The sequence below is a fragment of the Rana temporaria genome, chromosome 9, assembly GCF_905171775.1.
Source record: "Rana temporaria chromosome 9, aRanTem1.1, whole genome shotgun sequence".
Lineage (NCBI taxonomy): Eukaryota > Metazoa > Chordata > Amphibia > Anura > Ranidae > Rana > Rana temporaria.
In genome coordinates, this window is record NC_053497.1 from 105,155,506 (window position 1) to 105,283,327 (window position 127,822).

The following is a 127,822-nucleotide window of genomic DNA, read 5'->3' on the forward strand; positions in this document are numbered from 1 at the left end:
TCTGATACACTACGCCGCCGTAACTTACAGCGTATTTTCCTTATCCTGAAAGAATCTGCGCCGTAAGTTACGGCAGCGTAGTGTAACTTTGGCGGCGTAAGGGCATGCGCCGTCCGTGGGGGGAACCCAGTGCGCATGCTCGAAATTAACCCGCAACAAGCCAATGCTTACGACGTGAACGTCATTATACGCAAAGCCCTATTCGCGAACGACTTGCGCAAACGACGTAAAAAATTCAAAGTTCGACGCGGGAACGACAGCCATACTTAACATAGGATACGCCTCATTTAGCAGGGGTAATTATACGCCAAAAAAAGCCTTACGGAAACGACGTAAAAAAATGCGCCGGACGTACGTTCGTGGATCGCCGTATCGAGCTTATTTGCATACTCCACGCGGAAATCGACGGAAGCGCCACCTAGCGGCCAGCATAAATATGCACCTTAGATCCGACAGCGTACTAAGACGTACGCCAGTCGGATCTAGCACAGCTTCAGGCGTATCTTGTTTTGTGGATACAAAACAAAGATACGCCGGAGCAAACTAGAAGTTGCGCGGCGTATCAATAGATACGCCAACGTAACTTCTTTGTGGATCTGCCCCAAAGTATCTTGCTAGGATACAGATGGCTTCTTTTGCCTAGTGTCCTTTTATTGCTAGGATGCAGGTGGCGCCAAAAAAGGCATTTGTGTTGTGTGCATGTCCACCTTATCACAAACGTTTACATGCATGTGGTGTAAAATATGGTCTGTACACAGGACCTCAGATGGCCATTCTTATTTATTTTTTCACTCGTATACAGCCCTGGCCAAAAGTTTTGAGAATGACATAAATATACATTTTTCACAAAGTCTGCTGCTTTAGTGTTTTTAGATTTTTGTTTTTATCAGAGGTTACTATGGTATACTGAGGTATAATTACAAGCGATTCATAAGCGTTAAAGGCTTTTATTGTCAATTACATTAAGTTTATGCAGGAGTCAATATTTTCAGTGTTGACCCTATTTTCAAGACCTTTGCAATTCCCCTGGCATGCTGTCAATCAACTTCTGAGCCACATCCTGACTGATGGCAGCCCATTCTTGCATTATCAATGCTTGGACTTTGTCAGAATTTGTGGGGGGGCTTTTTTGTTCTCCCGTCACCTGAGAATTGACCACAAGGTCTCAATGGGATTAAGGTCTGGGGAATTTCCTGGCCACGGACCCAACATTTCAATGTTTTATTCCCCAAGCCACTTAGTTATCACTTTTGTCTTATGACAATGTGCTCTATAAAGCTGGAAAGGGCATTGTTCATCACCAAGCTGTTCTGGAGTATATGCAAATTGGCATCCTAAAAACAGACTTTGTAAAAATGATTAGTGTCATTGTCAAACTTTTTGTAACGGCTGTACATCGGACAGCAACATTTTACAGATTTAAAATCTTTGGGCATAGGCCCAATGAAAACCATAAAGCTGCATACAGATCCCTACAAAAAAGAATTGCTGTATTTGCATTTTTTTATTTTATTACTATTCAAGCTCCCTTTTTTTTTTTTTTCTTTAATTTTAAAACCTGTCAAACTCCTAGTATATGAATGAATGGCACCATCTTGTGGTGATCCATTATCTGGCACATGATTATGTAGTGAGAAAAGCTAATTGAAAGAAGGCTGAGCCTTTACCCCACAAAAGATGTGTGCCTATGTGTTAATGCATGTAGTCCAGAGAATCTAGTTTGGACAAAGAAAATGTATGGGGGTGAATTGTGGTTACAAGCAGGTACTATTTTTTTTTTTTTTTTTAAGTTGAGGATTCTTTTTTGACAAGAGCACAACTTGTCTGTGGTCTGAGATTTTTATTTTTTATATAGCTGACCCTGCAGTACAGAAAATTCACTGACCTGTAGATGAAAGAAAAGGGCCACATGAAGCCCGTCTGTGTAGCAGTAAGTTGTGCAGTTGGATCCATGATGTAATGTGCCATTTAGTAGTAGAATCTAATGCTGCACAATGTTTTGTACCTATAGTGCATTTTTTATGTAAAGTATATGAAAACCCAGTCGATAAAATACTTTTTTTTAATACAGGCTGCAAGTTTTTTTTTTTAAACTGTCAGTCCTACTGTATAGCTCGTTTTTCGGGCACTTCCTGTTTTAGAGAGACAACACTCTGTCCCCATTCCCCAGTTGTGCTCCTGCTTTGTCAGCCTGTCACACGACTTCTAAAGGACACTACATGTGTCTGTTCCAACAACCTTGTGCAGGCATGGTCCACTGTTGTCACCATCAGGAATCCTGCCCAAAGAAATACCATATAGACACTGCTTTGGTACATGCATGTAGATTGGTAGCACAGAGACCCAACTAAGGAACAGTTCACACTGAGAGCGTATTGCAGGCGCTATAGCGTTAAAAAAGCACCTGCAATCCACCCTCATACAGCTGCACCATTGTCTCCAGTGTGAAATCCCGAGGGCTTTCACACTGCAGTGTTGCGCTAGCAGGACGGTAAAAAAAAGTCCTGCTAGCCGCATCTTTGGAGCGGTGAAGGAGCGGTGTGTTTACCGCTCCTTCACCGCTGCTGTCCATTGAAATCAATGGGACAGCGCGGCTATACCGCTCGCAATGCGCTGCTGCAGCATTTAACCCTTTCTCGGCTGCTAGCGGGGGGTAAAACCACTGCGATATCGGCCGAAATGCGCCACAAATCCGCCCATAGCGTCAACGGTAAAAATAGCAGAGTTTTACCGATGACGCCTTTCAGTGTGAAAGGGGTCCAAGTATAACAATTATGGCAATTGTTTACAGTACACTGTGCTTTAGTTTACGGCTACTTTAATGCATCCTATGAAACTTCTGACAGAGACCGAGTTTTACTTGCCTGAGCCCTTCGATCCCTCGGCGGAGATGCGCTCTAGCTCTCTGCCAGGAGTTCTCCAATCTTGATTGGATAGATTGATGGCAGTGTAGCCATTGACGCGGCCTTCTGTGTCTATAGACGCAAATGCTGGACTTTTAAGCGCGCCCGCAAGGTAATTTCCAGGGAGAGTGCTTCTCCCAGGGGGTTAACCGATGCAAAGAGGAGCCGGCAGGGGACCCCAGAACAGGAGGATTGGGGCCACACTGTGCCAAACAAACTTCACAGTGGAGGTAAGTATGATATGTATGTTATATTAAAAAAGAAAAAGAGGGTTTACAAACCCTTTAACAGCCTTTTCCAGTAGATTGTGTGCATTCATTTTTCTCTTCTGGTTTCATCCAATCTTTTTGCTGGCAGGATTCAATCTTCCACTCTATTCAGCTGTGCATCCAGCAATTGATGGCACATCTCTGCTATCGTTTGCAAATAAGTGAGGCACAGATGTTGTGATTTTGGTAGAGCTGGCTATATAAGGCTGCTGCTCTTTGCATATTAACCACTTGCTTACTGGGCACATATACTCCCCTCCTGCCCAGGTGAAATTTCAGCTTCCGGCACTGCGTCGCTTTAACTGACAATTGCACGGTCGTGCGACATGGCTCCCAAACAAAATTGACGTCCTTTTTCCCCCACAAATGGAGCTTTTTTTTGCTGGTATTTGATCACCTCTGCGGTTTTTATTTTTTGCGCTATAAACAAAAATAGAGCGACAATTTTGTAAAAAAAAGTATATTTTAATTGTTGCTATAATAAATTGCCCAATTTAAATTTTTTTTTTTTTACTTGTAATGGCGGCGATCTGCGATTTTTTTTATTTATTTTTTTTTATTGGGACTGCGACATTATGGCGGACACATCGGACACTTTTGACACATTTTTTGGCACCATTCACATTTATACTGCGATCAGTGCTATAAATATGCATTAATTACTGTATAAATGTGACTGGCAGGGAAGGGGTTAACAACTGGGGGCCGAGGAAGGGGTTAAATGTGTACCCTGCATAGTGTTTCTAACTGTGGGGGAAGGGGACTGACTGGGGGAGGTGACCGATCTGCGTCCCTATGTACAAGGGACACAGCATCGGTCTCCTCTCTCCCTGACAGGACGTGAATCTGTGTGTTTACACACACAGATCCACGTCCTTGTCTGTGTAACCGCCGATCGCGGGTGCCCGGCGGACATTGCGGCCGCCCTCCAGTGGTCGTATATAGATGGCCTCCCGGCAATTGGGATCCACACTGCGGTCGTACGCCCGGCAGCAAGTGGTTAGAGGTATATAATAGTGGTCACACGATCGCCAATCCTGCCCGCCCTCTGAACGGTTTAAAAGATAAGTTCACCTTTGTACAAAAAATAATAAATGCACATCTTTTTGCAGGTAAATAATGTGCATTTATTATTTTATGGAATAGGAGCCTGTAAAGCATTGCACCAGCCACCAGGAGATTGCTGATGCTATGCAGGACTCCTGCAGACTGTCGGTGTATCTGCTTACCTGTACATCCCATACGAGTACACACCTAGCATTTTCAGGATTGGTTATCAATGGCGGCCTTTGTATTTTGTTCAGTACAGGTTTCCTTTCAAAAGCATTGACTTACCTCAAAGTATAGGAATATCTAAAGGCCACTTTTTTTGTTTTGGATAGAGTAACAAATGGTTAAAACCCCTATAAGTTTTTTCTTTTCATGTTGTAATTTTTGAAGCAGGAGATGATCACCAAAAAAAATAAAAAAATTCAGAGGTCACCAGAACAAGCATCCCCATGGGAAGATTTTTTTTCTTGCCATAAATGTGGGCCTATTTCTAATCCGGGATACACAGCTACAACCATCCAAAGTAATGAATGGCTGTAGGCGGCTACGCAGGGTTACAGAAGTAGCGTCATATAGACTCTCATACAGCCATTCAGTACGATGAGTGGTTGTATGTATCCCAGGCATGGAAATACTCCTGCAATTTACATGATATGACCTTCAGCCCAGGTTCACACTGCGGGAATGAAGCCGTGCGAGTTCAGCTAAATTTGCACGATTTCAATCCCGCATGTCAGACCCGATTTTGCCCACGATATCAGAGATGTCTGTGCAGGTTTCTGCACAGATGTCCATGTAAATCTCATCCCGAAATTGCAAAAAGCAGTACAGAAACTACCTTTTGAAATCTGTGCAGCGCTGCACTGATTTAGGATGGTGCCATTGCCAAATGCTGCCGATCTGACATGTCCAAACGCACCAGTGTGATCCAGGGCTCGTACCTGTTCTGGTGCTTCAGCTAAAGATACACTTTAAAGAACGTTCAACTATTTGTAGGCAAGTTCAATTCTAAATCCTTCTAACATGGTCATTGAATGATCAAACTATAGAATGTAATATAATATATATATTTTTTATATAATATTTACAAAAAGTTTTATCCAGAGGCATGTGTAGGTTATAAGTATAGCTCTGTAAAATGCACGTGCGTCACAAAATAATCAGCAGCTGTTCTGGCTGCGTTTTTGAATGTAGAATTGCCCCGTAATATGCGACGGTGGCAGCGATGATGGTAATTGGCTGCTTTGGAATATATTCCCTTAGCAGCGTAACAGTATATCACATTATTATTTTTTTCATAATTGCTATACTGATTGGGGGTCCTCTATATACTGGTGCAAAGTTTTACTTTTGCAAAGTAGTAGAAATGAAATGTATGCCTTTTGAATGTTTTCACAAATTGCATAAATGTTATGAATGTCACCAAAAGTTTATTGTAAGTTTTTTTGATTTGTGTATAGACACAGGCCGTTCAAAACTGATATTTCAGTAAAGGCTGGACACTGCCTGCTCTGCACTATTGTATTCTGACATGAGGGACTAACCCCTCTTTCCTTCAGGACACGCTGATCAGCGCTGGTTTTCCATCAGGGCTGTTTGACAGAAGCCAGTCTAACTATCTGCTGAACAGAGAGGCTTACACACAGATGGAAATTCATCCGGTTCCTGTTCAATCGGCCAAAATTGAAATCTGTGTGTAGCCAGCTTATGGGCTCATGCACACTGCAGCCAAAAAAAAGCTGTTTTTTACAGGTGTTTGACTTTTTTTTGCTCTTTCTCGTGTTTTTATTGAGCTTTTTTTTTTTTAGCATAAGCGTTTTTAGTTTTGACTTTTTAGTTTTTTTTTTTAAAACCTCTTAGATAGTATTTTCTTAACCACTGCATAAACAAACAAGAAAAGCTGGAACAAATGTTTTCGCACGTTTTTGTGCTCCTTTTTTTTTTTTTTTAGCTTTTGTTTGTTTTTTCTGCCCATAGGAGCATATTCCTGAAACCGCCTAAAAAGCCATAGTGTGCATGGACACATTGGCTAGAATGGAGGGGACTTTCTAGGCAGAAAAAAATAAGAGCTGAAATCGGCTCAAAAGCCTGTAGGGGCCCCTTCTTTGAGCTGCAGTGTGCATGAGCCCTAAGACTTCTTTTCTAAGGGCCATGGTGGATGGGTGGAGTTGGGAACAAGGACAGCTAAACAGCGCTTGCATCCAATTAAATGGAGGGACTGTTTGTGTATTCTGACAGCTGTAGGTGCTGGATGACCGGCACTGCAGATTCGTCCATCCATGCTATTTAGGCTGGATGGGGGAATTGCATGATTTCTCTTGTTTAGTATGCAAGGCTGAATGAGAGAAATGTGCAGGGGTGCCCAACTAGTGGCCCGCAGAGCCCTCTGATGTGGCCTGTGACCTCTTGCTCTGGGATGGAATAGAATAGAATACTGTTATTAAAGCGGATCTCCACTCTAAAGTGGAGTCCAGCTGATCGGCACCCTCCCCCCTCCGGTGTCACATTTGACACCTTTCAGGGGGGAGGGGGGTGCAGATACCTGTCTACAGACAGGTATCTGCACCCACTTCCGGCCCTACGATACGGGCAAAGGACGGGTTTTTCCTCCGCTTCCCGTCCGTCCCCCGGCTCCCAGCACACAGCGGGAGCCAATCGGCGGGCGCAGCGACTCGCGCATGCGCCGTAGGGAACCGGGCAGTGAAGCCGGAGCGCTTCACTTCCTGGTTCCCTCACCGTGGATGGAGGGGGGAGCAGCAGGGTGACGAGCGATCGGCTCGTCATCTGCTGCGATCACCGCTGGACTCCAGGACAGGTAAGTGTCCTTATATTAAAAGTCAGCAGCTGCAGTATTTGTAGCTGCTGGCTTTTAATATATTTGTTTAGTGGCGCATCCGCTTTAAAGGTAATTTTATTACTAAAATCGGTGTATATATGGGCATATCTCTTCTGCAGTGGTAACTGGGCTGCTTTCAAACTGATCCGTAGGTGCAGAGCAGTGCAATTGTGGGTTACCTGCTTTGAGTATAGTGGGCTGTGTCCGTTCTGCACATCCTGTCCACCCACTCTGCTCATTGTGGCCCCTGACCAGTTACCAAATTGCTTAAGTGGCCCTTGTTCTTCAAAAGGTTGGGCACCCCTGACTTGGTACATGGTCAGCTTTAGACTGCTAATGTCCACCCAAACCTGGAATATTGTTTTTTGGATTTGACACTTCAAGATTTTAAGTTGCTGCTAAGTTTAATTTTAGGACTGTAAGGCTTAAGGTTATTTTTACTTTCATTTTTTTTTATTATAGTTTGTCATTTTGTTTTCCTTGGAAAACAGTTAGAAACCTGTATTTTTCCTGTAAACGTGATTGTTTGTATTACACTTTCGTTCTTTTACATTATTTTGTAGAGTTTTAAAAGCCCCTTTTACACAGGCTTTCCGATCAGGTCCGCCTGTCAGTTTTTCAGATCGGATCCTCCATTCACGTCTATGGGACAGCAGATGTCGGCGGTGACATGACTGCTTCTATCTGATCAGATCCTGTCTGTGAAATCTAGACGAATGGTGACCCTATTTTCCATCCGTCTGGCGGTCCTTGTTCATCTGATCTCCCCATAGAGGTCAGCGGGTGTGAAAGGAACCTTTACATAGTAGGGAAGAGAATAAAAATCCCAGGACTGAGCAGTAAGTTGAACAAAAGAGTGAAACCTGCAGCAAAATCTGCATTTTACTTTTAGAGGGAGTGTGTGTGTGTTGTGTTTTTATTTTTCCGTCGTGTACATTTATTACGGTGGAATTTGTAGCTCACTACAGATAAGGTGAAATTCGCCCAGATCCTGACTGTAGCACTCCACATTAATGAATGTTGTGTGTTTTTAATTTTTTTTATGGTTTTTATGGTTTGGGAAAGCGTGTGAATGACAATCCGCATTGGTTCTGTATGTCGGTGTGTCCTGAAGGGCCCAGGAAGACCATCTGGATTTTTGTACACCCCATTCACTGATACAGCACAAATCCCTGTTTTTCATATCAAGAGTATCAATCCGATTTGACCTTTTTTATTGTTATAAGCTGATGACAGAAGAATAATGATTAGATGCAGTGGTGGGTTACACCACATTGAATTTTATTCTTTCATTTGAAAACAAATGACAGATTTGTCAGACTTACAGAAAGTCATGTTGGAGCTTTTTGCACTGTTCCTATGCTTTATTCTTCCTTTTTAGTGTGAAATTCCCATTTTACATCGATATGTGTACAATGTTCAACATCAACTGTATTGTTATTGTAACTCTTCTGCTCTGTGAAACAAATTGCACGTTGTAAGGGAAATATATCAAAATTGGAGCAGCCCGAATCTGCAGCAGCTGTAAATGGCAACCAATCAGCTTCTAGTTTTCATTTTCAAAGCTTTTTTTTTGGGGGGGGGGGGGTCTGTTTTTAAGCCAACCCCCCCCCCCCCCCCCCCCAAACAGGGCCGCATCACCAATTTTTAAATTGTATAATTTTAAAGCTGTCTGTTTTTATGCTGGACGGAAATAGCATTTTGTTTCATGAAGTGGACAGTTTGTTACAATACAGCTTTGTAAGAAACTCCAGAGTTCATTAATAAAAATTATCATATATTTTACAAAGCAAATGAATATTTCAATTGTCTTATTTTCCATGAAATATTTTAAGTATGCTCAATAATATACAATGTAAAAATGTAATTAATAATTATAATGACTTTGGGCGCATCTGCTGAGTTATTACAATTTGTACGCTGAATGTCATGTGCTGCACCTTCTTGTCCTATCTAAATCAATCCACAGCTGCTGGTATCTTCTTCTGTATGGCCCTGAATCTGAGCCTGGAAGAATACAGCAAGCGTGTGGATGAGGATGCACACCAATAAATCGCATATCAAGACACGGCTGCGTGGGAACATATGAACAGTATTATGCCTGCTTAAAGTGGTTGTAAAGGCAGAAAGTTGTGTTTTTTTTTTTTTTTTTTGTTTACATTTTTTATAACATTCTCTGCATTAGGCTTCATGTATACTTAAACTTGAGTTTAGGAGCTTTTTTGTCAAAGCTCCTAAACTCAACTCTATAAAATCCTATGTGTCAATGTACACATAGGCCTTTACCAGAGTTTATGAGCTGCTGGGGTTGGGGAGCTTTAAATCCAGCTCTGTGCCTGAGAGCAGCAGCTTTCTCTCCTCACAGGTGACATGCAGGCAGCAACTGGAGCCATTGGCTCCTGCTGCTGTCAATCAAATACCGTAAGGAGGCAGGTGTTGATCTGAGCTGTTAATGGATGCACGCAGCCAGGCTAGGTTGTGAGCCTACATGTGTGCACCCATAGCAAGCAACCTGCTATGGGGGCACTTGGTAGGGAGGAGGAGGAGCGGTGTGTCAGCGGTGGACCCCAAAAATCCATGTTGATGTGAAAAAAATAGCGAGAGATGATACTGCTCTAAAAACTGCTGATCCCTTGGCTTTGCTTCTGTCCCACTAAACCAAAAGGGTGCTGGCTATGCACAGGTGCATTGGATAGAAGAAGATCCTGGACTGCTGCACTCCTTAAAACTATGCCTTTATTGTACAAATGAAATCCAAAAAACAACCAAAGCGATGCAGTCAAAATGAAGTGAACAGGAAAAAGGTGGCTGACATGTTTCACATCATGTGATGCTTACTCATAGTGAAAAAATAGCGAAGGCTTGACCCGCTGACGTCTGTGTTTTCCAGTCTGGTGATGCGGCAGCGGGTGGTCTGACGCTTGTGAGTGTCGGTGGGCCAATAAGCATTGCCAAAGTCACGTTCGGAGGACACCGGGCGTTTGATAGTGAGGCTTGGTGCGCACACCATAAGTCCATAGGACGATGGTCAGATGACCTCGTCCACGTGTGCCGATTCACTATTCAAAGGCAAGCTTTTGCCGCACGTACCACTGCCATTTTGAAAACCAGGACGTTATTGCATGATCAATTTCCCACAGGTTTGTATCTCGTTATTGGGGTGCAATGACCACGGCATGTCTACACCCCAGATGTCTCTTAAGATGAAACGCGTCGGTATGAGCCTGCTAATGCCATTGTGTTGAATCTTCAGTTTTATTTTACAAGCGCTTTTTTACCTGCTCAAATGTGAGTGTTCCTCAAATTTTTACAAAATATTCTTTGTAATGCGGATTCACACTATGTGGCACTTTTTTTGTTTTAATTTTCGGTTGCATCCTGTGAGAATAAGGGAAGGATTTGACCAACCTCCCTTTGAGTTTACCCTCTCTGCTGGGAGTCATCTAAGGCAGTGGTCATCAACCCTGTCCTCAGGGCCCACTAATAGGCCAGGTTTTATGTATTACCTTGGGGAGATGCAGACTAATACTGCAATCACTGAGCAGCAAATGATATCACCTGTGATTGTATTTCAGTTATATTGCAAACCTGGCCTGTTAGTGGGCCCTGAGGACAGGGTTGATGACCACTGATCTAAGGGACACTGTGATCACCATCCACCTGTGCCAACAGTCCAATAGCTAATGGCTCTGGTAAGCCTTCCTTATGTTGGCGGTGGCTTCTCCCATTATCTTCTTTCCACACCTGTCCTTCTATTGATGTTTCAAGGTAGTCATTCACTTACCTGGACTAACATACCACACTTTCCATCTGTGAATTATATCAATTTTTCATCACTGTGGACTGTATTTAGTTCATTCATCTATTTCATTTGTTTGCACGTGTGTCATTCAGAGTGTATAACCTTATTTTTTTTTTGCACCATATACGGTCTCACTCTTTATGAGCGGGTTTGAGAGTGGGCGGAGCAGAGCAGTCCTCGAGTATGGAGGAGAGACCTGCTGCCGCCTAGTCCCCAAAGTGAAAGCCAAGACCCCCCGCCGCTGCCAACATCTAGTTCATAAGTGCTCGAACATAACAGCTTTCATTTGAATAGCTGTGTGTTCCACGCCGCGCCTCGTCGTGTATAGCCCCTCCCCCTTGTCCGGGCACTTTGATAGACATATCACCCATCCCAGGATTGGACGGGTGATCTGTCTATCAAAGTGCCCGAGCAAGGGGGAGTGTCTATACATGACGAGGCGCGGCGGGGAACACACAGCTATTCAAATGAAAGCTGTTATGTTCCCCGAGCGCTAATCAACAAAGTATCCCACTTGCAATAAGCCAAACTGCAGAGACAACCCTCAAACCTTTTTCTTTTTTTTAGCTTTTTGGCCACAACCATAAATGCTACATTCGCATGGGACATACTTGGACATTCCAACATGACAACGATCCAAAACACAAGACCAAGTCGACCTGTCATTGGCTACAGAAAAATAAAGTGAAGGTTCTGGAGTGGCCATCTCAGTCTCCTGACCTCAATCTCATTGAGCCACTCTGGGGAGACCTCAAAACATGCAGTTCATGCAAGACAGCCCAAGAATTTACAGGAACTGGAGGCTTTCTGCCAAGAGGAATGGGCAGCTTTACCATCTGAGACGATAAAGAGCCTCATCCACAAATACCAAAAAATACTTCAAGCTATCATTGATGTTTAAAGGGGGCAATACATGGTATTAAGAACTGGGGTATGTAAACTTTTGATCAGGGTCATTTGTCTAGTTTCTGTTTATGATTTGAAAACCGTAAACCGTCAATTGATAGTGTTTGGCTGAAGCCATTTATTAACCATGAGTGAAAAAAGTTTGTGTGATCATTCATATTCTCTGAAAAATGGCCAAGAAATCATAAATTTTGCCAGGGTATGTAAACTTATGAGCACAACTGTGTATATCTAGATCTACAGTGGAACCCTGGATTACGAGTATAATCCATTCCAGGAGAATGCTCGTAATCCAAAGCACTCGCATATCGAAGCAATTTTCCCCATAGAAGTCAATGGAAACTAAAATAATTTTTTCCACATTGACTTCAATGGCATGCAATATTGCATGTGGCCAGAGGTGGGGGGTGCCGGAGTAGCTCATAAATGCTTGGACAGCTCAGCTGACCTCGGAAAGGCTCAAACACCTGGGAATGGAGTATTTCCGAACCGTTCCGTGTTTCACCGGCTCCCCCGCACCTCTGGCCAAATGCGGTACTGCAGACCCCATTAGCTTGAATTCTGCTCGTTTTGCGAGACAACTCTCGCAAACCGAGTCAGAACTTTTTTTTAAAAGTTGCTTGTCTTTTTAAAATGCTTGTTAACCGCGTTACTCGTAAACCGAGGTTTCACTGTATATAGATATACAGATGGAGAGAATTATCGAGACAAGCAAGAGGCTGGCAGGCTGGTAATGGCTGAGAGATATGTGCCTCCTAAAGATATAATTGAAAAGGGCAAAAATAAATAAAAAAAAGTTCTAGCTGCAATATATAGTCTTTTTAATGCTGACCTATTACAAACCACGTTCTAGGCCTTATTGCTAACCACTTGGCCATAGATTTTTTAGGTACTTTGGCTACCAGAACTAGAATGTTTGTTTAAAATTTATAACAGACCTGTAAGATTTATAGAAATTCTTCTGTTGCAGTAATGCATGTTGGGGGTGTTGCATTGCCATTAATTTGGCATGGCACCCAAAAGCGCTAATGCACCACAAAAATGTTCACAGTCCCTTATATTTTTTAAATTATTTTATTGCCATGTGGTATAAGGCACAAGTGCAAAATGTGTAAATACCTTTACCAACCATGTTTAGGGATCCCATCCTGGTTACGTGCTTTGTTTTAGTCTGCTTGTTCTTTGTCTTTTCAGACGTCTATTGTAAGCTTTTGTACTGTATCCAAGTTATTATTTATTTATTTTTTCTTGCATTCATTCAATTTTGTCCTGAATTTTCTGAGTACTCAAACGGCATCTTGTTTTACTGAATCACTTTCTCTTCTTGCCCACATTGATCAACTTGACCTGGTCCCAGCTGTATAGGTTGTCCTCTTTTCTGAATATCTGGAGTATCTTTTTGGTATTAATTATTCATTGAATTGCCTGAGGACATCCAGATCTGACATTTAACTGTAGCTAACAATACTGACGTTTACTCAGATATTACAAACTGAAAAGTCATAATACTTCTTGAGGAAGCCGTTATGAATGTCCTGACACGCAATCCATGATCATTTCTCTGACATGACGTCTTCAATCCATCTGAAATAATCTGGGTTTCCATCACCAATTGGCACTGTCAGGATATCTGGTGTTTCAAAGGGATGAACATATCTAAAAACAAAACATAACATACCTCAATTTGTTTTGTTTATCTTTTTATGAATGGTAAACTGCAATCAAAGAAACTCTCAGATCTCCATCTTTGGAATGACTGATGTGATGCTAACGCAGTGGTCATTAACCCTGTCCTCATGGCCCACTAACAGGCCAGGTTTTCATGTATTACCTTGGGGAGATGCAGACTAGAATACTGCAATCACTGAGCAGCAAATTATATCACCTGTGATGTATGTCAGTTATCTTGCAAACTGGCCTGTTAGTGGGCACCGAGGACAGGGTTGATGACCACTGTCCTAACGAATAAAATATGCTAAGGATCCTTTCACACTGGTCAACTGCAATGCAGTGTGGTTCTGAACCCATTTTAATGCAGGCTGCAGCAAACCAGCCCCTTTAATTTTAGATAAGCAGCCAATACACCACCACAAAAGTTTAACAGACATGCAGTATTCTATAACACGCAGATCGTTTTGTTGCAGTGAGCTACAATGTAAGTGTGCTCCAGTGAACAGCCACAGCACTTACACCATTTAAGGTGTGTTGTGGGAATACATAATAAAACCCATATTAACACTAAGCGTATGTGTGAATGGGTCTTAAAACTTTAATTGGCTACACATATTTTAAAGCTAAATTCCAGGGAAAGGAAAAGTTCTCCCTTGTAGTTGGGCTGCTGCTGCACTGCAGGGCTTCAGTCCATGTTTAGGTCTAGAAGGCAACAAAAAGAATTCCCTGTACATTTTTAATTTTAGAGTACAGTACACAATAATTTATAGACTACTACAGTGCATCCGGCAAGTATTCACAGCGCTTCACTTTTTCCACATTTTATATTATAGCCTTATTCCAAAATGGATTTTTTTTTCCTCAAAATTCTACAAACAATACCCCATAATGACAATGTGTGTCACGTATTTTGTGGATGAGCCTGATATGCAGAGAGAGGCCTCTTACGCCCCTGACTCGCAGCCCCTGATAGAGAGAACAGGAGGCACGGGAGTGCAAGGTAGCACGAGTGCCTGGCAGGATCAATAGCTGGTGGGCAGTCCGGAAGTTCCAGAGGACTTAGTAGCTGGATCAGCAAACTTGACAGAAAACTGGAGCAGACTTGTAACAGGAGACACTTGCTGGTAGCAGGTAGGTAGCTCCAGGAAAGATGCACGGGAAGATCAGGCAAGCCGGGTCGAACACAGATGGACGGTACAGGAACAGATGCAGTAGATGAGAACACAGGGCAAGTTGGGTCAATAGCAGGCAGGCACGGATAGATCAGGCAGGTGCAAGGTCATGGACAAGCCGGGGTCAGATGCAGGCGGATATCAGAGGTAGTCACAAGGGAAACCCTGTCAAACAGGATCGGGTTCAGACAATCAGATAAGGCACAGGAACGCTGTAGATCAGACAGCAGGGCTTAGGACAACAAACCGAGTTTAAATAGCCTGCCTGGCTTGAAAGACTGCGCACGCTCCTGTACGCATGCGCAAAGGCACCCGTAAGCGCGCACTGACAGGAATGGAACTACTGTTCCCAGCCAGCCTTTCCTGACATTGCCCCCCTCCAAGGGGCAGCCTCCGGATGCCCAACCGGGCCATTTTCTCAGGGTGGGAACGTTTGAAGGATTGGATCAGTCTCTTGGCATAAATATTACCTTCAGGCTCCCATGGGTTCTCTTCCGGACCATACCCTTTCCATTTGATAAGGAATTGAACCTGATTATTTCTCTTCCTACAATCCATGATTGCTTCCACTTTGAATCCTTCCTCCCCATTGATTACTATGGGCTCGGGAGGACCAATAATTTGTCCTTGAAAAGAGTTGGGAACGGCAGGTTTTAATAAAGAAACATGAAAGACGGGGTGTACCCGGAATAAATCCGGCAAGTTCCAGCTCGTATGCCACCTCGTTGATCCTTCTCTTTACTGGAAAAGGACCCACAAACCTGGGGCCCAACTTCTTTGATGGGCATGTGAGCCTAAGGTTTACTGTGGACAGCCATACCTGGTCCCCGGGCTCCAGGATCAAGTCTCCTCTTGTCAAGTTTCTTTGTTGAGCTCCTGTGCTTTGGTCATTGTGTCTTGTGATAGTTTGTTGATACTGAAAAAAATTACAGTCTCCAGCACAGCTGGCACGGAACAATCGGGAATTGGGCAGTAATGATGGATGGTATCTGTAATTGGCAAAGAACGGAGTTTGTTTAATAGTGGAGTGGATAGAGTTGTATGCAAATTCGGCTAACGGTAACACTGACAGCCAGTCGTCCTGAGAGAAAGAAGAAAAACAGCGGAGGTACTGTTTGAGGGTTTGATTAGTCCTCTGTTTGCCCATTTGTGGGTGGTATGCAGAAGAAAAAAATTTGATGCCAAGGGACTTGCATAAGGCTTTCCAGAACCTGGAGGTGAATTGTACTCCCCTGTCTGAGATGATGTTGGCCTGAACTCCATGCAGTCTGACAATCTCCTTGATAAAGACTTGTGTGTCTTCGGGGGCAGAAGGTGTTCATTTCAAGGGATTGAAATGTGCCATTTTGGACAGCCGGTCCACTACCACGAAGATGGCAGTATGGCCCTCTGCGGGAGGGAGTTCTACAATAAAGTCCATAGAAATTAATTTCCAAGGCCTATCTGGGACAGGTAGCGGTTTGAGCAGACCCCAGGCTTTGGTTTTATTAAAAAGGGGGGATAGGGTTGGGACTTTGAATGAGGCATATGATAGACACTACCACAGGCCTCCATCCCTGTAAATGTATAAAAAAGGGGGTAGAGTTGGGACTTTGAATGAGATGCATTTTTAGCAGTATGCGATTAAATATATATATATATATATATATATATATATATATATATATATATATATATATATATATATATATATGGAATATAAAAAATGTTTCCATGATAGCCAGGCTCAAAGTTGCCAACCAAAAAAGCACTAAACCAAATTGATCTGTCTAACTGTATGTAATTAAAAACAGAGGTTTAGTTGCATGTATTTGCAATTGCATGTTTAAGCTGCAGGCCAAATGTCAAGGCACTCCGTGTACTGCAGTCCTAGCTATGATTTTAAAGCCTCCTAATAAGGAGCACAGGCGTGCTAATCAAAAGATAGGGGGCAGGTGGTAACCTAAACCCACCCCTACCTATAGTTGGTCTGGCAAAAAAGAGCACTGGAATAACAAAAGAAATACAGGAGTGGAACCAAAACATGCCTACCAAACCAAAATACCACCAGACTAAGTGTGGACCACATCAAATTGGGTCAGCTAGTCAAAAAATGACAATGCATAAGTTAACTGTTTGGTGGTAGATCGGTGGAGGCACTCTATTCCACTCCTGAAAACGCATCTCCATCCCTAAATCGTTTTAAAAAGGGGGGATAGGGTTGGCACTTTGAATGAAGCAAATGATAGACACTATCACAGGCCTCCATCCCTGTAAATGTATAAAAAAGGGAGTAGAGTTGGGACTTTGAATGAGATGCGTTTTTAGCAGTATGCGATTAACTATATATATGGAATATATATTTTTTTCCATAATAGCCAGGCTCAAAGTTGCCAACCAAAAAAGCACTAAACAAATTGATCTGTCTAACTGCATGTAATTAAAAACAGAGGTTTAGTTGCATGTATTTATACATATTAATTTCTAAGGCCTATCTGGGACAGGTAGCGGTTTGAGCAGACCCCAGGCTTTGGTTCCATTTCTCTTGTTATGGGTACAGACTATGCATGACTCCACATATTTTTTACAGTCCTTTTCCACTTGCGGCCACCAAAACGTGCTATGCACCAGGTCATATGTCTACGATGCACCAAAGTGCGAAGGCTAATGCATGTTAGTGACAGAGTTCAAGTATGATGACTGAGATTTTCTGGTATAAAGATTTTGTCATTAAACCAGAGTAAGCCATCTCTTGCTAACCACCTTGCTTCAGAGGGATGAGAGACTTCAGAAGAAGCTTGTTTAATCCGGCATAGTAGATCTTCCTGTAACACGAGAAAGCTATTTGCAGGCAGGATGGTATCTGGAGATGCAGGTGTTTTGGGGTCATTAAACATGCGGGACAAAGCATCGGGCTTCGTATTTTTTGACCCGGGCCGATTAAATGATGTGGAAGGAGAATCTGGAAAAGAATAAAGCCCACCTGGCTTGACGTGGTTTTAATCTTTTCGCAGATCTCAGGTATTCCAGATTTTTATGGTCAGTGTAAATCGGGATCGGGGGGAGCTGCTCCTTCCAAATGGTATCGCCACTCCTCCAATGCAGCTTTTATTTCCAACAGCTCCTGGTCTCCTATATCATAATTCTTCTCTGCAGCTGATAACTTACGGGAGAAGAATGCAATAGGGAACAGCAGAGCCTTGGGGCCCTGTCATTGCAAGAGCACTGCCCTGACAGCAACTTTAGAAGCATCAACTTCCAGGACAAATGGTAGGGTAGAATCGGGGTGTTTTAACACGGAAGCAAAGGTGAACTGTCACTTGAGGGTGTCAAAGGCAACTTGGGCTTCAGGGGACCAGTGAAACCAGACTCCCTGCTTGGTCAACTGTGTAAAAGGGGATATGATGGCTGAGAACCTTTTGATAAACTTCTGGTAAACGTTTTCAAAGCCTCCTACAAACCTTTGAATCCCCTTTTTGTCTGTAGGGACTGGCCATTCCAGGATCACAGAAATCTTCTGAGGGTCCATTTTTAATGCCTTCGACCAAAATGATCAAACCCAGAAATTGTATGCTTTTTGTTTTTCAAATTCACATTTTTCTACTAGAGGAAGAGGATAACGGTTTTTGATGGTTATTTTGTTTAGGTCCCGAATAGTCAATACAGGGTCGTAGAGTGTGGTCCTTCTTTTCTACGAAGAAGATGCCAGCTCCTGCAGGAGATGTGGACGGGCGGATAAACACCTTCTCAAGGTTCTCATCAATATATTGGCGTAACAGTTCTTGATGAAGGTTGGCAATAGTGGCTGGAAGAGGGGTCATCTCCTGTGTGACCGGGCCTGACTTGATAGCGGACCCATCCGCAAGATGTACTAACAGTCATTTGGGCTTTAGGTAGTAAAGGGATCAAATTTTTAGCTGCGAAGATGGAGTCCATGAAGCAGCTGCATGCCCCTGAGTCAATTTCTCCCCATTGATTACTACGGGCTCGGGGGAACCAAAATTCGTCCTGGAAAATAGTTGGGAACGGCAGGTATTAATAAAGAAACATGAAAGACTGGGTGTACCCGGAATTAATCCAGCAGTTCCAGCTCGTAGGCCACCTCGTTGATCCTTCTCTTTACTGGAAAAGGACCCACAAACCTGGGGCCCAACTTCTTTGACGGGCATGTGAGTTTAAGGTTTACTGTGGACAGCCATACCTGGTTCCCGGGCTCCAGGATCAATTCTCCCGGTCTTCTCTTGTCAAGTCTCTTTAAGCTCCTGTGCTCTGGTCATTGTGTCTTGTAATAGGCGCATAGGCATCCGTAAGCTCGCACTGACATGAATGGAACTACTGTTCCCAGCCAGCCTTTCCTGACAATGTGAAAGAAGTTTGTTTGAAATCTTTGCAAATTTTTTAAAAACATGCACAGCCTTTTGCTCAATACTTTGTTGAAGCACCTTTGGCACCAATTACAGCCTCAAGTCTTTTTGTGTATGATGCTACAAGCTTGGCACACCTACTTTTGGGCAATTTCTCCCATTCTTCTTTCCAGGACCTCTCAAGCTCCATCAGATTGGATGGGGATCGTTCGTGCACAGCCATTTTCAGATCTCTCTAGAGATGTTCAATCGGGTTCAAGTCTGGGCTCTGGCTGGGCCACTTAACGAGCCGCTGTCCCATAGCCACTCCTTTGTTATCTTCATTTTGTGCTTATGGTTGTTGTCCTGTTGGAAGATGAACCTTTGCCCCAGTCTGAGATCCAGAGTGCTCTGGAGCAGGTTTTTATCAAGGGTGTGTCTGTACATTTGCTTCATTCATCTTTCCCTCAATCCTGACTAGTCTCCCAGTTCCTGCGGCTGAAAAACATCCATATAGCATGATGCTGCCGCCACCATGCTTCACTGTAGCGATGGTATTGGCCAGATGAGTGGTGCCTGGTTTCCTCCACACATGATGCTCGTCACTCAGGCCAAAGCGTTCAATCTTTGTTTCATCAGACCAGAGAAATTTGTTTCTCATGGTCAGAGTACTTCAGGGGCCTTTTGACAAACTCCAGATGGGCTGTCATGTGCTTTTTTTACTGAGGTGTGGCTTTTGTCTGGCCACTTTAACATACAGGCCTGATTGGTGGAGTGCTGCAGAGATTGATGTTCTTCTGGAAGGTTCTCCTCTCTCCACAGAGAAACGCTGAAGCTCTGTCAGAGTGACCATCCAGTTCACCTCCCTGAGTAAGGCCTTTTTCCCCAGATTGCTCAGTTTGGCTGGGCAGCTCGCTCTAGGAAGAATGCTGGTGGTTCCAAACTTCTTCCATTTATGGATGATGATGGTAATTGTGACCTTCAATGCTGCAGAAATTTTTCTATACCCTTCCCCAGATCTGTGACTCGATACAATCCTGTCTAGGAGGTCCACAGACAATTCTTCGGACTTCATGGCTTTGTTTTGAGCTCTGACATGCACTGTTAACTGTGTGACCTTTTTTTTTATATAGACAGGTGTGTGCCTGTCCAAATCATGTCCAACTGAATTTACCATAGGTGGATTCCAATCAAGTTGTAGAAACATCTTAAAGTGCAGCTCCACCCTCTTTGACTACCTGGCTTCATCCCCTGTAGTTCTGTCTCCCTAAATAGATTTGGCATATTTAAAAAAAAATTGGTAAAAAACTCACTGTTAGATTATTAATTTATTTGTTGTTCCGGTCGCAGCCGCAGCGACTCCAGCGGCCTCAGCGTGTCATCTACTGACCGCTATGCCTCCTGGGAGATGTTTGTCATCAATCCCAGGAGGCCGTGGGCCGTAGCATTGCAGAGACGCCCGGCGCCATTTTAAATAAGGGAAAACTGGCATTATTTGCCAGTGTTTACCTAGCGTCCAAAGGAGTAACATCCCCGGGGGAGGATAAACTATTTGAGAGCGGTAAGTGTCGTAGATAATGCTGGGGGTCAAAAGCAGCAGCGTGATGGGCGCAGTGACAGCGGCAGTGTGATGAGCGCAGCCTCAGCATAATGGGCGCAGTGACAGCGGCAGCGTGATGATGGCAATGTGCGGCGGGACATGTGCTGTGATGGGGGACAATGTGCGGTTTGCTGTGATGGGGGACAATGTGCGGTGAGACATTTGCTGTAATGGGGGACATTTGCTGTGCTGGGGAGGAGATGTTTACATAGCTCTGACACTGGAGAAAAAAAAAAAAAAAAAACATGAAACTGAAACTTATTACACTGCTTGTGTAGCACTGAGCATGTGCGAGATTTGAAAGTCTGAAATCCAGGAATACATACACTCTGGCTTCATGATGCCCACACTTAAGATGGCCACAGTCTATTTATAGTTTATAAACTTTCTAAATGCTGTAACAACCTAACAAAACGGACCTTAGTTTACAGACTAAGGGGCAGATCCACAGAGATCTGCACCCGTGCAGTGTATCAGAGATACGCTACACCGCCGTAACTTACCCGGCTTTAGTTCGAATCCATAAAGATTTCACGCCGTAAGTTACGGCGGCGTAGTCTATCTCTGGCGGCGTAACGGCGCGTAATTCAAATCGCGATTAGGGGGCGTGTTTCATTTAAATGAAGCGCGTCCCCGCGCCAAATGAACTGCACATGCGCCGTCCCTAAATTTCCCGCCGTGCTTTGCGCTAAATGACGTCGCAAGGGCGTCATATTTTTTTTAACATAGACGTGAATTACGTCCATCCCGATTCATGGACGACTTACGCAAAAAAATTCAAAATAAACGCGGGAACGACGGCCATACTTAACATGGCAGGTCTAACTATACGCCACGAAATACCAGCTTTAACTATACGCCGGAAGAAGCCGACGTAAAGGAATGCACCGGCCGGTCGTACGTTCGTGGATCGTCGGAAATAGCTAATTTGCATACTCGACGCGGAAAACGACGTGAACGCCACCCAGTGGACGCCAAAGAATTGCATCTTAGATCCGAAGGCATACGAAGACGTAAGCCTGTCGGATCTAAGCCAGATGCCGTCGTATCTTGTTTTGAGGATTCAAAACAAAGATACGACGCGGGTAATTTGAAAGTACGCCGGCGTATCAGTAGATACGCCGGCGTACTCGCTCTGTGGATCTGCCCCTACAGGGGTATTTATATTTAAAAAGTGTAATTGTGGCCAGAGCTCCACTTTAAGAATGATCAGTGGAAACGGGATGCACCTGAGCTCAATTTTGAGTGTCATAGCAAAGGCATTTTTATAAATGTAATTAGGTGGTATTGTTTGGCTGCATCTGTTTTCTTTTCTTATGCTTCCCCCCCCCCCCCTCCTGTTTTCAACTGGTGATCTGGCCAGTAACACACCACTTGTAGTACAAGCGCCATCTTTAACCCTTTCATGCCTAAGCCTATTTCTGACATTTGGCATTTATAAGTTAAAAATCCATATTTTTTGCTAGAAAATTACTTGGAACCCCCAAGCATTTTATATATTTTTTAGCAGAGAATCTAAAGAATAAAATGGCGATTGTTGCAATATTTTATGTAGCACGGTATTTGTGCAGCAGTGTTTTAAACGCAACTTTTGGGGAAAAAGGACACTTTTTCATTAATTTAAAAAAACGAGATGGTAAAGTTAGTCCAATTTTTTTGTATAATGTAAAAGATGATGTTACGCCAAATAAATAGATACCAAACATGTCATGCATTATAATTGCATGCATTCGTGGAATGGTGACAAACTACGGTACCTAAAAATCTCCATAGGCGACGCTTGAATATTTTTTTATGGCTACCAGGTTAGAGAAGGTCTAGTGCTAGAATTATTGCTCTCGCTCTGACGATCGCGACGATACCTCATATGTGTGATTTGAACACTGTTTATATATGCGGGCGCTACTTCCATATGCGTTTTCTTTGCTGCGCAAGCTTGCTGGGACGAGGGCGCTTTAATATTCTTAATTTATATTATTAAAGCGGGGTTCCTATTACATTTTTCAAATTTAAAAAATATCTGCTTTCATCTCTTTCTTTACGTCTCTATGGTGTCACTTGCTATTTTAAAATGTCCCGCCGTTCCACCGAGTTATTGTAAAGGAACACTTTATATCTTTGCCTCTTGAACGTTCTCATTTTGCTTGTGGGCAATATTAAGCCCACAAGCAATTACTTCCGGGGGTAATGGGGATGACTAGTTGAAAGGGCCGCGCGTCCCGCCCCATTCTCGTGCGTCCGCAATAGACCTGCAGCGTCGCGCCCTCAAACACTTGGGTTGCCATCTAAACGAGCAGCGGCAGCGGCGAAAGTGCACGCCGTTGTGATGGCAACCCATAAACATCAACAAGCCGGGAGACAGGGGAAGCGCACAGCATCCTGGGAGCCGAGGGAGCTGAGGTCAGGATCCGAGGTGTATAGAAAGGCAGATTTCGTGGGACCGCATAGCAACAGGCTTTTCGAAGTGGCTAGACGTTAGAAGTGGCAGATCGGGTCTCCCGGTGGGACAGGAGGCCCGGTCAGAGCGGCGGGAGGCAGTATGGCCCCTCCCGCTCCTCCGGGATAACAACCGAGCGGCTTTTAGTGGCATCGGTTGTTATCCCTGGAAAGCTGATCGCCCGCTCTGAAAAACAGTACCGGGATGATGCCTGCAGCTACGGGAATAACCCCCATATATGCGTACACTCGGCGGGAAGGGGTTACGCCTGGAGGGAGTGTTATGTACTAGCAAACGTAAAAAAAATAACAAATTCAAGCCAAACTCCAGATAATACTTTGTAAGCAGTTACAGTAAATATTTTTTTTTTCCCCATTTCCCTCTGGGTTAAAGTTTTTACATAAATAAAACTGATCATTTTTAAGCACCCCTGCTAATATTAAATGGTTTCTCATCTCTGTGACTTATACATTTGACTGGAGAGCTTATTCTTTTGAAAAACACACTTACTGACTGGATCACCAGGTGAGAAAAAAAAAAAAAAAAAACCCTAAAAAAGAAAATAAATGCAGCCATCACATTAAGAATTGGTAAGCTACAATATTATAAACCTTTGCGGTTTTTTAGGCTTTTAGGTTTATTACCACTTTAAAACCGACTGTTAACTGTTAGGAGGTGACCCTGCTCACATTAGATTAAAGCGGAGTGACAGGCAAAAATACAATTAGGTCTTAAACAATAGACCACCCTACCCTTGTTTTTGGATATAGTTTTTTTTTATATATATATATATATATATATATATATTTTGTGTACCTTTCTAGTGTTTTGAAGGTGTACTTCTGTCCTAACCTCACCGCGAGGTACGTAATTTCTGCATCAGCCCCCGCTACCTTCTGGGACTTGTGTGTGCCCCAGAAGATTACGTGGCCATTCAGAAAGGGCAGCACGACTCTTTCATGCACAGTAGCAAAACCAGCTGTGAAGCCTGAAGGCTTCACTGCCGGTTTCCCTTAGTTGCAACTCCGGCGCTTGCACCTGAACCAATGGACGAATTGGCTTTGGGGGGCAACATCGCAGGATCCCTGGACAGGTATAAGCTGCTTACTTTTACATTTGTTTTGTTTTTTTAGAGGCTAGAACTCCGCTTTAAATAGGGAGTGAGAGACAGAAGTCCTAGGAAAGTGGGGTAAATTGACCACCCAGGTGTGTGAGAATGGGAGGAGGATCCATAAGGGAGGGCATTCCAGTAACAACTGAGGGAAAGGGGCCTTTTTAACCATCCACGGCTGAAGTTTGCCACTTGCTGTCTCTGTGATAAGGCATTTGGTCTGTCCTCTCCTGCTTTGGGTATGCCATTTCAAACATTTTATCAAGGACAGTCTAAATTCCCCTGTTCCCAGGGTTTCTTTTGGTGATTCTCCTTCCTCTTTAGCTATGGTCAACTGCCCCTAGCTACATAACCAACTCATCTCAAGATATCTCCCAAATTGTTCACGCCGCTCCTCCCAAGACATCTTGCTCTCTAGCTCTCTCGCCACCTTCTCCCATGCTCGCCTTCAGGACTTCTCCAGAACCCCGTCCGTCCTCTGGAATGCCCTACCCATTCATGTTTAATTGGCTTCTACCCTGTCCTCCTTTAGGTGATCCTTGAAAACTCATTTATTCAGGGAAGCCTATTCCCACCTAAAAACTGTACTTCAGCCACCTCCATCAGATGATCCCCTGCGCTACCGTATTTGACGGCGTATAAGGGCGACTGGACGTATAAGACGACCCCCTAATTTTCCAACTAAAAGGTTAGTCCAGTCTGTCTGGAAGCTGGGGGGTAGTCATAACAGCCGCTGACAGGAACAGACTTTATTCAGCTTTTTTAAAATCTCACTGTGCCATTGCATGCAGCACCTCACTGTGCCATTGCATGCCTCACTTCGACGATCTCCATCTCCCTGTCTTGCAGAGTCAGTAAGACTGAAGGCGTCCATTGTTCAAAAGCCACGCCTCCTGCTCCTGCTGTTCCGTGATAGGTGGAACACTCAGTTAGCCAGCAGAGCCTGTGTTTAGTGTTCCGCCTATCATGGACATCCTCGGCCTTGGACGAGGGGACGTTCGTGATAGGCGGAACACTGAACACAGACTCTGCTGGGAAACTTGAGTGTTTTGCCTATCATGGAACAGAACGAGGAGGTGGCGCGGCTTTTGAACAATGGACGTCCACAGTCTGACTGATTCTGAATACTGGCGTATAAGACGACCCCCATTTTTGAGGCATATTTAAGTATAAAATGTCGCTGGAAAATACGGTTATCTTTTGTAACACCTCACTCTCCTTTTAGACTGTAGATCCAGGAGCAGGGTCTTCCTATTGAACAGAACTAGACCTGTATAAAAATCTGCCGCTATTCACACTCGTACCATGTAATAAGGTGAGTGCTGAACACCGAATCAAGTTTGCAAAGCAAGCATTACAGGCTGGCCCTGTGACTGCAGGGTCATGGGACGGTTCCCAAGATGTGCTCAAGGATCACTGATCTGGAAACTGCTAGAGAGGCCCGATGGCAGTCAGATCCTGATAGAAGTGTTAATCAAATAAAGTAGTTAAACCTGCTATAGGTAAAAGGTGAAAAGGCTCCCTTAAGGTAAGGACACTAGCAAACAAAATGGAGTCTCACAGAGTTGCCAGGATTATATGGCGACACCAATTACCTGAAAGTAGTGACATGACTCATGTTCTATGAACTTGTTTTTGTGTCCTGTACTGTATAATAAAGATAAACCATTTTACTTACCCGATTCCCACTCCCACAGTCTCCCTCCAGGCTGCTAAATGATCCCATAGCCGCTTTTCCCTTATGCTCTGGCTGTTGCACGCACTCTGATGTTATCAAATCTAATGCAGAACCGATACTCCTGCATTGGATGTGAGGACATTGTGCAGGGACCGCCCTGTCTTTTCTCCGCTCTCCCCTATGGGGGGATCGGATGAACACGGACCATCTGTCCGTGTTCATCCGATCCGCCAGACGGATGGAAAAGTAGGTTTTTCCTCTGTCACACTTTAGCGGATCAGGTCGGATGTCAGCGGGCATGTCACCACTGACATCCGCGGCTCCATAGAGGAGCACGGAGCGCCCGTTCAGGTCCGCCTAAAAAACTGGCAGGTGGACCTAAATCTACTTTTTCCTGGTTCCCTAGACCTGAATGAACATTGGACCCTTGCAGTGTGGAGTCAGTCTCACTACAAGAGGGGTTTTTCTTTTCCTTTTCCCGGAGATGGGCTTTAAAGGCAACCTGTGTTCAAAAACCTCCTTCCAGTACTGCTCACAGGACCAAAAGCCTAAGTATTTGGTCACATGTTCTCTATTGAACGGGAGGAGCATCCTGCTGATCCTCCCCTTAAGCAGGAAACGTGGCAAAATGCCCCATAACCAGCTCCTATTGATTTTGACAAAATGGGCATTGTTTCTCAACGCAAATAAATACAAGCTGATAACGAAGACCACATGAGAACTCTTTAAACTATCAGACCAATTTTTACACTTCAACCACACATTGTCTCCAAAGATGAGATCTATGCTATGCTTACTTTCATATAAATGAGTATGGAGTCTTTTCACATAAGGGGGAATGTGGGGTGCGGGAGGGGGATATTTGAGGTGGAATGTACAGTGGGGATAGAAAGTTTGGGCACCCCAGGTAAAAAATTGTATTAATGTGCATAACGAAGCAAAGAAAAAATGGAAAAATCTCCAAAAGGAATCAAATTACAGATTAGACATTCTTATAATTTGTCAAAAAAAGTTAGATTTTATTTCCATCATTTACACTTTCAAAATTACAGAAAACAAAAAAATGGCGTCTGCAAAAGTTTGGGCACCCTGCAGAGTTAATATCTTGTACTGCCCCCTTTGGCAAGTGTCACAGCTTGTAAACACTTTTTGTAGCCAGCCAAGAGTCTTTCAATTCTTGTTTGAGGTATCTTTGCCCATTCTTCCTTACAAAAGTCTTCCAGTTCTTTGAGATTTCTGGGCTGTCTGTCATGCACTGCTCTTTTAAGGTCTATCCATAGATTTTCAATTATGTTGAGGTCAGGAGATTGTGAAGGCCATGGCAAAACCTTCAGTTTACGCCTCTTGATGTAATCCCCGTGGATTTTGAGTTACCATCCAAAATTTGCTGAAGTTTTATTGAATCCATTTTTCCTTCTACAAGTGAAATGTTCCCTGTGCCATTGGCTGCAATACAACCCCAAATCATGATTGATCCATCCCCATGCTTCACAGTTGGATAGAGGTTATTTTCATTAAATTCTGTGCTCTTTCTTCTCCAAACGTACCTTTGCTCATTCCGGCCAAAAAGTTATATTTTAACCTCATCGGTCCACAGAACTTGTTTCCAAAATGAATCAGGCTTGTCTATATGTTCATTTGCAAAGTTCAAACGCTGACTTTTGTGGTGAGGACGTAGATGGTTTTCTTCTGATGACTCTTCCATGAAGACCATACAGTGTATTTGTACAAGTATCTCTTTATAGTGGAATCGTGTACCACAACTCCCGTGTCTGCCAGATCTTTCTGGAGGGATCGTGCAGTCAAACGTGGGTTTTGAATTGCTTTTCTCACAATCCTGCAAGCTGTTCTGTCTGATATTTTTCTTGGTCTTCCAGATCTTGCTTTAACTTCCACTGTTCCTGATGACTGCCATTTCTTAATTACATTCCGAACAGAGGATATTGACATTTGCAAATGCTTTGCTATCTTCTTATAGCCTTCTCCAGCTTTGTGAGTGTCAACTATTTTCAGTTTCAGTTTTCTAGAATCTAGACCACTGCTTAGAACCCATGGTGCTGATTGTTGGGGCAAGGTCAGATGAGTCTGGGCAGATGGTCTTCCCAGACGATGATTGAGAACAATCCATGACACTGGCAGGTCTCAGCTTTGCAAAGGGGGCAGTGCATGCCATAAATTCTACAGGGCGCCCAAACTTTTGCAGACACAATTTTTTTGTTTTCTGTAATTTTGAAAGTGTAAATGATGGAAATAAAATCTAACTTTTTTTGACATATTATAAGAATGTCTAATCTGTAATTTGATTCCTTTTGGAGATTTTTCCATTTTTTCTTTGCTTCGTTATGCACATTAATACAATTTTTTACCTGGGGTGCCCAAACTTTCAATCCACACTGTAGATGTTGTGACTTAGGTGTTAGTGGTGCATGGCACAGAGGTATTAAAATGAAATGGATCGGGGAGATGGGTAGGAGGGAGGTTATGGAGGGGTGTAAAAAAGGTAGAATTGGAGGTATGAAGGTGATATGAGGAGGAGAGGTTTGAGTTCAGAGCTACTGTGATGTGGGAGGTAAGATAGTTGTCAGAGAAGCACAGTGACCAGGGAGGGAGGTGGGTGGAAGGTGTTTGTAACTGGAGGAGAGAAGGTGGGGATTTAAGGTGGCGGGCATTCTTTTTAACTTTTTTAAGGGGGTGAACGTCAGACTTTGCTGTTGGGATCCGCAACATCAGATCAGGGGTGTGGCTCACCTTGAGCTGTTGGTAAAATGCAGAAATGTAATTGGCACACAGCTCACCACAGCAGTCTCTCTCTCTCTCTCTCTCCCCCCTCCCATATAAAAACACTGCTCCTGGGACACATGCCCATCCCTGTCTTGAATCTACAGGTATGCTGCTAATTTTCAGGCTCAACTGTGACTTTTTTGTTATAAGCCCTGAGAATACTGCAAAGGAAATTTTGTTTGTGCATAGTTTGTAAGGCTTTTTTAGACCAGCAGCCGAGTAATATTTAGTGCATTCATACCGGATATATCCTGATAATTCGTTTATCTTTGCTGTCCTGGTTTTCATTATCTGCACAAAAAAAAACATATTTAGCAACAGCTAAAAAGGTAAAATAGAAATTGTACTTTAATTATAAAACCATGTTTAAATGCCTATAGAACTTATTGGAATATTAACAAAGAAGACTACATTTTTTATATCAGCCTTAGGCTGGGTTCACACTACTACACTACTTTCATCCTACTTTGCTCTGCTACATTGGTCCTACATTTATCCTACATTGGTCCTACATCCATCCTACTTTCATGAACAGGATACTACTTTGGTCCAACTTCAATGATATTCAATGGGCTAAAGTAGGATCAATGTAGGACCAAAAGTAGTACAGGGAGCATTTTCAAAGTCGGACCGACTTGTGTAGGACCAGTTAAGACAGCTCTCATAGGGAAACATTGATTTTCACACGTCATGCTACATGAGCTCCCAATGTAGGACCGTTTGTCGGACAAGTGTGAACCCAGCCTTTGGGTGTTTTAAGGCAGCAGTGTTCACCCTATTCACCTGGATCTTTGTTGGCTGTTTAGCCTGACCTTATTCCACATTCTCATTATTGTTTTGAGAACTGGAAATTCTGCACTGTTTAATTCATGGCCTTTACTGGTGTAGCACCCTCCTAAGCAGGGCCTCTGTTAGAAATCATGGGGCACCATACAGCCTGATGGGGGGGGGGCCCCCCAACCCTGTCTACACCCCATCCACCAAGTCCCTTCTCTGCTCCCACCCCTCTGTTGACCTAATTGGGCCCAGGAAAATGTAATTTAAGCCCTGGTAAGCAACTAGGAGCGGGGGCGTGGTCTAGTAAAATCAGTTTGTTTAGGCAGAAATTAACAATTAAGCTGATGGTGCCTGGGCTCAGTACAGTCTTATTAGCAGCCCTGCTCCTAGGTAGGTGCTAGGATTAGATAAGTTAGAATTTGTTGTGTTTTTGATAGGTAAATTTAGTTGCCGCACTGTAGTCAGTGTGGCTGCATTTATTTGGTAGGCAAAAGTATCCAGTGAAGCTGTAATCTGCTAGTAAGGTCTTCAGTGTGTTTAGTTGCTGACAGTCTGACCTATAGCTTCACCTGTATCCAGGAAACTTGATAAGTTTCTGGATAATAGGTGTGAAGCTATGCAGATGGCAGCATGAATATCCCAGAGAGGCATGCTCTGATGGCATGCTGGGTAGCTGTGTTTATTCTGTGAGCACACTGAGCTCAGGGTCTTTTCCCAGGAGGGGATTTGTCCAGCCTGGGGGAACACGCTGCCCTCCCAGGTGGAAGCTGCTGTTGGAGATACCTCAGGTGGAGTATCCCACCACTACCCTCAACCCTATCCAAAAATAAAAGCCACAAAATAACATGCCCTAGGCTGGTTATTGAAGAATTGTGCGAATGAGTGGGTCAAAGCCTGTGGGAAAGACCTGGACAGTAATCCTGTGGCTCCTATGGGAGTAGGGCTACACTGGTGTAAAGTAGATTTTCAGAAAAGACAAAATCGTCATGTTGGGTTTTTAAGTAGCAATACAATTGTTCCATATAATAAGCACTTCAGCGTCACTGTATCCTTAAATACTGATTCTGCAGATGCAAAAAGGAATAATCTATACTGACAAAAAATCGAATCCAAATCTGTGTTTTGTTGTATCATATGGTTGGGTTCAAGCAAAAAAATATTCACAACTGTTAAATGTTAGCCTGGCCCATTCACTGCAATAAAATACTGTAGAAAGTGATTATTTTAGCAAAATAATTCTTATATGGGCAAGATCGCAAACCTATGGTCGGGATCCACCACATGCCAGGACCCGGCTCAGCCTCTCAGAGAACTGCTGAGAGCCTGAGTCGGAAGCTCCTGCCCCCTTCACAGTTCAGCACTCCAGTGAGTGAGGGGGAGAAGAGCAGAGTGCTGTGACTGAAAGTCACCACTGCTCAGGGAGCCCTGAAAACGGAGCGATCTGGGGGTTTGATTGCTTGGTTCTCAGTGTTGGAGCCGACAGAGGACCAATGCAGCATTGGACCGATGCTACATCCATCTAGGTAAGTATGAATCTATAAAAAAACAAGCAACCCATGCTTCTCTTTTAAGGGGATAACCTAAACCTGACCTTCGAGCAATGGGTTCCGTGTGGGGCAATCTCCAGACTATGTTCTTCTAAAAATTACCTGCAGATTGCTTTTCAGATCCAGATCACTGCCTCATCACGTGCCGTGTTTCGGAAAACTTGGTGAATAAGCTGGTCAGGCCAACCACCAGGGGATTTTGCATTTGCTGGGTGCCACTATTACCTGTTTCCTGACAATTTCTATGCAGAAGGGATTACACTGACTTAACCCAGCGCTCAATCCCACACAACATTCTCTGGGTTATGTGTCTCACGTGCACCCTCCTCTGTCTTGCCACCATGCAGTCACAGGATGCCTGACTCTGGATCCAGCCTTGCTGTTTCTGGTGCCCCCAACTCACTTTGCACTAACAGCTCCAGGGCTGCTTGCAGTGTGCCCACTGACAGTGTGACAGGCTACCTCTAGTTTTTCCCATTCTCGTAGTCTTCTTTAGCACTGTCAAGTATGGCTGAATCCTCTGCCCTTTTGACTGAGGTTTTCAACTATGGTCATGTATGACATTATGACCCAAGTCAGTCAGTTATTTTCTGACTTGTAGAGGCCACACGCATATTCTTGCACCCTCCCTAGCAAATTCTATATGTGACTGCATCCAGCCTTAATGGTTTATGAGCCAGCAACTACAAAGTCTCTGATTCTGATACAGTACCTCCAGGATCTGAATTTGTACAGCCAGGGGCATGGCCTGTCCTGCCTTTCTGCAGTGAGTTGTGCACATACCAGTTTGTGGACGTTTAGCTAGCTATAAACTTAAGGTGCACCTCCTGGCGCTTGTGTTAGTGTGCATGGGTGTGTTTCTCTGAAGATGAGCATGCTCACAAGACTTGTAATACCGTAAATACTTTCCCTCCTTGTGGTTGGTTCTGTGTCTTTACCAAATACCTTGTGCTTGAGATTGCTGCTGTTCTGATTACCCATTGCATTGAATGCCCTAAACCTGCTTCTGTATTTAGCACCTGTTGCCAACTCTGCCTGCTCCTGTTATCCTCTTGCGGGTGTGGAGATGCAACCCCATGTCACTCTGTTTTCGCAATATACACCTGATTTTTTTTCGCAGGCATGCTGATTACACACCTGTGGGCTGGGTTCATATTCTTTCAAGAGTTAGAGTTTGGCAGACAGGAGGTCTGGCCAAGAAGATCAGGAGGGTCCTAGTAGGAGACGGCTCCATGAGAGAGAGAGAGACACAGGAGGTCTCGAGGATAGTAAGGCTGCAGGTGGCGGCCTGAGCGTGCATGTCCAAAGGAGGCAGATGTGGCTGGCGACTGAGCAGCATGAAGCTGACAAAGTAAGCTACGGAAGGGAGTTGACTCAGAAGGAAAGAGAGGGTCTGAGGAGCAGACCTAAGGCCCAGGTGAGGCCTGAAACTTTACTGTAACGGCAATCAAAGTGTAAAAAAAAAACTGAACCCCCCCCCCCCCCCCCCCAAAGTAGTACAGTGGCCACTATGGGGACACTAAACTATTTTAATGAAAGTGTGGGAAAAAAAAAAGTTAAAGATTTTTTTTTTTTTTAAATGTTTAATAATTGAATAAAAAATAAAAAATAAATGTCCATACTGTCACCACCACACCAATCATACAATGATGCTGTATTGCACTAGTGACAGTATGTTAAAAAAATAATTGTATCCAGCAAGGTGCTCTATTAGGTTTTACATAGACGCAAAATGGCCTTGAGCTCCAAAACGTCATTCTTGCCTAAGGTGGCTTCTGCCTTTCGCCTCAATCAGAACATTGTTTTTTGGTCAATCTATCTGACTCCAGTTCACCAAAAATAAATTTCCCTTCATTTTTTAGATGTAGATCAGAATTTGCAAGTCTATCTCTTAGCCACTGCTTATTTCAGAAGGACCAATTCCCTTTTCGTCATCCTGGATGGACCCTGAAAGGATGCTCCTGTTTCTTGTGCCACCATCTCTAGGTGGCTTAGACAGATCAGCATTCAAGCACTGGGTTACACGTTTTCTTGCCAAAGGTTATTCTGCAAGTTTCCTTGAGTGCTTTTTAGCATCTGTTTCTTAGATGTGCAAGGTTATACCTGGCCCTCCAATCACTTTTTCTTCAAGCTCTACCAGGAGGATGTTTCTGTTTCATCTAATGCCGGCTTTATCCATATATTTCAAGGTCACGGTTCTCAGTTGTCTACTTGGGCCTATTATTAATGGTTTGTTGCATTGCCCACTCTTCACTTGGACTGTTTTGGGATGTTCCAAAGGTTAAATGGTTCAATAGATGGGGAAAAAATTTTGATTTTTTGTTCTCAGTGTAAAATCCCCTTTCTGCACTAAAAATGCATGCACAAAAAAAAAAAAAAAAAAATGCATGCACATTGTTTTCCATGTATTCCAATGACTTCACACCAATGCAGTCAGTTCCAGTCTGTTTGCGGTCAGTCTCTGCACCGGAAACTGACTGGAACTGACTGCACTGGTGTGAACTAGAGCCATTGGCATACATGGAAAACACTGTGCATGCATTTTTAGTGCCAGTTCACACCACAAAAATGTACTCCGGATACGCTCAGTTCTTGCTTACAGTTCACACCACACGCAGTTCCAGTGCGTTTTTAATACAAGTTGCTAGGTTCCAGTACAGTTCTGCGCAGAAAAAATGCAGCACGCTCTACTTTTTTTTTTCTGCACCGGAAACTGACTGGAACTGACTGCACTGGTGTGAACTAGAGCCACTGGAATACATGGAAAACAATGTGCATGCATTTTGTGCAGAAAAAACGCACAGAACTGCATCTGGTGTGAATTAGCAATGTGAATTTTCAGTTTTGATATAGTCGGCTTTGGTTTTCTTTAAACGTGCAATCATGTGCAGGTGACATTCATCTTTTAGATTGATTGTTGGGCACCTGAATGGGCTTTTGAAGAGAACACAGACTCAGGCTGGGTTCACACTATACTACACGACAGTAGTACGACTTTCACCCTACTTTGCTCTGCGACATCGGTCCTACATTGGTCCTACATCCATCCAACTTTCATGAATAGGATACTACTTTGATCCGACTTTGCGATAGTCTGACTTGTTCTTTGACCAATTAAAACAATCCCAGAGTGAGATAAATTTATTTTACTGCTGCTGTAATCACGTCGGATGTCAAAAGTCGGATGGTTAGGACAAGGGTCCTACTTTGATCCGACTTCAATGATATTCAATGGGCTGAAGTAGGATCAAAGTCAGACCAAAGTAGTACATGGAGCATTTTCAAAGTCGGACCGACATGTGTCGGACCAGTTAAGACGGCTCTCATAGGGAAACATTGATTTTCACACGTCATGCGACATGAGCTTCCAATGTAGGAGCGTTTGTCGGACAAGTGTGAACCCGGTCTGAACCCACTAAAAATGTAAAAAAAAGAGCGAAACACAAACTGTCAGAGAGCATTATCACTAATATCTGTGAACGACTGAGAAACACTTACTAAAAGTACCTCAGTAGACTCTTCTATTTCTCCTTTCCAGATGTACCTGTGAAATATCAATAAAATATATAGTATATATAACAGTATATATATTATGTTTAAAACCACTTGGCTGTATGGAACACAGTAACTGTTTAATAGGGGTGCCTGGTCTGTTATGATTCTTATTCATTTATTTTCTATCTTTGGATGGATTATGAAGAGTTAGACCATGGATGGGCTGCAGGTTGAAAACCAATGGGTTAGACCCTCTGTCAGGTTGCTATTGTTGTCTATGTCTGAACTTTGCACTTCCTTTCCCAATGACCATACAGAAAAGAAAGGGAACTTCCTCCTATTATAAAATAAATAAATAAAGAAAGAAAGCAATAAAATCCTTAAAGTAGAACTCCTTGCTAAATCTACTATCTTTAAAGGGGTTGTAAAGGTTTGTTTTTTATTTTCTAAATAGGTTCCTTTAAGCAGCATCTCCCCGCAGGGTTGTAGTCCCAAGGGAGGGGGCGAGCACGCTGACTAACCCCCAGCCAGAACGGCTCGGATGATGGGGGGAAAGCTTACTGAGGAGGAACAGGAAGTGAGAAATTTGGACAAAGGAAAAAAAAACATTTAGAAGGGAAATCAAAGGAAAAGGTAAGTGAACTAACAATGCTCTAGCCTAAAGGAACCTAGTTGGAAAAAAAAACGAACCTTTACAACCCCTTTAATGTTCCTTTTTTTCCATTTTACCTGTTGATCCTGCCTATCCTTTTTTTTTTGTGTCGTTTCCCCGCATCCAATTCGAATAACAGGACACTGTGACCGGCTCTCAATGGAGCAGGTTTACACAGCTCCGGGGAAGCCGCGGTCCGTTCTGGAAAAGGGTCCTGTGCGTCTTTGGGTCAGATTTCAGGTCCGAATTCACGCAAAAATTCATCCCTGAAACGTAGAACAAAGACGCACCGGACCCCCTGCTGCGAGCTGCAGCTAGTTTGAACCCGGCCTCATAGAAGACTGTGCTCTCCCAATAAAAAATAATTCTGCAGCCCTTGCGTATACAGCTTCCTGTGATGGTGTAGCAACAATGCTGCCCTGCCCCTGAATTCAGATCAGAGATGCCAGTCTTTTGTAGGCTATGCCTGCCTAAACTAAAGCTGGATGAAAAAATATTGCTGGGGCATGGCTATCAGTGTTGCCACTGTAGAATGTCAATCAGCACCACACCTAGTCCTGCCCATCGCTAACTAAATATACAACACTGCCTCTGTTGCTGAAACCTCCCCCAATTTGAGCTGCAGTGTCTGTGAAGGCGAGCATGTGAGGCGCAAATAAGGAAGGATTTGCCTCAGTTATGGAAGGTAAAAACTTTTTTCTTAACTTTACTTTATGGGGCTTGTGCATCACATTGTAACTGGATTTTGTATATATTTAGACCGTCACACAGAAAACTTTGATTGTTCTTTTTAAAGTGCACTTTGCAAGAAAATATTAAATCTGAAAAAAATTAGTTGGAGTCGCAAGCTTTCCTGCATGATCTCCGTAAAGCGGTGCATCCCTGGAGGACATTCCTGCACTGTTCTGGAGCCTTTGTCGTGAGCTTTACCAGGTTCCTGAGAGAAGGCCCTGTGATGTCATCCTTGCCTAGGCACTGCGAGCAAACAGTGGAGGAGGGTTCTGTGCAAGGTCTACTTTTAATATTGTCACTTTTTAGATTTTCCTCTCTTACACTATGTTTACTTTGTACTAGGGTTTTACCATAAACTATCCGCTTGGATAGCAGCTACATCTGCAATCTTGATGAATGTTTTCAATGGATTTGCTGGTTGTGACATGAGAATTGGTGTGTGAATTATTGATGTTCGGATACACTTACAGCGATGAGCTTTTTGGCATAATATTCACACTGGCTGCCAGTTTCTTCTCCAGAATGCCCCTAAGGAAATTAGACAAATTAAACAATTTTACCGCCATAGTCATACATGTATTTTCCTGATCTACAATGCAATAGTCCAGTTCTATAACATGAATTTCCATTGTAATGCCCATTCCCCAACAGATGTTGTGCATAAAGCTACCGTCCATCTTTTAATCCCTCTGTGTGTCAATTTATCAATAGGTACATACGTCCCCAGCACACCCTTATCATGAACCGGCAAACGTCACAGCAGTTACCAATTGCTTTAAGCAAACGCATACCCTTTGATAAAGGACCCATCTTGTTTCTAGAATATCACATTTTTTACTGAGTTTGTAGGCAGGTGCTTCCAATAGGGTTCCAGAGGGTTAAACATGTTTCTTCTTCTGGGTTAATGCTCTGAGGTTAACTAAAGGAACCATGCTGCAAATTGTAACAATGTATAAATGTTGCACTGTGTCCTCGGGTTGACCTGCTGAGCTGGTGGTGTTTGAGTAGAAAGGGTTAATGCTCCCGGTCAGGTTTTCACCTCTTTTCAGAAAAGCACCGGCCCTGCAGGTCTAAGAGTGGTCAGGGGAAAGACTGACAAAATGGAGCTGTTACTCTGCTGGAATGGACAACCCCCTTGAGGGGGACCCTAGTTGTGGTTCCCAATGGGGTCTGTAACCTGTGGATCTTTATGGACTTATATCTGTCAGTCATAGACTTACTGCCTTTTGTGGATTATTAACAAATCATTGACTTTAAGGGATTGATTGCTACCTTTTATGAATTTACTGCCTATTATGCACTCTTGCTTTAAAGGGGTGGTTCCCCCTAAAACAAATTTCTAACAATACATTCGTAAGACCCGTTACACTGCGGGTAGGCTGGCTTTTGTTTTGTTTTTTTAGTACATACCTCGATATTGGCGTTTCGTCCCTTGGCGGTGGGCGTTCCTAGTTGATTGAGGTTCCTCCGACGGGCGCATACTGCGTGTCACGACTTTCCGACAGAAGCCGAACGTCATTGCGCAGGCGCCGTATAGAGTCGGCTCTATACGGCGCCTGCGCAGCGACGTTCGGCTTCTTTCGGAAAGTCGTGACGTCACGTATGTGCCCGTCGGAGGAACGTCAATCAACTAGGAACGCCCACCGCCAAGGGACGAAACGCCGATATCGAGGTATGTACTAAAAAAACAAAACAAAAGCCAGCCTACCCGCAGTGTAACAGGTCTTACGAATGTATTGTTAGAAATTTGTTTTAGGGGGAACCACCGCTTTAAGAAAGACTCTTTTGGATATAGCTATCTGCCTTAAGTACGGTTACTCTATGGGGCATTGCTTGTATAGCAAAGTGTATGGAAGACGTCTTTGAGAACTGATACTACTTACCTGCAACTACTTCAGTAAAATAACTTTATTTGTTAATCCAAACTGCCTGTCCAGAGGAAGTTAGATTACTGTTGCTGATGAATACAGTGTCTGTGTAATTTGCTAATGCAACCAACCAGCCAGGAAATTGGTGACATAACAGGGGTGATGGATACTCTAGTAGTGAAGGGGTGTTTGTTTGGTCCCTTCACTAGTGGCCGGTTCCCCACATATGGAACTGATTTCACAACACAGAGTGCTTGGATACCTAGCCTGGGAGTCACGGGAGTGAGAGATGAAGTAGCAAAGCCTTGGGAGGGGAACAAGCATAAAGTTATGGAAAAATGTGTTTCCTGTGTCCAATAGCAACATAGAGAATATTGTCACTGGGAGAGGGGTGATGGTACTGCCTAGTTGGTGGAGACCGGTACAAGCTCCACGGTACCAGCTCACTAACTCTGCACATCTGAAGGGAGAGGTGTTATCTATCGCAAGTGGTGTCCGAAGTGTTAACAGTGTGAGAAGTATTTAAATTAGGGTTGTTACTGATCAAAAATTTTCTGTTTGATTAATCGTTTTTTTTTTTATCGATTAATCGACTAATTTCGATTAATTATAACGCACATACAGATCCAACTACTTTTAGCTGATCTCCTTGCAGGCTGATTCCCAGTGCAGCTACCAACCACTGGAAAAATGGATAGCAGGATACAAAAAACACACAAAGGCAGCGCTCGATGGGAATCGCATTAAAACTTTTATGGTCTTCAAGTAGGTAACCAAATAAATATTGCACTGGAGATAAAATCGATGTAGCTACATAAACTGTAAAATTGGTGTGAGTAATACCAAACGGTACCAAAAGCAGTCATAAAAACGTATGATACTGGTATAAAAATGTGTACAACGATACCACTGCTGAATCCAGATGAGGAGGGGTTAACATCAGTCCGTCGCCATGTAGATGTCCCATGAAGGGAACTATCACAACTCCCAGTGGATGGTTGTGGAATCCCAGGTTGATAGAGGGAAGTGATAGAGGGAAGTGTAACAGCCCTTGCGTGTGGCAGATAGTAAGGTCCCCCCGGCATGCAGATATGAAGGCACAGAAAAGGAACCCTTCAGATGGACACAGCAAGCCCCACCGGTGTCCGTGACGTTACTGGATCTCCGACGGACCTCCCTGAAGGCCCAGAAGCCGGCGGAGAGGTGAGTACCAATTAGGGTTGTCCCGATACCACTTTTTTAGGACCGAGTACAAGTACCGATACTTTTTTTCAAGTAGTCGCCGATACCGAATACCGATACTTTTTTTAAATGTGTCCCCAAATGCAGCCATGTCCCCCCCATATGCAGCCATGTCCCCCACATATGCAGCCATGTCCCTCTAGCCATGTCCCTCACATATGCAGCCATGTCCCTCTAGCCATGTCCCTCACATATGCAGCCATGTCCCTCTAGCCATGTCCCTCACATATGCAGCAATGTCCCTCTAGCCATGTCCCTCACATATGCAGCAATGTCCCTCTAGCCATGTCCCTCACATATGCAGCCATGTCCCTCTAGCCATGTCCCTCACATATGCAGCCATGTCCCTCACATATGCAGCAATGTCCCTCTAGCCATGTCCCTCACATATGCAGCAATGTCCCTCTAGCCATGTCCCTCGATGCGGCGGCGCGATGCGGCGGCAGCGGTGGGGGGGGAAAGGGGGGGGGAAGTATTCTATTTAGGTATCGGGGGTATTTGCGCGAGTACGAGTACTCCCGCAAATACTCGGTATCGGTCCCGATACCGATACTGGTATCGGTATCTGGACAACCCTAGTACCAATCAAAAGAATTTTAATCGATCAAAAAGATTTTGATCGATCCAAAAAATTAAAGATTAATCGATTAATTAAAAGTTAATTTGCACAGCCCTAATTTAAATGGATCTTGCTAGAAAAAGTGAATAAAACACAGGGCGACTAAACGCTATAAATGCCAATGTTAGAATGTACCAACGTCCCGATAATATGTAACTGGAAATTAATCTGGGCTAATGAAATGGACTTTAGACGGTACAAGTAAATATGGTAGAAAATCTATAGATATATTTATTCATAAAAAAGATAGTATACAAAGAAAAAAATTATATACAGAACTTTGTGAACAAAATAGTACAATATCAGCATATTATCACAGTTCATCATTTAGGAAATATTACATAAAAGTTTATACTAGTGCACATATGCTTATAAGGACAAAACCATACAGCACCAGGAAGTATACATAGGAAGTATACATAGGAATGTATGAAACAGACCTTGGGAATCAGTATATAGCATATACAATGCTGTTACATGCAAGTGCGATAAGGAAACTACACACTCCCTCCCTGCTCCCCTCGGGTCCGGTTTTGAAGCTCCGAGGACCACTAAGCCTACAAGCTACCCAGCCACTCCAGCTACTATTATATCCGGGACTCCATCTAGGGATCTTAGTCAGAGTATCCTCTGTCGCATTATAATAATTTTTTACCTTTACAAACTGTGCATTAGACCAAAGTTTTCTACATCCATATACTATGATGTTTTAAATAACCTTTCACATGCCTACACGGCTGGTCAGGTAACAGCATTGTATATGCTATATACTGATTCCCAAGGTCTGTTTCATACATTCCTGCGGAGACCTATCCTACTTACCGTTATTCTCCTGATGAAGCGTCTTGAACGCGAAACATGTTGAGTAAAAGCGAGTAAAAACAACATCCATCACTCCGCATATCCAATCCAGTCCTAAGGATCTAAACGTTTTTATATACTTCCTGGTGTTGTATGGTTATGTGCACTAGTATAAACTTTTATGTAATATTTCCTAAAGTATGTACTGTGATAATATGCTGATATTGTACTATTTTGTTCACAAAGTTCTGTATATCATTTTTTTCTTCGTATACTTTCTTTTTTATGAATAAATAGATCTATAGATTTTCTACCATATTTACTTGTATCGTCTAAAGTCCATTTCATTAGCCCAGATTAATTTCCAGTGTGAGAAGTATGGCCACGGATTACAAGGTATTAACTGTGCAAGTGAGTTGCTCGCCTTCTAAGTCTGGAGTCCTGCCTTAATGTTGTATTCATGTGACCGCAGCTCCTGCCTATGGTTTATGAATTAGCGAGTGCAGTTACAGCGTCCCCGCTAGGTCAATTTAAGAATTGCCCAAAAATGAATGAAGTGTGTAACTCTCATGGTATTCTAATAGCATAATTTATATCCTTATGTAACTTAAGACAGATCAATCTACCTAGTGGCACAATACCAGCTCAGTCCAGACATCGTACAGGATGTAGTCTGGTAGCAATTCTTGCGTTTTTTTTTACCTGGCAATATCTTTAGCGACCTGGTCATTTGGACAATTGATGAAAGCCAGGGAGTGAGACCCAGAGATGTATCCTCCTGTGACCGCAGCATGAATGTGGCACAAAATGCTCTTAAATACAGGGAACAGTAAACATGAAGTAGTCATTAGCTGCAAAGCAAAAGCAAAGATTACCAAATTAGTGCAGATAGTACAATGTAATGTAACATCTTTACACATCCAGCTGAATTATTGCCTAGTAAACCCCACAAAAGAACTGTGAACTTTGTGTAATGTAACATGGCAGATAACATACTGTAGCTCACACAACAGCTGCTTAATTTTTTTTTATCTTAATAGCTTCCTTTACCTTAATGCAGTGCTGTTTTCATGTCCTCATTGTTCGTTTTTACTGTAATTCTTCTCTGATCTCCACACTTCCTGGTTGTCTGTTTCCTGATGACCACAGTACTGGGAGCTTGCTCTCTGTGGTCACTAATCAAGGAGGTGTGATTACTGTGTGTCTAGTTTCTAGTTTTGTTTCCAAACCATCACTGCTCTGTGGCTCTGTATGCTCTGTACAGCATAGAGCAGACCTGGGCAAACTACGGCCCGCGGGCCGTATACGGCCCGGCGGACTTTTTAATCCGGCCCCCCGCCGCCGCCGCCGAAATCGCCGCCGCCACGTTAATCACCGCGGCGGGGAACATTATAGACAGCGTTCGTTTGAACAGCTGTTTTCCCCGCCGCGCATAGACACTCCCCCTTGGACGGATCTGTCCAATCGCGAGCAAGGGGGAGTCGCATAGACACTCCCCCTTGCTCGCGATTGGACAGATCCGTCCAAGGGGGAGTGTCTACAGGGCAAGGGAGGGCTCTCGCCCCCCCCCTAGAAACCAGTGCCAATGTCATGATTGAATGAAATGAATGAAATTAGAGCTAGCTCCACTGACAGACGGGGGCGATCGGGGGAGAATTACAGTGCAGACAGCTCACGGCTCTCCTCTCCCTGTCACAGCGCCGCTGCAGAGTTCTCTGGTAAATAGAGCCGTGGCGCTGTGACAGTGAGAGGAGAGCCGTGAGGTGTCTGCACTGTATATCTCCCCCGATCGCCCCCCCCCCTCCCTGTCAGCGGGACGGCCCCCCCTGAAATCTAACAGCGGATGGCCGGTGAGTGCCGTGGATGGGTGAGAGCTAGCAGGCCAGGCTGTGGGCAGCTGTGTGGGCTGGTGAGGGAGCGAGTGACATAGTGTGCGGGCGAGTGACAGCTAAAAGTGCGGGCGGCTCCGCTGACGGGTGTCAGGTGAGAGAACTTGTGGGCTGGGCGGATTGGCTTGGTGAGTGTCTATGCCTGAGCGAGTGCTGGCCAATCAGCGAGCTGTTAAGCGGGAGGGAGCAGAGAGATTACATCATCTCTCACTGCCCGCCCAGCAGCCCCCTTCCTCTCTGTGTAGGCACCGCGGGAATTTAGAGAGTTTAAATAATTTCTCTGCTGCCTGACATTGCTGACAACCCTGGTCCTGACTCTGGGACACAGCAAGGGACAATTGGAGCAGGCAAGTGACAGTCCGGACCGCAACATGTGACAGGCGATGTGACAATCCACAATGTGTGACAGGCAACGTGGCAAGTGACAATCCACAATGTGTGACAGGCAACGTGGCAAGTGACAATCCACAACATGTGACAGGCGACGTGGCAAGTGACAATCCGCAACGTGGCAAGTGGTAAACATGTGACAGGCGATGTGGCAAGTGACAATCCACAACATGTGACAGGCAACGTGGCAAGTGATAAACATGTGACAGGCGATGTGGCGAGTGACAATCCACAATGTGCGACAGGCGCTGTGGCAAGTGACAATCCACAACATGTGACAGCAGGCAACGTGGCAAGTGACAATCCACAACATGTGACAGCAGGCAACGTGGCAAGTGACAATCCACAACATGTGACAGCAGGCAACGTGGCAAGTGACAATCCACAACATGTGACAGCAGGCAACGTGGCAAGTGAAAATCCACAACATGTGACAGCAGGCAACGTGGCAAGTGACAATCCACAACATGTGACAGGCGACGTGGCAAGTGACAATCCACAACATGTGACAGCAGGCAACGTGGCAAGTGACAATCCACAACATGTGACAGCAGGCAACGTGGCAAGTGACAATCCACAACATGTGACAGCAGGCAACGTGGCAAGTGACAATCCACAACATGTGACAGCAGGCAACGTGGCAAGTGACAATCCACAACATGTGACAGCAGGCAACGTGGCAAGTGACAATCCACAACATGTGACAGGCGACGTGGCAGGTGACAATCCACAACATGTGACAGCAGGCAACGTGGCAAGTGAAAATCCACAACATGTGACAGCAGGCAACGTGGCAAGTGACAATCCACAACATGTGACAGGCGACGTGGCAAGTGACAATCCACAACATGTGACAGCAGGCAACGTGGCAAGTGACAATCCACAACATGTGACAGGCAATGTGGCAAGTGATAAGCATGTGGCAGGCGATGTGGCAAGTGACAATCCGCAACATGTGACAGGCGACGTGGCAAGTGACAATCCACAACATGTGACAGCAGGCAACGTGGCAAGTGACAATCCACAACATGTGACAGGCAACGTGGCAAGTGATAAGCATGTGGCAGGCGACGTGGCAAGTGACAATCCGCAACGCGTGGCAGGCGATGGTGGCAAGTGACACACTCGGGTCTCCAACTGTTTCTGCATTATGGTGAGTTGAACCATTTAATTTTGTATAGCTATGTAATAATAGAAATAGGTCCAGTGATCCAGGGTGCTGTGTAATGTAAAGGGGTCCAGAGGTGCAGTTGTGGAGACGGGGTACACAGTAGGACAAAGAGATATTGAAAGATGCAGGGGGCACAGTGGGGTGTTTTTAAATTTTAACGTGGGGGGGTAGCTTTTAACCCCCGCTAGCAGTCGATGAAAGGGTAAAATGCGACTGTGTATCGCCGCTGCTGAAGCGCCCCCCCCCCCTGAAAAAGTTTTAGCGGACGCCCATGAGTCTGTGCCACCATAAATTGTCGCCACTGTGCCCATCACACGCAGCCACTGTGCCAATCACACGCAGCCACTGTGCCCATCAAACGCAGCCACTGTGCCATCACATGCAGCCACTGTGCCAACACACGCAGTCACTGTGCCATCAATTGTTGCCACTGTGCCCATCACACGCAGCCACTGTGCCATCACATGCAGCCACTGTTTAATCAATTGTTATTGATTAAACAGTGGCTGCCTGTCCCCAGCCTCTGTCCCCCTCCTGTGCCATGTCCCCAGCCTCTGTCCCCCTCCTGTGTCATGTCCCCAGCCTCTGTCCCCCTCCTGTGTCATGTCCCCAGCCTCTGTCCCCCTCCTGTGCCATGTCCCCAGCCTCTGTCCCCCTCCTGTGCCATGTCCCCAGCCTCTGTCCCCCTCCTGTGCCATGTCCCCAGCCTCTGTCCCCCTCCTGTGTCATGTCCCCAGCCTCTGTCCCCCTCCTGTGTCATGTCCCCAGCCTCTGTCCCCCTCCTGTGCCATGTCCCCAGCCTCTGTCCCCCTCCTGTGCCATGTCCCCAGCCTCTGTCCCCCTCCTGTGCCATGTCTATAACAAGTACTCGTACCAGTTGTCCAACAATGATATTTACTGCTTTTTATAAAGAAATACAATTGATTTTATGCAGTATTGAGTTTAGCCTTTTGGCCCGGCCCTCCAAAATATTTTTAGTTTCTCATGTGGCCCCCTCGAAAAAATAATTGCCCACCCCTGGCATAGAGGCAGGAAACAACATGCAAAAACGAAACTAGAAACTACATGTACATTATATGATTGATTTTTTATCTATTTTTCATTTTTAAAAGGAATCAGTTAACTATTATGTGTCTCTACCCTGTAAACAGTAATTTCAGCAAAACATTTTTTTTTATTTACAACTTCTTTAAAATGTCAGATATACAGGTTTTATGAGTGTAGCCCCCTTGTCCTAAACAGGGGCTACTTTTGCAATTTTGTTTTTGACTGGGCAGTATCTCAGACTGTATAGTTTTTCACCTTTTTTTTCACTAAGCTTAAAGTGTTACTAAACTCAGAAGCCTGCATTCACTATATCTGGTACACTGAACATGGAAATGCAAAAGTTTTAGTAAATATAAACTGCTAAATATCTTTTCTCATCAGCAGTTATTGCAGTGTCTGACTGAGCACTGGTTAAAAACTTGTAGGATTCGTTTTCATTCTCCCCTGATGGTCATATGAGGCTGCAGGACCCCTGACCCTCTATCTGGACATTGCTGATATGCCCTGTGCTGATCACATGCACTCTCCCAAAGAAAAAAAACCTCTCTAGCAATACACACCAAACTGAGCATGTGCAGCTTGCCCCCAAGGCTTTGTTCTATCGGGAGATGGTTTGGGGACTGTATAAGAAGGGGATGATCAGAGGAGATGAGATTTTTTACACAATGCAGAGGATTAACCCCTTAGGTTCCGTGGTGAGTATAACAAGCATGCTTTACTGCATATACAGACTGATTTTACTATTATGGGTGTAGTAACACTTTAAGTTGGCTTGTGATTTCTCACGGTCTCCAGTAGATGTCCCCAATATCACTGGTCATAGTATGACATTTTGCAAACAAACCTAAGTTCTGAATATTGATATTTTCTTCAGCCTCTCCAGTAGGAGGTTTATGCCACTGGTGTATGCTGGGGGGCAGATATAAATATTTGAGACAGGCCATGTGGTCTCCCTTTTCCACTGGGCTGAGGCCTAGGGTTTGTGCTGTTGGATGGAGCTCTGCTGTTAGGCCAAGTAGCCTGGTTTGGTGCCTAATGTGCTGAAGTACATGTGCTTTCCTGCCATGCCTGGAGGAAGCTGTGCCAAAGAGGAGACCCAGGAGAGGCCCCCTGCTAGAGAGAGCCAGGAAGAAGACTGGTCTCTCAAAAGGGCCTGCTGACTCACTTGAATGCATTGAAATTTGGGATTATGCTTAGGCTGGGTTCACACTACGGTTTTCCCGTCCGTCAGCCGCATACGGTTTATATGAAAAACCGTATGCGGCTGAAACGGACGGGAACGTATGGAACCGCACACATGTGCGTTTTCCATTAACATTAATGTTAAAGGAAAACGTATGCGTTTGCCATACTGTTTTAAAAACGACCGCAAAACCGTGGTTGAACACGGTTTTGCGGACGTTTAAAAAACGTTTTGCCAGCAAATCGTACGCACCCGGATGCATCTGAGTGCATACGATTAGCAATGCATTCTCTATCTATACGTTTTCCCGTCCGGGCCCGTACGTTTTCAATACTGAAATCGTATGCGGCTGACGGACGGGAAAACCGTAGTGTGAACCCAGCCTTAGTGTTGCCAGGTTGGGATAAAGAGAAAAAGAAAAAAGAAAAAGAAAAAAGAAAAAAGAAAAAAGATGAGTTGCGCTAGGAGTCGCAACTTAATGCGAAAATAATATAAATAAATAAATGCATAAATAAATAAATGAATAAAGTGCTAGTGCAAAAAATAGCAAAAAAAAGGGATGATGCCCAAACAGTCATGGGAAAAACCTTTCGGGGTAATTACAACAATCTGCTATTTGGGACCAAACGCTTAAAAAACTTTGTTAGTCCATTAGAATTGCATACTAATCAATTGTTAGGCAGTCCAAAATGAGAGGGGAAATCAACAGCAGAACCCCAAAACATATGAATGTCCAAATAGATGGGCAAAAAACAGTTGCAGAGTAATAAAATGATCCAAATATTGAACAGCCTCTGGTCTCTGGTCAGAAGAAACATATATTCCCACCGAGAGGTAAGTAAGGGTGTGCTCTTACCAGATCCACGATCATAAAAAGCGTGTCGATCCACTCAGGTCATGGAGAAAACTCGGTCACAGCTGACAGGCAGAATATCCTCTCCAATGTGTTTAACGGCTCCACGTCCATCTGACAGTACTTGTCCTGGCCAGGAATCCCTGGAGGAGCACAATCCCCGCCCCCTGCTTGTGATTGGAGAAATCATAAATCGCGCCTCTTATGTCCAATCACTGTGCTGTGATTCGTTTAAGCACAAGCTGATTTTTGGGAAGGGAGGTTGTCCCTGAATGGTAGTTTGTAAATGTGGTCACCCTATATAATGCATTAAATTTGCCATCATTGTCTGGTTGTCTCTGGGAGAAATGAAGGACAAGCTCTCTGATGAGGACTCATCAGAGAGCTTGTCCTTCATTTCTCCCAGAGACAACCAGACAATGATGGCAAATTTAATGCATTATATAGGGTGACCACATTTACAAACTACCATTCAGGGACAACCTCCCTTCCCAAAAATCAGCTTGTGCTTAAACGAATCACAGCACAGTGATTGGACATAAGAGGCGCGATTTATGATTTCTCCAATCACAAGCAGGGGGCGGGGATTGTGCTCCTCCAGGGATTCCTGGCCAGGACAAGTACTGTCAGATGGACGTGGAGCCGTTAAACACATTGGAGAGGATATTCTGCCTGTCAGCTGTGACCGAGTTTTCTCCATGACCTGAGTGGATCGACACGCTTTTTATGATCGTGGATCTGGTAAGAGCACACCCTTACTTACCTCTCGGTGGGAATATATGTTTCTTCTGACCAGAGACCAGAGGCTGTTCAATATTTGGATCATTTTATTACTCTGCAACTGTTTTTTGCCCATCTATTTGGACATTCATATGTTTTGGGGTTCTGCTGTTGATTTCCCCTCTCATTTTGGACTGCCTAACAATTGATTAGTATGCAATTCTAATGGACTAACAAAGTTTTTTAAGCGTTTGGTCCCAAATAGCAGATTGTTGTAATTACCCCGAAAGGTTTTTCCCATGACTGTTTGGGCATCATCCCTTTTTTTTGCTATTTTTTGCACTAGCACTTTATTCATTTATTTATTTATGCATTTATTTATTTATATTATTTTCGCATTAAGTTGCGACTCCTAGCGCAGCTCATCTTTTTTCTTTTTACTTTTTGCGTGTATATCACATGTTTAGCGTTGCTGCTGGAATTACTCACTATTTATTTATTCACTTATCCATTTGAAATTCATTTATATTCATTCTCCTAGCGCAAGGAAAACCCCCCCTCTTTCCTTTAGGTTGGGATAAAGGTTCTGACACTGTGAAGCTGGACATTGATCTGGATTTGGAGAGTCAAGTGATTTGCTATGGTATCTGGAACCCCTAACCCAACATCCTTTCTCTCTTCCCCCTTTAGGAATAGACTCAGCTCTGGGGTGAATTGCTAGCCTGCCCCTGCCTCTGGATGTGCTATCCTGCCTTTGGGGTGTCTCCTGCAGATCTGTCAGTGTATCGGCTTGCTCATACCTCATACGAAAAAGTAGATACAATCTGACAGGAGGTATCGATGAACTACCACAGTGCTCACAGCACTGTGGTAGTTCATTGAAAACTACAAGCCGACAGCCACAAAGGCTACCGGACCTTGTAGTTTTCCATTCACAGAGGAATTGTGGCAGCAGACACAGAAAGAATATTCCCTGTCTGCTGTCACGTCGGGGTTTGGCTGGTGCATTCATAACATATAACCTTGAATATGGGTATAACATGTTATAATAGGTGAATTTATCCTTTAAATAGAAAACTCCGAAGACATATTGTAATTTTTCTAAGATATTTTTGGTGTGAAGAAATAAACCTCTCTCTTTCCTATGTTAGAAAATTGCCTCAGGAAATAAGATCTGTTGTATTAAGAGACTTGAACATTCACTCTCACAAAAGTCACATGCAGAGGGTGTCCAGCTCACTGAATTATTCACTGTAATCTATTGTGTTTCCATGTGAATAATGCAGAGTATAATTTAGAGGGCACCTCGTTACTGGCATCCAGTGTGAGATACTGCTGTGTTTGAGGCAAAATGGAAGTTGTTTTTGTGTTGGTGACTTGTGTGTAAAGTGCTGAGTGTTCCGGAGTAAACAATTAGGCCTGATGGAATTCCTTCCATCTTGAATTATAAGTTAAAGCGGAGCTCTACCCAAAAGGGGAAGTTCTGCTTTAAGGCCTCCAAATGGCACTTTTTTTTTGAGAGGGGGGGGGGTAATGATTTTGACAGGTACCCACTCTCACTTCTGCTCAGATTGCCTAGGCAATCCTACCGGAAGTTCTCCTCTCCCTCTCCCTCCCTGCAGTCACCTGGGATATGTCACAAGTCCCAGAAGACTGTGGAACCAGTCACAAGGCGCAATGTGGCTTGCTAGGGTTATCAGGTTGAATCTGAACAATGACACTATCTGCATAGAGTTTGCATATTCTCCCTGTATTTGCGTGGTGTTTCTGTGGGTACTCTTCTGTGGGTGCTGGTAGGTTAAAGCAGAGGTCCGCCAAAAAACAACAAAAAATATTAAAAGCCAGCAGCTACAAATGTTGCAGCTGCTAACTTTTAATATATGGACACTTAGGGCGCCCGCAATGTCGGCAGCCGAAGCCGATCTGTCCAACGGCTTTCGGCTGCTGCCGGCGCCATTCTCGGTAAGGAAATCAGGAGGCGTCACTTCCTGGTTCCCTACTGCGCATGCGTTAGTCGCTCCCCGTCCTCACTGGTCCCTGCTGTCTTCTGGGACCTGTGTGTCTCCCAGGAGACAGCGGGGGGACAGAATAGGCGCCAGAAGTGGCATAGGTCACCGCGATCTATGCCAGGAAGTGGGAGCAAATGCCTGTATTACACAGGTATCTGCTCCCTCCTCCCCCCTGAAAGATGCCAAATGTGACACCGGAGGGGGAAATCCAAAAAGTGGAAGTTCCATTTTTGGGTGGAACTCCACTTTAAATGACTCTAGTCTAAATTGGCCCTATTGGGTGTATGCATGTGACCTAAAGCGGGGGTTCACCCGAAAAAAATGTTTTAACATTAGATTGTGGCTAATTACGAGAAGCAGAATCGGGTGTTTTTTTTTTTAAATCAATGCAGTACTTACCGTTTTAGAGATAATGTTCTCCGCCGCTTCTGGGTATGGTCTTCGGAACTGGGCGTTCCTATTTGATTGACAGCCTTCCGACGGTCGCATACAGCGCGTCACGAGTTGCCGAATGTCGGTGCGGCTCTATACGACGCCTGCGCACCGACGTTCGGCTACTTTCGGAAACTCGTGACGCGCTGTATGCGACGGTCGGAAGGCTGTCAATCAAATAGGAACGCCCAGTCCCGCAGCCCATACCCGGAAGCCACGTAAAACATCTATCTCTAAAACGGTAAGTACTGCATTGATTTTTTAAAAAACAACCGATTCTGCTTCCCGTAATTAGCCTCAATCTAATGTTAAAAATAGATTTTTTGGGTGAACCTCCACTGAGTCATCGAATGGATGACTCAGGAGCGCTCCGCAAGGTAACCCCCCCAGGAGAGCGCTTCACCTAGGGGGTTATCTGATGTGTGGAGGAGCTGTGAGAGCCACTGCGGGACCCCAGAAGTTGAGGATCGGGGTCATACTGTGCAAAACGAGCTGCACAGTGGAGGTAAGTATGACGTTTGTGAAGCTTTGTGTTTTTTTTTTAAATAACAATCACTTTAAGGAACGCAGCCGGCCGCTGACTAAGAAAACAAAAACGCTGGAAACCGCTGCTTAGCAATGGTTAACAGCGTTTAGGAACTTCTAGGAAATGTAAGCTTTTTTTTCTGCTAGTAAATTGCTCCCACAAACATTTGCTCCTGGAAGCTGAAGCTTGAAAAAAGCTTTTAGCCTACAATAAAGTGTGCATGGATGCTATTTGCTTCTGGGGGGGGCGCTCAGGCTAGGGGCATAAATGGGTTGTAAAGGTTTATTTTTTATTTTCTAAATAGGTTCCTTTAACCACTTAAGACCCGGACCTTTAGGCAGCTAAAGGACCCGGCCAGTTTTTGCGATTCGGCACTGCGTCGCTTTAACTGACAATTGCGCGGTCGTGCAACGTGGCTCCCAAACAAAATTGGTGTCCTTTTTTTCCCACAAATAGAGCTTTCTTTTGGTGGTATTTGATCACCTCTGCGGTTTTTATTTTTTTGCGCTATAAACAAAAATAGAGCGACAATTTTGAAAAAAATTCAATATTTTTTACTTTTTTCTATAATAAATATCCCCCAAAAATATATAAAACATTACTTTTTTTCCTCAGTTTAGGCCGATACGTATTCTTCTACCTATTTTTGGTTAAAAAAAATCGCAATAAGCGTTTATCAATTGGTTTGCGCAAAATTTATAGCGTTTACAAAAAAGGGGATAGTTTTATTGCATTTTTATAAAAAAAAATGTTTTACTACTAATGGCGGCAAACAGCGTTTTTTTTCATGACTGCGACATTATGGCGGACACTTCGGACAATTTTGACACATTTTTGGGACCATTGTCATTTTCACAGCAAAAAATGCATTTAAATTGCATTGTTTATTGTGAAAATGACAGTTGCAGTTTGGGAGTTAACCACAAGGGGGCGCTGAAGGGGTTATGTGTGACCTCATTTGTGTTTCTAACTGTAGGGGGGTGTGACTGTAGGTGTGACGTCATCGATAGTGTGTTCCCTTTTATAGGGAAACACAATCGATGACGGCGCCACAGTTTACACACAGCTCTCCCCATTCTTCAGCTCCGGGGACCGATCGCGGGACTCCAGCGGCAATCGGGTCCGCAAGTCCCGCGCCCGCGGAGCTTCGGACTGGGTCGCGTGCACGCACCCCACGTCTGCCGACGTATATCGGCGTGAAGGGGTCCTTAAGTGGTTAAGCTAGTGCATTGTTGGTTCACTAACCTTTTCCTTCAATTTCCCTTCTAAATGTTTTGTTTTCCTTTTGTTTTCTTTGTCTAAATTTCTCACTTCCTGTTCCTCATCAGTAAGCTGTTCTAGCTGACTAACCCCCAGCCAGAATGGCTCGGATGATGGGGGCAAGCTTACTGAGGAGAAACTGGAAATGAGAAATTCAGACAAAGAAAAAAAACATTTAGAAGGGAAATTGAAGGAAAAGATAAGTGAATCAACAATGCACTAGTCGGTTCACACTGCAGCGGCACGACTTCGGGGGCGACTCTTCAAGTCGTCCAGAGGACGACTTCAGAGGCGATTTTCAAAACAACTTCTGTATAGAAGTCAATGCAGGTCGCCCTGAGCTGCCCCCGAAGTCGTACAGGAACCTTTTTCTCTTGCGACTTGCGTCGCTCTTATTCGAACAGTTCCATTGCATTCAATGTGACGCGACTCGTCGGTGTGAACCGGGTCTAAAAGAACCTATTTAGAAAATAAAAAACAAACCTTTATAACCCCTTTAAAGATAAGTTCCTGTAAATTTTTTTAAAAAAGATGAAAAAAAAAGCTAGTGTGCATGGAGCCTTATTACAAATACACGGTGCAGAATCGTAGATGAACCTGTCGCCTTCTGCATGGGAAAATGTTGCTTCTACAGGTGTCCCGTTCTATGTCTTTCACTGCCTTGCAGTTCTGCCTGTGGCATCATCCTTTCTGAATAGTAACAGCTAAATCAGCAAAAGCCCCAAATATCCTGCTTCCAAAAATGTTATCAAAACTTTCCATCCTACTTTGTAACTCTGTATGAACTCATGAAAATAACTCCTGAAAATATGCAGAGAATGTACTAACCCAGTGTGTAATAATTGTAGTCTGTACTGAAGGTTAATATCCAGCGACACACACACGCCATAATTGGTGAAGGTAACCCATTGGATTCTGTGTCCCTGCCACTATCCAACTAAGTGCCCACTGGAGGGTTGCATCAGGACACTAGATGCCCCCAGCCACCTGTCAGATGGAATTTCTTCATTCTCTTCTCCACATTCATGATTTATATAATACAGACAGCGTGGAGGTACCATGCCTAGAAAATTAGCTGGAGAAGTCTGAAAAGTTTACATTTTAAATCTGTTTAATCAACTCTATCACTTTAATGGCACATTTTCAGTTTCAATCTTGTCTATCTATACATGTACAGCAATCTACACTTAGAGACATGAATAAAATCACTCACCAGCAGCACAATCATCCAGCCTGGGCGATGCCAGTTCTGGGGAGGTGACCAGCACCCCATCATTCTTTACCGTCTCCTGCCACGAGTTCCCTCATGACCCAGGATGGTGGTGGGAAAGAGGAGGAGGGAGGTGAGTTCTGTGTGCCAGCCTGAGCATAAGCTGGGTCTGTGCCTGTGAAATATGCGAGTCCTCCCCTCTCTCTCTCTCTTCTCCATCTCTATTTCTGTCTCTCTCTCTTATTCCATCCCCCATCTCTTTTTCCCTTTCCATCTCTCAGCTTCATTTACTTAAAGTGGAACACCAGCCAAAATGTGCTTTTAGTTTTGGATGGAATGGGGAAGGATTAGAAACTCTGAAGTTGTTTCCTGATTTCAGTTTTCCTTTTGTTTTTACCCCTCATTTCCTGTGTGGTCACTGGGGCAGGAAGTGAACAGAATTTCTCCAACAGAGATGCATCAATGGAAACCTGACTACCACGATAGAGAGAGAATGGGCTTGATTCTTTCATATCTATGTGTGTATCTAATCTCTAATATGTTGAACTCTATAGGGTTCCTTTTATGTAATTCTCTTCTACTCAACAAATTGTGAATATGGAAATAGAGTAAAGTTCCGTTAATGCTGCCTTGCTGCGTTTTCTGCTAGTTGGAGAGTGTGATCCTATGCCTAGTAATTCCTATGACTGGTAATCTGTGTGGAAAGTGAAAATCTCCTCGGAACGTGTGGCTGGTGTATAAAGAAGCCATTCAGGATGGCAGAGCAGTTGGAGCCTGGCACAGTGTGTGTATTTTATGCCTCATACAGACTGCCTTTCCATTGACCCATATGCTACAAAAACAAAAAGTCCTCTGTATGCCTGACCACCACAGGGATGTCCATCATGTGTCCTGAGTGACTATCCATCACAGAATGAAACAAAAATTTAAAATGAATTCTGGAAGAAAGAAAAATGCATGTTGTACCGTCTTTCAAGGCAAGAAAGAGAAACACTTTTCTTCCTCAATGATTTTAGGTGTAGCTGGCCCTTCTCCCAATCACTTTGGCCAAGGAAGGACGGTCAATGTTTGCTGTGGAGAAAGCAGAGATTTGTACTTCCCACAATTCTGAGACTGTAAATCGGGATACATTTTATTGCCGCATTTTATTGCCGCATTTTGCAGCATATCAATATCTGATGATAATGACATCTCTGACTAAGTACCATTGCAGCTGTAATTTTAGTGTAGGATAGGTCACTAGTACTAAAGGTACATCAGGCAATGTTGCTAGGAAAGCATAGCTCCCAACTGTCCCTGATTTTGAGGGACTGCCCCTGATTTGGAGCAATGTCCCTCTGTCCCTCATTCCCCCTCATTTGTCCCTCATTTTGGTCTGATCTATATAGTTGTATATAAAATGCACTTTTTAGCTATCAAAAAGTGTTTCCCAGTGCTAAACATTTCATCTGATTTCTAAATTGCTGCGTTTGTCAATTCCAAAAGACAATATAAAGAAATGGTAGTTGTAAAAAAGCTGTTGTGGGTTTAACCAATCTTGTTTTTTGTACGATTCTCCTTTAAGGGGGTGTGGCAAGGGGTGTGTCCTACGCCTGCATACTTTTGCTGATAGGTGTCCCTCATTCCCATCTCAAAAAGTTGGGAGGTATGGGAAAGACAAGTAACTAAACCTGTAAAAAAATCATTAATGACTTCTGAGGAACTGGCATTTTTACAGCTCAGGCTTGTAAGTGTATGCCCACCACCTGGGATTTTGTCACAACTTTAAAGCCGCGATAACACTCATAGACCGCACAGTTTTCTTCACCTGGCCTAATCAGGGCATGGCTAGTGCCAGTGTAGGGTCGTATACACTATGAAAGAGAGCCCACAAATGTCAGTTCTCCGTTTGGGATAAATGTACTTATTGGCAAACTACGGGTTTACCCAATGTGCTTGTAAGGGGTGGGGTAGCAGGTGTGTGTGGTTGTTTGTCACATCCTCCATGTTTTCCCATTAACTCGTTGGGCGCCAAGGGTCACATGGAGAGGCCTACGTTCTGGACTATGTTCCCTGTGACCATGCACACCTAACCTAGTAACTTGCATTTTGATGTCCATAACCACCTGTTCAGCATCTTCCACTACTACTCCTAAGTAGCACCACGCTGTACACTCTGCACAGGCTCCACACGTGCACTCAACTTAACTCTTGAACCTTCAGCACCTTTGTACAGGATGGAAAACCTCTGTGGTGCAATCTGCTCCCATTGCCATGGGAGACAGAGCGCTGGCAGGAGAAGTGATGACTACATCTCCCTCGCTGCTAGAGGCCGTGCCACCTATAACAGGTATACGCTACTGGCAGGCTGCTTGTTAAACAACTGTTACCCTAGGTAGCCACTTGTGTCTTCACACCACATCACAAAGCCAAAAAACAAAAGAACCGCAAAAGGTGTTAACTCCTACCCTTTCCGGCCTGGACAGCACCAAACTAACTAGCTAAAATCCCAACCTGCTTTCATGCTGCACAATATTTCATGCCATTCTTTACCTTTCTTGGGTGCAATTCCTAAAATTGCTTGAATCCATAATATGGAAATTAATAGAGTAATTATGTATGGCAAAAATAAGAAAATTTCACATATTTATGAGCTATCTTTTTCTATGATCACCATGCACCCAACCGTCAAACAAGTAAAACATTTTAAAGAGAAGTATGGGTTTTTCTTTTTCATTTAATAATGATACTTACCTGGATGAATGCAGCATTGGTCCACCTGTCCCCTGGCGCCTAGGAGACTGAGAATCGAGTGCTGGGCTGGTACAGGGGCGGGGGCGAGAGGGACACTTGCCCAGGGCACTGTGTGGTCTTGTGAAGGAGTGGGCACTGGGAGCTTGTCAGTGCTCTGTTCTCCATCTGTCACCTCCAACAGCGGTCTCGCAAGGTGAGAGAAAGTGGACAAAATAGGTGCTCGCAACACACTTAACTGCCGGAGAGGGGAAGAAGAGGAAGTGAGGATTGGCGGAACCCACTGGTGAGCTTGGGTGCCACCCATGCTGCAGCTGGTGTGACTACGGAGGAGGGAGATTTAGGAGAGAGCGCTGCTCTGACTCGGAGGACAAGAGGAGAATGAGGGCTCCCTCAGAAAGCAAGGACGGACAAACTGAAGAAGCAAAATTTAGGTAAGGAAAGTGATTGAGGTCTTTGACTTCATATTTACAACTGGACATTGACACTAATTCTTTTATTTTTGAAAGTAGTACTCTATGGAATAATGTTATTTAAAGGGAAACTTCACCCCCCAAAATCTTTGGTTATTTTTTGGGGGGGGTGGGGGGGGGGGTACCTACTTTTGTTATAGATGTAATGCATCTGTGTTCTTAATAATTATAAATTAACATATATATTTGTGGTGAAATGTATTTTTAAGGACCATCGACTTTCACCTGCTGGTAAAAAATGACTAGGTTTCTTTCAATGAGCCTTATGTCACTATTTCCCTATAATGGCAGGTGTCTGAGTATGTATGTATTACCATGCTTTGGATTTCAGAAATGGATAAGAATGGCTGAATAGGGCTCCAGCCACAATCAAAGCAGCCAAAGTACATTCAGTCATGATCACCACTGGTAATCTGTGCAAATAGCCACAACCACTGAAAGTCTGCCATTGCAGTGTATGGGCTTGGGGGCAGCAGATATTCACCCACAGCTGTCAAACCCAGCAGCAGGAATCAGATTGTTGACACTGGGATTCCCACCATGGCTTAACACCTGTGAGAATTGGGCCTCATGCACACTGGAGGTTTTTCGACGTTTTTACAGCAGCTGTTTTTGGCAGTAGACGTTTTTTTCTACAGTCAATAAACTCTCCATCATGGTATCCTATGTCTCCATGCACAAAAAGGCTGTTTTCAGCAGTTTTGGGCAGTGGCGTTTTTGAGCAGTAAAAAAAAAACAAAACGAGTGGGTTCTGAGAGACGTTTTCAGCTGTAAAAACGCTCTAACCCTGATAAACGTCGATAAACGCTCACCAGTGTTTTTTAATGTTTTTGATCCATTGAAAAAAAACAAAACTTTTTTTTCTTCAACAAAAAAAAAACGCTAACGGGGAAAAACGCTAAAAAACGCTATTAAAATAAACGTTGAAAAAATCACTGCAAAGCTACTGGCGTTTTTTATAATGTTATTCCAGTGTGCATGAGGCCTTAGGGTCACCGGACACATTATTCAGACCATGTGAAACAAATGTTTGAATCACAAACAAATATATAATGGTATAAATCATAAGCTATGTGATAGATGATGGTATATATAAATCACTAATATACCAACAAAAAAAACTGGTGTGGTGAAGGAGCCCATCAGGTGGGCATTGATGTTGGTGAAGTTTAATCACTTGTGGATGAGACCCAATGTTAAGGATCGTATCTGTCTGAACTGCAAGACTGGGAGTGACTACCTAATATATGCTGTTCATGATCCCCTGTCATAAGGGATCATGGCGTTCTGTTAAGGAGCCAATCTAAAGTTTGGTGGAGGATACATCACTTTTCTTTGGACACGTTTTCAACTGATTTTGGAACTTCTCACAGAGCACGGGTGTTTGGCATTTCACATGTTAAACATTTATGAACTTTATTGCTACAATTTTTACTTTTTTTTTAATATATTTTTTATTTGGTTTATATTTATTGATTTAATGATATGATCTAAATTCTTTTTGATGTTCATTATTAATATCATCACTGTTTCACTGCTATTGAGAGTGCTTTATAGTGCTCTCTAGTGGTTACCAACCTCTCTTGTTTTTTTTGGTATATTAGTGATTTATATATACCATCATCTATCTCATAGCTTATGATTTATACCATTATATATGACATAGTTTTGTGTATTTTGTGATTCAAACATTTGTTTCACACGGTTTAGAGGTAGCGCGATTTATATTTTTTCTCACTGTTTGTTTTTTGTATCCATTGTTTACATGGTAATTGCAGCTCTCGGATTGAATAGACTGTGATTTTATTGCAGCTTTTCTTTCTTTCTTGTTTGTTCAGTATCTAGCGCAGTTTCTTTCCAATTTTCCACATTATTCAGACCAGGCTGTGTCTCCCCAAGTAATACCAATTTGTTGCAATCCATGAGCTGTGGGCAGCTGTCTGGGGGCAGGTTGGTTCGGTAGCACTGGGGGGGGGGGGGGGGGAGGAGGGAGATGATGTCGGCAAAAGCAATTTGTTTACACCCACTGTTCACTATGCACACCGCATTACTACTCTCCTTGGGGCATACAAAGATGTCCCAGGCCGCTAAAGTGTTTGGGTTTGGCTTGAAGAAAACCATGCACTATACCTATCTAGGAAGGTAGTGTGGGCCAGGATAAGTAAAGAAAAATACTATGTAACTATTAATGTACATATCTACTATGTCATCATGGGGTGGGCAAAGGGGCTCACAGCCTTTTAGCTGCCTGAATGACGACCTCTTAGCCAAATGAACCCACAAAGCCCTACCCTCCCAGTCCCTGTTACCAATCATATCACCAGTCCTTCTCAGACTGACACTACCAGCACAGGCGCTTTCCTCCTAGTGACAACAGTGACACAAGTGCATTTGTCCTTTCAGTGACATCACTGATGTACAGACATTTTCTTTCTTCTTTGACATTACAGATGCATGGTGCATATTTTCCTTTTAGTAGCACCACAATGCAGGAGCATTATTACCTTACAGTGACACCACCAGCACAGGGGCATTTTTTTCCTCTCGAACTGATGCCACAGCGTGATTTTCTACATCATTGTTACCTCATAATTTACTGCGTGGGAATGTTTCAGTGCACTTGGGGAAGGGGGTACAGTTAGGCATCTTTGCCCTGGGCACCAAATTACCTTGTCCGGGTACTGACTGAGCAATCCAACACTGCTGAAAGCTTGGTTCTCGTATCTCCCTGAGCAGAGAGCTGGTGACTCTGTCAGCAGTTCTCTGCTCTGCCCCTCCCAGTGCTCACTGGAGGAGTGGGAGCGGATCCCGGCTCCATTGCCACGATCTTGCCTGGGACTGGACCAGCTCTGTGACATCAGCAGACAGCGAACTTCAGCCTGCTGTCTGCTGAAAACAAGCTTTGGCTGTACTTCTCCTTTAAAGCTAAAACTTTTTTATTTGGGGGGGGGGGGGGGGATACAGCACAATACTCATTTTTGATTACTCCATTACTTTCAGATAGCTGTTTCTGTCTGCTAAAAATCTATGCCTCCTTTTTATCCATCAGATATTGCCTTGAGTAGCTCTGCCTCACGGCATGAGAGTTAACTGCAAACACCTTTACAGAAAATGTGCATAGTTCACCTGCTCTCTCTGCCATTTACAGAAAAATAGTCTACATTAGAGGTCCATGTTGGTGTCAAAAGGAGGGATAGTGCCCCATTATTGGTGTTAGTGGAAGGAACTGTGCCCTGTCATTGGTGTCTGTGGAAGGAACTGTACCCTGTCCTTGGTGTCTGTGGAAGCAATACTGTTCAATCGATAAGTCAGTAGGGGGGGATAGTGGCCATCATTGATAAAAGTGGATGTAATAATGCCCCATGGTTGGTGTCAGTGTGCGAAATAGTGCCTTGTTGTTGTTATAAGTGAAAGTAATAGTGTCCCATTGTCGGTGTCAGTGAGAGGAATAGTGCCTTGTCGTTGGTATTAGTGGAAGGAATGGTGTCCTATCAATGGTTTCAGTGGAAGGAATTGTGCCTCCTCATTGGTGTCAGTGGGAAAAATAGTGCCCAAGCCCATCATTGGTATAGGTCAGGGATGCCCAACCTTTTGAAGAGCAAGGGCCACTTAAGTGACTTGGTAACCGGGCGCGGGCCACAATGAGTGGAGCAGGCGGATGACAGGTCTGTGTCCACTCTGCATATCGAGAGCAGACACAGACATAGCCCACTCCACTCTATGCGCCCTTCGATTCAGTCCACCCAGGCGGATTTGATAGGTAGGTGGTGCACGTGCGGAAACAGCCCAGCAACCCCTGCAAAACAGACATGCCTATATCAGCCATCCCGGAGCAGGAGGTCGTGGGCCACATCAGAGGGCTCCGTGGGCCACTGGTTGGGCACCCCTGGGATAGGTGGAAGGAATAGTGCCTCCTCATTGGTGTTAGTGGGAAAAATAGTGCCCAAGCCTATCATTGGTATAGGTGGGAGGAATAGTGCCTCCTTGTTAGTGGAAAGAATAGTACCCAATCATTGGCATAAGTGCTTCATTATTAGAGTCAGTGGGGATTGGGGAATAATGCCATATCACTGGTATTAGTGGAAAGAATAGCGCCCCATTGTTAGTGTCAGTGGGTTGACGAGTTTTCCATCCATAAAAAAATCACACCTTGTTAGATAATGCCACATAAGAGAGGCCGGATAGTCCCCGAAATCAGGGACAGTTGGGAGCTATGCACCACAGACACTATGGCAGCTTATCTCAGTCTAATAACTATACACCTTAGTGCAATAAAAAACTTTTAATAAATAATACTTTGTTATATAGATCTATAAATCAAACCAAAAAGGTAGAAACTGGGAAGAAAGGATGTTTGGGACATATAACTACACGTGGGTTGCCCCTCATTTCTTCTATACTGCATGGCAATGGTATGGATCATGTTTATGTATACACACTTCTCCAGCCTATCACGATACATGATTATAACTCCCCTTCCCCTCACTAAGCTTTCAGGTCACACGCTTGGGGAGTTCTAGAAAAGGGGCGTGGAAAGGGGCGGAAGACTCCGGCATCTCCCAGAAGTCCCCGGGATGCGGCGTGACGTTAATTTATCGCGCTGCATATCGGCGCACTCATTGGGAGGAGGAAGATGGCGGCCTCTGTAGAGCAGTTGTTGAGTTCACTGTCCGGTGTGGAGGAGCCTATAGAAGAGTTGAGGAGTCTAAAGACCGCGACCCTTGCCCTGCCGCTCAGCACCCTGGCAGAAAGGCTCCCTGCCCTGCGCCTTGAAGTCATCTTTCGCCTCATGGCCAGTCCGGACAGGTGATGGCCGTTCTCTGCCGTCACTGGGGGGCGCTCTTTATCTCCATTGCATCGAGGCAGTCGGCACTTTCACCGCCACAGGGGGGCGCTATACCTCTCTGTCCCAGAATGACAGGGGACAGATAAAGCACACAGATGTGGAACTTTGATCCCTGGTACCCCCCCCCCCCATTTCATATTAGATGACAGGTGACCTATAACCCTTATAGCCTGACACGGAGGAGTCCTGAAAGGGGCCATATATCCCCCACACTCTGTCACCAAGGATTCATGACAGGTGACATCTATCCCTCAGGGGCTGTGACATGTATTGCCCATACTCTCACCAAGCATTCATGACAGGTGACATCTATCCCTCAGGGGCTGTGACATGTATTGCCCATACTCTCACCAAGCATTCATGATTGGTGACATATATTCCTAATACCCCAACATGAGGGGCTATGACAGGTGACATATATCTTGAAATTGAGGCGCCATAAAAAGTGATGTGTATTTTCTATATCCTGTCACCAATAATTCATGATAAGTGACATCTATCCCTCATATCGCGACATGAGGAGCCATAACAAGTGACATCTATCCCTCATATTGCGACATGAGCCATGACAGGTGACATCTATCACTTGTATCGCAACATGAGGTGCCATGACAGGTGACATCAATCCCTCATATCGTGACATGAGCTATGACAGGTGACATCTATCACTTATATCGCAACTTGAGCCATGACAGGTGACATCTATTCCTCATATCGCGACATGAGGAGCCATAACAAGTGACATCTATCCTTCATATCGCGACGTGAGGAGCCATAACATGTGACATCTATCCCTCATATCGCGACATGAGCCATGACAGGGGACATCTATCACTTATATCGCAACATGAGGAGCCATGACAGATGACGTCTATCCCTCATACCGCAATATGAGGAGCTATGACAGATGACATCCATCCCTCATATATTGCGACATGAGCCGTGACATCTATACCTCATATGGTGACACGAGGGGCCATGACAAATGACGTCTATCCCTCATACCGCAATATGAAGAGCCATGACAGATGACATCCATCCCTCATATTGCGACATGAGCCGTGACATCTATCCCTCATATGGTGACATGAGGGGCCATGACAGATGGCATCTATCCCTCATACCGCAATATGAGGAGCCATGACAGATGACATCCATCCCTTATATCGCAACATGAGGGGCCATGACAGGTGACAGAACCCCTCCCCATATCCTGACACGGAGTAGTCATGACGGGTGACATATCAAATCAATATTGGTTGACCATGCACTTTAAAGGTAGAAACATTATTTAGAGTGTGTAGGAGACCTGCTTCATTTGCTTTGTAAGCAGTGACAGGGACTGACAGATCCCACACAGTGTCTGCTGTAAGTCCTTCTAATTTACATGTTGTGTTCCATTTACAGAGAACAAGTGGACCGGTGTGTTGCCATATTGGAGCGTTTCCTTCAGGCCCTGGAACCAATTCACATTGCCCAAACCTATAAAGAGGACCTGCAGAGAGGACTTTATCATCCGGATGATTCAGTGAAGTTGCTGTCAATATCACAGGTGCAGTTCTATTAAAGGATCTGTAGCAAAGCTCTGCAATGCAGTTATAATTGATTAAGGTGGCCTTGGTAATTTACTGTCTCTCGGAGTTTGCACTAACATGAAAAAGAGCATGTTGTGTCCCTGCTGCAGATTTGTCTTTACCGCCTGTCTGTTGAAACTGTTGTCAACAAGGCAGAAAGTTAAAGGATAAGTTTACCTTTGGGAACGTTGCATGTTCCACCTGTTTTTGGGATGGAACATGTGACATGTTCCACCTGCTGCCCCCTTTACCTCTAGCAGCAGTACGGGAAGAAGCTTCCTGTACTAGCTATTACTTTTTAAAACCAGTGCGGCCGTGCGGGGCTCCCTCCACACTTCTGTTCTTCATTTACCTGCAAAAAAATGTGCATTTCTTTTTTTTCTAAAAGGTGAACTTATACTATAAAGGGTCAATTCACCTTCTGTTACATGTTACACCTGTATTGAGGATGTAACATGTTACTGATGCATGAGGTGCTTATGGGCACTGGCTAATAGTCTGTATCAATTAGATGTAAGGCATGTCCAAAGTCCGGCCCCCGGGCCAGGTTTGTATATGTGCCTCCCACTTTTTAAGGGACCAAAAGTAATGGGACAGATTAGCAATCAATAAATCAAACTTTCACTTTTTAATACTTGGTTGCAAATCCTTTGCGGTTAATTACAGCCTGAAGTCTGGAATGCATAGACATCGCCAGACACTGGGTTTCATCGCTGGTGATACTCTGCCAGGCCTCTACTGCAACGGTCTTCGGTTCCTGCTTGTTCTTGGGGCATTTTCCCTTCACTTTTGTCTTCAGCAAGTGAAATGCATGCTCAATTGGATTCAGGTCAGGTGATTGACTCGGCCATTTCATAACATTCCACTTCTTTCCCTTAAAAAACTCTTTTGTTGCTTTTGCAGTATGCTTCGGGTCATTGTCCATCTGCACTGTGAAGCGCCGTCCAATGAGTTCTGAAGCATTTGGCTGAATATGAACAGATAATAATATTGCCCGAAACACTTCAGAATTCATCCTGCTGCTTTTGTCAGCAGTCACATCATCAATAAATACAAGAGAACCAGTTCCATTGGCAGCCATACATGCCCACGCCATGACACTACCACCACCATGTGTCACTGATGAGGTGGTATGCTTTGGATCATGAGCAGTTCCTTTCCTTCTCCATACTCTTCTCATCACTCTGGTACAAGTTGATCTTGGTCAGATGTTCCAGAACTGTGAAGGCTTTTTTAGATGTTGTTTGGCAAACTCTAATCTGGCCTTCCTGTTTTTGAGGCTCACCAATGGTTTACATCTTGTGGTGAACCCTCTGTATTCACTCTGGTGAAGTCTTCTCTTGATTGTTGACTTTGACACACATACACCTACCTCCTAGAGAGTGTTCTTGATCTGGCCAACTGTTGTGAATGGTTTTTTCTTCACCAGGGAAGGAATTCTTTGGTCATCCACCACAGTTGTTTTCTGTGGTCTTCCGGGTCTTTTGGTGTTGCTGAGCTCACTGGTGCGTTCTTTCTTTTTAAGGATGTTCCAAACAGTTGATTTGGCCACACCTAATGTTTTTGCTATCTCTCTGATAGGTTTGTTTTGTTTTTTTCAGCCTAATAATGGCTTGCTTCACTGATTGTGACAGCTCTTTGGAGCTCACATTGAGAGTTGACAGCAACAGATTCCAAATGCAAATGGCACAATTGAAATAACTCTGGACCTTTTATCTGCTCCTTGTAAATGGGATAATGAGGGAATAACACACACCTGGCCATGGAACAGCTGAGCAGCCAATTGTCCCATTACTTTTGGTCCCTTAAAAAGTGGGAAGCACATATACAAACTGTAGTAATTCCTACACCGTTCCCCTGATTTGGATGTAAATACCCTCAAATTAAAGCTGAAAGTCTGCAGTTAAAGCACATCTTGTTTGTTTCATTTCAAATCCATTGTGGTGGTGTACAGAGCCAAAAAGATTATAATTGTGTCAATCGTCCAGGACCGTAGGGCCAGACGTACTGCCCTACCCTGGCTCTACCCTTCGGGCTTGCTACAGCCCCCCGGGTGTTCATAAAGGTCCTAGCACCATTACTGGGTCTTTTGAGAGCCCAAGGGATTCTGGTGCTTGGGTATCTGGATGGCCTCCTGCTCAGAGATCACTCACTACAAGCTCTAGAACAATGTATAACATGTACAGTGCGGTATTTGGAAAGCTTAGGCTGGATCATGAATACTGAAAAGTCAACTTGAGACCAGCTCAATGTCTAAAGTACCTAGGTCTGATCCTAGATACAGCCGAGGCAAGAGTATTCTTTCCACCTGCAAGGATCTGCGCCCTGAAGACTCAGGTGCATCAGATTAGAGACACCAGACAACCCTCCATTCGATTCTGTATGAGTCTTCTAGGGAGTATGGTATTCTCTTTCGAGGCGGTGTCCTATGCCCAGTTCCATTCCAGGCCGCTACAACAAAACATCTTGTTGGCTTAGAACAGGAGAGGAAAAGCCCTGGATTATTCAATGTTCTTATCTCCTTGGGCACGATTAAGCCTACGCTGGTGGTTACAGGATCAGAACCTGCAAAAAGGGAGATCCTTCTTCCCGTTAACTTGGAGAGTACTGACTACAGATGCCAGTCTCTTAGGCTGGGGAGCGGCCCTAGAGGGACTCGCAGCTCAAGGGAAATGGTCAAGGACAGAACAGATCCTGCCCATCAGCATCCTGGAATTCCGGGCAGTACGTCTGGCCCTACGGTCCTGGACGATGGAGCTTCAGGACTACCCTATCAGGGTTCAGTCCGACAATGCCACTGCAGTGGCCTATATTAACTACCAAGGTGGTACCAGGAGTCGTTCAGCTCTGAAGGAGGTGAACCACATACTAGCCTGGGCAGAGGGACAGGTGCCGTTTCTATAGGCAGTCTATATTTTGGGAGTAGAGAACTGGAAGGAAGATTATCTCAGCCGCCAGCAGATCTGCCCAAGGGAATGGTCCCTACACCTAGGGGTGTTCCAGGAAATTTGCCAATGTTTGGGATGGCCAACCTACTGGCATCCAGGTTCAACAACAAGCTACAGCAGTTTGTGTCCCGAACAAAGGATCCTCTGGCAATCGGAGCAGATGCTGTGATAATTCCATGGAGCCAATACTCCCTGGTTTATAGTTTCTCTCTGATCCCTCTCCTTCCACATTTGTTGCGCAGGATTTGGAAAGAGGGAGTTCGTTATTCTGGTGGCACCAGCCTGGCCCAGAAGGCCTTGGTTCCTGGAGACTGTGAGACTAACAATAGACGGGCACCCTGATCTACTGTCTCAAGGTCCTATATTCCACCCCAATTTACAGTCTCTAAATTTGACTGCATGACTTTCGAAGCCATGGTGTTAAAGGACCGCGGCATCTCGTAACCAGTAGTGTCTACCCTAGTAAATGCTAGAAAAGCTGTCGCTAGGAAGATCTATCGTAAGGTCTGGAAGACTTATATTGCTTGGTGTCAAGCCAGAAAATGGCATCCAAAGAAATCTCTTTTCTACAGTCGGCTGTAGAAACCCAATTGGACTTTGAGTACAATCAGAGGTGAAGTTTCGGCCCTATCAGTATTCTTCCAAAGGCCTTTAACCTCCCATTCGCTGATCCAAACCTTTATGCAAGGGGCAACTCGCTTGCTTCCCCCCATTAGGTCACCTATATGTCCTTGGGACTTGGTGTTGTCTGTATTACAGAAACAACCATTTGAACCTATTAAGGAAATTCCATTAGACTTGCTGTCACGCAAGCTAGCCTTCCTGATGGCTATCACCTCGGCTAGGATGGTGTCGAAGTTGGTGGCCCTGTCATGCAGGAAACCGTATTTAATCCTTCACAATGACAGGGTCGTGTTAAGACCTGTTCCATCCTTTTTGCCAAAAGTGGTGTCGGCCTTTTATTTAACTCAGGACATTATTTTGCCTTTTTTTTCCCCCCTCATTCTCGTTCGGCAGAAGAGAGACGACTGCACTCCTTGGATTTTGTCCAGGCAGTTAAGGTTTATTTGTTTAGATCTGCGGAGATCCGAGGATCAGACGCCTTTTTTGTTTTACCAAAAGGACCCAAGAAAGGGCAGGCAGCTTCCAAAGCTTCCATTGCCAATTGGGTCCCTCAATTGGTCATTCAGGCATACGGTCTGAAACATAAAGCTCCTCCCTTTAGGGTGAGAGCTCCTTCTACCAGGGGTGTAGGAACCTCCTGGGTTTTCTGCCATCAGGTATATGTGGCTCAGATTTGTAAGGCTGCTACCTGGTCTTCAGTGCATACGTTCATAAAATGTTATCAAGTGGATAATCAAGCAGCCGAGGAGATTCGGCTTTTGGCCGTAGTGTTCTGTGGGCTGCCGTATAAAAACTGATGGCTACTGTTTGGCAGGGTGTCTCCCTCTCCTCAAGGCTATTGCTCGGGGACGTCCCAGCAGGTAATGAATATTAGCCTGACTCTGTCCCATGATAATGCCAGAAAATAGTATTTTTTTTTTGTCATACTTACCTGTAAAATCCTTTTCTTTAAGTACATCATGAGACACAGAGGTCCTTCTCCTCTTTTTGAGGATTGAGTGCTTGCTACAAACTGAAGTAACTTCCTGTATTGGAGGGGTTATATAGGGGATCACTTCCTGTCTAAAGACTTTGGTCCACCAGTGTCCATTCACCTGATGATGGAGTATAACCCAGCAGGTAATGAATATTAGCCTGACTCTGTGTCCCATAATGTACTTAAAGAAAAGGATTTTACAGGTAAGTATGACGAAAAAAAGCCAGGTAACTTGTATTTTAACGAATATCAATAGCAGCCCCTGTAGTTCTCAGTTTATTTTAATGTATTAGAATGTTTCATTTTCAAATTAAAGTGATTGTAAAGGCCAAATAAAAAAAAATTGCAAAAAGGGTTGCAATATTTTTGCACGGAGCAGCCCCGATTCTCCTCGGGTCCCCCTGCTGTTGCTCCTGGCTTCTACTCTTCTAGGTCTGCCATCATAGGAAGTGGGTTCTTTTTGTGGCACATCAAAGGTAAAAAACATATAGCCTTTACAACCACTTTAATTCTTAGAGTTCTTTCTCAAGCAAAATGCTTTGTTGTGGTATTTTGTCTGAAAAATTGATTGAAAATTTCTGACTATTTTGTTGTCCACTAAGAAGGCAAAAAGTTATACTTTTTTTCTGTTTTTGGCAAACGCATGCTTCATTGGATAAATAGTTTGCATGAGCCTCATACTTTTGGGAGAGCTACTTCAAACAGTCATGTAGGTTGCAGCATTTAAAAACAGGAGATGAAAGAAATATAATCTAGTTTGTTTCTTGCAGGTTGGGAGAATTGTGGAGAGTTCAGAGGCTATAACAGAAATCCTTAACAATCAGGAGCTTCTGAAACAAATCATCATGTGTATTGGCGGTGACAAGATTTCTGTGGCAAAGGAGGTGAGTGCTGCCAAAGAAAAGAAAAATCTTTAGTTCAGCCTTGCACTTTGCAGCTGTGTTTTCTTGACTACTTGCATCCTAAAGAATCTCTGTAATGGCTCTTTCACACAGACGTGTTCGGTCTCCGCTTTGCTCAGCAGGGATCGCTCCGTTGATCCCGCTAAGCAGGCAGATGACAGCTCCATCGCTGCTCTCCCCTATGGGGGATCGGATGAAGACGGACCGTAGAGTCAGTTTTCATCCGATCCGCCAGACGGATATAAAATAGGGTTTCCGTCTTTCTGAATTTAGCGGATCGGAGCGGGTCAGATGTCAGCGGACATGTCACCGTTGACATCCATCGCTCCATAGACCTGTAGAGTGTCCGTGCAAGTCCGCCTAAAAAACTGACAGGCAGACCTGAATGCACTAAAATCAACACCTTCACATCTTGGGTATCACCATAGCTCCCATGATTTCAGGCAGTCAAAACTTTAATCTACATGGTAGGAGTGAATTGGGAGCATGCACCTGTACGCAAATCTGTTTCTGTGACCTTGCTGTGATTGACAGCTGCAGATCTCGGACTAATGCTAACAAACCAGTGATTGGGGTCAAGTAACCACCCTGACAGCCAAATCATGATGAACACTGGAAGTTTATATACAATTAGGGTTGTTGGTTTGAATCCCAACCATGGTACTAACTACATGGAATTTGTATGTTCTCTCTGAGCCTGCGTGGGTTTCCTCCATGTACTCTGGTTTCTTCTCGCACTCCTAAGACATGCTGGTAGATTAACCCTTTGATCCTAATTCAACTCAAATATGCGGCCTTCGGCTTCAAGGGGTTGGAACAGAGTGATGCCTGCAGCTGCACACATCACCCCGGCAACATTTTTTAGAGCAGACGGTCCGCTTTCCTGTAACAACCATCGAAGCGACTAAGCTGTCGTCTCCCCACCAACCACCTGCCTCCTTCCGCGGCTCCCCATGGCTCTTCTGTCCCACCAGGAGGCCCGAGCGACCAGCCGTCGGCTGGCCAGAGACCCAAACAATGCCGGAATCGACTTCGGGTCTTGTATTTAGTCATGACATCACTTCCGGTTTACTGAAGACTTTTAAAGGAGCCAAATAATAAAAAAAAAATAACAGACGACTGGTCCAAATTGCCTCTGGGAGTTATGGGACGTATAAATATCATTAGGATGATCCTGCTACCCAAGATCCTCTACATGGTATGGCATGCACCCTTATATATTCCCCTAAACATTTTTAAAAAGATAGAATCTATTCTAAACTCATTTGTGTGGGGAGATGGCAGACATAAGTTGGCCTGGCACGTCCTTAAAAATCCCATGTCCATGGGGGTTCCTCTCTCCCAGATTTGCAGGACTACTATCTGGCCTGTCGGCTCTACCATATGTATTATTTTGACATGACTGTACTACAGCGCTAAAGAGCCCTGGTGTGTGACAGCCCTGGGAATCCACAGTTTATCCCTAGTCAGGCCATTCTTTGTGGAGGACAGACACGTAGAAGATCTCCCCGATATAATGACGGAATGCTTTCACACCACCAAAGAATTTGGGAAATAACACTGAAAAGATTAAACTTGGGTCAGATTCACTTTATGGCTTAAAAACCACATGCCGGAACTACACAACATACCAGACCCTGCTATATGGGCCTCATATGGGGTGCTCTACTTACACCAAGTACTGTCTAATACAGGGCCTAACACGTTTCAATCACCTGCAACTTCGCCATGCTATATGGTTAGAGTTTAGGAACCTTGCTGCTATACTGGACACCCCCCCGGTCCTGGATATACTTCTGGGCACAGAACCCTCTAAACTTATATCTACTCTGTACTCCCAAGTCTAATTGTAGCAGTGGCCCAGAGGGCTAAAACGGGATGGGAACAGGATATTGGGGCCATCAGTGGCTCGGATGATGGGGGCAAGCTTACTGAGGAGGAACAGGAATTTGGACCAGGCTTGTGTCTGTGCTTGTGTCTTGGTTTTAATTAAGTTTTAAATATTTGCACAGATCCTCCCCTCCGCCAACCTGCACATACTCGGGGCTCAACAAACCCCAGGCGCCATGATGAGCTTCTTAGTGCAACTCCCGAGCAGCATGTCTGTATTCAGTCACGCTGCATAATTAGCCAGGGAGAGGAAGTGAACACTGCGGGGGACCAGAGCATCATGGGGGGGGGGGGAGTAGAGGCGCATTGGGGGACCAGAGCAGCATTAAGGGGGTGGGGGTAGAGCATGGGGACCTGAGCAGCAAAGGGGGGAATAGAGCAGCATGGGGACCTGAGCAGCATGGGGGGAATAGAGGAGCATGGGGACCTGAGCAGCATGGGGCGGGGGAATAGAGGAGCACGGGGGACCAGAGCAGCATGGGCCAGGGGAATAGAGGAGCACAGGGACCTGAGCAGCATGGGGGGAATAGAGGAGCACGGGGACCTGAGCAGCATGGGGGGAATAGAGGAGCACGGGGGACCAGAGCAGCATGGGGCAGGGGAATAGAGGCGCACGGGGACCAGAGCAGCATGGGGCGGGGGAATAGAGGAGCATGGGGACCAGAGCAGCATGGGGGGTGGAATATGGGAACATGCAGCCGAAAGACTGGCTCCTAACTTTTTTAGCTGGCTCCTAGATTCCAAGCAAATTTGTCAAGCCCTGTGCTCAGTTGTGTCTTTTTTTGCTGAAGAGAATAATTACAGAGCTAGCCAGGTCACATGATATTGGCATCACACATGTGGGCATGTATACAGGCTCCAGTGGAAATTTCCTCCTACCTGAACTCTCAGCACTGGAGAAACATCAGTTTATCATGTGACTGTGGTATACAATTCAGCCAAAAAGGTATATAGTGGAGATATTTTAATGTAAGGAAGATTTATAAGCTGTGGGGGAGGGGGGGGGCAGATGATTATTTTCATATTACTGGGTTTAGTAACACTTTAACTGTGGGCACCCAGCTGTAATAGCTTGTGGCTTCACAACCAGGTGCCCACTGTGCATGCGTGAGCAACACTGCGCATTATGAATGGTCCCCCAGTCTTCTGGGACCCAGAAGACTGTAGGGGAGGGAGGAGAACTTCTGCTTCCAATCGCCTAGGTGCTCGGAGTGGGTACCTGAAACATTGGGGACCCGCTCAACCTCTTACCCACTTCTCAATAGTGCCAATTATCCCTGAGGAGCATGGGACAAATCTATAAAACAGAACTTTATCTTTTGGGTGGAGCTCCCCTTTAAGTCATGATGAGCCACTGCAACTAATGAGCAACCTCACATTCACGGGTCTATCAACAGTACATTCAAATATGGTAGCCGCGAGTAAATTTGCTTTATTGACAAATTCAAGTGGCAGTTTGAGGCATAACACCAAACATTCAACAAACTGCTTCACATCAGTTGTTGATAGTGGAAGTGGATGCATACAACTTGGTAAAGTGATTTGATGTCATTAACTATTTTTTTTTTTTTTCACAGAAATAGATATCGTAATACCATGTTTCTGTAACACTCAATTATTGCTTGCTTATATATTTTGTATTTATTTTTTAGGCTATTAAATCCCTTTCTAAAATCAGTCAGAGTACGTCTGGCCTTGATGTGCTCTTTGGAAGCAACTTGTTAGCCAGCCTAAAAGCTGTAATGGCTGTCAGTGATGTGGTGCGATATAGAGTATATGAGGTAAGTGGATAGTAAATATATGCATGCATATATTTTAAGTACACTTGTATTCAGCTATTAGAAATCGCCTGTTTGGTAGCTTCAGCTTTTTCCTTGAGTGCTGTCTTCTAGTCAGTAAATCTTCATTTTGTCTAAGAAGTTGGTTCTTTGCCTTGCCACTTTGCATACATTCTATTGGTGCATCATTGTCATGGGCTGCCTCACAAAACAGCAGAAATTTACGAGAGGGGCAAGCATTGGATTCCGGTATGCAATTGAGATTTATGTACGTTTCAGATCTGTTTGGGAACAAAGCTGTAGCTACCTTCTGTTTCATGGAAGTGTCGGTCTTAAATTTTTAGAGTAATCTGCCTCTCCTGCAAAGACGCAGACCAGGGACATAGTAGATGTAATGTTCTTCATCATTACAGAGAGGAGTTATTAGAGAGAAAAGAGTCTTTCCTGTGTGTTCACATGGTTCATATACATATTTCCTTGTCTTTGTCAGTTAGTAGTGGAGATATCATCTATGTCGGCAGAGTCTCTAAGCTTCTGTGCAAACAGCGGGATCCTATCACAGTTGCTGGATGAGCTTAGTGGGGCTGATGTGCTAGTCAGGTAAGAGTTAAAACACCTAAAACAATGTTCTTGCTTTATTCTGTACTTATCTGCTCAGGATCTTTGTGGTCTGTGCAGTCCTATTCGGATTTACTAACAGATTCAAGGCTTTTCTCAAGAAATACTTACTTCCATTGAATGACAGGAGGGTGTTCAAAGGTCCCAGCAGTGACTCATTTTGAAGGATGAAAATGTTTTTTCTATTCTTTGCAATAGAAGACAAGCTAGGAAACTATTTTTTTTTTAAATAAAACTACAATGGATTTTAGTCACTTTCATAAGATTTTAAACTGAAAGATTTTTTTTTTTTTTTAGCATGTTTATCAAATGTTTTTTGTGCAAATAAACCTCTAACATATGGTGCACATTTGACATTAGATTTGTAGGTCAAAGAAAGCACAAGAGACACAGTTTACTTGTCTCTGATGGAAGCTTTGTACAGAAGATCTATGTAAACAGAACATGAAGGAAGGCAGGGGACGGAGTCACTGTCTGGCACTAGAGGTACTGAGCTCTGTAAAAAAAAAAAATTGTAACCCCTGACCATAGTGAATAAAGAAAATATGTACAAAGCCACTATACTTTTCCTTTCTATTGATTTAAATGTGAATGACTGTTATGTGGCTTTTTAAATAGATTGTGCTTAGTGGGGTTATTTTTTAACCACTACCTGCCTGGCCCATTGTAACAAAATGCCAGGGCAGGTGCTATTTTACCCCAGGTGAATGTCATATGATGTCCTTCTGTTCACCCGCCTCGTGTGTGCCCCTCGCAACTGTTGACACTGCACTACCCTGGGGACAGTATGTAAAAAAATAATATATATATATATATATATATATATACCGTTTAAATTTGTTTTTTTAACATACTGTCATCAGTCACTGTGTCCCTCATCACTGCTACAGCAGTCACGGTGTCACCATAAGAACTTGTTCACTCTCTGAAGAGCCATCCATTTCTGGATAGCTCTTCGAGGATTTGACAGGCAATGAGGAGACATTTGGGTTAAATTACTAAAACGCAGAGTGCAAAATCTGGTGCATCTCTGCATAGAGACCAATCGGCTTCAATTTTTTTTTGGCAAAGTTTAATTGAATAAGCTGAAGTTAGAAGCTAATTGGCTACCATGCAGATCTGCACCAGGTTTTGCACTCTCCAGTTTTAGTAAATCCAACCCCATTGTATTGCCTCCTCACCACCTGATTTAACCCTTTGGACTTTGTGCAAGCAACTCTATTCACTTGAATGGGTCATGATTGGCGGGTGTACAGGAGGTATAATTTCTGCTACAGCTGAGAAGCAAAGCATCGCAGCCATGGCATGTGTACACCACCAACCGCTGCCTTTAAAGCTAAAGGGGTTAGTGGTTGAGGGGTGGTAAAGCTATAGCCTGCCGCCTTTACTAACCCTGGCCTGTTTATTGACCATGTTTTTGCCTGTTGTTTGGACCAATCCTTTGCCTGTTCGCTGACCATGTCTATGCCTGTGCCTCAACTGACCCATCTGTACATCCCGTTGAATACATTTCTACGAGACACCAGTCCCAGCTATCCCTTGAGGACAACTGCACTCCTGGAACCACATGAACTCCTTTGTTCTTCCTTTCTTTAGCCTCCTGTGCTTCTTGGCTAGCGAACATGACATTCCTGGGGCAGCCACGTATAAGGCTAGCTTGGCTTATAGGAACTGTGACTGTATTAGGTGACACTACATTAAGCTATATTCCCTGACCATTACAGTACATTGGTTTTGATACAATTGGTTGATTTGTGTGATACACAAGATACAATGTCTGTTCTACAGCTGGTAAAATAAGTATTGAACACGTCACCAATTTTCTAGGTAAATATATTTCTAAAGGAGCTATTGACGCAAACTTTTCACTATATATGTCGGTAACAACCCATGCAATCCATACATACAAGGAAACCAAAACAAATATGTTGATAAATTAGTTGTTTTGTGTAATAAAATGAAATGACACAGGGGAAAAGTATTGTACACGCTAACTGAAATTTATTTAATACTTCATGCAAAATCCTTTGTTGGGAATGACAGCTTCAAGATGCCTCCACTATTGAGAAACTAGTCGCATGTATTGCACAGGTGTGATTTTGTCCCATTCTTCTATAATCTTCAAATCTTGAAAGTTCCATGAGCCTCTTCAATGAACTCTGATCTTTAGTTCTTTCCATAGATTGTCTATTGGAATCAAGTCAATTGATTGGCTGTGCCATTCTAGCACCTTTTATTTTCTTTCTTTGAAACCAATTAAGAGTTTCCTTTGCTTTGCGTTTTGGATCATTGCCTTGCTGAAATGTCCACCCTTGTTTCATCTTCATCATCCTTCATCAGCCTGGTAGATGGCAGCAGATTTTTATCAAGAATGTCTTGGTACATTTTCCATTCATCCTTCCATCAATGATATGACGTTTGCCAGTACCGTATGCTGAAAAACAGCCCACCATGATGTTCCCACCTCCGAACTTAACTGTTGGTATAGGGGTGTTTTTGGGGTGATGTGCAGTGCCATTTGATGTCCAAACATGGTGTGTATTATGGCATCCAAAGAGTTCAATTTTGGTTTCATCTGACCAGACTATATTCTCCCAGTACTTCACAGGCTTGTCTAAATGTTGTGCAGCAAACTTTAAACAAGCTTCAACATGCTTTTTCTTCAGCAATGAAGTCTTGCGTGGTGAGCGTTCATACAGGCCATTGTGGTTGAGTGCATTACTTTTGTTTCTTTGAAACAATTGTACCTGCTAATTCCAGGTCTTTCTGTAGCGCTCCACAACGTGTCCTTGGCTCTTGGACAACTCTTCTGATAATTCTTTTGACTCCTCTGTCAGAAATCTTGCAAGGAGCACCTGGCTGTGGCTGGTTTATGGTGAAATGATGTTCTTTCCAGTTCAGTTTTTACTGCAACATTCAGAAGTTTATAAATTCCTCTGTAACCAATGCCATCAATATTTTTTGCAACAGTAAGCTTGCAAAGGTCTTGAAAGAGCTCTTTGCTTTTACCCATCATTAGATGTTTCTTGTGTGACACCTTGGTAATGAGACTCCTTTTTATTGGCCATCAGTTGAGACTGAAGCAGCTGATATTAGTTTGCACTGACAAAGGGGCAGGATTGCTTTCTAATTGCTGATAGATTTCAGCTGGTGTTTTGGCTTTCCATGGCTTCTTGCACCTCCCTTTCTTCATGTGTTAAATACGTCTTCCCTGTGTCATAACATTTTATTACACATAATTTAACTTCTGAACTTATTTGTTTTGTTTTTTGTATGTAGGGATTGCATGGGTTGTTATCGACATGTGGTGAAAAATTCATGTCAATAGCACCTTTAGAAATATATTTACCTAGAAAAATGGTGACGTGTTCAATACTTATTTACCCACTTTAATCAGTCCAAACATTAAAAAAATCTCTCACAAAAGGTATTGCCGTATTCAGGAGTAGCAGAAGGTTTTTTAGGGTGGAATTCTAAGTATGCCCATGCTGAGTGTGAGAAATATCTTGTATAACTGTCAATTTGTGTATAAAAATTTATTTTCATTTTCTTTCTGCTTTTTCTAAAAACTTGAGAAAAAAAAAAGGAAATCAAAAGAATCACTGTGCTTCTTAGAAAATATCTTGGGCTGTTTGCTTTCCAAAATGGGTGATTTTATGGGTCTTTCCACTGTCCTGGTGCTCCAGTGCATACATTTATGCACCTAGAATTATCAGGATTTCTTTGTTTATATAGCAAAAAATAAACAAAAACAATATTGATTAACCACTTCCTTACTGGCCACTTAAACCCCCCTTCCTGCCCAGACCAATTTTCAGCTTTCAGCGCTGACGTATTTTGAATGACAATTGCACGGTCATTCAACGATGTACCCAAATTATATTTTTATAATTTTTTTCCAACAAATAGAGCTTTTTTTGGTGGTATTTGATCACTTATGCAGTTTTTATTTTTTGCGCTATAAACAAAAAAACACAATATTTTTTAACTTTTTGTTATAATAATATCCCAATTAAAAAATAAATAAATAATGTTTTCTCAGTTTAGGCTGATACATATTCTTCTACATATTTTTGGTAAAAAAAAAAAAATTCGGAATAAGCGTATATTGATTGGTTTGCGCAAAAGTTATGTCGCCTACAAAATAGGGGATAGATTTTTTTTTTTTTTACTAGTATTGGAGGGGATCTGCGATTTTTGTCAGGCCTGCGATATTGCGGCGGACATATCGGACACCTTTGACACTATTTTGGGACCATTCACATTTATACAGCGAACAGTGCTATAAATATGCACTGATTACTGTAAAAATGTGACTGGCAGGGAAGGGGTTAACACTAGGGGGCGAGGAAGGGGTTAAATGTATTCCCTGTGAGTGATTCTTACTGTGGGGGGAGGGGACTGACTGGGGGAGGTGACCGAGCTGTGTCACTATGTACAGATAATTCTGTGCAACCGTTAAAGTGCAGCAAAATTCTAGTTTTAACGTGTTTATCTATTTCAAGCTTTCTCGGATCTGCTATTTCAGTTTTTGGGTATCCTTTGGGTTATGCAGAGTAAATATCCATTGGAAATTGTAACAAGTTGAATAAAAGGAGTATGGTAGCTTATACCAATCATGCTCAATTCCAGAGAATGTAGATGGTATCTCTATTTTACTGATAAGATGAAGAAAAGCTGTGGTTGAGCCACACTGTAGGCTTGAACTTTCAAGCATGTGCTCTACTAGGTAGAAAAGCTGTGGTTGAGCCACGCTGTAGGCTTGAACTTTCAAGCATGTGCTCTACCAGGAAGAAAAGCTGTGGTTGAGCCACGCTGTAGGCTTGAACTTTCAAGCATGTGCTTTACCCATTACTCTGCACCCTTAGAAGCTCATCCCTGACAAATCCAGGAACAGATCTCAGAATCCTCCCCACAAAGGTAACAGATACATTGAGGAAAAAAGTATTTGAACCCCTGCTAATTTTGTACGTTTGCCCACTGACAAAGAAATTATCAGTCTATAATTTTAATGGTAGGTTTATTTAAACAGTGAGAATAACAACAAAAATATCCAAAAAAACGCATTTAAAAAAGTTATAAATTAATTTGCATTTTAATGAGTGAAACAAGTATTTGACCCCATTGTAAAACACAACTTAGTACTTGGTGGCAAAACCATTGTTGGCAATCACAGAGGTCAGGTGTTTCTTGTAGTTGGCCACCAGGTTTGCACACATCTCAGGAGGGAATTTGTCCCTCTCCTCTTTGTAGATCCAATTCAAGTTGATAAGGTTTGGAACTTGACGTTTGTTAACTCGTACATCAGCTCCCTCCACATATTTTCTATGAGATTAAGGTCTGGAGACTGGCTAGGCCACTCCAGGACCCTAATGTGCTTCTTATTGAGCCACTCCTTTGCTGCCTTGGCCGTGTTTTTTGGGTCATTGTCATGCTGGAATTTCCATCCATGACCCATTGTCATGCCATGTCTCAGGGAAGGAGGTTCTCACCCAAGATTTGACAGTACATGGCCCTGTCCATTGTCCCTTTGATGCAGTGAAGTTGTCCTGTCCCCTTAGCAGAAAAAAAACGCCCCCAAAGCACATAATGTTTCCACCTCCATGTTTGATGTTCTTGGTGTTCTTGGGGTCATAGGCAGCATTCCCTCTCCTCCAAACACAGCGGGTTGAGTTGATGCCAAAGAGCTTGATTTTTGTCTCATCTGACCCACAACACTTTCACCCAGTTCTCCTTTAAATCATTCAGATGTTCATTAACAAACTTCAGACGGGCCTGTACATTTCAGTCCTTCACAGCGTTGTGTGTTACCAATTGTTTTCTTGGTGACTATGGTCCCAGCTGCCTTGAGATCATTGACAAAGTTCTTCAGTTTATTTCTGGGCTGATTTTTCACCGTTCTCAAGATCAGTGTAACTCCACAAGGTGAGATATTGCATGGAGCCCCAGACCGCGGGAGATTTGACAGTTATTTTATGTTTTTTCCATTTGCAAACAATCAAAACAACTGTTGTCACCCTCTCACCAAGCTTCTTGGCAATGGTCTTGTAGCCCATTCCAGCCTTGTGTAGGTCTACAATATTGTCCCTGACATCCTTGGACAGCTCTTTGGTCTTGGCCATGGTTGGAATCTGATTGCCTCTGTGGACAGGTGTCTTTTTTATACAAGTAACAAGCTGCGGTTGGGAGCACTATCTTAGCTCAGCTCATTACCTCTATAGAAGACACCTGGGGAGCCAGAAATCTTGCTGATTGAGGCTGGGTTCACACTACTACACTACTTTCATCCTACTTTGCTCTGTGTTCAATGTTTCCCTATGAGAGCGTCTTGTAGTGTCCTACACAAGTCGGTCCGACTTTGAAAATGCTCCCTGTACTACTTTTGGTCCTACATTGATCCTACTTCAGGCCCATTGAATATCATTGAAGTCGGACCAAAGTAGTATCCTGTTCATGAAAGTAGGATGGATGTAGGACCAATGTAGGATAAATGTAGGACCGATGTAGCAGAGCAAAGTAGGATGAAAGTAGTGTAGTAGTGTGAACCCAGCCTCATAGGGGATCAATTATTTCACTCATTAAAATGCAAATCAATTTATAACTTTTTTAAATGCGTTTTTCTGGATATTTTTGTTGTTATTCTGTATCTCACTGTTAAAATAAACCTACCATTAAAATTATAGACTGATCATTTCTTGGTTAGTGGGCAAACATACAAAATCAGCAGGGGATCAATTACTTTTTTCCCCTCAATGTATCTGTAACACTTTGTTTCACATTAAAAGCTGGACAGATTTAACTACTTACTGTTCTGATCAGTCAGTATAAAGCTTTTACAAAAGAATGTAATGGCACTTCAACTGTCCTACATCCAGTGGTGTACACATAATACTTACTCAAAGCAATGCTGCCTTCCTCAAACTCCAAAAACAACTGTGAAAAGCACAGGATGGCATGCTATTGAAGGGGAGGTTCTTTGGAATATATGAGCATATAAATTGTGAATTGTTTCTGGTTGGGTTAGCTCTGAGGAAGGGGCATGTCTCCCGAAACTTTTCAGTCTTCCAACCGCAGCTATTATGGCATCATCCTAAACTGGAGTTGTTTTGATACTCTTGTACCTTCTCATGCTTTTGAGTATGTTTTTGGCTTTTATATTTTATTACATTTGGGGACGGTAATGCATGAAGTATACAGGTTATCAGTGTATCCGTATCAGGTTGACAATATAGAATATATTTTTTTCCTGGGCATTCTGCAGAGTGACTTGCACAGAGATGATCACAGCTCTAGCTGTCACACATCATGGACGCCAGTACTTGGCACAGCAAGGAATCATCGACAGAATGTCCAACATGATCCTGGGGGCCGATTCTGACCCATTTTCTGGGTTTTATTTGCCAGGTAAACATCTTTTTTAACAGTTATAGTGATACTAAAGTACATTTTTGTTCCTTTAAAAATAATACACATGTTATATTTACCTGGTCTGTGCAGTAGTTTTGCACAAAGCAGCCTGGATCCTCCTCTTCTCGGGTCCCGGAGCTCCTGGCCCCTCCCATCTGTTGACTGCCCCCACAGTAAGCAGCTTGCTAGGGGGCACCCGAGCCGAGCCACTGCTCTGTGTGTCCATTCAAACACAGAGCCGTGGTTTGGTCTGCCCCGTCTCTCACCTCATTGACTAACTTATTTTGATTGAGAGCAGCAGGAAAGCCAATGGGGCCACTGCTGTGTCTCGGTCAATCAGTACAGAGAGTCCCGGATGGCTGAGGCACTCGTGAACATCGCTGGATCTAGATGGACCTCAGGTAAATATTAGGGGGGCTGCTGCACTCAGAAGGTTTTTTATTCTAATGCATAGAATGCATTAAGATAAAAAAAACCTTCTGCCTTTCTTTACCCAAAATAAATATATAACTTTTTTATTGTATTTTTTTTTTTTTAAGAAAATTATTTTTATTGTGAAGAAAAAAAGATTTTTCATTGTTCTTGCCAGTATATGTCTGTCCCCAGTTACAAGCTTTATATATATATATATATATATATATATATTGTAAATTTGCATCAGCCCCTTTTCTCAAAGAGCTTACAATCTACGGTCTCTAACTCCATACACCTGCTATTAGAAATGTATATTTCTCTCTCCGCCTTTCAGGACAGTGCCTTGAAGAGTGTGCAGCTACACCTCTTCACAGGAAACACTGCTGTGATAACAGCCCTTTAAATGCAGCTACTTCCACCATGCCATCAGTTTTAGTGTTTCCTCTGCCATGGTGGAAGCGCTGTTGGGGGAAAAAGAGGGTCTGCGCTTTCTCCAGGGGATAGGGTTGGGCAGTACCTTCAGGTTGTTTTTCATTTTGACCAGCCCAGCGCCCCCCCTCCCCGCACTGGAGGGTGGTTGCTTCAGTGTCCTCTTCCTCCGCCGGCTCAAGGGAGTGATCTGCCAGAAGGATCCCGCTCGGAGGCCGCCGGTGTGCTTAGGCGTGCATGCTGAGGGAGAGTCAAGGGATCTCGGCTCTGAGTCTCGGACAGCGGGTAATGTCGTTTTGGGGGGGCAGGACTTTCCGGTGGGGCATAGAAGCAAGTAGTTGCTGGAAAGCAGGAGGAAGGGGCAGGTCTTCTGGCTGGGACTTCCTTCCAGCCCTCGTGTGCGAGGACGCCAGAAGGATCATTATTATTTAAAGAACAAGTGTCAGCTGCCGCTACACTCAGTGATGGAGGAATCGGAGCTGTCAGCGGGCATGGCGGATGCAGGCGCCCAGAATCCCAGTCAGGCCCAGGCAGGAGAGGTACAGCGGTGCCTCTTTTTCATACACTCTGGGTGTGTTTTGTTGGTTGCTTTCCTAGATACTTGCAGTTGAATGTTGAAAGTGTATGTCTTCTTAACAGCTCAGCAGAAAATGGGGGCTCTATTGGTTCTTGTAATGGTGGAGGTTTTGCTCTCTTCTTCTTTGTTTTTCTTCAGGGTGGTTTTTGGCGGCGACAAAGGTCAGACCTTACCCTGAAATAGGGGGGTTGTCGTTTTTGTCTTTTAGGCTAAAGCCACTGCCAAATCAGAAAGAACTTCTTCTGAGAGGAAATGCCCCTCCTGTAAAAACCCACTGAGGGACTCCTGGTCAAAGCCACTCTGCAGGTCTTGCATTGCAGGACTGGTGAAGGAAGAGTCCATGCAAGAGTGTAATGAACTCTTTTCTTCCATAAGGAAGGAACTAGCAGAGACATTGGGGACAGTTTTCTCCCTTTTGCAGGGACAAGGGGCTGGCCAAGGCCAGAGCTCCCATTCCAATTTTCTGCCTTCTATTTTGAAATTGGTGGAAAGTGAGTCAGAGGAGAAGAGAGAGAGTATTCCCCTCTCAACGTTGGATTCGAATGAGGAGGAGGGAGAAGAGGAGATAAGGGCCTCCCGTGACAAACTGACTTTGGAGGAAGTGGATGACCTACTAAAAGCGGTTTATACCACTCTTGACATGCAAGAGGAAAAAGCACAATTATCATTGCTTGATAAGATGTACCGGAGCTGGAGGAGTCTAAACATAGGTTGTTCCCGGTCCATAAAGTACTGACCAAAATGGTGAAGAAAAAGTGTAAAGACCCAGAAAAGGGACAGTTTTTCTCCAGGTTTCTAAAAAGAAGATTTCCTTTAGAGGAAGGCATGGGACTCGTCCTTGTCCAATCTAAAGCCGGAAATGGCATCTACTATGGTAGCCAGAAACCTTGAGTGCTGGGTAGAACATTTTAAAGGGCATTTGGTAGCAGACACCTCTAGAAAGGATTTGCTAGAGTCCTTTCCTACACTCCTAAAGGCGGTTAAGTACATGGCTGACATTTCAGCAGGAGTCCATTAGGATGTCGGCGAGGTCCTCCGCCCTTATCAATTCAGCCAGACCTGCCCTATGGCTCAAGACCTGGTCAGGGGACTCGGCTTCAAAGGTGAAACTTTGCGGGATCCCCTTTACAGGAGATTTACTTTTTGGACTGTAACTGGAAACTGCCTTGGATAGAACGGCAGACAAAAAGAAGGCCTTTCCGCAGAAAAAAAGGTAATACCGCCAAGGAAAAATGTCTGTCCTTTTTAGCAACCCCAAAAAGAGAGAGAGAGCAGGGTCTGAAGAGATCCTGGAAACCCAGAGGGGGAGAGGTAGAGGGGGGGTGCTCTTTAGACCTCCAGAGCAGGTTGCAAAAAAGCAATGACGATCACCTTCCAGTAGGCGGAAGGCTACAGACTTTCTTGCATGAGTGGAAGAAAGCAACGACAAGTCCATTTGTGTTGAACATTATCAAGCAAGGTTACCATCTAGAGTTGTTTTGGACTCCCCCAAATCGCTTTTATGTAACAGGTCTCCCAATGGATCAAGAAAAAACCCTCACCATGATGTCCCTTCTGAGGGAACTAATGCAACAGGGAGTTATCTTTCAGGTTCCAAGGGAGCAGGAAGGGGAGGGTTTCTATTCCCACATATTCTTGGTCACGAAACCGTCTGGAAAATTCCGCTTGATCTTATATCTGAAAATCCTGAACCGGTCCATAAGATACAAGAGGTTCTGGATGGACACTATTTTTGTTGAAAAGTCTACTCACCCCCAATTGTTTCATGGCATCGATCAATTTAATGTTTCTGCGACTGGCAGTCATCCTGGGAGGGGAGATACGTCGTCAGTTCAGGGCTCTGCCTTTCGGCTTTTCCTCCTCTCCCAGAGTGTTTACAAAAGTCATGGCAGAGTCCTTGGAGCTGCTCAGGATAAAGGGGATCGCCATAGTGCCCTACCTGGACGATCTACTGCTTTTTGCGGAGGCCAAGGATAAGGTGACAATCGACCTACAAGAAACAAAGAGACACCTAAACAGTTTAGGCTGGCTTTTAAATTTTCAGAAGTTGAATCTTATCCCAGCTCAGAAAATGAGATTCCTAGGGTACAAGATAGATGAGACTCAACAGAAAGTTTTTCTCCCGGGAGAAAAGCTTGAGAAAATTGGCTCAATTCAAACGTGAGGTTTCCGTGAGGAAGGCCATGTCAGTACTGGGGCTAAAAAAAACAACGACCTAGTGCATTATCATATGAGATTTTTATTTTAATAAAAACAAGTAATTTATACTCACAAACGAGAGTTAAGATACAGCTTAATCAATTGATCAGACCAGTCATCTTGGTCCCTGCCATCAAGATATGATACAGAGGATTCAATGGTACCCTTTAGCGACGGAACGGCTAACGTTTCTGGGGCGCACCCCTTTCCTCAGAGCCTAAGAGGTCTGTTGTGGCTCTCTCCAAAAGGCCCTCCAGTATATATGTGTGTATAGACACGCACCTGTGCATAATCAGCAAATCCCACCCCCAAATCAGTCCCTAGAGGGGAAGCTCGAATCAGCCTCCCTGCAGTGTATTAGCAAATGCTCAGCTGTGAAGACAACAGCCGCCGCACTCACCTCGAATGTACACATCGTCTCCTCCAGCGTCCCCCACTCCTGGACCGCACGCTGTCTCAACCCAGAAGTGCGAGCGGCTCCTGCGTTCCACTCGTAGCACTTCCGGTTTGGCCGGACTGTCATTTCCGCCCATATGCGCTCGCCCTGTACAGGCGGCGCAAACTAGAACTGCGTGACCAGGAGAAAAATGGGAGGGGAATACGATCAAGTGGAACCTAATTCGCAGACCCTCGGTGCATAGCTACACACACACACACACACACACACACAGGCACAGGGCAACATAGCTACATATTGGTGTACCATATCACAAAGCTGAAGATCCAGCCATAGCCATACGATATGCACACAGTAGGTGGGACCTACGAAAAGGAACATCCTAGTATTGCCTGATACTCAATAGATACAAATAAAAATATATAATATAATGCATAGATAAAATATTGAATAACCCTTTCTAGAATATATATAAAAGAAATTAATACAATTTTTTTTTTTTTTTTTTTTTTAATTCAGTCCTTTTATTATCGCAAAAAAGACAAATACAGGTAACAATCACCACAAACAGCAAGTAGACATGTTAAGGATCAAAAAACATGCACAAACATGGTCGTAAAATAAGATAATAAAGAGAGTGCGAACAATTCAGCCCTGCACAGTGAAAATCGGATGAACAAATACTTAAAACCAAATTAAAAACAAAGTGCAGAGCCGCAAAGGCATCCTGATCAGCATTTACACGACCTAAAGCTAACTGCAGTGTTCGTAACATCATGCCAACGATAACAATTTTCAGTTTTGTAAACATTCGGGAAGCATAGCGACCCAGTGGCCAAGTAGGCCCAGACATGGAACATATGGAATGGTAATACACACCATGATATTCTCAGCATCTGACTAATTAACCCATGTCTGGGCAGGGATCGTGTGGGGGGGGGGGGAAGGAGAGCGGAAAATAGGGATGTAAGGGGTAATCAAGGGTGAAGGCAAGGGGAGAGGAAGGGAAAGAAAGGAGAAGACATTGGGAGAGGCAAAAGTAGAGAACCAAGTGTGAAAAACAAAGTAGCACCCTCCGACTGGGAAGCAGATTACATCCAAGAACCTCAAGCGGGCTGCGCCACTATTTGAAGATGGGCGTCTGTATAAGTAAAGTGCTGCCAAGGTCTCCAGGTCTCCCTGAAGGTCTCCTCCCTGTTGTGCAGGGTGGCAGTGAGATCCTCCATGTTTCTAAGTTAGTTGATTTTTGCAAACCATAGGGACTTTGCCGGGGGATTCTCCGAACTCCAACAGAGGGGAATACATGCCTTGGCAGCATTTAGAAGCTGAATGGTAAGAGAGGCCTTATATTTCTTGATGGGTCGTTCCTAGAGGTGGAGCAAACAGGCCGCCGGGTTCCCCCCCAGAGAAACACTGGTCAAATGCTAGATTGTGCGGGCCACCTTGAGCCAGAAAGGGGAGAGTTTGGGACAGTCCCAGAATACATGTAGCATTGTCCCCTCCGCCTCGCCACAGCGCCAACATAAGCTGGAGACCTGCGGGAAGAAACGGTGCAGAGTAGTGGGCAATCTATACCATCGGGTCATAATTTTGTAACAGGTCTCCTGAACCCTAGTGGCAATAGAGGACTTCTGTGCAAAGTGAAGAATTTTTTCCTACTGAGTGTCAGTGAAAGTAGTGCCAAGCTCCTCTTCCCATTTGGAAAGGAAAGGAGGAATGAATCCAGCCTCTGGTTGGGTCAGGGAGGAGTAAAGAAGCGAGAGAGAGTGCCGCACCGGCTCGCCACGGTGGCAAATGTGCTCCAATCCAGTGAGAGGACGAGAGACGCCCCGGCTACGCAGACATCCAAGCAAAAAGTTGCGCAGCTGCAGGCCGCACCAAAAGTCCAACGGAGGGTCCGTAGCAGACACCCCTGCTGCAAGAGAGAGTTGGCCGTCGGGTCCAAGAAAGTAATTAATACAAATTTTAAGTGCAAACCCCAGCACTCAAAATTCTAGATTCTAGATCGAAGAAATTGGTATAATGATTCATAGTACTAATACCAGGTACATCAACAGATGCACTCATATACATCCAACATCTCAACAAAAGGACCAATCGACTATAATTCATTGATGGAACCGGAAAGAGAGGGAGCACCCATATTCTCATGTAGGGTTAAATAGATATACCTCTCTTCAAACAAGGACTTAGAATAATAAATGGATAAAATTGCTACAAACACTGGAATTTGGTTACCAGTGGGTACCTAAGTGCAGCTGTTGATGCAACTTATATACTTCCAGGCAACACTACATGCTCCTCCATCAACCCACTATACACACAGCTCAGACCAACCTGAAGACATTACAGGTCTCTGGAATATAAATGTTGGTAATTTAAAAAAAATCTAGAATTTTAGGTGCTGGGGTTTGCACTTAAAATTTGTATTCATTTCTTTTATATATATTCTAGAAAGGGTTATTCAATATTTTATCTATGCATTATATTTATTATATTATATATTTTTATTTGTATCTATTCAGTATCGGGCAATACTACGATGTTCCTTCTCGTAGGTTCCAATCACTGTGTGCATATGGTATGGCTATGGCTGGAGCTTCAGCTTTGTGATATGGTACACCAATATGTAGCTATGTTGCCCTGTGCCTGTGTGTGTGTGTGTGTGTGTGTGTGTGTGTGTGTGTAGCTATGCACCGAGGGTCTGCGAATTAGGTTCCACTTGATCTTGATCGCATTCCCCTCCTCTTTTTCTCCTGGTCACACAGTTCTAGCTTGCGCCGCCTGTACAGGGCGAGCGCATATGGGTGGAAATGACGTTCCAGCCAAACCGGAAGTGCTACGAATGGAACGCAGGAGCCGCTCGCACTTCCGGATTGAGACAGCGTGTGGTCCAGGAGTGGGGGATGCTGGAGGAGATGCTGTGCACATTCGAGGTGGGTGCAGCGGCTGTTGTCTTCGCAGCTGAGCATTTGCTAATACACTGCAGGGAGGCTGATTCGAACTTCCCCTCTAGGGACTGATTTGGGGGTGGGATTTGCTGATTATGCACAGGTGCGTGTCTATACACACATATATACTGGAGGGCCTTTTGGAGAGAGCCACAACAGACCTCTTAGGCTCTGAGGAAAGGGGTGCGCCCCAGAAACGTTAGCCGCTAAAGGGTACCATTGAATCCTCGGTATCATCATATCTTGCTGGCAGGGACCAAGATGACTGGTCTGATCAATTGATTAAGCTGTATCTTAACTCTCGTTTGTGAGTATAAATTACTTGTTTTTATTGAAATAAAAATCTCATATAATAATGCCATAGGTCGGTGCGCCCTTCCTCTTTTGTTTTTTTTCTCTTAGTTTATGAACACCCATGGTTCAGAGGAGGGCTGCAAGACCTGTGATTCTATCTCACGATTGGACTGCATTACCCCATAACAAAAACACCAGAGCGCAGAAGAATTTTTTGTATTAGTACTGGGGGCTATTCACAGCAGCAATTCCGGTGGTACAGTGGGCCAGGCTACATGCTTGTCATTTGCAGTGGGACATACTCTAGAGGTGGTCGCATCAGGAGTTACTGTAAAAAAGGATCAAGATAGGTGCAAGAGCTAAAAGGTCCCTAAGGTGGTGGATGGATCAGAGGAACCTCTCAGGGGGGACTCCCTTGTACCTTCGCGGTGACCAGGCATTGGCAACAGATACAAGCGCGTGGAGGTGCGGAGCCCACCTCGGAGAACAAACTGCGCAAGGCGCATGGTCAAAGGCGGATGAAGCTATAAGTAATCCACCTAAGTCTTCGGGTTTTTTCAGCGATCCATAAGAAAACAGCATGTGCAAGTGCTGTCAGACAACATGACAGCAGTCCTATATCTGATAAAACAGGGTGGCACAGGAAGCCAAGCTCTTATGGAACTAGCTCACTAGACCATGTCTTAGGCAGAATCAAACCTAGCTTCACAATCTGCAATTCACCTGAAGGGGATGCATAATGTTCTAGCAGACTTCTTCAGCAGAAAGAAAGTAAGGTAGTCAGAATGGTCATTAAATCAGGAGATCTTCTGGGTGATCACCAAGAGTTTGGGTCTTCCCCTGATGGATCTGTTTGCAAACCAGACAAACGCAAAAACGTCTGCCATCTTTTCACTCCAAAGGTAGGATCAGGCATTAGGGTTTAATGCGTTAGCCCACAAATGGGACCCCCCCCCTCCTATGCACTCCCCCTGTTCCAATTGATACCGCGAGTGCTAGCAAAGTTCAAGGTAGAATCCACGGACTTGATTCAAATTTTACCCTATTGGCCAAAAAGACAGTGGTTCTCAACCCTGTTGAACCTGTCAGTAAACCCCCCCCCCCCCCTGCAAACTACCTGTCAAGAGAAGATCTTCTGAGTCAAAGTCGGCTCCATCACCCAGATCCAGCATACCTCAACCTGACAGCCTGCTTTCTGAGCAAGGCCTATTAAGAAGCAGGGGACTGTCAGAAAAACTCATTAACACCCTTCTGTCATGTAGAAAAAAGGTGACCAGGCCAATATATTAAACACTGGAAGTGTTATAGCTCCTGGTGTTCCAGCAAGAACTTTGATTTCAGTAGTATAGTTTTAATTTTAGAATTTCTCCATGAGGGAATGGAGAGAGAAAGGCCTAGCAGCAAGCAACCTCGAGACGTAGGTGGCAGCGCTGTCGGAGTTGTTGGTAATTAGATTTTTTAAGGCTATGGCTAGGATTAGGCCTGTACCTCCTAAAGCGGAGGTTCACCCTAATAACATGTATATCTGACCAACTCCCTTATATTCGTAACAAGTACTGTCCGCAATTAGTTTTTTTTTTTATGCTGTGCGTACCTTGTAATCCATTTTTTCAATCTACTTCTCCCCGCGGGAGTAGGCGTTTCTCCGCTTTAAGTTATTCCCAAAATGGGACTAATGCCGCGTACACGGCTGTTTTTCGCGATGTGAAAAATCAATTTTTTTTATGTCATTAAAAACGATCGTGTGTGGGCTCCAGAGCATTTTTTCGCGACGTAAAAAATGGGCATTAAAAATTTTAGAACATGCTCAAAATTTTCGCGTCGTTTTTAACGTCGTAAAAATGGTTGAGTGTGGGCTTTAACGATGTGAAAATAACGCGCATGCTCAGAAGCAAGTTATGAGACGGGAGCACTCGTTCTGGTAAAACTAGCGTTCATAATGGAGATAGCACATTCATCACGCTGTAACAGACTGAAAAGCGCGAATCGTCTCTCACCAAACTTTTACTAACACAAAATCAGCAAAAGCAGCCCCAAGGGTGATGCCATCCGAATGGAACTTCCCCTTTATAGTGCCGTTGTACGTGTTGTACGTCACCACGCTTTGCTAGAGCATTTTTTTTCACGATTGTGTGTAGGCAATAATCGGGTTGAAAAAAACGTTGTTTTTTGTAGACCATTAAAAATGGTCGTGTGTACGCGGGATTATCTTTGGTGTCTCACAAAAGCACCCTTCAAGCCTCTGAAAGATACATGTTTAAAGTTTCTTACATTAAAGGTGACCCTCCTGGTGGCAGTAACATCAGCCCATAGGAATAGCAAAATTCAAGCCCTTTCAATTGCTGAGCCTTTTTCCCACCACACACAGGAGGTCCTACCCGCATTCTGTCCAGCGCCCTCCAGACCGGAACAGGAAGTATTTCACACCTAAAATACCTGGAAGTAATGAAAGACCCTCAGGAAATCATCTTCCCTGTTCGTCCTATCCGAAGGAGCTCACAAAGGGGAAAAAGCATTCAAGAGCACTTTGGGAAGGTGGCTAAAGCAGGCTATCAAAGAAGCCTACCTGGCTTTGGAAAAAGAACCTCCGGAGGGGATAATTCCCCATTCCACACGGGCAGTGGCAGATTCATGAGCAGAGAGGGCTGGCGCATCACCTGAACAGATCTGCAAGGCAGCCACATGGTCCAGCTTTTCTATGTTTATAAGGCACTACAGGTTAGACCTGCTGTCAGCCTCAGACCAGTCCTTTTGGCAGGAAGGTCTTACAAGCTGTGGTCCCACCCTGAAGTAAGTTCTCGGTTATCATCTCCAAGGTGCTGTCCTGAAAGGCGAAGGGAGAAAATCTTAGTTAGACTTACTGGTGACAGTATTTCTATGAGCTTTTCAGGACAGCAGCTACTTCCCTTCCTGGTGTATTATGTGTTTTAGATATGTAATCGCTGGTATTTCCTGTGAAGAGGTGGAGCTGCACTCTCTCCAAGGTGCTGTCCTGAAAGGCTCATAGAAATACCATCCGTTACCAAGGTTTTTTTTTATTATTTAATTGGGGAAATAAAAAATGTTTTCATTGTTTTATAAGTATACAGGTGATACTCGAAAAATTTGAATATCGTGCAAAAGTTAATTTATTTCACTAATGTAACTTTAAGGTTGAAACTAATATATAAGACTCATTACATGCAAGCAAGATTGTTTAAGCCGTGATTTGTCATAATTGTGATGATTATGGCTTACAGCTCATGAAAACTCCAAATCCACAATCTCAGAAAATTTGAATATTACATGCAATCAAGGATTGTACAATATCAGACCTCTGAAAAGTATAAGCATGCATATGTACTTGGTTTGGGCTCCTTTTGCAGCAATTACTGCATCAATGCAGTGTGGCATGGCAGCTATCAGCCTGTGGCACTGCTGAGGTGTTATGGAAGACCAGGATGCTTCAATAGCGGCCTTCAGCTCTTCTGCATTGTTCGGTCTCATGTCTCTCAACTTTCTCTTGGCAATGCCCCATAGATTCTCATCATTTGCTCTCATCAGAAAAGAGGACTTTGGACCACTGAGCAACAGACCAGGTCTGTTTTTTCTTTAGCCCAGGTAAGACGCTTCTGACGTTTTGTTGTTCAGGAGTGGCTTGACAAGAGGAATACGACATTTGAAGCCCATGTCCAGGATCCGTCTGTGTGTGGTGGCTCTTGATGTACTGACTCCAGCCTCAGTCCACTTCTTGTGAAATTCCAACACTTTTGAATGGTCTTTTCCTGACAATCCTCTCCAGGCTGTGGTCATCCCTGCTGCTTGTGCACCTTTTTCTTCCAGACTTTTCCTTTCCACATAACTTTCTATTAATGTGCTTTGATACAGCACTTTGGGAACATCCAACTTCTTTTGCAATTACCTTTTGAGGCTTTCCCTCCTTATGGTGGTTTTCTGCACAACTGTCAGGTCAGTAGTCTTTCCCATAATTGTGATTCTTACTGAACCAGACTGAGAGACCATTTAAAGGCTCAGGAACCCTTTGCAGGTGTTATGGCTTCATTAGCTGATTAGTGTGGGACACCTTGAGCCTAGAATATTGCATCTTTTCACAATATTATAATTTTCTAAGATTGTGGATTTGGGGTTTTCATGAACTGTGAGCCATAATCCTCACAATTATGACAAATCACGGCTTGAACTATCCTGCTTTGCATGTAATGAGTCTATCTCATATATTAGTTTTACCTTTTAAGTTGCATTAGTTAAATAAATGAACGTTTGCATGATATCACCTGTATGTCTGTCCCCAGTTACAAGCTTTATTTAAAACAAAACAATGTATTTTAAAATATTGCACGTATTGCATGGGAAGCACAGTGAATTTATCATCCTCTCTTTATTGTACTGTAAAATTCTTCTACCAAGTTATAGGCACAGGGTGTTTAGGGACAGGTTGCACACGGAGGATCAGTTGGGGAATTACTAATTTTAAAGTTCAGTGATCTGGCTAGAGTTGGGGGATTGAATAGTGATGTTACCCTATGCACATAGTATGGTAAGGTTGGTTTGACTCGCAAGACCAGCTAAACAGAATTATGTGTATGTTGCCAGGTAAAACAGACCCCTTTACATATACAGTTGTGCTCATAAGTTTACATACCCTGGCAAAATGTATGATTTCTTGGCCATTTTTAGAGAATATGAATGATAACACAAAATCTTTTCTTTCATTCATGGTTAGTGTTAGGCTGAAGCTATTTATTATCAATAAACTATGTTTCCTCTTTTAAAATCATAATGGCAACAGAAACTACCCTGATCAAAAGTTTACATACCCCAGTTCTTAATACCGTGTATTGCCCCCTTTAACATCAATGACAGCTTAAAGTCTTTTCTGGTATTTGTGGATGAGGCTCTTTATCTTCTCAGATGGTAAAGCTGCCAATTCCTCTTGGCAAAAAAGCCTCCAGTTCCTGTAAATTCTTGGGCTGTCTTGCATGAACTGCACGTTTGAGATCTCCCCAGATTGGTTCAATGATAGTGAGGTCAGGAGACTGAGATGGCCACTCCAGAACCTTCACTTTATTCTGCTGTAGCCAATGACAAGTCGACTTGGCCTTGTGTTTTAATCCCATGCACAGCTTCCTGGCTGATGGATGCAAATGTTCCTCCCTCCAGTATTTTTTGATAACATACTACATTCATCTTTCCATACATTTTTACCAAATTTCCTGTGCCTTTTCCCCAAAAAATCAGCGATTCACCTCCATATTTCACAGTAGGAATGGTTTTACGTTTTACCACAGTTGATTGATAATAAATGGCTTCAGCCAAACACTAACCATGAGTAAAAGTAATGTTTTTTTGTGTTATCATTCATATTCTCTGAAAAATGGCCAGGAAATCATAAATTCTGCCAGGGTATGTAAACTTATGAGCACAACTGTATATTCGCATCAGCCCCTTTCCTCAAAGAGCTTACAATCTAAGGTCTCTAACCCCATACACCTTCTATTAGAAATGTATATTTTCAATATAGGGTGCTGCTACTTGCCACTAATTCTGCATTATTTTCTCCAGGCCTGGTGAAATTCTTTGGGAATTTGGCTGTTATGGACAGTCCACAGCAGATCTGTGAGCATTACCCTGCATTCCTGCAGAAAGTCTTTGACATGGCAGAAGGTCATGAGACCACTATGATCGGAGTGGCTGTGGACACACTAGGAATTATGGGTTCCACCGTGGAAGGGAAACAAGTTCTACAGAAGACTGGTGTGTGGCCATATCTGTCGCTAAATAAATTGAAGACCTGACTATCAGGCTGTGTTCTGTTTATTTAAAGGGAAATACAGCTTAATTTAGGAATTGTGCACTGTATTGCAGTAATGTTTACCCAAAAGTGTTTTTTTTATGTCACTTCATATGTTTTACCTTGTAATAGTTGAACAGTATTCAGTCATCACTATGTGCTAGTAAGCCAAACAATTGTCAGCAGACATTTTTACAGATCATTTGTGCCTCTGTTCTGTGGGTATATAGTTTGAGCATCTTTTTGCACTTCCTATAATCTTTCTAAAGAAGTGTTGAAAGACTTGCCTTTACTGTAACCGTATAATAATTCCAGATATGATAGGAATTAATATTGAACCCTGGTATACTTCTAGACCATGGACTTTAGATGCGAAGGGGTCTTTGTGTGTGTGTCTCTCTATATTTTCCTTTATTTCTTTTTCTTTTTTTATCTTTTTTGTTTCTTGACTGTACCACTGCACATTGTGTGAACATTATCACAGTATAACTGTGCTGTCAACAGCACGCTATGAAGGTATATACAAAATTGTTTGAATGAGTGTTGTTACTGCAAGAGTGCACAAAAGTTTTTGTATTTCTTTTAATAAGAAAAGAGGTGGTACTTTTATTTGTATTTTTTTTTACTTTTGTAAACTTGCCAAACTCCTTAAAGCTGTATCTGACAAAAAAAAGAACATAATCAAATCTTTTGGTAGATAAAGCCATATTTAAGAAGCTACAGTTGCCTTCTGTTTACCTTGTAAAAGGGGTGCACTAAGCAATCATATTCAGTTTTTATTTTAAAAGCTACCCCCCGTTTACTTACCTGAGCCCTCAAAAGTCCTGCGTCGTGAACGCGCTGGCTTCTCGGCTTTTCTAGGCTCTTGGATAGATTGATAGCCGTGCAGCCATTGGCTCGCGCTGCTGTCAGTCCACTCCAATGACGAGAGGGCCAGGGGGCGGGGCTGAGTCCTGTAGTTGGTGGCTATGGACGCAGTATACAGGACCCTGGAGCGTGCCCGCAAGGTAACCCCCTTGGGAAAGTGCTTTCCATGGGGGCTAGCTGATGCGGGGAGGAGCCAAGACAGCTGCCGGGGGACCTCAGAAGATGAGGCTTGGGGCAAAACTAACTGCACAGTGGAGGTAAGTATGGTATGTTTTTTTTTAATGTAAACCTTTACAACCCCTTTAAGTAGAAGATGATTGGTAATTATGCATAGCTTCTCAGATTCCATGTGCTCCAGCGGGGGGGGGGGGGGGGGTGTTCTGCTGTCGGAAATGACATCTTACCATTAAAGTGAGAAACGGGGGAGGCTGACTTCCTACCTCTTCTCCCATGCAGCCAGCGAGTTGAGAAGCGGGGTGAGGGGCCGAAAATGACTTCTCACCAGGCGGAGCGGATAGTAATTTGGGGGGCCCTCCGCAGCTTTGTGGGGCCCTAAGCGGCTTGCATAGTGAGCCTATAGGGCGGATCGGCTCTGGGTGTGGGGGTGCTCAAGTGGCTTGAACAGAGCCCTGATCTCAGCCCTACTGATTACTATTGTGATAAATGAAGTGCATATAATCACAAAGGGGGGATGCAGCACCAAATACCTGAGGTTTTGGAATGGGATGCCTTATAAGATCAGAGAGTTATTCACAAAATTATAGTGTAGATCTGCACGTACACAACACAGACAAATTTAGAACCTATGATAATGCCTCATTTGCCATCTGTAATTTTACCTTTTTAATGTCCGCCTTTGCGGTAAATAACCTTTTCCAATTTTTCTTTCCTCCAGGACCCAGGTTTAACAATGTTTTTAAGCGGATTGGACACCATGCAAAAAATGCCGCTACAGAGCTGAGAGTGCGATGTTTGGACTCTATAACATCCCTTCTGTCCCTGCCAGTGAGTGCTGCTGTTATTACATGGCTTGTTCTGTAAAACAAAACAAAAAAGAATTTGCTGCAGTCACTCTGTCTATTATGCCCTAAACAGACTCATAACTAGACCCCCTTTTCTTTGATGACATCACTGAGAAAAGCCTCTTTTCATAAAATGTGGAAGCCTAAACTAGCCAATATAATTGCTTTGTTTCAGTTAACTGGTAATATAAGTGTATAGTTCTGTCAGTTACAATTGTCAGCTTGACAGCTGCTGGTAATAGAATTCTGTCATGTGTGGAGATAGAGCTTGGTGTTGGAGAGCAGACTGAAATAGTGTAGACATCTCGAATTTATAAAGACTGCTTAGTTTATTGAACAATTTGCAATGGAAAAACGTCCGTTTTGGTACCTCTTTTTGTAATTGATGGTGGTAAAATCTTTTCAACATGACTTTTAGCGCAATTTCTTTTCCTGAAAAATTGCATTTGATTAACAGCTAGGCAAAGATCATGTAAAACAAAAAATTGCAACAGTCACCGTTTTTATTCTCCAGGGCCTTTGCTTTTAGAAAATATATAACGTTTGTGAGGTGTAAGTAATTTTCGAGCAAAAAATCCTGAATTTAACATGTACGTGAAAAATTACAAAATTCCCTCAGTAGGCTAGTGGTTACAAAGCATTTCACCAGCCAGATTAGATAACCTACCATTTACACAATTGTACTCTATGACTGTGTTTAGAGCTGTTCAGAAGAGGACAACAGTAACTGCATGGTTGTAGACAGACAGATGCAGGAGGGAAATACAGCTGCTTACTGGCAAAACTTGTTTTGATGCCATTTGTAAGGTTGCTGTTTCAACTAGACCCGGGCTTTTAGGACTATTCTGGATGTATGGAACTCTCTCATGCAACGGCAAGTCAAATCCACCCACACGGACATATGGTGTGAAAAAACTAGGCTTTATTTCTTCTACGTACTTGTACATAATTAAATCATACAACAAAGGAACGCCCTTGTCTCAGCCAATCATATTTAAGTAATTAGGTTATACAAGTAATATTCGTCACAATTATACACTGTGTGTAAAATATAGCAATCTTCTTTGTGCCCGACAGACATCTGGTTTCTACTGCACCTTATCTATGTTATGTTCTTTGCCTAGTACATAATAACATGGCAAGGATCTTAGCTTTTGTGTAACTAATCCTAGAAGCTCAAGGATACATCTTCATACAAGCATTAATCACTATGGCGGAACTCTAGCAAGCCATATAATGCATTGATATTATGGGGGAACTCTAGCCTTTTAATGCATTGATATTATGGGGGAACTCCAGCCTTTCAATCCCTCCTTTTATCGTGTAGGCCCTAGCCTACGTGATCACTCATTATACCATTTCTGCTCTATGGTCAACATTGCCATGCTGACCTTCCCGCCCCTTTTCACATGGAGGTTAGTAATTTTCCTGGGATTGCAATAAGGAGAACATATATATATTTATATATATATATATATATATATATATATATATATATATATATATATATATATATATATATATATATATATATATATATATATATATATATATATATATATAAAAAATAATTGCGCTCCCACCTAGAAAATGTAAAATTATCATACAAACTCAAGTGTCCTTCAACAATAGTGTTCATACAAAAAAACAAAAACATGTGAGTTCATAAATACTAAAGGGTTAACTCTGAAGATTTGTTCCAATAGATAAATATGAGCGGACTCATGAATGGCAAAGTCCATATAAATTGAATGGGCTAAGGAAAATTTGACAGCAGGTGAATCTACTCTGATGTTCTTTTATATATAATAAGGAGAACCTGACATGTAACAATTGGTGACAAAGAAAAATATTTTGCAACTTGGGCCAATGTGGAGTTGGAAAGTGGTCTGGACAGAAACAGGGGAGCAAATTGGGGGCCAGTCTTTGACAATGTTCAAGGTAGTTGCACTGTGACCTGTTCCAATCCTCGGATTAAGTCCTCCAGTTATGCGGCTTGTTGGTCCCTCCTTTTCTGCTCTTCTGCTGGTGCCTCCGGAGTTGGAAGGGGAAAGGGGGGGGGTCGTCTTTATCAGGGATGCACGGATCCATTGTGGTCCCTGGGAAGTAAGTACAGCCGTTCTGGAGACCCTTTTCTACTTTGTGTGGGCAGGTGTAAACGGGTCCTATATGTTTTCTCACTGTGAATTGTTTTATTAGGACTTTGTCTCCCGGTATGACCCGGTGGATCGGATCTGTGGAAAGAGGAGGAAAGCTGACAGCCATTGCTTCATATTTTTCGCTAAGTGTACTTACAAGATTTCTCACATACTCTTCCTGTAGAGAGTAAAGGTTAGGATCCACTTGGGGATCTTCATTTTCCATAAACCATTTCCTCTTTTGTACTGGCCTACCCATTAAAATTTCATAAGGAGAAAGTATTTTCTTGAACTAGGGGTGTTTCTGATTTGGTATAGTATCACGGGTAAGTGTACTAGCCAATCTTTTAAAGTTCCTTGCATGGCTTTCCTATTTGCAATGGACATCCCCACCTAGGGATGATTCCCTGCGTGAGTATGCGCACTACTGTGTGTGTGTCTTCTCTTGTGGTTTTGAATGCTTCCACCCATTGTGAAAATACATCCACCATGACCAAAAGGTATTCTTGCTCTCTCCCTTTCTTTGGCATGTGGGTGAAATCCATTTGCAGATGAGTGAAAGGTGTACTAGGATACGGGGAGGTGTTCATGTTTCACCTTGTGTGGTATGTTTGCATGTGATGTGATGATACATGTGATGCACCGTGACACATATGCTTTTAACAAGCTTGGGTATTTTTGCGACAAAGAAATCCTTCAGTAAAATGTGTTCTGCCAACCTCTATGACCTACCCCATGGTATTGGGCCATAAACAAAGATGCACTAGCTGCGGGGATGCATCATGTCCTGTCTTCCCCTCTTCGAGGAAAAGTCCATTTATGGTCTTTTCCGAGTTATCCCTCGCAAACCTTCAAATCTTTCTCAGTGGCACGTGTCTGGAGATCTAATAATAAATGATCTAGCAGTGCTATTGTGCTATAGTGTTAGTACTGGCATTTTGGTATGTGCTGGCTGCTCTAGTAGCTGACTCTGCAAATGCACTCTAATAACAGCAGAATCTACAAAACCCTTGTGTACATCAGATAAAACAGTGGAAGTCATAAATGACCTGGGAAAAGTGTCCCGTTGAGCAATGTGTATACAGTCATGCTGTGACACTACCTCACCCTGTTCTCCTATTTAACCCCCCCCCCAAAACAAAGGTATTCAAATCCTAGCTTTTGGAATAACTCCATATCCGCCCAAACTTTGAGCAGACAGGTGTGAATATTTTAACCACTTGACCACTGGGCACTTAAACCCCCTTAATAACCAGACCAATTTTCAGCTTTCAGTGCTCTCACATTTTGAATGACAATTACTCAGTCATACAACACGGTACCCAAATGAAATTTTTGTCCTTTTTTTTTGTTTTTTTTTCTCCCCACAAATGGAGCTTTCTTTTGGTGGTATTTAATCACCGTTGGGTTTTTTTTTGCGCTATAAGAGAAAAAAGACTGAAAATTCTATAAAAAAATGAATTTTTCTTTGTTTTTTGTTATAAAATTTAGCAAATTTGTAATTTTTCTTCATAAATTTTGGCCAAAATGTATACTGCTACATATCTTTGGTAAAAATAAGTACAAATTTGTGTATATTATTTGGTCTTTGTGAAAGTTATAGCATTTACAAGCTATGGTGCCAATATCTGAATTTTTTTGGGGGTATTGCAGAGTATTGTGCGGGGGTATTGCAGAGTATTGTGCGGGGGTATTGCAGAGTATTGTGCGGGGGTATTGCAGAGTATTGTGCGGGGGTATTGCAGAGTATTGTGCGGGGGTATTGCAGAGTATTGTGCGGGGGTATTGCAGAGTATTGCACAGGGGGTATTGCAGGGTAGTTGCAGGGGGTATTGCAGGGTAGTTGCAGGGGGTATTGCGCGGGGGTATTGCAAAGTTTTGCGCGGGGGTATTGCAGCGTTTTGCGCAGGGGGTATTGCGCAGGGGGTATTGCAGAGTATTGCGCAGGGGGTATTGCAGAGTATTGCGCAGGGGGTATTGCAGAGTATTGCGCAGGGGGTATTGCAGAGTATTGCGCAGGGGGTATTGCGCAGGGGGTATTGCAGAGTATTGTGAATGGGGTATTGCACAGGGTATTGCAGGGATGGCTGGATTTGTAAATGCAATAGTCACAGATCCAGCCCACAGCGCTGCTGACACCCGCTCTCTCCTCTCACACTGTACCGATCGGTACAGATAGAGGAGGGAGGAACCGGCATCATCAAATGATGCCGGTTTGTTTACATGTGATCGCTATCAGCGGCAATTTACCGGGATCCGTGATGCGCCGGGTCCTCTGGATCCGGCGGTCACGGACACTCCCATCCGTGTGCGCGCCCCAGGGAGCGCGATTCTGGGAGGACGTCCATGGACTTCCTCCCAGAGTTAAGGAACCGCCTTGTAGCCGTAATTCGGCTATGGGGCGCTGATTAAGTGGTTAAGTACCATTGTAGTTGGTCTGCCCAGGGTAAATGATGTTGCCATCCCCTACCACCATCGCTCAGGAGGCATACCTTGAACTTGGACCACCCTTGGGGAAAAAAAAACCACAGGGCAAAGTTCTCCACCAAGTTTTTTTGGCGAGGACACCTATCATAACCTTACAATTGTCCCCTGCATACAAACATAGCGAGGAGGCCAAGTCTGGGTGCTACAACCACAGCACTTTTCAGATACCTTTACTTGGGCACCCGGATATATTGGCCCCGATTCAGAAAGGAGTTACGTCGGCGTATCTCCAGATACGCCGTCGTAACTCCGAATGCGGGCCGTCGCATCTCAACGCCTGATTCATAGAATCAGATACGCCTCAGTGTGGCCTAGATACGAGCGGCGTAAGTCTCCTACGCCGTCGTATCTTAGGGTGCAATATTTACGCTGACCGCTAGGGGCGCTTCCCAAGACTTTCGCGTTGAATATGCAAATTAGGTAGATACGCCGATTCAGAAACGTACGTCCGCCCGGCGCATTTTTTTACGTCGTTTACGTAAGGATTTTTCCGGCGTAAAGTTACTCCTGCTTTATGAGGCGTAGCCAATGTTAAGTTTGGACGTCGGGCCAGCGTCGAATTTTGCGTTGTTTGCGTAAGTCGTTCGCAAATAGGGCTTTGCGTAAGTTACGTTCACGTCTAAAGCATTGACTATTTGCGGCGTAATTTGGAGCATGTGCACTGGGATACGTTCATGGATGGCGCATGCGCCGTTCGTTAGAAACGTCATTTACGTGGGGTCACACTAAATTTGCATAAAACACGCCCACATCTTCCATATTTGAATTAGGCGGGCTTACGCCGGCCCTTATACGCTACACTGCCGTAACTTCGGGCGCATAATCTTTCTGAATACCATACTCGCCTCTCAAAGTTACGGCGGCGTAGCGTATAGGAGATACGCTATGCCCACCTAAAGATACACAATTGTATCTGAATCCCGGCCCTAGTTTATATTTCTGGAAGGGAGGTTCAGCTTTTGGTGACAACTTTGGTAACAGGTAAAACAAGAAGTGGTATATTATAAAAAACCAACTGTGGTGAACCCTGTGTCTATCCCATGTTCATTTACCAGGGCAGCCATAACTGCTTGTGACTGAAGACACGTTCCATGTGTCAGGCTGCGGGGCTGTGGAGGGGTCAGAATGACTGGCAGACATAAAAGATCACATTGATTCCAAAGTTGCCCCCTGTGGACCACTTGTTCTTCTCGTTCTGGGGTCCTTAAAGCGGATGTCCGCTGAAAAAAATATATTAAAAGCCAGCAGCTACAAATACTGCAGCTGCTGACTTTTAATATTAGGACACTTACCTGTCCTGGGAGTCCAGTGCCGTCCGCAGCAGAGGACGAGCGATCGCTCGTCACTATGCTGCCGCCCCCCCGCCATCCTCGGTGAGGGAACCAGGAAGTGAAGTGCGCAAGTCGCGCTAGGCCTGCCAATTGGCTCCGGCTGTGTACTGGGAGCTGAGTAATCCCAGAACCCAACGGGGGGGCAGGAGTTGACGTCATGCCCGCAGTCTGCCTGAGGCTGTGTGGCCGGAAGTGGGTGCAAATACCTGTCTTTAGACAGGTATCTGCACCCCCCTCCCCCTGAAAGGTGTCAAATGTGACACCGGAGGGGGGGAGGGTTTCGATCAGCGGGAGTTCCACTTTAGGGTGGAGCTCTGCTTTAAAGTTTTTCCCAGCTATACTGGGCCAGAACTAGGTGGAATCTGTGAGTTGCACAGAACCATCAAGTGTCCGGGGCTGTAATGCAGCATCCTTAGCCGCCTGGTCTGCTTCCATATGTGAGTCTCAAATGCTAGAATGGCTGCCTCAGCAAGAACCTGGAAAGCTGAAAACAGCCAATCAATCTAACTTATTGCTTAATTGATTTACCTGCCAAAGTAAAACAACTTCTGGCCCTTTAAATGAAACCAAAAAACCTTCTGTCTCTATATATAAATATGTCCACGGACCCCGAGTAAAGGATCCAACGACTCTGAATACAGAGTGTCCTTCTGGGTGCAAACTCAACCCGTCCTTACAACTGGCCTCCAAAGAGTAACTACATACTGTAACAGGGCCGATCTATGTGTAGGTGTGGTCTCACAGGTGGGCTTGCAATGTGGTCTGAAGCATAATTGCGTAGACAACAAAGGTACATAACCCTGAGGATATTATCCACCAGGTTAGTCATCGGCTGTGAAGGACACATTTCCAAAAGATTGGTTAGTCCACAAGGGGATGCCCTCTCCTCGTCCACCAGGACGCAAAAACATATTTGCTAAACCAATCACTATGAAGTGAAGTGGGTAGTTGAACCAGCAACCTTACACTATTCTGGGGAATGAATAGAGATGCACTACAGACATTAATTTCTTCCAGCCAATTAAACGTTTGCTTTGCTTGTATAGAGTCATCAGCCAAGCTGTATGCAGGGCAGTTGATGTAACAGTTATAGCAGTATGTAGATTGTCACTTTTTCTCTTGCAGGAGGATCACCACACCGAAGATCTTCTGGCCATGTCAGAAAGTTGGTTTTCTTGTCTGTCCAACCAGCCAATGGATTTGTTCCGTAGCATCGCCACCCAGCCCTTCCCTGAACTGCACTGTTCTGCACTGAAGGTTTTCATTGTGAGTTCACATAATGGTTTTCATAGACCAAACTTTGCCTGAAAATCTTAGAGGTTTGATAGAAAATAGTATTAAGGTGAGGTGTTTCTGAATTGTGAGTGTCCCTTCGTATTTGAAGCCTAAAGCCAAAACTGTATCATTAGTTTTGGATATCATGTGGAAGGGTAAAAACCTCTGTCAGGTTTATAACACTATCCATGTGTTTTCTAGGGAAATTCTCTCTATTTGCTCTAATGGTCCCTTTTACTGAGACTAAAAGTGAAGGAAAATACAGTATATTGAATTTTCAATGGGAACAGGTATAGTGGGGGAAATTGGGAGTAGGCTTCCCTCGCATTTCATTTTTTATAATTAACTTTTGTCAAAGTTTTACAATACAAAGATAAAAAACAAAAACAGCACACAAGTCACATACTTGAGTAGTAGGCTGTACAGAACTAGAAATAAATGGCTCCGGTGTATGCAATCCGTGCTATAGCATGAACACTGTGTAGAACATAGTCATCACTACAGCCCAAGCAATGACAGTAGCAAAATGTATCCAATGTATTGTAACAAGCAGAAAAAAGGGGCTTATTTTAAGAGACTGAAACTGACCCTAAAGATGATTCTGGTGGTGAGTCTACAAGAAGTTGGCATTAATGGTCCGTAGGAATACTAAGCGTGGGGTCGCACCATTAACATTTAGGTATTTGGTATCTCGGTGGAGTAGTACATCCAACCTGCCCAAGTTTTCCTGAAGTGACAGCGATTTTATCCTCTCCTTACGCTATCCAAACCTAAAATAAATAAATAGCTATAGATACACGTTAAATACCAAATTAGGCATATATCCCATTGTAAAGAATTTTCTTTTTATGTATTTTTGGGAAGTGCCATCTAGCCATTGGAGTTCTCCACAGGCTTTTCCTCAGCCAGACGAGATGAAAGTGTAGCCAAGTGGTCAAAAAATAGTTCCATTTACCCGAAACACTGGCAATTTCTACCCCAAAGCACCACTAAGGAAAGCCATGGGAATGATGATGGTCTTCATTCAGCTCTTAGTGATGCCATGTTTCTCTTCCATGCAGCAAGTAGATAGAAGGGGTGAACGAACAAAAAAAAATTGTGTCGTGATGCAGAGCAGTTGGTTGGCCAGCAAAGTCAGCTAGGCGGTGGTTTCAAAACATAAACAAGGACCTATTATAGTGTACATTGGTAAGGTTTCACCTATTGGTCTAGCCACTATGTCAGCTTGTACAAAGGAAGGTAGAACATTTACCCATCAGTGCACACACACATGTGCACATGCACCCCCAGGTACTTGCCTACCTACTTGTGGGGTTTACACCCTCCTTGCAGAAATATTGTCCAAAGCTTGCCCCACTACCAACATGGAAATCAAGTGGTGTACTTTTTATACTGTCTTACTGTAAGTTATCTCATTCTCTGTCCTTTTTCACATAGGCCATTGCCAACCAGTCCTGGGCACAGAAACAGATGATTGAAAGCCCTGGATTTATAGAATATATTGTAGACAGAACTGTCGATCCAGACAAAGATTCAAAGGATATCAAATTTGAACTTGTAAAAGCTCTGGTGAACTCCAAAACCATAGCAGAAGTGTTTGGTAATCAGCATTATCTGAGGCTGCGTGCTTATCTGCGGGATGGACCCTACTATGTAAAAGCTATTTCTACTGTGGCTGTGGAAGGAGCAGAATAGGTAACGCTCACTGTGGACCAGAGCAGCTGTGAGTCATCTTCAAACCACCTAGTTTCGGTTTGGCATTTCAAAGATGGACACAGTTCCAGTGACCAAAACAAAGCACTTAAAATCTGGGAAATCTCAAACAGTTGATTGCCGTGTGTAGAATGTGTTTAGAAATATATGGCTTTATTAGAGTCTGGTGCTGTCTCGTCTTTTTATTGCCTGAGAATCTCTCTCTCTCTCTCCCCCCCTTTCCCTCCCCCTTTCCATCTCCCTCTCTCCATAAAACTAAGAGTTAGAGCAATATTATAGTGTTACTAAAGCCTGAATTAAAATAACAAACATAGTACAGTGGTATTGCACAGAACAGCCCCAATCTTGCTCTTCTCTGGTCCCCGGCAGCGATCTTGGCTCTGGTGCATGCTCACTCCGGACCTGTGTGTAAATTATGTATTATATTGCATCTTATCAATTCTTTGATGTAGTGTCTGCATTCATTTTCCTTTTGTAGGCTTGCTTTCTTTTTTTATCATCTAATGATCCAGCCAGCCTGTTGTTTCTCAAAAGAACAAGCTCTCTTCCAGATGTATCTGACAGGGATGAGACAACCAATTCATCTCTGCAGGGGTGCTTACAATGATCAACTTTTATCCATGTAAAACTTTTTTCCAAAGTGTGAGCTGGAGTTTGGCTTTAATCTGTTAGTGTATTTAAATCTGCTGGGGCATTTAAATGGTTCTAAAGCCTTAAGGTTTTTTACCTTAATGCAGACTAAGCATTAAGGTAAACAACCTTATGTGCTGCAGGATCTCCCCAGCCCCTAATACTAACCTGATCTTGATCCAGGAATATGCACAAGAGCATCAGCTCTTTGCTGTCTCCCTCTTCACTGGGCATATTGATACCATGGTTCCCGCTGCTATCAATCAAATGCTGTGGGGGGCACCCTGTCTGTGTCAAAGAATGCAGACAGTGCGGCGCTGGGGTAAGCCTGCACAAGTGCCCCCATAGAAAGCAGCTTTCTTTGGAGGCACTCACCAAAGAGGAGGATCCAGGAGCACAGGTGGGAGACCCATTGCCCAGAGCAGGTAAGTATAACACGTTTATTTGAATAAAAAAAACAAAAGAACCTGAAGCTTTACCCACTTGTCCTCTGCAATATTTACCCCCTTTCATAACCAAGCAATTTTTAGCGATACGGCACTGTGTTAATTGAACTCACAATTGCTTGGTCATGCAACACTTTTCCCAAATAAATGTCCTCTTTTTTCACACAAATAGTTTTCTTTTTGTGGTATTTAATCACTGCTGCTTTTTTTTTTTCTTCTATAATACGTATCCAATTGAAAACATATTTTTGGTAAAAAAGTCCCAATATATATTGATTGGTTTGAGCATAAGTTATAGCTTACAGACTTCCAGGGCACACCTTTCCTGTTTTCAGTATTACAGCGCTATCCACATACTGTAGGCTGTTATGTGAATGCTCAGCTTCTACACACCCTACCAAATGAACAATCTATGCAAAATGAGAGTGAGAACGCTTATCGCTGATTGCATTTATTGGAAATGCATGAACCTGCAGATGAGGGTGGGAGCAATCTCTTGTAGGGGAAATGCAAGTGCAGGTTGTGTGTCAATGAGGTCAGCTGGTGAACTCCTTCCTGTGTCTTAACAGTTTTCTCGTCCCAAGGGCCATCCAGGAAGTAATGGAGAAGGTTTTTTTTTTTACAACAAACTGGATGCTGAGGTAAGGGCTGGTGTAGGACAAATGGAAAGCCTTTTTCTTGTCTGCAAAAGAGGTGCATTTATGGTATATTGGTACAAAGGAAAGCCTGAATTTGGAAGAAAAAAAGGTGAACTTGGATGTTTTGCAATTAAAGTGATTGTACATGATCACCTTGTAAAACAGCCTATTTGGTTTAAAACTGAAACAAAATGCAAAACATTTGTGTAAAGATATTTAAAAAAAAAAGTATAAGTACCCTTGTTTCCTCCTTTTTATAAGTGACCACATTACCTCTGTTACAGCTGCATAAGAGCTGGGGGGAGAAGAAGCAACAGTACACTGAACTTCCCAGTGAATGGCTGTGCAGGAGGGGGGGGGGGTTGTCAGTCTAATCATAGGAGAAGAGCAGGCTGAGTTCCCAGCATAGCTAGAGAACTGAATACAGAGTGTTCGCCTTATTAGTGTGGTCAGGTTTTGAATAGGAAAACAGAGGTAGGAACACTAGGGATTTCACACAAAGGAAGCAATGCAAAGAGAACAGGAGACTTTTTCATACAAGTACATGGTATAGCTGGCACATTTCAGGAATATGAAATGCTGGGGTAACAACACTTTAAACATATTTTGCCATTGTTTCAACCTCACTAGAAATCTCACATCCCAGTAAATACATGTTTCTCTGTTCTGTTCTCCCTATTTAGTATTTGCCTCCAGCCTCACATAAACTCTGTATTAATCCACTAAGTTGTCTTTATTGATCTGTGCACTTTAGCATTAGTAATGTCTGTATTGCAGCTATGGTTCCTTCACTGATATGATTGTTATCTAAGCTTATAGCTGTAAGTGCCTTGTCTGTAGTGGATGCCAGACCTTCTGCAATGGCTCCTCCCCCTTCCTCACTGATGTCATTGCCATCCAAATCAATAGTGACGAGGGACCGGTTTACTTGTATAACTTCCGCCAGCAGCCTGGCTCCACTGTCACCAAGGCCATTCTCATCCAAAAGGAGGTGGGTGATGTTTGTGTTCATTTTTAGTGCATCAAACAGCTCTTGCCAGGCGGCAAGAGCATGTACAGAGATATGGGCCAGGCCAAGTTGTTTTAGGAACGGGTTCAGCTTCAGATATTCTGCTACGGTTCTGAGTGCATCCGCACTCATTTGATTTCCTCCAATGTCCAGTTCTGATAGCTGAACAAGTGGCATGCTATATGATGAGGTGGTGTCCATTCGCTGCTGTGTAATCAGAATCTCTGATAGGCCACACAGAAGACTCTTTATACCTTTATCTCCTAACTGGTTTCCATATAATCTGCAGAGGAAATAATTTCATTGTTAGTTACTTAGTAAGCTCACACTTCCATGCCAAAAATTTGATTGTGAGATTTCATCACATGATGCTATGCTTTATTTGTTTCCAGTACATTTCACCATTCTATGTTTTTAACATTATGCACAATTGCTTCAAAAGGCACAAAAACACTACATCTCTCTAATATGTATGCATTGTGGAGAAATTTACAGATTTTTTTTGTACAATTGTGACGTGCATTTAAATAACCTTGTTAATGCATGTGTGCTGAAATGCATGTAAATCTGCATCAGAACATGTGTTTAAATAATTATAACATCATTGTTTTCTGCAGGCAGCCCATAGTTGGTGGCCCTTCTGGATCCCTCCCAAAGCTCCTCTCTCTACACAAACTATGTGTGGCACAGTGAGCTACTTTTACTAGGTATTAACTGGATTTGCAAAGGCATTTGGAGCATACAAAGTGCATCATTTGTGGTTATTGAGAAATACATTTTCTGTAAATATTGTGCCTGGAGTCCAGCTTTAAAATGATACTAAAGTCTTGTTTTTTTTTTTTGCCTAAAAATAACAAACATGTCGTAACCTGCTCTGTGCAGTTGGTTTTGCACAGAGCAGCCTGGATCCTCCACTTCGGCTTTCCTGGCCCTCCCCCTGACGAGTGCCTCCCACAACAAGCAGCTTGCTATGGGGGCACCCGAGCTGCATCTCTGTGTATTCAGACATGGAGCCCGACTAGGCTTTGCTCTCTCTCTCTCTGGCTGACTGACTTTGACAGCAGCGGGAGCCAATAGCAGGCGGTCGAGTCTCTCCTGCAACATTGCTTGATAGAGAGGGACCTCAGGTAAGTATGAGGGAGGCTGCTGCACATAGAATGCATTACAATGTCCTCACCCAAAGCCGACCTTGCTAGTAAGGGAATCGGGAAGTGAAGTCCTGCGATGCGTGTTCTGAGTGGTCCCTGCTATCTTCAGGGACCTGCGTGTCTCCCAGAAGACAGTGGGGGGAGGGGCTAGACATGGCGGATACTGCTGCAATCTTTCGCTGGAAGCGGGAGCAAATACCTGTATTAGACAGGTGTCATGATCTTTGGAATATTCAAGTATTTCTCCTTTGTTTCTACTATACAGTGGTGGGTCCTCTGCCCTGTCTTAAGGCTAACCCCCTCCAGACGGCCCCCGGGGTCTGGAAGGAAGGCATTGTTCTGGGTGTGACCGTTTGTTTATGTACTTTAATTATCTCCTGGGACTTCTCTGTATCATTACACATCTCAGTCCTCCTATTAAAGCTATCAGATTAATCCCTGCTGTTTTAAGTCCTCATTTGCATGGCCAAGAGGACCTAAGTGAGGACTAAAGTGTACTTTACAATTGACCAATAGGAAAGTGGTTGTTTGGGGCGGGGTGTTCAAACTGCCATGTATAAAAGTGTGTTGTGTGCATCCAGTAAAGAGAAGATTCCTGTCTGAACTTACATACAGCCTGGTGTTTGTTCTGAGCTACCACAACTGGATTCGAACAGCACATAGCTGTAGTTCAAATCCCGGCACATCAGATGACCGAACCATCAGACATTGTGATCTGCAGTCTGATCCAATGGCAGCAGAGGAGTGTCGGGAGAGTGGGACCGAGCGAGCAGGGTCTCGTTACAACAGGTATCTGCTCCCCCCTTCCCCCAGAAAGGTGCTTCAAGTCTCTGATGTGAGGCCGAGTGGCAGAGAGGGCGCCCCTTGTGGCTAAGTGCAGCGCTCCCCTGGGAGTGATACAGGGGATACGGTGCCCAAAGGTGCACGGGTTGCCAGTAGTGCTGCAACAGGCTGGTAAGCAGAATGTGGCTGGGGTTCGCTGGGTAGCGATGTCAGTAGCAGTGCAAGAAGTCGTCCTGAGTAGGCGTTTGCAGGGTAAACCATGAGCAGGGTTCGCAGCCAGGCCAGAGGTCATGTACCGGGAGACAGTCCAAGAGCAAACAGGAGCAAGCTGGGTCATAAACAGTGGGCAGTGGATCGAGGAATAGTCAGCCAAGCCAAGGTCAGAGCGAGGAGATAATCGCAGAGATCAAGAGTTACAAGGTAAACAGACACAGGAAGCTGACGACAATCCAGCAATCTGGGTCAGACATTGGCAGCCTTTTATAGGCCAGCAGGGGGATCCCCCTGTCACATGATGTGCCTCTGGCGGCCATTTCTTCTACTGGCAAGATTGCCAGTACTTCCACGGCCATTTCCCTGACACAGCCTTCTGCCATTTCTTCTACTGGCAAGATTGCCAGTACTTCCACGGCCATTTCCCTGACAGTGCCCCCCCCCAAGGGGCAGACTCTGGATGCTCAACCGGGCCCATCTTTCAGGGTATCGGGCACAAAATCTCTGGAGAAGTCTCGGAGCATGTATATGTAGTCCTACCTCTCTTGCTACAGTGCAGGATGGATTCTACCTCGAACTTGGTTTCATCTCCCACTGAGACTGGAGGCGGAGGGTCTTCTTCTCTTCCTGGAAAGGGACTAGAGACAACAGATTTAAGAAGAGATACATGAAACACAGGATGCACTTTATACGAACTTGGTAGTAACAGTTCAAACGCTACTGGGTTGATTTTTCGTTTAATTTCAAATGGACCGATAAATCTTGGACCCAATTTCCGGGTGGGACAAGAGAGCCTGAGATTTGCTGAAGAGAGCCAGACCTTATCTCCAACCTCAAAACTAGGACTCTCTCCCCTCTTCTTGTCACATTGTTTCTTATAGTCCTCTTGCGCTTTCTGCATGGTTAGCCGGAGGGTTTGATAATTAGCCCGAATGGAACTTATCCTGTCTTGAACTGCTGGGACTGAGGCTTCCGGAATGATGTTGGGTAGAAATGAAGGATGGAAACCATAGTTGGCCCAAAATGGAGATTGATTGGTGGTTGAGTGTACTGAATTGTTGTAAGCAAACTCTGCACAAGGGAGTAGAGAGATCCAGTCGCCCTGGGAGAAGAAGCAGAAGCAACGCAAGTATTGTTCTAAGGTCTGGTTAGTCCTTTCAGTTTGACCGTTGCTTTGGGGGTGATAGGCTGAGGACAGGCACACTTCAATTGATAGTGCTTTGCAGAGCTCTCTCCAGAATCGGGAGGGGAATTGTACCCCTCTATCAGACACAATGATGTCAGGAAGGCCATGAAGTCTGACTATCTCCCTTATAAAAAATGTGGCTGTTTCTGCGGCAGAAGGAGTTCCTGCCATGGGCAAGAAGTGCGCCATTTTGGATAGGCGGTCCACAACTACCAGGATTGTTGTAAATCCTTCGGATGGGGGCAGCTCTACTATAAAGTCCATAGATATATTTCTCCATGGTTGTTCTGGCACTGACAGTGGACATAACAGACCCCAAGACTTGACGTTGGACCCTTTATTTTGCTGGCAAGTAGTACATGAGCTAACAAACTCCTTGCAGTCAGATTTCAAGGTAGGCCACCAGAAGGATCGTTGGATGAGGTCCGTAGTTTTCCGCACTCCGAAGTGGCCAGCGAGTTGGTGGTTATGCAATGTCTTTAGGACCTGAATTCGGGCTTGTTGCGGAACAAAGATCTTGTCCTGATGCCAGAGATACCCCCATGGTTTCTTAGAGAGGATGCTTCTGGTTCCTGGCATTGGAGGGAAGCCTGTTCAAGGGAAGATCTTAGATCGGGTTGGATCAAAAGAAAGTTCTGTGGTGACAGGATTGTGCTAGATATTGTCTCTTCTGGAGTATCGGGGAACATTCGAGATAAGGCATCAGCCTTTCCGTTCTTGGAGCCAGGGCGGTAGGTAATGTGGAAGTTAAACCTTGAAAAGAACAGAGCCCAGCGAGCTTGACGGGGTCTCAGGCGTTTGGCAGTGCGGAGGTATTCGAGGTTCCTGTGATCTGTAAATATCATTATGGGGTGAGCAGACCCCTCAAGAAGGAATCTCCACTCCTCTAAGGCTGTTTTAATGGCCAAGAGTTTGCGATCACCTACATCATAGTTCCTCTCGGGCTGGCTCATTTTTCGTAAGGAGAAGGCCATGGGGTGAAGCAAAGATTTGGGTCCCTGGCGCTGTGAAAGGACTGCCCCTGTGGCTACTTCTGAGGCATCGACCTCCAAGATGTATGGCAAGGCAGGATCAGGATGTTGAAGAATGGGTGCAGAGGTAAACAATGACTTCAGTTTCTCGAAAGCAGTTGGGGCTATGGAGAGCCACTGGAAGCGCAAATGTAAGCAGGTTACCTGGGTTATGGGTGAGATGATGGAAGAAAAGTTCCTTATAAATCTTCTATAATCTCCCACAAACCTTTGCACCCCTTTCTTATCCGATGGAGTTGGCCAATCCAGGATTGCCTGCACTTTCTGTGAATCCATAGCTATACCGCCAGTGGAGATGATCAGTCCTAGGAATTGTATTGATTTTTTTTTTAAAGTCACACTTTTCTGCTTTCACGTAAAGTCCGTGTTTTCTTGGTGTGAGTAGCACTGTTTTTACATGGGTCCGGTGAAGCTCCAGAGTATCCGAAAATATGAGGATATCATCCAGATAGATGATGACAAAGTCAAGATATTCCCGGAAAATGTCATTTATAAAGTGCTGAAACGTTGCCGGAGCGTTACATAACTCAAAGGGCATCACAAGATACTCAAAGTGTCTGAATCTCGTTCTGAATGCTGTCTTCCATTCATCGCCCTCACTGATACAAACAAGGTTATAGGCCCCCCGGAGGTCGAGTTTGGTAAATACTTTGGCGGTACGGAATCTCTGGAAAAGTTCAGGAACTAGTAGCAGTGGGTAGCGTTTTTTTATGGTGATTTTATTTAGCTCCCTATAGTCCACGCATTGGTCTTAAAGTCTTGTCTTTCTTTTTGACAAAGAAAATGCCGGCATCGGCAGGAGAGGAGGAGGCTCGGATGAAGCCTTTAGCCAAGTTTTCATCGATGTATTGTCGCAGAGTTCCTAATTCCATTTCAGAGAGAGGGAATATTTGTCCAAATGGAATCTCGGCTCCTGGAAGTAATTCTATCTGACAGTCATATGGCCGATGTGGTGGTAGGACATCGGCTTTTCTTTTATCAAAGAAATCCAGGAATTCTTGGTATGCCTGGGGTACATTCTGGTTAGTGGTAGATACAGGGTGGACTGTCAAGCAACTGGTAGTGTCTCTGGGTTCAGGAATGAGGCAATGCTGCTGGAAATAGGGAGAGGTGAACAGGACTTCCTTCTTGATTCAATTGATCTGAGGGTTGTGGGCTTGGAGCCACGGAATTCCTAAGATAACTTGGGGTTACCTGGCCGACTTTTCTAGGAACTGGGGTAGAGGTACTGGTGGGCACTGGTGAAGGGGAAACCTTAGGCGGCATCATGGCAGGCCTGGAGAACTGAGTTTGTTCAGACTGTATCTCCTGTAGACGTCGGTCCAGCTGGATGGATAACTGGATAAGATTCTCAAGTGTAGTGGGGACCCCAATCCTGGCCAGCTCGTCTTTGAGAGACTCGGAAAGTCCTAAGCGAAACTGGTGTTTGAGGACTGCCTCATTCCAGCCTGTGTCTGCAGACCACCCATGGAAGTTGACGGTATAGTCCTCCACTGGTCGACTACCCTGCTATAATGAATGCAGAGTGGCTTCGGCAGTGGCTGTATGCTGGGGGTCTTTATAGAGTTGTGCCATAGCTGCCAGGAATGTGTCTACTGTGTTAATGACTGGACTTCTTTGCTCCCATAAACTGTGGGCCCAGGTCTGGGGTTCATCGGACAGCAGGGAGATGAGGAACCTGACCTTAACAGTTTCTAAAGCAAAATTCAGGGGCTGCAAGGCTAGGTACAATAGGCAGGCATTCTTGAAGGATCTAAACTTTTTCCGATCCCCGGAAAATCGTTCAGGGATGGGAATTCGGGGTTCTGGAGGAGGGAACACCATCATAGGAGCCACAGAGGAACGTGCGTGGGTGGAGCTGGTAGAAGCTGGAACCGGGTCCGCAGAAGCAGATGATTCTGACAGGTGTTGCAGCCTATCCTCCAGCTGGAGGTATCCCTCTTGTAGTGTCTGGATTGCTTGGGTCAGGGTAGTGGCCTGTTGACACAATGCCTCTAACGGGGACGCACCTCTGCCGGCCTCAGACATGGCTGGACTTGTACTGTCAAGTCTCTGATGTGAGGCCGAGTGGCAGAGAGGGCGCCCCTTGCGGCTAAGTGCAGCGCTCCCCTGGGAGTGATACAGGGGATACGGTGCCCAAAGGTGCACAGGTTGCCAGTAGTGCTACAACAGGCTGGTAAGCAGAATGTGGCTGGGGTGCACTGGGTAGCGATGTCAGTAGCCGTGCAAGAAGTCCTGAGTAGGCGTTTGCAGGGTAAACCAGGAGCAGGGTTTGCAGTCAGGCCAGAGGTCATGTACCGGGAGACAGTCCAAGAGCAAACAGGAGCAAGCTGGGTAATAAACAGTGGGCAGTGGATCGAGGAATAGTCAGCCAAGCCAAGGTCAGAGCGAGGAGATAATCGGGATCACAAGTCAAGCCAAAAGCAGAGGTCAAGCCAGGAGTTACAAGGTAAACCGACACAGGAAGCTGACAACAATCCAGAAATCTGGGTCAGACAGTGGCAGCCTTTTATAGGCCAGCAAGGGGATCCACCTGTCACATGATGTGCCAGTACTTCCACGGCCATTTCCCTGACACAGCCTTCGGTCATTTCTTCTACTGGCAAGATTGCCAGTACTTCCACGGCTATTTCCCTGACAGGTGCCAAATGTGACATATTGGGGAGGAATCCGGACAGCGGAAGTTAAATTTTTGGGTGGAACTCCGCTTTAAGTATGTTAAAAAAGGAGAAAATTCATTTAAACAGCTTATTCAAAGCTGAACTGACATTTAAAAAAGAAACACTAATACAGTTGAATATTAATTGCTGCTATAACAGGTACCTGAATCTGTCTTGATATAGCTTTCTGCAATCCTTGCGCAGCAGCAATCAGACTGAGTGAGGGAGGACCAGCACTAGGAACCAATCAGACTTTTCAGCAGGGCATATTTTTCACACAAGTGGAACAAGCAGTATGATTAAACACTGTTCTGCTACTCCTCTGTTGTCCAGCCAACAGGCTGAGGATGTGTTTTTGAGCAAACTGTTGCTGCAGTGGAGTTTAAAGTTTTGGCTGAAGTACCTGGTAACAAATCTAGCTGTAAACCTAGATTTACAAATCTTTTTGGAGGTTATGTATTTCACATATATGTATTTTAGATGTTCTTTTAGCTGCTTACCTAGATTTCACATTTTATATTTTGTCTTGTATACATTATTCCAAATGTGTTGGATATATGTGTATTGTTAGAATTATTATTATACAGGATTTATATAGCGCCAACATTTTGCACTGCGCTTTACAATATAAAGGGAGATAGTTACATAATTGCATGTTTAGGTCTGGAATGTGACAATTTCTTCTCAAATGACAGAATAATGACAGACCGGGGTGATTGGGGACGCTTCATATTACTCACAGTAAACTCTGTATACAAGGCTTCTCTTTCAACAGCTGAATGAGTCTCTCCGCTCCCCCTGGGCCAATTTCATTGAGATTCAGGTTGATGCTTTCCACCTCCGAATGACTAACTATTATAGCTGGCATTAAGAGTTGAAGCAGAGCATCTGTCATTCCGGTGTTCCTGAGGACAAGCTGATGCACTTCATCGGACTCCTGAAGAACTGCAATGAGGTCTGTGATCTGTTGAAGCACAATTGTGTCAGTGAATACGGTACTATTGCAGTGATAAATTCACTATAAACACAATCTAGTTTTTACCACTGTAATTATACACTGCTCAAAAAAATTAAAGGAACACTTTTGAATCAGAACTCATGGGATATTGATCTGGTCCGTTAAGTAGCAGAGGGGGAGGGGTGTAAACAGAGGGGGTTGTTAATCAGTTTCAGCTGCTTTGCTGTTAATTTCAATTAACAGGTGCACTAGATGGGCAACAATGAGACGACCTCCAAAACAGGAATGGTTGTTCAGGTGCAGGTGTCTGACATTTTTTTCCCCTACTCATCTTTTCTGACTGTTTTTCACTAGTTTTGCATTTGGCAGGGGTCAGTGTCACTACTGGTAGTACAAGGCGATACTTGGACCCTATAAAGGTTGCACAGGCAGTCTAACTCCTCCATGATGGCACATCAATTTGTGTCATTGCCAGAAGGTTTGCTGTGTCTCCCAGCACAGTCTCAAGAGTATTGAGGAGATTCCAGGAGACAGGCAGTTCCTACTCTAGGAGAGCTGGACAGAGCCGTAGAAGGTCCGTAACCCTTTAGCAGGAGCCCTACAAAATGACCTCCAGCAGGCAACTGGTGTGAATGTCTCTGACCAATCAGAAACAGACTTCATGGGGGTGGCCTGAGGGCCCGCAGTCCTCTAGTGTGCTCACTGACGGACACTGTGGAGCTCGCTTGGCATTTTCCATTGAACACCAGAATTGGCAGGTCCGCCACTGGTGCCCCATGCTTTTCACAGATGAGAGCAGTTTCACCCTGAGCATATGTGACAGACGTGAAAGGGTCTGGAGAAGCCGCGGAGAACTTTATGCTGCCTGTAACATCGTTCAGTGTGGTGGGTCAGTGATGGTCTGGGGAGGCATAGCCATGGAGGGACGCACAGACCTCTACAGGTTACACAATTTCATCCTGACTGCCATTAGGTATCGGGATGAAATCCTTGGACCCATTGTCGGACCCTACGCTGGTGCAGTGGGTCCTGGGTTCCTCCTGGTGCACGACAATGCCCGGCCTCATGTGGCGAGAGCATGCAGCCAGTTCCTGGAGGATGAAGAAATTGAGCCCCCACGCTCACCTGACCTAAATCCAGAACACCTCTGGGACATTATGTTTCAGTCCATCCGGTGCTGCCAGGTTGCACCTCAGTCTGTTCAGATCTCAGTGATGCTGTGGTCCAGATCTGGGAGGAAATACCCCAGGACGCCATCCGTCGTCTGATTAGGAGCATGCCCTGATGTTGACAGGCATGCATACTGAGAACCATTTTGAGTTGTTGCAATGAAATTTCAGCAAAATTTACTAGCTTGCTGCATCATTTTTTCACTTTGATTTTTGGGGTCTCTATGAATTCAGCCCTCTGTAGGTGGATACTTTTAATTTCTATCAAATGATGTGCCATCCTTTCATTCCTAACACATTACCCAGTCCATATCAGTATAGATATCCAGCATTAGATTTTTGCCCATTGAGATCTGATATGTTTTTAAAGTGTTCCTTTAATTTTTTTGAGCAGTGTATGTTTTTTTCTGTACTTTAGCATTCCTTTACTGGAATGAGTTTTTTTTTGCTCACTGAAAGTGGAATTTCACTTAAAGCGATATACCTTGGGAATTTGCGGGATTTGAACATTGCTATAGCGGAAGGGCTGCGTTTCCTGTGAAGTGCTATAATACGGGTGCCCACACCAACAAGTAGAATCTTACAGTACAGATAAGCTGGACTTAAAAGAGGGGGTTATGGGAAATATGGAATAATAGGCTTACATTTTATGGGGATTGATTTGAATTTGAGGGAGAAAGGACTTCATTACAGTAAACATTATACTGGCAAGTAGATTTTCCTGACTAATTTCTAGTTGCATAAATTGGTTCCTGGGAGCAGTGGTGTATTTAGGTTTTGTGCTGCCCCAGGCCTGACTGAACTCTCGCACCCCTTAATTTAAATATTCACCCCGTCCTGTCAAGGCCACACCCCTTCCTTTTTAAGACCTGCCCTGTCATCTTAATGGGAGGAGGACAGAGGGGGAGGCCGCATCTTTTAGTTTGGGGGGAGAGATGGGTAAGGGGATATATTCTCTCCCCTCCCAAAGCATCCCCCCAGCACATATACCGCCTTACCCTCCCTTCAATTACTCCATCTGTGCATCTGTTATCTGCCTCCCCTTTCCTAGTTTCTTTGTCCCCCTCCATTGTAAACCATACACAGACCTCAGACCAGCAGCGCAGCTCTTGCACTGAAGTCACGTCCCTCCTCTGTTGCTCCTCCTCCTCCTGGCTGTGTACACTAGATTGTTGGAGCCGAGCCAATCACCGCTTGCGGGACCTCTGTCTGGCCAGTTACTGGCGCTCAGTGCTGTCATTGGTTGTGGCACTGGGCTCCGGGATTCAGCTGTACGTTCCTGATGGCGGTCCTGTGTGCGGGAGGAGGGTACGGGTGCTTTTTTCGTGCAGGGGGGCAGCTTTTTTTGCCACTCCCCGCAAAGTGCCGACCTAGGACAAAACACAGCACTGGCTGTGGGTAGCAACAAAGTATACCATTTTCCTCAAATGGGTATCTTAAAGCGGTCATAAACCTCAGACATGGAATATGAAGAAAACATATCCCTCTATTGAGTGTGCTTGTCCCAATTAAGAGCACCACGTGTCACTTTTGTCTGTTGCATTGTTCCTTTGCTATCGGCATGAATTGTGACAAGTTTTCCTGACACCAACAAAAAAAATGGTGACACAGGAGTTATCTCCAGCTGATTGACAGCCTCAACTCTCTTCCTGTGTGCTGTGTGGAGGGGTGTGTCTCTTCCCTACAATCAGCTCTCAAAACTCTCCTCACTGAGCTCTGCAGAGTGTAACTACAGCTCTCTGCCCTCTTTTTCTGTACTCAGACAAGCTTTATAATTCAGCACTTTGAACAATAGAGAAGAGAAAACTGCATGTAGACCAGTGTGGGGCCAGTCACTTCACTGATTATACGCAAGGGTTTACAACCACTTTAACGGTGGGTTGTTCTGTTATATGACATGAACCTTTAAACGTAACGCTCTGCCAGCTTTAGAAGGGACTGAAAGTGGTTCTAAAGCCTTGTTTTGTATCTTATTGCATTCCCTGCATTAAGGTAAAAAGCACCCCACTATTTCATTATCCCCCTTCTCTAAACACTTACCTGAGCTTGTCAGGAATCCAGAGATGTTTCCATTGCTGCAATGCTCTCTCCAATTTTTTCACAGAGAATCAGGCAGCAGCGGGAGCCATTGGCTCCTGCTGCTGTCAGTCAATCCTGTATGCATAGAGGGGGCTGTGATGAGCCGTGTTGTCCACGGTGTCTATTGGTGTAGATAGCGCAGCCCGGGGTTAAGCCTATAGGTGTACCACAATTGGATGCAGTTTCCTATGTTGCCACTTTAACAAGAGGAAGGCCCGTCGGGGAACCCAGGAAGACGAGGTCTCCTCTGTGCAAAACCATGGCACAGAACAGGTAAGTATATCATTTTTGTCATTTTAGGAGAGAAAAATAACAGCAATGATCATTTACAATCACTTGAAGATTCTTTATTCCTTGCTGAACTACTTCAAATTTACTTTACTTACTCTTCAGGATCCCTTATTGAGATCAGCTCTTTAGGAACCCCAACCAATTATCTAACTCACCTATTTACACCTGCCACAGGACAGGACCATTTACAATGGTTATACATTTTTTATGTCTTCTGGATTACATCATTTTCCCGTTTGCATTACACATCCTTTGTATGGATTATTAGCTGAAAGTCCTGTGCATTGGAGCCATTTTAAATTTTTTGTTATTTTTCCAATTACTGACCTGCGATTTACCTGTACGTCGCTGCACTTTTGGTGGTTATACCGGGATGATGCCAGCAGCCACAGTTTACCTCATGGTTTTTCCTCCTCTCACACACGCTGTGTACTGAGGGCAGGCAGCGGTGCTGTGCAGTCTTTTCCTGTGATGGTGAGTCCCCTGGGACCCCCCGTTCAGCGCAGAAAGAGGGTGGGTTTTCAGTCTAGCCTGAATAGGGCCCTGGGAGCTTTTGAAATGGAGCCAGTCTCTTCCCCAATCATGCCTGAAGTGGCAGCTGGTGCTCCTGCACCTGGGATTCCCACAGACACTTTGTCAGTAGTCCTGGAATCCTTTATTGCCAGAGTGGGAGCGGATGTGAGGGGGGTACAAGGCGCCCCTTCCCCCCTGCTATCCCCTGGGGAATGATTTATTTTAGACCAGGACCTGGCTGCAGCTCAGGTCCCCCGGTTCTGTTTTATATGGAGACGTGGACGGTGGTGTGGTGGTTCACTCCCTCGCCTAGCAGCAAGGGAGTCACGGGGTTAAATCTGTACTCCAACACAAACTGCCTGGAGATTGCATGCTCTCTCCTTATGTCTGCGTGGGTTTTCTCCGGTTAATCCGGTTTCCTCCCACACTCCTATGACGTGTGTAGAGCACTTGTCAGTGCGCTGTATGGAACTCCCTTATGCTGTCTGTGCAGCGGAGGTTTCCTCTGAGGGCTCGGTCTTTTTTGTGCAAATGAGACCGCTCAGTGAAAGCTTTTCCTTATTTTTCATTTGACTAGTTCATTTATAAGGAATGGGAAATGCCGCAGAAGTCTTTTTAGTTCCTCAGCGCCTGGGGTTTTCCCCCTTTTGAGGAGTTTTAAAAAAAAAATTCACTCTCTGAATGGGCAAAGGTTTCCTCCCGAAATTATGAGACTGGCCGACCAGTTGATATATAACCTCTGAGGGTATGAGAGTTTAACACTTTAAGGGGGTGTACCATCATCCAGATTCTAGATATATAAAATTTGGCTCTAGGGTCCCTGAAACCAGAGAGCCAAATGGGGGGAGTAATTGGGCCATTGTTGGACTATCACGGTACTGGTAATGAATATAGGTAGTGTTCAAAAAAAGAGGTAAAAGATAATAAAAGAACAATTTTATTGTATAAAATGTCGATAGCGACACAAGGGGGATACATAAATCAAAAAACAACACAAAATATATGACCAACAAATCGCCAGTATAGTAGTCCCCAGGAGGAGGAGAAGCATAGTGGGTAGCGGGTCATATCACGACATCTTAACTAGTTTCGTGGCTATATGCCACTTCATCAGAAGAGTCTAAAAGCCCCCCCACATATGACCGGCGGGGAAGGCGGCCGCCACCTCAGAGGGTCCCGTGTAACGACCATGGGGCACGTGAATGGACGAATGGACCTACTTGAGTACAGAAAATTGTAGTGCAAGTAGGGGGTCCCCGAGAACAGGAGCCCGGATAAGGGTAACTCAGGCCACTTGTGACCTCCACAGTAGGGGATCCATGGCACTGGACCCTAGAGGGAGGGGGACCAACATGGCGTCCCATGGTGGCGTCGGGGTAGAGACGCCTGCCAGTGGTACTGTGAGCCTGGTAGGGCCACAGGAATCTCGAGGTCCGAAATCCATTGCCATTGCCATCATGGGCTGCTTAGATGCCCTTTTTCTGCGAGCAGCTTCTGGCTCAGAATTAGTGGAGGATGTGTCTATAGCCATTGTGTACCCTCCGAAAATTAGGGTGGGTGTTAATCATTTTGAAGTCGGTCCTGGTTCTGACTCAGCGTTTGGAGTACCTAGGGTTGATCCGGACTCCTCGGTGGCAAAAAGAAAAGGTTTTTCTTCCCCTGGAGAAATTGCAGACTCTTTAGTCTGCAGTGAGGGTGTTGGCTTCATGCAATCGGTCATTTCTCCATTTTGCATGCCAGTCCTGGGCCTGTTGGTAGCCTCCTTCGAGGCGGTACTGTATGCCCAGTTCCACACTCGTGTTTTCTAGTGAGAGATACTGTCCAAGTGGTACAAATCTATTTTGTCTCTGGATCATTAGATCAGGTGAGCCACCTACTCAGTCTCTCTGAATTGGTGTCTGGGATCCCCAACTCTTCGGTCCGGGAAGTTGTTTCTTTCCGTTCAATGGACGGTGATTACGACGGTCGCCAGCCTCATGGGTTGAGGGGGCGTGTCCAGTCGGCCCAGGGTCACTGGACTCTAGTGGACTCCTGTTTACCGATCAATGTCCTAGTACTTTGGGCGATCAGGCTATGCCTCTCCTCGTGTCGAGGAAGTTGAAGGGTCGCCTGATCTGGATTCAGCCGGACAACGCCACAGCCGTGGCTTCGGTCTACCATCAGGTATACTGGCAGGCGGACTACTGGAGTCGCCAGATGCTGGACCAGGGTGACTGGTCTCTGTACTTGGAGGTGTTTCAGCTCTCTTGCAGGAGGTGAGACTCACAGGGCATGGATCTCCTGGCCGCTCGTCTCGACCACAAGGTGTCGGAGTTTGTGGCCAGGTCTAGTGATCCCTGTACGGACGCGTCAAACACGTTGGTGGCCCTGTGGGGTCTGTATTGGCTACTTTATGTCTTTCCTCCATTGTAGTTGCTTCCTTCGGCTGCTCCACAGAGTGGAGGCCGAGGGGATCCCAATGATTCTAATCGCTCCAGATTGGCCTCTGCGTCCTTGGTACACCGATCTTGGGCGCCTGGTGGCGGATGTACCCTGGTGGTTGCCAGGGCGGGAGGACCTTCTGTCTCAAGGTCCCATACTACCTCCTGTGGTACAGTCGCTGGCTTGTACGACATGGCTGTTGGAAGCCAGACTTTAAGAGACCGGGGTCTGTCCGTCTCGGTCATCTCGCCCATGCTGAAAGCAAGGTAGTCTCCTTCCAGGAGTATTTACCATTGCACCTAGAAGACCTACGTCTTTGTGCGAAGAGATGGAGTGACGTCCACGGACGTAATCGGTGTCCAGGGTCCTGCTGTTTTCACAGCTTGGAATGGATCTAAAAATTGCCTTAAGCACCGTTTGGGGGCAGATTTTAGCCTTGGCTGTGTTTTATGTCAGTGGCCTTTTGCGGCCCATTCCCTGGTGGTACCTTTTTGTGCTAGGGGTTTGTCATATACTCCCCCCCCCCCTCTTGGTTCACCTCTTCCCCCATGAGTTTGGACTCTAGTGCTCTCGGTTCTTCAGGAACCTTCCTTTTTGGAAACATCAGAGAGATTCTTCTCTTGACACTATCTAGGTGGCATTTTTAGTGGCCATTACTCCTGTCAGAAGGGTTTCTGAGTTGGCAGTCTTTCCTTGCAAGTCACAATGCTTGATCCTCCATTAGGATTACGTGGTGGTGCTTCCAAAGGTGGTTTAGGACTTTTGCCTGAATGAGGACTTTGTTCTTCCATCCTTTTGTCCTCGGCCGGCGCATACTAAGGAGGTTGCGTTTCCTACTTTAGACGTAGTACGCGCTTTGCGGGTTTACCTGCCTGCTACGGCTCCGTTTCGGAGATCTGACGCTCCTTTTGTGCCCAAAAGGGCTTGGCGGTCTCGTCGACCACAATTTCTCAGTGGATCAGGCAGGCGGTCATACAAACCTATGCTCTTAGGGGGCGGCGCTTCTTTTCCGGTCACAGCACTTTCGACCAGGGCAATGGGTCCTTCCTGGGTTTTCCAACATTATGCGTCTGTCTCACAGGTGTGCGGGGCGGCGACTTGGTCATCTGTTCACACTTTTTCCAGATTTTACATGGTTGCTGTGAGTGCATCTTCTGATGCTTCTTTCGGCCGCTAGGTTTTGCAGGCAGCTGTTTACTGTTGCACCTCCTCTGTTGAGGAGCTCTGCTTGTTTTGGGGTGAAGTTAAAATTGGTTTTACTGATACTGTTCCCAACCCTCGTTTTTGACACTGCTTGGGGATGTCCCACTTGTCAAGATTTAAGGAGCTGTGTCTGTCCATGGACGATAAGAGAAAATAGTTTTTTTGTACTCAACGTAAAATCCTTTTCTGACGTCCATGGACGGACACAGCCCCCACCCCTCCTTTTTAGGTTTGTACTGCTTGTTACCAACTGAGGCTGCATACTGCAGGGAGGAGGGTTATGTCTGGAGGGACTGTCCCCTGGGCGGGGCTGTTCAGCTCTGTTAAAGTAACATGTATTTAATTATCTAACATGTTTCTGCCTAGTCCTCTCCTGTAAACAGGATTTAAGGGGCTGTGTCCATCCATGGACGTCAGAAAAAAGGATTTCACGGTGAGTACAAAAAATCCTATTTTTTTTACACTGACGGCATTATTCCAATGATCTCAGAAGCAAAGATTCACGACATAGCCATTTCAGACCATGTTCCAATCTCGGTAACACTCGACTAACTATGGCGCTTTCCATCTTATCTACACAACAACTCTTTCCAGATATATATGGAAGCGGCATTGAAAAATTTCTCATCTGCCAACTCATCCCATATAGACAAACCCCAGTTTGTACTGGGAGGCTGGCAAGACCTATCTTGGAGGCCAGATCATTTCTTATGCTGCCTCCTGTAAAAAACACGTCCTAGCTAGTTACAAGAAAGCAAGTGATAGGCTCAGCGCTCTCTATCCACCATAGACTCCGTTTAAAACAGAACTAAATGGCAGGCGGCCAAGAGAGCATTTGACACATGGGCAGACACTTTAGAGCAGACGAAATAGGCTCACATGGATGCCCAGCTACACAAATATGGCAACAAAGCAGGCAAGCTGTTGGCTAGGCTAAGCAAAGGCCCAAACCGTCCCATACATATCCCTTCCCTACAAGGCACAATCAAAACCACATCACTAGAGATTAACAAAGTTATGTTACAATATTATACATCCTTATATGCTCCTGAACCTATTGATAAGAATGTTGCACAAAAATTCCTGGATAAACTACAGTCACCGATGGTTACTTTTACCCAAACTCGACTACCTTAAACGCACCTTTATCTATGTCCGAAATCTCCACAACTATTTGCCACTTAGCCCCTGGCCCTGATGGGTTTACAGAGGAATTCTACAAAACTTTACAAAAAATAGTGGGGCCAACCCTCTCCAATGTGTATACAGGCATGTGGACAGGGGGCCCAATTTCCCACCTGGGATGTGACACAAATCTTTCTCCATATGGAAACAAATGGGTCTCACCAAATATTCTTCCATCTGTGATCTGGACTACCTCACACCTTCACAGCTGTAGCAGAGGAATTCTCTTTGCCGAAGTCCCATGCTTTCTATTTTTGGCAATGTGTCAGCTTAATTTGTGCCTTATGTAGAGAGGAGGGCAAAATATTCAGAGAAACCATAACGGACTGTTTACTGCAAGAGGGTTCATATACCATCTCAGACATCTACAAACCCCTTATACAAAAGATCACTAGCAAAATTGCTTCCTCCTCAGAGGCTAATTGGGGAAGGGTCTTTCCAGATGCAGAAATAGTTGACAAAATACTGAAAGGCTACAACAAATCCCTGCAGCTGACTCCTAACGAATATTGGAGAGAAACACAACTGAAAATACTCCACCGTGCTTATATACCATTCCTATCAGGAAAAAAATAACCATCAATCTGCCACCTGCCCTCTATACGACCAGCCAAGACCTTCCTTAACCCATTGTTTCTGGACCTGCAAATACATCTCCTCCTTTTGGGACCAAGTCTTTTCATTCATATATGGGTTTACTCTGCTACAACTCCCAAAAGATCCTTTGATTCTCATTTTTGGATATTGGGACAAGCAACTCCTGACGTGGTCCTCCAAAAGCTAACTTGCAACACACAGACTGGATTCTGATCTCTCTTGGTGGCTTGGAGAGCCATCTTGAAAAACTGGACCTCTTCCCACTGCCCAAAAATCTCACAGATCAAACGGGAACTCCTACTGTTATTCTACAAGGACAAAATCAACACTGATTTCAACCACAAAGCCTTTAGTAAACGCCTCTCCTTAAGATGGGGAACTCGAGACCGCTGAGAGTACCTTTTCATACTATAAGTGCCTCCTAACACTACGAAAGGGTGATACCTCCTGAAAATAATTTGTCCCCAGTAGGCCTCACGGTCCTAAACATAATCTTTTATCCTTCTACTGTGTCAGCAACTTTGTCGATAACATTTAACTCTTGACTAGAAAAATGTACAAACCATGTGACGTATGACAATGTCATGTTGCTTTTACTATACTTTGTAACGCCACTGGTTTCAATAACATTTATTGGGGAAAAAACGCTGCAAAAATACAGTGACATAAAAAAATTGTAACACCCACTCATTTATTCTCTAGGGCCTTTGCTTTTAACAAAATACATAATGTTTGGGGGTTCTAACTAGTTTTCTAGCAAAAAATACAGATTTTTACATGTAAACAAAAGTGTCAAAAAAGGACATGGAGCTGAAGTGGATATTAACAGTCAATATAACAAATGTGGTGAAGTAAAATAAATAAGACATATATTCATCTCACCTGAGAAAGGAGGCCCTCATCTGCTCTCTCATGGATTTCCTCATCCGACTCCTCTCTTATCAATGCTGCAGCTTGTAGTGTGGAGTTCCCACTGGGTGACATCTTGCTCTCATCTCCTACCTGCTGCTCTAGAACTTGTAGTGTAGACTCCTGATTGGATGATGTAACTGGTCCAGATCTTGCATCCTCACCCCCATCTTTCCTTTTATTTATTTCTGCTGCTACTTGCTGGTCTATCTCATGTACTGTTGACTCTTCAGTGGCTGACATGACAGATCCTGATCTTACAGCTTCATCCCCATTGTCTATTTCTTTCCTCCCTGCTGTCACCTGCTGGTCACGCTTTGGTAGTGTAATTTCATCACTAGAAATCATTTTGTGTATCCATTGTTCCTCTGGGATAATTAAAACATGAAAGTATTTAGTGTAACAGGAATCTGTTATGTTATGTTTTCATTAAATCAACTGCTGACATAACTGTAAAACCTGTAGCAAGTTTTATTTGAGACATCATTATCAAAGTGGACCTACCGGCAATGCTGTAGATGTCAGTGCTGTCACTGGAATCGCTTAGTTCCACTTCTGAATAACGGATCTCCTCGCTGAGAGCTCTGGCAAGCCGGTGGTGTATTTCCTGTGCTAAAAAGTGGGGTATAGTGTAACCGTATCTTATTACGTTGAAATCTTATGCACAGCCCAGACAATAACATTCAGATACTTTATACTATGTGCTGCCCATCTGAAAACAGATTGATACCTTCAACATAAATACTAAACAGAAAGCCAGTTGTGTATTTCAAAATGTTTATCCCCAAGAGAAGAATTATGTGTCAGTTACATTTAATACTGTTAAAGGGGTTGTAAAGGTTTGTTTTTTATTTTTTAAATAGGTTCCTTTAAGCTAGTGCATTGTTGGTTCACTTACCTTTTCCTTCGATTTCCCTTCTAAATGTTTTTTTTTCTTTGTCTGAATTTCTCACTTCCTGTTTCTCCTCAGTAAGCTGTTCTGACTGACTTTCCACCGCTCGGATGATGGTGGAAAGCTTACTGACGAGAACAGGAAGTGAGAAATTCAGAAAAAGAAAAAAAAAATTTAAAAGGGAAATCGAAGGAAAAGGTAAGTGAACCAACAATGCGCTAGCTTAAAGAAACCTATTTAGAAAATAAAAAACCAACATTTATAACCCCTTTAAGGCCTGTGTTGGAAGTCTGGACTTTTTGGCATCAGTTTGAGACACTTTTGAGATCATCCAAAATTCACTGACGGGTGCATTTAAGCTGCAGTTGACCCCCTTCTGGCCTGCATTTGACTTACTTCAAATGTGTTTTGCATTTTCATAGACCTATATGGGAATGCAAAAACCATTAATTACAGGCCTTTTAATCTCCTTACTCATAGACATCAGCAGGTTAACACCAACTCTGACTGAATAAGTTGGGTCATACACAGTGCCGATCCTGACCTCCCTGGGGCCCTAAGTAAAATGACATGGCACATTAAAAATGAGAAGCGGGGGGCGCTGACGACAGTGACATGTCACATTAAAGAAAGTTGAGAAGCAGGGGGAGGGGGTGTTCTGCTGTCGGAAATGACATTTTACATTAAATTGAGAAGCAGGGGGTGCTGACTTATTATCTCTTCTGCCATGCAGCCAGCGAGTTGAGAAGCGGGGTGAGGGGGCGAAAATGACTTCTCACCAGGCGGGCCTCTAGTAATTTGGGGGGCCCTTGGCAGCTTTGCAGTGCCCTAAGCGGCTTGCATAGTGAGCCTATAGGGCGGATCGGTCCTGGTCATACATCCTAACATAATGGATTCTCCCATATGTTCCATATTGCTCCCCTCGGATAAGACCAAACATGCCTGCTCCTTTCAGACCATTTTATGTTTGTCTGTTTTTTTCTTTAGGGAAGGTAATGATCCAACCACCACCTCACGTTTGTGGCCTTATGCACACTTGCACAATGATTTTATTAATGGGAAGCCATGCAAAGAGAAATGTAGGAATCATCATAACTAATCTTTACCTCTGAAATTCTCTATTTTAACTGGACAGGACATGGGCTTGACATTCAAAACCCTGGGATATAGACTGGTATCTTTAAAGTTATTGGATACTTGTAAAGATTTTAAGCACATGCCCCCTAAGTGTCCTCCTATAACCCTTCCTCGCTTTGTGAGTACTAGATTTTTATTTGTGTCCTAAGCTGATGGACCTTTTCTTCCTTATGGAGAAATTGTTGGGCAGCATTTGCACGGGTGACTAACCACAATGGGAATGGCAGCGTTCGAAACCTGCTGTTTTTGCCACCTGTGAGCAGCTAGCTGAGGCCACAAGCCCATACACTTTATTAGCAGGTCGCTGGCAGGCGTATCTATTTGTGGTTGTTCGCACAGACAGCAATTATCTGTGGATGCATTTACTTGCAGGTAATGGATGGCTGTGCAAACAGCCACTAATAGTTGTGGCTGCCATTGTATATGGGCTGAGATTCCTGCGGCTATCATTTACACTGTGGCTAGTCACCCATGCAAATGTAGCCTTAGATGACCTTGTTTATTTTAACTCAGATTTTTCAATTAACTCTATACTCTCTAACACAACCAACGGAAGCACTGCATCAGGATTGGTGCAACCTTTGTAAAACCTTGGGAACCGTACCCACACCCAACACTGTGGGGATTAACTGTAATGTTGCACTAGGTATTGGATCCTGCTTGGGCGTTCACTTTGGTGCAATGCATGTAGTTGGCTGCAGAAGGCTATACAGGTCCAGGACTGTGGTCCATCCCTATTGAAACCAGACCCTGAAGACCCCCTTGGGAGGTATGCCCATCTTGACTGGAGAAGCCTGGTGTCACGTACCTGGTTGGCGAGCCCGACGTGCAAGGAGTGGCTGCCCTTGCTCCTCTGACCACGAGACCCCTGATAGAGCAGACAGGGGGCTTGGGGGTACAGAGTTGCACGAGTGCTGGTTGCAGCGCTGGTGCTGAGCTGAGAAGAGCTCCAGAGGTCCCGGACTGCGTAGGGAAGCAGGTGCAGGCTGGCAGACCCAATAGGCAGGTGAAGGTGCAGGAAGCAGACGAGGCAGCAACAGCGGGGAAGGTGTATTGTAGTCCAGTGGGAACAAGTCCCAGCAGAGGGATCCGCTGATGGGTATTGGATCCGG

At 44.2% G+C, this 127,822-nt stretch overlaps 3 protein-coding genes across 5 annotated transcripts; 1 reads left to right on the forward strand and 2 right to left on the reverse strand.

The window, feature by feature from the left end:
• Positions 1-12,824: 12,824 nt before the first annotated feature.
• Positions 12,825-53,151, reverse strand: LOC120913811 (protein CutA homolog). 3 transcript variants are annotated; one of them, XM_040324056.1, is made up of 6 exons: positions 52,965-53,151; positions 40,974-41,083; positions 36,210-36,269; positions 34,361-34,406; positions 28,780-28,829; positions 12,825-13,422 (listed from the first exon to the last, which is right to left on the reverse strand). In XM_040324056.1, exons 1-6 carry the CDS (start codon positions 53,025-53,027, stop codon positions 13,320-13,322), a joined length of 432 nt encoding a protein of 143 aa, XP_040179990.1. In that variant the 5' UTR covers positions 53,028-53,151; the 3' UTR covers positions 12,825-13,319. The 3 variants fall into 3 exon arrangements, with proteins under 3 accessions (XP_040179990.1, XP_040179989.1, XP_040179988.1); XM_040324055.1 differs by having other exon boundaries at positions 34,370-34,406; positions 40,974-41,122; positions 52,965-53,150; XM_040324054.1 differs by having other exon boundaries at positions 40,974-41,122; positions 52,965-53,149.
• Positions 53,152-60,755: 7,604 nt separating this feature from the next.
• PSMD5 (proteasome 26S subunit, non-ATPase 5) lies at positions 60,756-103,774 on the forward strand. The gene is made up of 10 exons (XM_040324057.1): positions 60,756-60,970; positions 62,418-62,562; positions 67,903-68,016; positions 71,577-71,705; positions 72,193-72,302; positions 79,582-79,724; positions 92,551-92,742; positions 94,542-94,651; positions 101,750-101,890; positions 103,337-103,774. Exons 1-10 carry the CDS (start codon positions 60,798-60,800, stop codon positions 103,592-103,594), a joined length of 1,515 nt encoding a protein of 504 aa, XP_040179991.1. The 5' UTR covers positions 60,756-60,797; the 3' UTR covers positions 103,595-103,774.
• Positions 103,775-105,675: 1,901 nt separating this feature from the next.
• LOC120913814 (NLR family CARD domain-containing protein 3-like) lies at positions 105,676-114,346 on the reverse strand. The gene is made up of 2 exons (XM_040324058.1): positions 114,097-114,346; positions 105,676-106,618 (listed from the first exon to the last, which is right to left on the reverse strand). Exons 1-2 carry the CDS (start codon positions 114,249-114,251, stop codon positions 106,060-106,062), a joined length of 714 nt encoding a protein of 237 aa, XP_040179992.1. The 5' UTR covers positions 114,252-114,346; the 3' UTR covers positions 105,676-106,059.
• Between the last annotated feature and the right edge of the window lie 13,476 nt (positions 114,347-127,822).

Coding starts and splice junctions, on each gene's coding strand:
- LOC120913811 (XM_040324054.1), bottom strand. CDS start 53,027: ATGATGGGGTGCTGGTCACCTCCCCAGAACTGGCATCGCCCAGGCTGG. Junction 36,270..40,973: donor GTCGCTAAAGATATTGCCAG/GTAAAAAAAAAC, acceptor TAATTTCCTTAG/GGGCATTCTGGAGAAGAAAC. Junction 34,407..36,209: donor ATGCCAAAAAGCTCATCGCT/GTAAGTGTATCC, acceptor GATATTTCACAG/GTACATCTGGAAAGGAGAAA.
- PSMD5 (XM_040324057.1), top strand. CDS start 60,798: ATGGCGGCCTCTGTAGAGCAGTTGTTGAGTTCACTGTCCGGTGTGGAG. Junction 62,563..67,902: donor AGTTGCTGTCAATATCACAG/GTGCAGTTCTAT, acceptor TGTTTCTTGCAG/GTTGGGAGAATTGTGGAGAG. Junction 72,303..79,581: donor GGGGCTGATGTGCTAGTCAG/GTAAGAGTTAAA, acceptor GGCATTCTGCAG/AGTGACTTGCACAGAGATGA.
- LOC120913814 (XM_040324058.1), bottom strand. CDS start 114,251: ATGACAGATGCTCTGCTTCAACTCTTAATGCCAGCTATAATAGTTAGT. Junction 106,619..114,096: donor CCTTGTATACAGAGTTTACT/GTGAGTAATATG, acceptor TTTCCTCTGCAG/ATTATATGGAAACCAGTTAG.